This window comes from Equus caballus, chromosome 7 (genome assembly GCF_041296265.1).
Source record: "Equus caballus isolate H_3958 breed thoroughbred chromosome 7, TB-T2T, whole genome shotgun sequence".
Classification (NCBI taxonomy): Eukaryota; Metazoa; Chordata; class Mammalia; order Perissodactyla; family Equidae; genus Equus; species Equus caballus.
Window position 1 is genome coordinate 51,213,439 of NC_091690.1, and position 105,237 is coordinate 51,318,675.

General features: G+C 57.6%; 8 protein-coding genes and 3 long non-coding RNA genes across 37 annotated transcripts; 7 read left to right on the forward strand and 4 right to left on the reverse strand.

The window, feature by feature from the left end:
• Positions 1-732: 732 nt before the first annotated feature.
• Positions 733-4,419, reverse strand: LOC138925011 (uncharacterized). Its single transcript, XR_011440608.1, has 3 exons — positions 4,258-4,419; positions 2,436-2,524; positions 733-2,004 (listed from the first exon to the last, which is right to left on the reverse strand). It is a non-coding gene; the product is annotated as an uncharacterized lncRNA (long non-coding RNA).
• A 54-nt stretch (positions 4,420-4,473) lies between these two features.
• ECSIT (ECSIT signaling integrator) lies at positions 4,474-18,964 on the forward strand. 4 transcript variants are annotated; one of them, XM_070273081.1, is made up of 10 exons: positions 4,645-4,726; positions 4,829-4,883; positions 5,041-5,153; positions 10,559-10,677; positions 13,767-14,184; positions 14,499-14,722; positions 17,568-17,625; positions 17,723-17,871; positions 18,047-18,152; positions 18,618-18,964. In XM_070273081.1, the coding sequence occupies exons 4-10, from the start codon at positions 10,582-10,584 to the stop codon at positions 18,869-18,871; spliced, it is 1,305 nt and encodes a 434-aa protein (XP_070129182.1). In that variant the 5' UTR covers positions 4,645-4,726; positions 4,829-4,883; positions 5,041-5,153; positions 10,559-10,581; the 3' UTR covers positions 18,872-18,964. The 4 variants fall into 4 exon arrangements, with proteins under 4 accessions (XP_001915530.1, XP_023501124.1, XP_070129181.1 ...); XM_023645356.2 differs by lacking the exons at positions 4,645-4,726; positions 4,829-4,883 and adding an exon at positions 4,498-4,623; XM_070273080.1 differs by having other exon boundaries at positions 4,614-4,883.
• A 446-nt stretch (positions 18,965-19,410) lies between these two features.
• ZNF653 (zinc finger protein 653) lies at positions 19,411-35,342 on the forward strand. 5 transcript variants are annotated; one of them, XM_023645352.2, is made up of 9 exons: positions 19,415-19,736; positions 25,439-25,482; positions 27,326-27,541; positions 31,457-32,068; positions 32,161-32,368; positions 32,469-32,580; positions 33,503-33,617; positions 34,488-34,587; positions 34,921-35,342. In XM_023645352.2, the coding sequence occupies exons 1-9, from the start codon at positions 19,438-19,440 to the stop codon at positions 35,096-35,098; spliced, it is 1,884 nt and encodes a 627-aa protein (XP_023501120.1). In that variant the 5' UTR covers positions 19,415-19,437; the 3' UTR covers positions 35,099-35,342. The 5 variants fall into 5 exon arrangements, with proteins under 5 accessions (XP_023501122.1, XP_023501120.1, XP_023501121.1 ...); XM_023645353.2 differs by having other exon boundaries at positions 32,188-32,368; XM_023645354.2 differs by lacking the exons at positions 34,488-34,587; positions 34,921-35,342 and adding an exon at positions 34,037-34,245 and having other exon boundaries at positions 19,411-19,736.
• A 2,427-nt stretch (positions 35,343-37,769) lies between these two features.
• ELAVL3 (ELAV like RNA binding protein 3) lies at positions 37,770-52,194 on the forward strand. Of its 8 annotated transcripts, none has more exons than XM_023645364.2 (7): positions 37,770-38,220; positions 44,537-44,756; positions 45,042-45,145; positions 48,493-48,646; positions 48,811-49,036; positions 49,798-49,836; positions 51,180-52,194. In XM_023645364.2, the coding sequence occupies exons 1-7, from the start codon at positions 38,212-38,214 to the stop codon at positions 51,529-51,531; spliced, it is 1,104 nt and encodes a 367-aa protein (XP_023501132.1). In that variant the 5' UTR covers positions 37,770-38,211; the 3' UTR covers positions 51,532-52,194. The 8 variants fall into 8 exon arrangements, with proteins under 8 accessions (XP_023501132.1, XP_023501135.1, XP_070129194.1 ...); XM_023645367.2 differs by having other exon boundaries at positions 51,201-52,194; XM_070273093.1 differs by having other exon boundaries at positions 44,540-44,756; positions 51,201-52,194.
• Positions 52,195-55,086: 2,892 nt separating this feature from the next.
• Positions 55,087-69,473, reverse strand: PRKCSH (PRKCSH beta subunit of glucosidase II). Of its 4 annotated transcripts, none has more exons than XM_070273089.1 (18): positions 69,035-69,473; positions 68,559-68,710; positions 68,256-68,372; positions 67,698-67,793; positions 67,546-67,603; positions 66,553-66,670; positions 64,966-65,095; positions 59,225-59,309; positions 58,304-58,382; positions 57,617-57,703; positions 57,164-57,346; positions 56,999-57,065; positions 56,541-56,610; positions 56,219-56,308; positions 55,971-56,045; positions 55,782-55,881; positions 55,533-55,696; positions 55,087-55,422 (listed from the first exon to the last, which is right to left on the reverse strand). In XM_070273089.1, the coding sequence occupies exons 2-17, from the start codon at positions 68,632-68,634 to the stop codon at positions 55,550-55,552; spliced, it is 1,578 nt and encodes a 525-aa protein (XP_070129190.1). In that variant the 5' UTR covers positions 68,635-68,710; positions 69,035-69,473; the 3' UTR covers positions 55,087-55,422; positions 55,533-55,549. The 4 variants fall into 4 exon arrangements, with proteins under 4 accessions (XP_070129190.1, XP_005611981.2, XP_005611980.2 ...); XM_005611924.4 differs by having other exon boundaries at positions 56,999-57,095; XM_005611923.4 differs by having other exon boundaries at positions 56,999-57,095; positions 69,039-69,257.
• LOC138925012 (uncharacterized) lies at positions 57,871-62,557 on the forward strand. Its single transcript, XR_011440609.1, has 2 exons — positions 57,871-58,028; positions 61,217-62,557. It is a non-coding gene; the product is annotated as an uncharacterized lncRNA (long non-coding RNA).
• On the forward strand, positions 69,227-77,131 carry ODAD3 (outer dynein arm docking complex subunit 3). 2 transcript variants are annotated; one of them, XM_023645362.2, is made up of 13 exons: positions 69,227-69,946; positions 70,976-71,097; positions 71,216-71,293; positions 72,357-72,518; positions 72,614-72,715; positions 72,814-72,939; positions 73,151-73,273; positions 73,809-73,961; positions 74,887-75,047; positions 75,132-75,357; positions 75,907-76,062; positions 76,522-76,606; positions 76,778-77,131. In XM_023645362.2, the coding sequence occupies exons 1-13, from the start codon at positions 69,706-69,708 to the stop codon at positions 76,891-76,893; spliced, it is 1,851 nt and encodes a 616-aa protein (XP_023501130.1). In that variant the 5' UTR covers positions 69,227-69,705; the 3' UTR covers positions 76,894-77,131. The 2 variants fall into 2 exon arrangements, with proteins under 2 accessions (XP_023501130.1, XP_023501129.1); XM_023645361.2 differs by having other exon boundaries at positions 69,484-69,946; positions 72,357-72,527.
• On the reverse strand, positions 70,868-72,559 carry LOC138925013 (uncharacterized). The gene is made up of 2 exons (XR_011440610.1): positions 72,372-72,559; positions 70,868-71,272 (listed from the first exon to the last, which is right to left on the reverse strand). It is a non-coding gene; the product is annotated as an uncharacterized lncRNA (long non-coding RNA).
• Positions 77,132-77,590: 459 nt separating the features above from the next.
• RGL3 (ral guanine nucleotide dissociation stimulator like 3) lies at positions 77,591-91,149 on the forward strand. 9 transcript variants are annotated; one of them, XM_023645357.2, is made up of 19 exons: positions 77,592-77,694; positions 78,103-78,216; positions 78,751-78,977; positions 79,091-79,162; positions 79,287-79,501; positions 82,734-82,876; positions 82,966-83,181; positions 83,871-83,974; positions 84,078-84,162; positions 85,914-85,970; positions 86,078-86,164; positions 86,384-86,416; positions 86,498-86,619; positions 87,323-87,418; positions 87,518-87,586; positions 87,675-87,771; positions 88,332-88,484; positions 88,573-88,687; positions 89,646-91,149. In XM_023645357.2, exons 1-19 carry the CDS (start codon positions 77,662-77,664, stop codon positions 89,762-89,764), a joined length of 2,157 nt encoding a protein of 718 aa, XP_023501125.1. In that variant the 5' UTR covers positions 77,592-77,661; the 3' UTR covers positions 89,765-91,149. The 9 variants fall into 9 exon arrangements, with proteins under 9 accessions (XP_070129184.1, XP_023501125.1, XP_023501126.1 ...); XM_023645358.2 differs by having other exon boundaries at positions 79,109-79,162; XM_070273083.1 differs by lacking the exon at positions 86,078-86,164 and having other exon boundaries at positions 77,591-77,694.
• Positions 91,150-93,614: 2,465 nt separating this feature from the next.
• EPOR (erythropoietin receptor) lies at positions 93,615-98,712 on the forward strand. The gene is made up of 8 exons (XM_023645369.2): positions 93,615-93,878; positions 94,731-94,866; positions 95,213-95,391; positions 95,471-95,628; positions 96,037-96,190; positions 96,274-96,361; positions 97,576-97,663; positions 97,749-98,712. Exons 1-8 carry the CDS (start codon positions 93,764-93,766, stop codon positions 98,358-98,360), a joined length of 1,530 nt encoding a protein of 509 aa, XP_023501137.1. The 5' UTR covers positions 93,615-93,763; the 3' UTR covers positions 98,361-98,712.
• A 1,050-nt stretch (positions 98,713-99,762) lies between these two features.
• On the reverse strand, positions 99,763-101,326 carry SWSAP1 (SWIM-type zinc finger 7 associated protein 1). Its single transcript, XM_001916356.5, has 2 exons — positions 101,056-101,326; positions 99,763-100,475 (listed from the first exon to the last, which is right to left on the reverse strand). The coding sequence occupies exons 1-2, from the start codon at positions 101,302-101,304 to the stop codon at positions 99,972-99,974; spliced, it is 753 nt and encodes a 250-aa protein (XP_001916391.1). The 5' UTR covers positions 101,305-101,326; the 3' UTR covers positions 99,763-99,971.
• Positions 101,327-105,237: the final 3,911 nt, after the last annotated feature.

Sequence of the window (105,237 nt, forward strand, 5' to 3'; positions counted from 1 at the left end):
CATCCCACTTCAGCCACACAGGGCCTTTTAGGTCGCTCCTTGTGTCCAGAGTGTTCCCCAAACTTCCAGATGATTCACTCACCTGTTCTACACAAATGTCACCTACTCTGCCAGGCCTTCCCTGAACAGCCGACTTCAAACTGCAAAGCCCTCTTGTACCTTCTCCCTTTCTCTGCTTCACTTCTCTATCACTTAGCTTTTTTTGTTGTTTTAGATTGGCACCTGAGCTAATATCTGTTGCCAATCTTTTTTCTTCTTCTTCTTCCTCTTCTTCCCAAAGCCCCTCAGTACATAGTTTTATATTCTAGTTGTGAGTGTCTCTAGTTGTGGCATGTGGGACGCCGCCTCAGCATGGCCTGATGAGCGGTGTCATGTCCGCTCCTGGGATCCGAACCAGCAAAAACCCTGGGCCGCCCAAGAGGAGCGCCCAAACTTAATCACTCGGCCGCGGGCCAGGCCCCACTTACCTTTTTTGAAGTAGACTTTTTAAAATATTGTGGTAAAATATATAACATAAAATTGACCAGTTCTGTGATATTAAGTACATGCACGTTGCCATGCAACCATCGCCACCATCCATCTTCAGAACTTTTTATCTTCCAAGACTGAAAGTCTGTCCCCATTAAACACTAACGCCCCATCCCGCTCCCCCAGCTCCTGGTACCCACCTTCTACTTTCTCTCTATGGATGTGACTACTCTTGGTACCTCATACAAATGGAATCATACAGTATTTGTTCTTTTGTGACTGGTTTATTTCATTTAGCATAATGTCCTCAAAGTTCATCCATGTTGTAGCCTGTATCAGAAATTCCTTCCTCTTTAAGGCTGAATAATACTCAGTTGTAATGTATACACCACATTTAGCTTATCCATTCATCTATTGACAGACACTTGAGTCGTCTTGGCTATTGTGAATCAGACTGCTATGAACATGGTGTGTAAGTATCTGTTCGAGGCCCTGCTTTCAATTCTATTGGGTATCTACCCAGAAGTGGAATTGCTGAATCATACAGTAACTTCATTTTTAATTTTTGGGGAACGCCAACTGTTTTCCGTAGTGGCTAAACCAGTTTACATTCCCATCAGAAGTGTCCAGGGTCCACTTTCTTCACATTCTCACTAACAATTGTTAGATTCTATTTTTTTGATAATGGCCATCCTAATGGATGTGAAGTATTTAAACAGACTTTGAAAGTATATCATACATATAGAAAAGTGTACAAATGATAGATTAGTTAATCCATGATCACTTTAAAACTTTTAAGTTGAGATATTACTTAAATGCACAAATCTTAATGCAGAGCTCAATGAATTTTTACATACATATACACCTGTGTAATTGCCATGCAGCTCAAGCTATAACATATATATATATTTAATTCTTAATCTATTTGTCAATATCAACCATTTTGTTAGTCACATGTAGCATCTTACATTTTTACTTCATGAAAATACGCCCTTTCTTGGGGAAAAAACTCTAAGCACTTGGAGAACTTAAATTTCTTTTCTTCTTTCTAGTTAATTTTATATTTCCTTCTGGCTTTAGCACACAACAAGTATTTGTTTTAAAATGCGTATAAATATTTGTTGAATTAATGAATGTATTCTGATCTTTTGAGATGGCAGAAGGATAGAAGACATCAATCTACATATCTAAATTAATACACAGAACACAGAGAATCAACCTCTATGCACAAGCAAAAAGGGACTAAAAAATTGCTATTCATTTCAAAAAGTAACATGTTCCAAGTTCAAAATAGATTAAGGTTAACAAGACTATAAATGAAATAATATCCTAAACAGTTTTGAAATTGCACTTAATTTTTTCAAGCTGCAAATAGTTGTAAAATTTTCACAGGAGATGTTCAATATATGCGGGGCGTGAACGTGGGGAGAGGTAGTGTCTCCAGGGGTCTCTACACCAGGCGGTAGACGCGGAAGAGAGAAACTGCGTGGTGACATGGGAACATGTGATCCCAGCTTCGGAGAATCACCACCAGGTCTGGAGGGGGCAGGAGTCAGAAATGGGCAGAGGATTGAGTCAAGGTGACCCCAGGTCTCACCCAGTTGGATCCCGTCTACCACGGAGCAGGTAATCAGAGGCATCAGCTACAATCCGTGGGATGAGGGGAGCAGGGGGCCCACCGACGCCCTACTCTGGATGGCGCTGGACCTGGCATGGAGGGGTCAAGGCCGTGGGTCAACCTCTGCCTGCGCTGGGGTCAAGAGAGACTGCGGGCTGGCCTATGAGGCTCCTTAGCTGAGCCAGTCTCACTCTGAGAACCTCCCTGGAGGGGTCTCTTCCTTACCTAGACACCCTCAGCAGTGTCCACCGCCCCCCGACCATGCTGCCGGCTCCCCACCCCGACAGGAGCGCGGGGTTGGGGAGGGAGTGAAGTGGAGAACGTCCACCCGGGCCCAGCTGCCTCTTACAGAGTGAGGTTGGTGTTGATTGTCTCCACGGAGAGTAGGTTGGGCCGGCTGACAACGCCGATCGCCAGGGACAGGAGGACGATATACACCTGGGGCGGAAATACTGACAAGTTAGGCCCCGCCCATCTCCCCGCGTGGCCCCGCCCCTCCAGGCCCCGCCCCACCTAGCAGCCCTTTGGAGGCGTTTGCATGGGCCCAAGGCGCTCCCAGGCCTGCCACAGGCTGCGGAGCTGCTGAGCGCCCGGGAGCTCTTTTGGTGCGAGACAAAATCAGAAGGCTGAACCGCAAAGGGAGCCACAGGGACGTGCAGGGGTGATTATTGCGCTGTGGCCGCGTCCACGCCCCAGGTCCCTCCTCTGCCCGACTGCCCAGCCCCTACAGCCAGCGACCCGGATGCCAGCTGCACCATCTCCAATGTCGCTGTGCCCTGAGGCAAGAAGATTGTCGACGATCACAGGCCTGCTGCACACAGAGGAGGAGAAATACAAATCCAGGGACCCAGACGCTGCATCTCTCACGCACACTTAGGGGGACAGCCAGCCGTGGGTAGACCCTGGGCATCGGACGCACAGCCACACAGAGATACACACGGGGTGCTACAAACACAGCGACGGCGCTTACTACGGTTGGGTGTACGGTCATATGCAGAGAGGCAAAGAGACACAGACACAACCACACACAGTTCCAGAATCGACCCATGTTGAGGCACAATCACAGACACATACGGTGTCACATAGTGTCACTGACACATAGAAGGTGGGGGACACCCATACAAGTCAGAGACACAGAGGGTGTTACAAACACATACATACATAGAGTCCCACAGTGTCAGAGACAGACATACAGGGTGTCATGAGCACAGTCCCACACACATGGAATCAGAGGCTCATACAGTCACAGACACACGCTGGTAGTCAGACACAATCGCACACAGACAGACAGATATGGGGTGTCACACATAGTCACATGTGTCTCGACAGTGGGACACAATCATTCATCTACAAGTTGGGGACACAAGAGGGATCACGAACACAGTCATCGACCCACCAGTGTTCAGACACACAGTCACACACACATTAAGTCATGCAAATCATCACAGAAATGTTGACACACCTACTGCCAGCCCCTCAGGGTTGTGGGACAAATTCTACACACCCTCTGCACACAGACACAGAATCAGACGCCCAGAAGCTGTAGAATTACAGGTGCCCATGTAACTACTGACACACAAGAACCCACACACACCAATTCCCAGACTGGCCTGGCTCACACTGACACACACACAGGGACCACCCCTGACCCACACTCACACAGCCACACATACAGCTAGACACCTTTGCTCGAGTTTTGAGATACTACAAAAACGCATGAAAAAACCCCAACTGTCACCCCACATCACAGTTACACACACACCGCGGCCACAGGACACAATCATGAACACACACCCAGCCTCACAGGACCGTCAGCCCTCAGCAAGGGGGTCCAAGGTGTCAAACTAGATTCCATGCCGTCCCAGGGAGGGAGGCGGAGCGAGGTGTTAGGGTGAATCCCCCATAATAATAATAGCAAACATTTGTATGGCTGTTCTGCGTAGATTAACTTAACGAAACCTCAAAAAACCCCATGAGATTATAATTGGCCCATTTCGGGGGCGAGACAATCAAGGTACAGATGGGTTAAGCACCAGCCCAGAATCACTAAGCTAGATTAGCAGAGCCTGTCTCCTTCGCTAATATCAACGCCATATCCTCAGCGCATTTAGCACACAGTAAGCGCCCAATAAATGTTTGTTGAACAAATGAAGGAATCCCGTCACTCCTACCTTTAATACTTCATTCCATTTCAGGTGGAAAAACTGGGGCCGCCAGCTGTATTCACAGACCCCCCACATGCAGCCTCCCAGCCAGGAACGGTCCTGCGGCTCCATCCGGGGCCAGACTCCTCAATTCCCAGGTCAGGGGTGGGGCTTTGCCTTATTAGGGGCGGGGCCTAGCTCGTTATGAGGCGGGACCAAGGCCTTTCCTCCTTCCTATTGGTCCTTCTCCCTATGGGCGGTACCCCTCTAAAGCGGCGCTCGCGATTGGCTAGCTCCCTGGTGGCCCGTGACCCGGAAGCTCTTCGGGCAAAATGGCGGCGCCCAGCGGTAAGACAGAACCGGTCCGGAGTCCGCGGCCGGCCGTTTGAGTAGGTAGGTCGCGTGTCGGGAGGCGAGCGGGAACCGCTGGGTCCTGGGGCGGCCCATTTTGGGCTGGCAGGGCGGGAGGGTGGCCCCAGAGGGACCCGGCTGCAGGGTCAGGGCACGGTGACCTTTGGGAGTGCAGGGCGGGGACGTGCAGGGAAAGGCCACCCTCCGGGTACCCGCCTTCTGACGTCCCTCATCTCCCGCTGTGCAGATGAGACAGCTGAGGCTCAGAGAGTTTAAGGCCTTGTCCTGAGGCCACGCTGCAAGTGAGCTTCTAGGCGGGAGTTCGAACCCGCGTCTGCCTGTTTTCCTAAGGGACCCGGAATCCCGGCAGCCAGCCTCAGGGCTGCTGTTAGGTACACCCTGCCTGGGAGTTGCTATTTATAGAAGTTTTTTAGAAATTTCGTTCTTCTTCCTATTCAGCTGATACCAGGCACTGTCCCGGGTGCTGGAGACACAGCAATGAGGAAGACAGACAAAAATCCCCGTTTCCTGGGGGAGCCAGACATTGAACAAATCAGAAATAAATGAAACAGGTGATTTCAGCAGCTAGGAATTGCTAAAAATGCATTCATCAGGGTAATGGGGGCTGTAGATTGGGAGTGGGGCGGTGGTCAGGAAAGACCTCTCATTTGAATAGAGACCTGAATAAACAGAGACAGCTATGGATTGATCTGGGGGGGGAGAAATTTCCAGAGGGAAAGCAGGTGCAAAGGCCCTGAGGCTAGAATAAACTTAGCTTGTTTAAGGAACAGTGTAGCTGGAGCTGCTGGTGATCAGTTGAGTTTGGAGGGGGAGAACCTGTCTGATTTTAAGTGTGATAGACCATTAGTGATTTTAGGCAGAGAACGCTGAATTTAGTTTACATTCAAACTAAACCGTGGGGAGAAGTGACTGGAGGAGGCGGGTAAGGAAAGAAGTGGGAGGCTGGGTGGGTATTCAGGAAAGAGGTCATGGACTGGATACATTTGAAATGGATTTTGAAGTAGTCATCAGGATGAGTTGATGGGTTGAGTGGGGGAGGGAGGGACATAGTGGACTCAGAAATGGCTTGTTTTGTGGCCTGAATGATGAGGAATGGCGGTGTCATTGGCTGGGATGGGGAGGAAGAGGTTTAAGCAGGGATGTCAGATGGGAGCAAATTCAGTTTGAGATGGCTGGGTGTATGCCCAAGTGGCAGTCAGGTATGGAGGCTGGAGCTCAGAGCTGACCATAAGCATTTGGGAGCCGTAAGCACCCGTGTCATTGCGTCTCAGACTTGCGCACACATAGGAGACACCTGGGCTCCTGGACTCTTGTTAAAATGCAAATTCTGATTCCGTAGGTCTGGATTAGGACTGAGATTTGCGTTTCTAATAAGCTCCCAGATGCTGCTGCTGATGCAGTTGGTCCCCTGGAACGCACTTTGAGTAGCAAAGGTTTCGATTAAGGTCTTAGTCTTAGCTGCACATTAGCGTCATGGTTGTGCTTTAAAGTGCTGATGCCTCGGCCCTACCTCTCGATATTCTGATTTATATGTCTGGGGTATGGCCTGGGTGTGGGGATTTTTTAAAGCTCCTCAGATGATTCTAATAGGAACAAGGTTTGAAACCATTAGAGCTGCTTATAGGACTACAGAGAAGAGAGGAACGAGTTGAATGATGCCCAGGGTAGCAGACAGACAAATCCAGAATGTGGAATTCTTTGCAGCCTTTTTACACAAAGTGTGGTCTCCAGACCAGCAGCCTCAGCCTCACTTGGAAGCTGACTACATGTGCAGAGTCTCTGACTTCCCGCCAGACCTGCTGAATCAGAATCTGCATTTTAACAAGATCCCAGCTGATTCATCTGCACATTCATGTCTGTAGACGTCGCAGACTTTAGAGAAGGAATCAGGTCCTGCTGATTGGCTGAGAAGGTTTAAGGAGGGCCCCACCCATGCCGCATGCTTCTGAGAAATTGAGCAAAATGAGGCCTGAGAAGTACTCACTGGCTTTGGTGAATGTAGAACTCACGTGGTGCCCTTACAAGGGGCGTCAGTGGAGTGGTGGGGGCAGCAGCTAAGTTGGAGAGAGTGAGGAAGGACGATAGTGTGTAGACATCTCTCAGGAGAAGCTTTGCTGTAAAGGGAGCAGAGAGTGGGGCAGAGGCTGGACGAGGACTTCAGGCCAAAAGGGGAGATGCTAGAAAAAGTTTCAATGGTGATAAGAATGATCCAGACACTTCCCACTGATTTTATGAGGCCAGCGTTACCCTGATACCAAATCCAACAGACACCAAAACTACAGACCAGTATCTCTTATGAATATGGACACAAAATTCCTCAACAAAATACTAGCAAACCAAATTTTAGCAACATATAAAAAGGATTATACACTGTGACCAAGTGGAATTTAGCCCAGAAATGCAAGGTTACTTTAAAATCTGAAAATCAATTAATGTAATACACCACGTTCATAGAACATAGGACAGAACCCACATGACTATTTCAATAGATGCAACAAAAAGCATTTGACAAAATCTAATACCCTTTCTGATAAAAACACTTAACATCCAGTATAGAAGGGAATTTCCTCAACCTGATAAAGGGTGTCTTTGAAAAGCCCACAGCTCACATACTTAATGATGAAAGACTGGATGCTTTGCTTTGCCCCTAAGATCAGGAGCAAGACAGGGATGTCTGTTCTTGCCACTTCTATTCAACACTGTACTGGAGGTTTCAGCAAGGGCAGTTGGGCAAGAAAAAGAAAGAAAAGGCATCTAGATTCGAAAAGAAGAGGTGAAACCATCTCTGCTTGCAGATCACATGATCTTATATATAGAAAATCCTAAGGAATCCAATAAAAAGCAATTAAAACTAATAAATGAGGGGCTGGCCCAGTGGCGCAGCAGTTAAGTTCACACATTCTGCTTCGGTAGCCTGGGGTTTGTTGGTTAGGATCCTGGGTGCGGACATGGCACTGCTCAGCAAGCCATGCTGTGGTAGGAGTCCCACATATAAAGTAGAGGAAAATGGGCATGGATGTTAGCTCAGGGCCAGTCTTCCTCAGCAAAAAGAGGAGGATTGGCAGCAGATGTTAGTTCAGGGCTAATCTTCCTCAAAAACAAACAAACAAGTGACTAATAAGTGAGTTCAACAAGGTTGCAGCATAGAAGATCAACATATAAAAATAAATTATATTTCTAAACACTAGCAATGAATAATGTGGAAATGAAATTAAGAAAATTATCCCATATACAATAGCTTCATAAAGAGTGAAATGCAAATAAATCTAACAAAAGAAATAAAAGACTCATACACTGAAAACTATAAAACATTGTTGAGAGAAATTAAAGAAGATCTAAATAAATGGAGCGGTATCCCATGTTCATGGATCAAAAGACTTATTATTAAGATACCAATTCCCCAAACTGATCGACAGATTCAACACAATCCCTATCAGAATCCCTCTGGCTTTTTGCAGAAATTGATAGCTGATTCTAAAATTTATATGTAATTGTGAGGGACCCAGAATAGCCAAATAATGTAAAAGAAGAACAAAGGAGGAGGACTTACACTCCCTGATTTTAAAACTTACAAAGCTACAATAATCAAAACTGTAGTACAGGTCTAAGGCTTAACATGTAGATCAATGGAATAGGATTGAGAGCCCAGAAATAAACCTTTATGTTTATGGCCAATTGATTTTCAGCAAGAATGCCAAGACAATAAAATGGGGAAAGAATAGTCTTTTCACCAAATATTACTAGCACAACTAGATAGCCACATGAAGTGAACCCCTGCCTCACACCATACATGAAAATGAATTCAAAGTGAATCATAGACTTAAATGTAAGAGCTGAAACTGTAAAACTCTTAGAAGAAAACATAGGAGTAAATCTTCATGACCTTGAGCTTGGCAGTAGGTTTTTTAGAGACAACATCCAAAGCACAGCTATAAAAGAAAAACAGATAAGTTGGACTTCATCAGAGTTAAAAACTTGTGCTGCAAATGATAACAAGGAAATGAAAAGACAATGCAAAGAGCGGGAGAAAGTGTTTGTAGATCATTAGGGTCTCGTATCCAGAATATACAAAGAGGGGCTAGCCCCGTGGCCAAGTGGTTAAGTTCTCGCGCTCTGCTGCAGGTGGCCCAGTGTTTCGTTGGTTCGAATCCTGGGCGCGGACATGGCACTGCTCATCAAACCACGCTGAGGCAGCGTCCCACATGCCACAACTAGAAGGACCCACAACGAAGAATACACAACTATGTACCAGGGGGCTTTGGGGAGAAAAAGGAAAAAGATAAAGTCTTTAAAAAAAAAAGGAATATACAAAGAACTCTTACAACTCGGTAATAAAAAGAGGCTAACCCAATTTTGAACATGGACAAAGGATCTAAATAGACATTTCTCCAGAAAAGATACACAGTGGCCAATAAGCACATGAAAAGATGCTCAGCATCATTAATCATTAGGGAAATGCAAATCAAAACCACAAGGAGATAGCACCTCACACTCACAAGATGTCTATAATCAAAGACAGACAATAATAAGTGTTGGCAAAGATGTGGAGAAATCGGAACCCTTACCCATTGTTGGTGGGAATGTAAAATGGTGCAGCCACTTTGGAAAGCAGTTTGGCAGTTCCTCAAAATGTTAAGCAGAGAGTTCCCGTATGTCCCAGCAACTTGACTCCTAAGTGTTTGCAGAAGGGCAGTGTAACTGTGTTTATGCAAAAACTTCTACATGAGTGTTCGTGGCAGCATTAGCCATAACAGTCAAAAAGTGGAAGCAGCCCAAAATGGCCATCAATCGATGAATGGATAAATGTGGTTATAGCCATACAATAGAGGGTTTTGGGGGCAATTAAAGATTTTATTTTTTTTTCCTTTTTCTCCCCAAAGCCCCCCAGTATGTAGCTATATATTCTTCATTGTGGGTCCTTCTAGTTGTGGCATGTGGGATGCCGCCTCAGCGTGGTTTGAAGGATTCGAACCGATGAAACACTGGGCCACCTGCAGCGGAGCGTGAGAACTTAACCACTCGGCCACGGGGCCAGCCCCCTTGGGGGCAATTAAAAGGAATGAAGTTCTGATACATGCTACAACATGGATGAACCTTGAAAACATGCTATGTGAAAGAAACTAGTTACAAAAGAGCATGTATCATTATTTCATTTATGTGAAATACCCAGAGTAGGCAAATTTATACAGACAGTAGATTAGTGGTTGCCTAAGGGGACATGGAGAGTGGCTGCTAATGGGTATAGGTTTTTTTTTTGGGAGTGACAAAAATGTTCTAAAATTAGATTGTAGTGGTGGATGGCACAACTCTGTGAATATGCTAAAAAAAAAAAACAACCATTGGATTTTACACTTTCAAAGGGTGAACTGTATGGTATGCAAATAAAGCTGTTAAAAAAAAAAGAAAAAGAATCATCTAGGCGGCCTGGTGGCGCAGCAGTTAAGAGCGCACATTCCGCTTTGGCGGCCCGGGGTTCACCAGTTCGGATCCCGGGTGCAGACATGGCACTGCTTGTCGAGCCATGCTGTGGTAGGAGTCCCACATATAAAGTAGAGGAAGATGGGCATAGATGTTAGCTCAGGGCCAGTCTTCCTCAGCAAAAAGAGGAGGATTGGCAGCAGATGTTAGCTCAGGGCTAATCTTCCTCAAAATTAAAAAAAAAAAATTATCTCAATAAAAATTACAATTAAAAATAAAAAGAATCATCTGGTCACCTGTATCCTGTAGGGAAGGGGCCACTGCAGGAGCAAATCCCTCGAGATAGTGAAGGGTTTGGCCCAGTGGAACAGAGACCCTTGACTAACAGTCGACTAAGCCCCATCTCGTGGATGGGGAAACCAGTGGCACTGGCAGGTGAGCCATGCCGTCTGGAACTTGGCCTCTGCCCGAGAGAGGGGGCTTGTCTCTGTTGGCAGGTGGGACGCCAGGCTGATGCTGTCTCTTCTCTCTTGGCCAGGTGGTTGTCCGACAAGCAGAGGCATGAGCTGGGCCCAAGCCAGCCTCCTGGCCCGGGGCCTGTGCCGGGGCTGGGGAGGCATCTGTGGGGCCGCCCTCACCGGAGCCCCCTTCTCTCAGGTAACCACCAGCGGAACAGTCATCGGGGTGGAGGGAGGCGGGCAGGCCCTGGATGTGCTCCCAACCCCTCCAGATTCTACCTAGTGGAGCCAGCTCCTGGTCTGGCTGGCCAGTCTGCTCTGAGGGCCCACTGAACGTGCCTCATTCATTTTAAGAAGTGCCGGTGCCCCTGTGGGTGAGGGGGTTGAATTTGAAAATAAGGATGTATGCGCTAATGGATCTGGGTGGGGAACGTGGGCAACTCCTACATTCACTGTAAAAATGGGGGCGGAAAATGGAACTTCCATCCCTTACCCGAAGTGGCCAGGGGGCCCAAGCCCGTCAGCGGCCGTGGATACCAAGGACGCTGATGGTGGCGATGACCATTCCTTATTGAGCACTTTCTCTGTGCCAGGCCCTGTGTGATGCATTTCATTTACATTATCTCCTTTGTGGTGTCTCCCCTTCCGTGGGGAGAGCTTCTGGATTTTTTCCCAATGCACCTGCCACCTATAGTATTAGCTGCCTACAATTTCACTTAAAATGAACCCCACCTTTTTTTTAAAAAAAAACATCACGTTCTCTAAGCTGGACATTGGGGTGGCTCTTGCGGGCAGCAGAGCAGAGGGACTGAGGGCAAGAATTCTGATCTCAGCTCTGCTGGTTTGTAGCTGTGTGACACTAGGCATCCCACTTTCCCTCTCTGGACCTCAGTTTCCTCATCTGTAAAATGGGCACACTAAGAGCGCTCCCTCAATGGGCAGCTGGAAAGATGAAATGAGACTCATACTCAAAATGCCCAACAATGCCTGAAACATGAGAATATTCGGTAAATATTAGCTTTTATTAACTATATAGTTTTAAAGATAACTCATCTATGACCATTCTAATTTAAAAATTCAGTTTAAATTAAAATAAGAAATTTGTTTGTATACCATCTAGAGCAGGCAATGAAAAGGTCGGCAAACCTTTTCATAAAGGGTCAGATACTAAATATTTTTGGCTTTGCAAGCCACACGGTCTCCTGCCACAACTTCCCCACTCTGCCACTGTGGCACACAGCAGCCCCTGGCCAGACAATGAGTGAGCATGGCTGTGTTCCAATAAAACTTTATTGACAAATGCAGGCAGCTGGGTTTGCCCCAAGGGCTGGGCTTTGCTAACTTCTGTTCTAGAGAGATCTGGCCTGCTCCCAGCAGCCCACTCTGTGGAACAAGATCTCCTTGACCCAAGGGAGATGCTGTCAGAGCAGATGGGGAAACTGAGGCCTGAGCAGTAAAGTGGGATGTGGGCATCACCTGTCGGAGGCCAGTCAAGCCAAGATTCCTGCTGACCCCAAAATCTGCATTTTCCTTTTTTAACTGAGTTTTTGCAATTTATCCTTTTTTTGGTGGGGGGGTTGGCCTTGAGCCAATCTTCCTATTTTGTATGTCAGATGCTGCCACAGCATGGCTTGATGAGCGGTGTGTAGGTCCGCACCCGGCATCCAAACCGGTGATCCCTGGGCCGCCAAAGCAGAGTGCATGAGCTTAACCACTGCACCAGTGGGCTGGTCCCTTTTTAAAATTTTTAAAATTTTATTTATTTATTTGCTGAGGAAGATTCACCCTGAGCTAATATCCATGCCAGTCTTCCTCTACTTTTTAGTTTGTGGCCCACCAGCACAGCATGGCTGCTAACAGAACAGTATCAGTTCGTGCCCAGGAACCGAACTCGGGCCACTGAAGCAGAGTGCATGAACTTTAACCACTAGGCTACCGGGGCTGGCCCTGGAAATGTATTTTTTGAATAGGTAATACAATTAGTTCCACTGGGCCTTACAGTTCAAAATTCCAAGCTACACCATGACAAGGGTCTGTCCCTCTCTTGCTGGGCCACCAGTTAGCACCCTCTCTAGAGGCAAGAGATATTACCTGCTTCTTGTATTTCCTCCCGGAGATATTTCACAGAAGGAAAAAATACAGTCAGTTCTCATTATTCGCAGCAATTGCATGCTATAAAGTCACCACATCCACTGAATTAGCAAATATGGAACCACTGCTCCCCCGGGGAATATGGGGTAGGGTTCCTGGGAGCCCCTGGTCACAGCTTCTCATCCACCCGTCAGCATAACCTTGTTGTATGTGTGTTTCTGTTTAAAGACATCTTATTTAAAGTATATGGTTGACTCTAACATGGAACTCACGGCCAACAGCACTGTCACGCATCCTGAACGAGGCATTTCTACCACGTGTAGTTTCTGTGAGCAATGGCAGAGCCTTCTTGCACACAGGAACACTAGACAGCCGTCCGCACTCCGCTGGGGGCCGTTTCAACAGCTGATCACCAACAAAAAGATGCGAAAAATGTGCACTAAATTAACCTCTGAAAGGAGGCTCGTTGACAGTATGAGAGATGACACAAGAAGGCAGGATGTCACCTTGTTCCATCTCAGCTGGAACGTAGGTGTTGGAGGCACCACATCGCATGTGTCCGCAAATGAGCGGGAAAGCCCCGGGAGTAGTGACGTGGGGATTGCAAATACATTTTATCGAGTAGGCAAATTTGCAAATACAGAATCCACAAATAATGAGGATCCACTGCATAGAAGTTGGGTTGGTTTTTTTTGTTTGTTTACACAAATGGGAACCTACTCTACACACTGTTTCACACCTTGCTTTTCTTTGTTTATAATATACCCTGGAGCTCATTCCGGGTGACACGAGACCTTCTCAGGGGGTCTTACAGCAGCAGATGCTCCTTGTCCAGGTTCACGGCCATTTGCTTAATTATTTCCCTGCTGATGCACATTTGGGCTGCTTCCATGGATGCAGCGGATGCAGGAAAGTCATTTGGCGCAGGTGTGTTTATGGCTGTCGGATTTAAATGCCAGATGCAGGATTGCTGCCTCAGAGGATGCGTGAATGTTGCCGAATTGCCTCCGTGGGGGGGTTACCACTGTCTTCCCACACTTTGTAACGGTGTCTGATCTTGGGATTGTAACCACACTGCCGCATTTCCTCGGAGGCCCGTCCGGATGCCCGTTGGCGCCTTGCCCAGGGAGGAGCTAGCCGGCAGTCCCCGGGGGCACCAGGACGCGCCAGGTTCCAGCAGCGGCTCTCCGTCCCCAGGTCCCCCCGCAGGCCCCGCGGGGCCTCCACTGCAGCACAGCCGCCCACCACTCCGACTCATCCCTGGTCCCACGCCCACCGGAGCCCCCGCGGAGGCCCGCCAAGGCCCTGGCGCTCCACGAGGAGCTGTTCAGGCAGGCGCCGGATGGCGCGCGGGACAAGGCGAGCTTCGTGCAGGCCGTTCAGAAGTTCGGGCAGCACAACGTGCACAGGCGGGGCCACGTGGACTTCATCTACCTGGCCCTGCGCAAGATGCGGGAGTACGGCGTCGAGCGCGACCTGGCCGTCTACAACCTGCTGCTCGACGTCTTCCCCAAGGAGGTCTTCCGGCCTCGCAGCGTCCTCCACAGCATCTTCATCCACTACCCTCGGCAGCAGGAGTGCGGGATCGCCGTCCTGGAGCAGATGGAGAACCACGGTGAGGCCAGGGGGCCGGAGGGGGTGGGGGTGGGGCTGGGGGCGCCGCCTTGCTCGCGGGGGCTCCCGCCCTCCCGTTGCTGCACAGCTCTTCTCTGTCTCGCTCTCTCCCTCTCTTTCTCTCAGTCTCTCTTTCTGTCTCTCATCTCTCTTCTCCCTCTGACTTTTCCTTTAAATTCTCTCGGATTCCGCTCTCCCTCCCTGTCATCAGTTCCCTGATCACCCCTTGCTCCCGGCCCCTCTGCTGCTCTGTGTGTCCCGTCTTCCCTTCCCTCTCGGTTCCGCCCTGAGTCTCTGCCTGCGCCCCCGGCACAGGGGTGATGCCCAACAAGGAGACGGAGTTCCTGCTGCTTCAAATATTTGGACGCAAAAGCTACCCCATGCTCAAGTTCCTGCGCATGAAACTGTGGTTCTCCCGCTTCAAGAACATCAACCCCTTCCCCGTGCCCCGGGACCTGCCGCAGGACCCCGTGGAGCTCGCCAGGCTGGGCCTGCGGCACATGGAGCCTGACCTCAGCGCCAGGGTCACCATCTACCAGGTATCCACCCCGGCCACACCACCGGCTGCCGCCGGGGCTGGGCCCCCCGTCACTGCCCCGAGTGATTATGGTGACACAGGCCGTGTGCCCAGGCTGAGCCCTCCTTGCCACAGCTTGACCTCTGACGTCTGCTCCTACCCCTCTCCCACACTCTTCCTTTCTGTTCCTTGAGCATTCCGTGCCAGGTCCCTCCTCAGGCCTTGGCACTCGCTGTTCCCTCTGCCAGGAACACCCTTCCCTGGGGATTTCATGCTCTTCGGGTCTCAGCTCCACTGTCCCTTCCTCAGGATCCCCTTCCTGACCACCCTGGCTGAGGCACCACCCCATCCCTGTGCTGAGCTTGGTTGCTCATTCACTGTGACTCAGTTTCCCCTGTGTCCCCCAAGGCCCAGCAAGGGTGTGGCACAAGGCTGACGCTCAGCATTTGTTTGTTGAATGACTGAATGAAATATTCCAGACTGCCTCCCCCAGTTCCATGTCCTGGGGGCCCCACTCATGCCCGGCCACATAGGACATCCAAAGAGAACCCCTCGCAGCACTGTCATCTGGTCCTGGAGGCTGACCCCCGATGACACGGTTTCTCTCAGAGCTGCTGCTTCTGAGATGGAGAAGCCCTGGGGGCTGTGGGACCCCAGAAGGGGCAGGGGGCAGGGAGAGCTTCCTGGAGGAGGTGAGGGGGAGCTGGGCTCAGGCAGGACAGGAGAGGCGAGGAGCATTCCAGGCCGAGGGAGCAGTGTAGGCCAGGGCCCGGAGCCGCTGAGGATACAGAAGGGCCTCCTGTGGCCGGTGCCGGGGGTCGGGGTCGGGGAGAAGAGGCATGGAGGGCACGGGCTTAAAGGACTTGGTTTTGAACCTGGTTGGGGAGAGAGCCACGGGGAGGGTTTAAGAGTGGGAGTCTTGCTTCTGGAAGGATTTGCGATTTTGAAAGCGCCCCCTGGCGGCCGTGTGGATGGTGTTGGATGGGAGGGTGCAGAGGACTGAGGGGAAATCAGAGTGAGGATACCTCTTTGCCTATTTTCACAAAAATAAAGAAGGCACAGATAAATCAGAGACGGGTAGAAACGATTATCTCTGGGCAGGTGGAGGAGATGGGTAGACAGAACAGGGACAGAAGAGAGACATCTATTTGATATGGGCTGGCTTTTAAACGATGTGAATGTTTAGGGTACTAAAAAAAAATAAAATCAAAAAAGAGGGGATGGGGCTGGCCCCATGGCCAAGTGATTAAGTTCACGCGTTCTGCTGCAGGCGGCCCAGTGTTTCGTTGGTTCGAATCCTGGGTGCGGACATGGCACTGCTCATCAAACCATGCTGAGGCAGCGTCCCACATGCCAGAACTAGAAGGACCCACAACAAAGAATATACAACTATGTACTGGGGGGCTTTGGGGAGAAAAAGGAAAAAAATAAAATCTTAAAAAAAAAAAAGAGGGGAAAATCCTACGAAAACTGAAACCAAAAGAAAACAAATGGATGTGGATAATATTTAACTGACAACATAACCAGTGAGAGAAAAACGTTATTCTGAGTCACTGTCAATCAACTGCCCATCCTTAGTGGCAGGTATTTGAAGAACAAACAAGGTCTGCGGAGAAATCCTGAACTTAACCCCACGTGTTATGGTTAGTAGTAATATCGACACTATTTATGTATATTGATGGATAAGTCAAATAAGTAAATGTATTGCTGCTGACAGGAACCAAGATTTTTAGCATGAGGGAAAAAGATAATTAATATACTATCAAAATGTTTAGAAAACTCCATAGTGTTGCAATGAAAAATCAACATAAATATCTTGTCCAGTAAAAGGGCCCAGGAGCAAAACATACACTTCCCCTCCCCCCCAAAATACTTCTTTTCCTTTTTTTTTTGCTGAGGAAGATTTGCCCTGAGCTAACATCTGTTGCTAATCTTCCTCTTTTTGTATGTGAGCCACCACCACAGCATGGCCACAGACAGATGAGTGGTGTAGGTCCACACCCGGGAACTGAACGCAGGCTGCCAAAGCAGAGAGCACTGAACTTAACTACTAGGTCACCAGGACTGGCCCCAAATATATACTTTTATAAAGGTTTCTCCAATGGCAGAGCATTATCCACTTGCCTTTTGTTGTGGCTGGGAGCCCATTCTATGTCCATATCCATTGATCCGCCTCAATTGTTTTTGACTTGAAAAGACGAATGCTATGTGTTTCAATAATTGTCCAATCCCAGACTTTTCGGTCAAAGAATACGTGCATTTAACAAAAAAACTTCATTTAGGTTTTTGAACCAAGTTCAGAGTGTAAAATCAAAAAGATACAAAAGGGTGTCCCTTCTCCCTGGTTCTCCACAGAGGCACACACTGAGATTTGCTTCTTGTCACTCCTTGGAATATTCTGGGCGTGTGAATTCTTTTTTTTTTTTTGGCTAGGAAAGATTGGCCCAGAGCTCACATCTGTTGCCAATCTTCCTCTTGTTTTTTTTTCCCTCTCCAAAGCCCCAGTACGTAGCTGTATATTCTTGTTGTTAGTTCTTCTATGTGAGCTGCCACCACAGCATGGCTACTGACAGGCAAGTGGTTTGGTTCCGTGCCTGGGAACCACACCCAGGCTGCCAAAGCAGAGCCTGATGAACTTTAACCACTAGGCCATCAGGGCTGGCTCCGTGTGAGCATCTTCAATGCTGGCACCTATTGCTGAATCGGATAGAAGTGAGGAGGGGTGGACTGGAGTGACATGTAGGAGGCCCAGGAGATGGGCCCAAGAGGCACTCTGACTTTGCTGGGATCTCGCTACCCCTTTCTCCCCCCTCGGCTCCTCTGTAGGGACTGGGGGCCAGAAGCTTCCACCTTGCTCTTCCTTGCAGATGCCTTCGTCCAAAGACTCGACAGGTGCGGCAGACCCCGCTGAGCCGCACATCGTAGGTAAGGCCCTGTGCAGGGGTTCTGCTGGGTAGGCTCCCTGGGCCTCTGGGCAGAGCCCCTCAGCCAGGGCCCCCGGGTATGTGTGTCTCCACACCAGGAATCCAGAGTCCCGATCAGCAGGCCGCCCTGGCCCGCCACAACCCAGCCCGGCCTATCTTCGTCGAGGGCCCCTTCTCCCTGTGGCTTCGCGACAAATGTGTCTATTACCACATCCTCCGAGCTGACTTGCTGCCCCCTGAGGAGAGGGTGAGAGCCCAACGCGAGTTGGGGGGAGGGGGTGGTTGGCACCGCCCGAGGGGTCATGGGAGGGCTCAGAGGTGCAGGATGGGGAAAGGGGACAGTTCCTGTGGGGGCAGGGAGGCAGCAGGTGGCTGCCAGCTCCTGGGCCTGAGACTCTGCCCAAACCCCCCTCCCGGGGTAGGAAGTGGAGGAGATCCCGGAGGAGTGGAACCTCTATTACCCGATGCAGCTGGACCTGGACTATGGGAGGAGCAGCTGGGATGACTACGAGTTTGACATCGATGAAGGTAGAACTGGGATGGGCAGGACTCCAAACACCGCACAGGAAGAGGTGCGGCCTCTGGGGTCCAGGGGTGGGGCCCAGGTACTCACACACCCACCCTTCACATGCCCCAGGGGCTCCAGGCCTGTCAGCCCTGTCATTTCCTCCTTCACACATTTATGGAGCGCCTCTGTGCTGGCCACTAGGTGTGACCAGGACAGGCCCTGTTCCTGTCCTTGGGCAGTTGAGGCCAATAGGGGACCAAGCAAGTAACATTCTTGGGGCCTCAGGGGAGGAGCAACAACCCAGCCTCAGATGGGGGTCAGGAATCTTGAAGAACCAGGCAACATCACTCAGGCGAAGTGTGGGGCCGGCAGTCTGGGGAGAGGGCTATCTTAAAGTCCCCGCCCGTGGCCTCCAAGGGGTGTGGGGAATGGGGGCGCTGCTCCAGCCCCCACTGCACAAACTGAGGGCCGGTCTCTGCCAACAGTGGAGGAAGGCCCAGTCTTCGCCATATGCATGGCGGGTGCCCACGACCAGGCCACACTGGCCAAGTGGATCCAGGGCCTGCAGGAGACCAACCCAGCCCTGGCCGAGATCCCCGTGGTCTTCCGTCTGGCAGGGTCCACGGGGGAGCTCCTGGCGCCCTCCTCAGGGCTGGAGGAGCCGTCCCCGCCACCACCCGAGGGCCAGGAAGACGAAGAAGACAGTCAGCAGCAGCGACAGCAGCAGGGTCAGAGCTGAGCCTGAGCTGTCGCAGGGGCACGGGCTGCGGACTGGTGTGAAAGCATGAGATGACCTTTGAGTGTACAGCAAATAAAAGTTTTCGGGCTCGGGGCTGCCTCCCCTCCTCTCTGCAGTGTGGCCTCCCTGCCCTTTAGTGCCTGTAGCACTCCAGCATCCAGGACTGGTGGGTGGGACCGGGGCCTTCCCTCGGCCTCCACCAGACAACTCCCGCCCTTCCCTTATTCCCAGGGTGCTTTCAGGATAAAGGCGTGGAGGGAGAAGTCCCTGCGTGGTCCCCACGATCTGCAGGCTCTCCGGGCTCCTTCTTCCCGGCCCTGGCCTCAAACCTTCAGGCCCTCCCTCCGTCTCTGCAAAGTTAGAAAGTTTAAAGAGACAAAAGGAGTAAGAGGAGCTTGGGTTGTTGCACGCGCTTTTGCGCGCATGCGCAGCCTTCGCGCTCAGTCCCCTTTTGGCGCCGCGGGGCAGTGAGAGTCCATGAGAAATTTCCCGGCGGCGCGTAACATGCGCGCCACTTCCGGTCGGGCTCCTAACAACGGGGGAGGCTGGTAACCAGGGAGGGGGGGATGGCGGAGCGGGCGCCCGAGCCCGAGGCGGAGGCGGAGGCTGAGGCGGGCGCAGGCGGGGAGGCGGCGGCCGAGGAGGGCGCGGCGGGCCGCAAGGCGCGGGGCCGGCCGCGGCTCACGGAGTCGGACCGGGCCCGGCGGCGGCTCGAGTCCCGGAAGAAGTACGACGTGCGGCGCGTGTACCTGGGCGAGGCGCACGGGCCCTGGGTGGACCTGCGGCGCCGCAGCGGCTGGAGCGACGCCAAGCTCGCCGCCTACCTCATCTCGCTGGAGCGCGGCCAGCGGAGCGGCCGCCACGGGTGAGGGGGCCCGGCCCCAGGGCGGGAGGGAGAGGGAGGAGACGCCCCCATCCCCCGCTGAGCCCGGCCCCGCCCCTCCGCCCAGGCCCCGCCCCCGGCACCTGCGAGCCCCGCCCAGCAGCCGGGCTGCCGGCCTGGGTCTCCTCCTGCCGGTCCTGGGGCGCGCCTGGCTCGCGGCCCCGCCTCCCCGCGCTCCGGCCGCCCAATCCCAGGATGCGCCCACCCTCTCGGCCCGCCCCCGGGGCTCGGCCCCGCCACTGGAGCTCCGGCTGCCCAATCCCGGGACGGGGCCCGCCTCCAAGCTTTGTAACTGCCCAGTCCCTGCAGGGGCGGCCCCGCCCCCCGAAGCCGCACTGGCCCGACGTCCCTGCGGGCCCCTGGGATCTCCCGGGCCTCATCCCCCTGAAGCCGCCAGTGTAGTCTGGAAGTGGAACTGGACATCCCGGGCCATCCAGCCCTGCCTCTCATGAGGTTCTGGTGCCCCACTTGGGACTGCGTGTGGCCCCCTTGCCACAACTCTAGGCCGCGCACACCCGGAGGACCCCTCACAATCCAGGTCGCATGCCCCTAAAACTCTGGCTCCTGGGGAGCACCTCTGCCCGGGGAGACCAGGTGAAGAGGAAGCCCCGAGTTAGCTGCTCAGGTGGAGGGCAGAGGCTTCTGAGAGTCTCAGTGTTGAGGATGAGCAGTGTGATGGAATTTTTCCCATCCTGCTTTGTGGGTTGATGTGATGACTGAATGCATGACAGTACAGCAAAGGGCGGAGAACTGTTCCAGGCACATGGTGAGCGCTCCGGGTTCCAGCTGTTAGGATGCTGTCCGTTGCCTAGGGCAAGCAGTGCCGCCACGAAACCCTTGCTCGGAAACACGTTCGCATGTTTCTCTGGGCGGAGATTCTGAGGGTCAAGAATCAACCAGAACCTGCTGCATTGTACCCAGCCCCTCCCCAGGGTGGCAGGCCCGTTCATATGCCCGAGAGCAGAGCAGGAAACACTGGGCGCTTAAAACCTCAAGCCGCTGTCCCACTATGGGATCTTCTGATTCAGTTAGTCTGGTGGAGTTGCAGATCCTGTATTTTTTCCTTGCAAAGCTTCTAGAGAGAGCTGATATGCAGGTGGAGTTGAGAACCACTGGCCAGAGGGAGCCCTGGAGGTCTCTAAGCTGAAGGCGGTATTTGCAGAAGCTTAGTTTGGCCAAGCTGGAGCTCCGAGGGCCTGCAGGATGGGGGCGGGGACATTCAGACGCCTCAGACTGCACGTGGCAAAAACCTGGCCCAGGGGCACATGGGTGGTCGGGAAATACACTAGCCTGAGTGAGGGAGGGGTCTCTTGCAGTGAATGGACGTGACCAAAGATGGGAGTCTGTTACTTCAGTTGTCCAGTTATTTATAACTTGTCTTGTATCTGGAAGGATTTCACTTCAAGGGCTGTAAAACATGGATAAGAAGGCAGAAATGAAAGCAGAGTGAAAAGAGAAAGGACGAGAGAAACAGTGGGGCCAGGGTCAGTGATGCTGGATTAAGGGAGAAGTCACAGGGGACATGACAAGGGCAGTTTTGTGGCATGGTGAGGTGAAAACCTGACCAGAGGGGTTCGAGAGACGTGAAGAGATGGCAGTGGCGAATGGGCCAGGAATTTGCCTCAGAGCTTCCTAGCAGCCAGTGGTAAAAGGGAGACAATGGTCAGTAGTGGAATTTCCAGTGTCCTTTCATTCATTTACCTCATGGACCTGCCGTTTTAAAGGGCGGAGAGCAGACGCTTGTCTATTTTGCAAAGTCTTGTTTACTGTGGACAAGAGACCTAATAAAGTGTGTAGTATGTGAGAGAGTGATAGAGACTGTGGAAAAATCAAAAGTGAAATAGAGAAAGACGAATCAGGAGTGTGAGCTAGAGGTTTAAATAGGGTGTCAGGGTGGGCCACACTGATAAGATAGCATTTGAGAAAGGCCTGAAGGAGGCCAGGGACAGCCATACAGATATCTGGGGGAAGAGTGTTCAAGGAAGAAGGAAGAGCAGGTGCAAGGGCCCTGAGGCAGGACCCTGCCTGGTGTTGTACCTGAGACAGTGAGGAGGCCTGTGTGGCTGGAGCACAATGAATGAGGGAGAGGAATGGGAGAACACGAGGTCAGGGAGGTGACGGGGCCTTGTGAGCTGCAGGGAGGACTCTGGTTTTTTCTCCCAGTAAATTGGGAGCCCTGGTAGGAATTTTTTCTTTTCTTTTTTTGGTGAGGAAGATTGTCCCTGAGCTGACATCTGTGCCAGTCTTCCTTTATTTCATATGTGAGACGCCACCACAGCATGGCTTGATGAGCAGTGTGTAGATCCGTGCCTGGGATCTGAACCCGCAAATCCTGGGCTGTGGAAGCAGAGCACAGGACTTAACCGCTATGCCACTGGGTGGCTCCAATTTTTTGCTCTTCTTAAACGCAGAATTTTGGACAGAAAAGTCATACATCTGGCTTAGATTTTAAAAGCTGTGCTCTCCAGCGTATGTGTGGCATAAGGAATGGGCGGGGTATGGGTTGAAACAAGGTTGGCCAAGAGTTGACAGTCATTGAAGCCGGCAGTGGGTTCAAGGAGGGTCTCTTTACTCTTCTCTCTAGCTTGGTGTGGGTTTGGATTTCCAGGAAATGAAAAGAATCATACTGACTCCCATGTGGAGACTGGGGAGTGGAGAGTGGGAGCTGGGAGACGAGGAAGCGGGTGCCTGCGCTGGTCCGTGTGAGCAATGATGGGCAGACCTGGGCCCGGCTGGGAGGAAGTGGGTGAAGTTCCTGCCAACAGGGTTCGCTGGTGGGCGTGGACAGAGATGCCCCAGGTTTGAGCCTGAGCACCTGGGAAGCTGCAGGTGCTGTTAACGGAGAAGGGACAGGTTGAGGGGCAAGATGACGGGTGGCATGAGACCCCTACATGGGGTGTCAGAGAGGATGTCAGGGTGGTGGTGGTGTGGTGGGGAGGGGGCCAGGCGGGAGATGCGAATGTGGGAGCCACAGGGTGGGGATGGTATGTATGGTGGTAGGGATTGCTGAGGGGATCTGTGTAGACTGAGCACCCGGGTCTGAGGCCGGAGGAGAAGCAGGCTGGGTCTACTTCCCTGAGGCTGCGGGAAGCATCGAGATCTGTGCTGAGCCAGGCGGCCGTCCCTGGTGGCCGTAACAGTTTGTGGCGTGGTAGAGAAAATTCCTGACTAGAGGGGTTCAAGGGAGATGGAGGAGAGGGCATGGGGACCGTGAGTGTAGACAACTTGGGCAGAGCAGCAAAAGGAGGGGGCAGAAGTTGGCCAGGAAGGGGCTCACGATCATTTTAGTCCACGATGGAAGATGCTGGTGTGTTGGGATGCAGGTGGGATGTTGGGGTCCAGAGTGAAGGAAGGGCGGAGGAGGGCAGAGCAGGGGTGCCGGGGCCCCACTTGGAGGCTGGCCACCTAGTGGAAAACATGGCCAGGCCCTGGAGAAGCCCCGGCAACTGCTGTCCTCAAGCGCAGGTGGCTGCCGAGGGGGCTGAACGGAGGAGCAGCGGGCAGGGGCGGGAGGCAGTTGGAGGGAGAAAGTGCCGCGTTAGGGTCAGGACGTGGCCTGACCTTGTTTGGTCCCGACGTGACTCTGTGTGGGGCGCACTGCTGTGAACCCCACTTCACAGATGACGAAACTGAGGCTCAGAGGGGATGCGGCCTGCTTGAGGTCACACAGCCAGTCGATAGCAGAAACGAGACTTGAACTCGGATCTGATGGACGTCAAGCCTGTCCCACCAGGAAGCGGCCTTCCCAGCACCCCAGCCGCGGTGACACCAAGAGTCGGGGGAGGCGGCTGGGGGCGTTTGGACTTGAGTTTGGGTGAGGGTCTGGACAGCCAGCCTGGCCCCTTGTGGAGGAGGGGATGGAGGTCCAGAGATGGGGCGAGGGGGCGCGGAGCCCTGGGTACGGGGCAGAGGCGCCCCAAGTGGCCGTCCTGGGACTAGACTTGGGGTGTAGGGGCTGAGAATTGTTGTCAGGCTGGGGGGTCAGGCGGTGTGGACAGTGGAGCTGACAAGAGGCCCAGGACTGGCTGTCGGGATATTTGCGGCGAGAACGTGGCCAGGGCCCCAGCGGGGAGGCCGGTGTTCCAGGGCCGTCTCTGGCTCGTGCTAACATTGACCGTCACCAGGAGCATTGCTGCCCTTTGCTGAGTGATGACGGACTGCCAGGGCCTCCACCAAGCTCTTTAGACAGCACAGAACTCATGCCGACTCCGTGAGGAAGGCACATTGTGATGCCACGCGACAGAAGGGGAAACTGAGGCACAGGGAGGCAAGCTCCCTCCCCTGGGGCCGCAGAGCTTGCTGCTATGGCGCAGGAAAGGAGGAACAAGGAGACAGCCAGAGTGAGGTGGACACACCCAGAAGCATGGTGGCAGGAAGCCGGTCCGAGAGAGAGATGGCCCCAAAGCACCTGCCCTCAGTCTGTGTGGAGCCGGTGCTAAGCCACAGCCAGGTGGCCTGAGTCAGGTCAGGAGCCCGCCTGGCAGATCTGATGGCCGTCCTGGTGTGAGAGGCCATGGGGGCCCCTGGTCTTCAGGCTCGGCCCTGCCCTGTGCTCCCTGAGGCCCTGGCTTGCTGGGTGCTGGGCCCCAGCCAGAGGGGGACGGCCTCGGAGGCAGGTGGGCCTCATAGCCGGGTTGAGCTGGCTGCAGGGGCGGGACTGCTGGGGGTGGGGGTCAGCGCCTGGGGCTGGGGTCCTCATAGAGCAGACACATAGGGTCGGGGCGGGGGGCCCTCCTCAGCACTAGCCCTCCAGGCTGGGTCCGACCACCTCCCCAGGGCTCTTGGGCAGCCTCCGGGGCAGGACCCTGGATGGGGCAGTGCTGGAGCTGTTGCTGTGTCACCAACGAGCAGACGGTGGCTTAAAACCACACATGTTTACCATCTCACGTTTCTGTGCGTCAGGGGTCCAGCGCCTTTTAGCTGGGTCCTCAGCTCAGGGTCTCACACGGCGGAAATCCAGGTGTCAGCCAGCTGCATCTTCACCTCGAGGCTCAGCCAGGAAAAGATCCTCTTCCAGGCTGCCTCAGCATCGGCAGAATCGTGTCCTCGTGGTTGGAGGACTGATGTCCCTGTGGGCTTGCTGGCTGCTGGCCAGGACTGCTCTCAGCTCCTGGCGGCCACTGTCAGGTCCTTGCCATGTAGCCCCTCATAGGCCGCCTCACATTCTCAGCCTCAGTTTCTGACATCAACAGGGCCCTTTTAAAGGCTCCCCTGATTAGGCCAGGCCCACCTCCGTAAGCTCCCTCTTGATGAATTCAACGTCACCTGCCCAGGGAGTGGTATCCCTCATATTCACAGGCCTGCCCAACTCATGGGGAGAGGGTTATCCAGGGCGTGTGCCCCAGGGGGTGCGAATCGTGGGGCCGGCTTAGGATTCTGCACACCACACCGACCTCCTGGACCCCTTTTCGGACTTCTCTGCTTCCCGGCCATGGCACCCCGGGCAGGCGGCCTCACCCCTCTGAGCCTCAGTTTCCCATTTGTGAGGAGGGTGATGCTCCTAGGCAACCCCTCTAAGGGCTGGTGTTGACGGTGTTGTGAGCCCAGGGAGAGGGCTGCCAGAAATGGAACAGGCTGGGAAACCAGCGAAAATTCTGCCCCGGAGCAGCAGGAGCAGTAGCCAGAGTTGCTGTCGCTGTCACCAGTCAGGCCCTGCGCTCACCTCCCCTGCCTCTCTGTTACAGGAAGCCTTGGGAACAAGTCCCCAAAAAGCCAAAGCGGAAGAAAAGTAAGTTGGGCCGAGTCAGGAGGGGTGGGGCGGTGGGAGCCAGGGGCTCTGATGCTCCTGCCCTCACTGCTCCTTCGGGTCCTTCTCTCGGGGACCATTAGCCACGTGGGACAAGACAGGCTGGGCAGGGCCTGGCCAGGGTGCTCTCAGCTTCCCGGCTCAGCCAGAAAGGCTGAGTCACTGCCCCAGGCTGCACAGCAGGAAAGTGGCAGGGCCAGCGGCAGAGCCGAGTCCGGTGTCACCCCAGGGGTGCCCTTAGCTCCTCCGTGCTCCAGCCCAGCGCATGGGAGGTGGTCCGGGGAGGGCGGGGAGAGCAGAGGGAACAGCTGTGCCAAGCCCTACAGGGCATGTCGTGTGCCAGACTCGACAGGAGGCCTGGAGCTTGTCCCCCCAACCATGACCTCCGAGCCCCAGGCTGTGGCTCTCTGGCCATGTCCAGGACGAGGAGGGCCAGCCTTCTGGTGGCAACGAGCCCCTCCCCTTCTCACAGTTCTCAGAGCAGGGGCGAGCTGAGCCATGACGCCCAAATCCCAGAGGGCTGGGGAGTGAGATCGGAGACGAGCGCTGGCAGAGGAGGTGGCCGGGTGTGCCCTCCTGGCCTGGCCGTCCGTGGGTGGAGCCCCCCCACACCCTCCCTAGACCCATGGACCTTTCTTGGCCCCTCCTCATCTCCCAGCCTGGAGGGTTGAGGGCGCCCCTTCCTCCCCTTCAGCGGCGACACAGGACCAGCACACACAGCATAGGTGCCATTTCTTGGGCACTGCCAGCGTGCGCCGCACTGTTCTGTGCCCTGTCGACGTCTTCACTCCCTGACCTCCGCCCCAGCAGCCCTCAGGGAATGGGGACCCTTATTCCCTCCTGGCCCAGAGCGGGTGACTGAGGTCCAGAGAAGCCAAGTCCGTTTCCTGGAGCCACCCAGCCAGGAAGTGGCAGAGCCAGGATTTGAACCCCGGTGGTCTGGCTCCACTGTGCCCACGCCCTCGCAGCATCCTCTCATCTGGCAGCCCCTACTGTGTGCCAGGCCCTGTGTAAGCACTGAGGATGCAGGAGAAACAGCAGAGATAAATGCCCCGCCCTTGGGGAGCTGATGGTCTCGCAGAGGAGACAGACAGACAGTAACATAGAACCAAAACCCACAGAGGGTATCTCGGTGCTGCCTGGAGAGAAGGGACAGCAGGGAGGGGCTGTTAGCCTGAGGGAGACACCTGAGTAAAGAGGAGGCAAGGCAGTTACCTGGAGGAAGCGGACACAGCCTGTGCAGAGGCCCTGAGGCAGGACCACAGCAGGCTCATTTGAGGAACAGGCAGGAGGCCATGTGGCTGGAGTAGAGTGATGAAGGGAAGAGTGGGAGGAGGTGACAGGGAAGGACATGCAGGGCCTTGTGGACCTCAGGGAGGACTTTGGTGTTGACTCCCAGTGAGGTGGGACCCCTGGTGGATTCTGAGCAGAGGAGGGACAAGACCAGACTCAAATGTCCACGGGGGCCCTCTGGTGGCTGCGGGGGGAACAGACTGTAGAGGGGGCAAGGGTGGGAGCCTGGAGGCCAGGGCCGAGGGACTGAGCTGGTCCAGGCTGGAGCGGGTGACTTGATGAGGGTGATTATGACAGTAACAAGCAGCTGATCATTCCTGCACACCCACTGTGCGCCAGGCCTGTATGATCTGTGACTCAGCCAGTGAAGACGGTCTCTGGCGAGTCTCTTATCTCCAGGGTGGGTCTCACCTCTCCGAGCCTGTTTCTTCACCTCTCCCCTGGGGACAGGCCTGGGGAGACAAGGCTCCGGGAGGTTGGTGCCAGGGCCAGAGCCGAGCACCGCCCCTCACACCCGGCCCCGTGTGCGCAGGGCGGCGGCGCAACGTGAATTGTCTGAAGAATGTGGTGATCTGGTACGAGGACCACAAGCACCGCTGCCCCTACGAGCCGCACCTGGCCGAGCTGGACCCCACCTTTGGCCTGTACACCACGGCCGTGTGGCAGTGCGAGGCCGGCCACCGCTACTTCCAGGACCTGCACTCGCCCCTGAAGCCGCTCAGCGACTCGGATCCCGACAGCGACCAAGGTGGGTCTCTGGGGCCAGAGCCCCCGGTGTCTGGGGGCTCTGCAGCCCCTCGGGGGGGCACCCTGGGCTCACGGCCCTCCTGGGTCTCGCCAGCCTTGCAAACATCACAGCAGCTGGAAGGGCAGTAACGTGGGATGGACTTGCCATCTTTGAGTCCTCACGGAGCCCCAAAGGTGGTCCCCAGTTTACAGAGGGACAGCTGAGGCCAGGTGCCAGCAGACTGGGCTGGGGCCCAGGGAGGGGCGGGCGCTGGGCCTCAGACCCACCAGGGTGGCACTGCTCTCCTGGCCTCTTCCTCCGCCTTATCTTTTCCAGATCTGTCCCACTTCTGGGTCTGTCTCTTCCAGTCTCATCCTCTTTCTCTCTCCAGCCTGTTGTCCTCCTTACTCCTCACCCCTTCGTGTCTCTCCCTGCCCCTCTCCTGCAATCCCCCAGTGGTCACATGCATGGGCTGCCTGCCTGCTGAGGACGGGCTGCGACTCAGGTCCGAAGGCCACAGTGGTCCTGATGAGGGAGCAGATGGGACGCTGGGGGTGGCAAGGGGCTGCCCGTCTGCCTCAGGGGCTTGGCATCAGCTGAGAGGAGCACGGGGCCTGCTGCCAGGCGCCCTGCCAGGCCCGAGGGTGTGGCCAGTCACCAGGGCTGAACCCTTGCTGGCAGGCGTCTCGGAGCAGGTGGCGTCCCAGCTGGCCGAGGGGAAGCTGTGGGCGAGAGGTGTTCCGGGCGGGCCAATGGCTGTCCTGCTGTGCTTCAGCCAGGCTCCCTGTGTGCAGCCTGCCCCTCAGCCATCCTGTCCGGCCCCTGTGCCAGGCCCACCCCAAACCATGCTGACTTCTCCCCACAGCCACGTCACCAGCCCCACTTTGCAGTCAAGGAGACTGAGGCCCGGGAGTAACGTAACGGGCCCCACTGGTGCTGGGTAAGGCTGGGATGGGGTGGCACCCAGAGATGCCCCCTGGGACCCCAGCCCACTTTGACACTCATGGCTGCCAGATCTGGGCTCTCGGGAATGAAAGCTGGGATCCAATGAGCAGGTCTGCTGTGGACCCTGGGGGCCCTGGGGCATGGCCGTTCCCCCAGCAGCATCTTTATCAGCTCTGTGCCTGGGTGGCCCTGCCCCCTCTCACTCAGTACAGGGACCTCCCACCAGGCGTGCTCGGCCATTTCTGTGGTTAGGGTATTATCATCCAGGGAGAAGTCCAGGGTTGGCCTTAACAGCCAGGCCCAGCCGCATGCCCTGGCCGTGCCCCCAACTCACCAGTGGCCGCCCCACCTTCAGGCTGGAGCCAGGCGCTCTCGGCCCCCTGTAGATTACAGGGTGTTAGGAGGAGGGGCTGATCCCCCCACCCCATCCCTGCTGCCACCCCAGGGCTGTGAGTCGGGGGTGGGACATTAGGATGCTAATGATAATGGAAACGTTGACGGGGCTCGCTCTGAGCTTGGTACTGTATTAAACCCTTTATGTGTATTTACTCATTAAATACTCCTGAGGCAGGTGCCAAGTTGTCCCCGGGCCCAGAGAGGTTACATAAGGGGCCCGCATGCGCACAGCTGCAGGAGTGGGCACCAGGATTCCCCTGGGTGCCCTCCATATGGCCCTCTGGGGGCATGGGACCCTCCTCCCCAGCCAGTGTGCCCCAGCTTGCCCTCACTTTTCCCGTCCCCAGTTTCTCCCTGGACGTTAGCACCAACACCCGGGCAGATGTGTGTCCTCTGGACCCCATCACAGCCTTCGTCCGAGATGTATTCGTTTCGGCAAAGGTGGGCTGTACCAGGCAGCATTCTGGGCACCAGGGCCTGCACACAGGGACCCCCGTCCTTGTGGAGTTTATGGTCCCGAGGGGAAGCAGACAGTAAACAAGATAAGTAAAATTTAGAGTCCCGTGGAAGGTGGAAAGTCTTTGGGGGCAAAATAAAGGAGAGACAAGGATGCGGTTTGAGACAAGGTGGTCAGAAGGGTGCTCTCTGAAAAATACCATTTGATGAAAGGTGTGATGGAGATGAGGGAGGGAGCCCATGCAGGTGTCTGAGAGAAGAGAGTTCAGGCAGAGCCAATGGCAAGTGCAAAGGCCCTGAGGCAGGAACCTGCCTCGTGTCCCTAGGCACAGGAGGGAGGCTAATGGGGCTGGAGGGGAGGAGGGGCTGGAGGTGACTGGTTGGGGGGCAGACATGTGGGTTGTGTGGCCATGGTGAGGGCTTTGGCTGCTATGCCAAGTGAGTTGGGAAAGATGTTAAGTGCGGTAAAGCCAGCTGCTGAAACAGACACGCCCCAGCTCTTATGACCTAGCGCAGTGGTTCGGTTCCCATGGGACACAAAGTCCCGTGCTCCCCACCCGCAGGGTTTTTTCCATCCCGAGTCCCAGGTTCTTTCCGTCCTGTGGCTCCAGCCTCCTTCTGAGTCCTGGCTGGCTGGTGGGGACAGAGATGTGGAAGCTGGTGGCTGGGAGCTCCTTTCCACTCAGCCCCCATGAGGACTCAGCTCTGTGGTCACACCCATCTGCAAGGGCTGCTGGGAAATGTAGTCCACTGGGTGCCAGGAGGAAGAGAGGGGGTTTGCTGAGCAGCTGGTCTGTCTCTTGCACAGGAAGTGATGAGCCCAGGAAGTGATGAGCCGGTTGTTGGTAGAAGAGGGACTGAGCTGAGAAGGTGCTCACAGGCTCTCTGGCCGCTGTGAGGAGGACTGACTGTGGGGTGATGGTGGGAGCCGGGGGACCAGGGAGAAGAGACTTCATGGTCCCGGCAGGGAGATGCTGCAGCCAGGGCTCCCAGGGCAGGTGGGGTGAATTCTGGATACAGCGCCGGCAGCTTGTGCTGATGGATTGGAAGTGGGTGTGGGAGAGAGAGAAGTCGGAGGGAGCCCCGGGACTTTGGCTGGAGCAACTGGAAGGACAGAGCTGCCATCACGGAGGTGGGGACGCCTGGGAGCGGCACGGGCTTTCTCTGAGGGACATTCAGAGCCCAGCATTGCTGGGCGGAGTCTGAGATGCCTGTGAGACCCCCGGGGGGGGCAGCGGAGGGGGCAGTGGGACGGAAGAGTCCCAGCTCCATGGGGGGGTCCAGGCGGGAGCTGTGGGGCCCCTAGACAGCTTTAGGGTGGGGACTGATTACCAGAAAGAACAAACAGGTGATGGAGGGTGGAAAGCCTCAGCCCCACCCCCAGTCCCCAGGGAGCAGAGGGGGCTGGAGACTGGGGTATAAAAACTCTTGAACAGCGAGGCTCTGGGAGCTTCTGGGTTGGTGACCACCTCAAGGTACTGGAGGGTGGCACGCTGGGCGAGGGCCTGGCAGCTCCGGGCTCCCCCCATGCCTTGCCCTCCACCTTACCATCTCTTCCATCTGGCTGTTGCTGAGTTGTATCCTTTACCATAAAACTGTAGTTGGAAGCAGAGCACTTTCCTGAGTTCTGTGAGTCTTTCTAGCAAATTATTGGACCTGAGGAGGGGGTCATGGGACCCCCAACTTACAGCCAGAAGGACGGTGGCCTGGGACTTGCAGCAGGCATCCGAAGCCGGGGCAGCCTTGCGGGCCTGAGCCATTTCACGTATGGGGTCTGCCGCGCTCTCCAGGCAGCTAGTGTCAGAACTGGGGTGAATTGTTGGACGGTATTTAACACCTGGCCGAGCCCCGGGTGGAGGGTCTGAGGAGAGGCCTGGCCTGAGCCTTCCAGAGCCGTAAGAACAAAAGAGGCTGAAAGGGAGCCGCCAGGAAGGGGCCAGGAAACCAGAGTGCAGATGTGTCTGGAGGCCGATGGAGGCGACCATCTCCAAGGAGCAGGGGCGCACAGGGAGGACGGGGACTGAGACCCGAGCACTGTCATGGCAGCAGGGGCCTCCCAGCACCCAGCCCTCGTGAGCCGTCAGCACCACCAGCTGCCGCGGCCACAACTGTAACCGCCCCTCTCCTCTGTCACCGCAGTGGGCAATGGCCTGGCAGCCGGCAGCTCCGACTTATCCGGCTCCAGCTCGGGCTCCGACTCCGAGGAGCCCCCTGAGGGTCAGCCGGCCAAGGTGACAGCGGCAGCAGCGGCAGTCACCCCGACCAGCCCTGCGGGCAGCAGCGGGCTCATCACGCAGGAGGGCATGCACATCCCCTTCGACGTCCACCACGTGGAGAGCCTGGCTGAGCAGGGCACTCCGCTGTGCCCCAACCCAGCGGGCAGTGGGCCCGAAGCCCTGGAGACGGTGGTGTGTGTGCCGGTGCCCGTGCAGGTGGGCCCGGGCCCCGGCACCCTGTTCGAGAACATGCCCCAGGAGGCACTGGGCGAGGTGGTGGCCAGCTGTCCCATGCCGGGCATGGTGCCTGGCTCGCAGGTGATCATCATCGCGGGCCCCGGCTATGACGCCCTCACAGCCGAGGGCATCCATCTCAACGTGGCCGCAGGCAGCAGTACCCCCGGTGGGAGCCTGGGCGACGAGGTGCCCTGTGCCATGATGGAGGGTGTGGCAGCCTACACGCAGACAGAGCCCGAGGGCAGCCAGCCCAGCACCCTGGACCCCACCGCCGTGGCAGACATTGAGACCAAGAAAGGTCTGGGGGCTGCGCTAGTCAAGGGCTGCGGTGGGGCCTGGGAGGGGGAGGGTGAGGAGGGGCCCCGAGCCTGACAGCCTTAGTCCCCACAGCTACCCGCCCCGTGTCCACCCCCGTAGAGAAGGAGGACCTGTACATGCTCAAGAAAGAGGAGAAGGAGGAGCCAGTGGCCCCGGAGCTAGCCGAGCTGGCGGCAACTGTGCCTGAGAGCACTGAGCCCGAGGCCGAGGCAGACGGGGAAGAGCTGGACGGCAGCGACATGTCGGCCATCATCTACGAGATCCCCAAGGAGCCCGAGAAGTGAGTGCTGGGGCTGGCGGGGCAGGGGCGAGGAGCGGCCCGTGGGCCCTCCGCCTGCCCGGTGTAGGAGTCCCAACGCCATGGGCCCCTTCTTCTCCAGGAGGCGGCGGAGCAAGCGGGCGCGGGTGATGGACGCCGACGGCCTGCTGGAGATGTTCCACTGCCCCTACGAGGGCTGTAGCCAGGTCTACGTGGCCCTCAGCAGCTTCCAGGTGAGGCCACCACCCGAGCGGGCGGCGGGGCCTGCTGCTGTGTCCGGCTGCCGGGGCGCTGGCGTCTGGGCCGTGTGGCTCGTGGAGGACCCACCTGGCTCTGCTGGGTGCCACTAGCCTGGCTCCCATGCACCCACCCGGCCTCAGAGAGGCAGGTGTCACCTCTGTGTCCTCCCTTCCCACTCTCCAGCCCACCCAGCATGCCTCAGCCAGCCCTGGCCTCTCTGCACAGCCCAGTGGCTGCCTGGTCCGGACCTGCTGCCTCCCCACACACTCCCCCTCTTCCAGCCCTTCTGAACTCCTCCTGCCCTGGTCCAGGCCCCCCTGTTGGCTGGGGATGCCTCCTCTCCAGGCTCAGCTCAGCACGCCCCTCCACCGGGAAGCCCACCCTAGTCCCCCAGGGCCCCTGGAGTCAGGATGGGCTGCCCCGAGGGCAGAGACAGGGTCTTGTCACATCCCCACTCCTGGCACAGGAGGCGGCACCAGTGGGCCTTCGAATTTGCCGAGTCATGTTCTCATTAAGCTTGTACCGAGCACCTGCTGGGTGCCAGGCCTGGGGCCGGGCACTGAAGCCGCAGCCCTTCTCATGAGTTAAAAGATGAAGGGCCGGGGGCTGCCTGCTCCAGGCCCTGGGAGCAGCCCATAAGCTGGGCTCGCAGTCCAGCTCCTTTAGAGTGATGCGCCAGCACAGAGCCCAGCTGTAGCAGGGGCTCAGAAAAGCTGCTGTTTGATCCCAGCCGTGCCCCTGGGCCCCAGCTCGGAGCTGGGCATCCCTCCCAAGAGCAAGGGCCCCCTTCTTCCCTCCTCCAGGCAGGCCAGCCCCAGCCGGCCTCCCAGCCGCCCTCATCTGTCCCCACCTTGGAGAGCCCCAGAGGTGGGCCCACGGCACCCACAGCCCCGCTCCTGCCCCTCTTGCTCCCAGAACCATGTCAACCTCGTGCATCGGAAAGGGAAGACCAAAGTGTGTCCTCATCCCGGCTGTGGCAAGAAGTTCTATTTATCCAACCACCTGCGGCGGCACATGATCATCCACTCAGGTCAGGCCCCGGGCAAGGGTAGCCGCACGGGCCGGGGCACGGGGGCCTGGGCCAGAAGCCAGGGCAGGGGCCTGCCTGTCTCGGAGCCTCCCCTGAGTCCTCCACTTGGGCTGCCGTGAGATGGGGGAAGTAAAGAGCGTAACCTGGTGCCCACCAGGCCCCTCCCTGGGGCTCAGTAAACTGGAGCTACACAATCTCAATGACACAGACTGTTATAAATACCCAGGAATGAGGCAGGGGCTGGCTGTCTCTTCCCCAACTTGCAGCCCCTTGGCCTCCCCTCTCCCATGAGCAGGTCTCATGTGGAAGCCGTTCCAACGCTAACGGGGACAGTGACCCACCTGAGATGGGCAGGGCTGATGGGGGACGGCAGGGTGGGGGTGGGCTTGAGACAAGGCCCCTGTTTCCACTCGTGGCAGAGATGTGGGTCTTCTGCCCCAAGCGCTTCCTTGACCCGGAGCATGGGCTGTGGACGCAGTGGTGCCTGTGACCATGGAGTTCCAGGGGACCAGAGGTGGTACATCTTCATATTTTTCAAGAGGCCAGAACTTTGGATTTTTTTGTGAAATCTCCCCGAAGTTCAAATATTGGGGTCAAGTCCAGGCCCATCTTGGCTGGGCCGTTTGCACCCTCTGCCCCTCAGGGACCAGAGCCACCTTCCGGCTGTGCCCGGGTGCGCGCCTGGGCAGCCTGGGAGCGCATGCGGGGCGGTGAGGCGCCCTTTGCCTTAGCCGCTGTCATTATTATCATCGGCCCTGGCGCCCGGAGGATGTGGGGTTTACTCTCCCTGCGCCCAGAGGCCCGGGAGACTCGGGGACACGGCCCCCGGCCCCACCCGCAGCGGCGTCCTCAGCCCCGCGTCTGCCCCAGGTGTGCGGGAATTCACCTGCGAAACCTGCGGCAAGTCCTTCAAGAGGAAGAACCACCTAGAGGTGCACCGGCGCACGCACACCGGCGAGACGCCCCTGCAGTGAGTGGCGGCTTCCCGAGGGGGCTGGAGGGAGGGGCCCTGGGCTGGACCGCGGGCGGGCGGGCTCCACCCTCGGGTCGCCTCGCTGGGTTCCACGAGCGCTCCCACCGCAGATGGCCTCGCCCCTTTGCGTTTGGGCCCCGCCCCGACCGCTAGGCCCCGCCCCCGCCGTTTAGGCTTTGCCCGCGTGGTTAGGCCCCGCCCCCGCGGTTGGGCCGCGCCCTCGCGTTTAGGCCCTGCCCCGGTTGCTAGGCCACGCCCCCGTGGTTGGCCCCGCCCTCGTGTTTGGGCCCCGCCCCCTCTGACCAGCGCTGGTGGCGGTGGCTCCGGCAGGTGCGAGATCTGCGGCTACCAGTGCCGACAGCGCGCCTCGCTCAACTGGCACATGAAGAAGCACACGGCCGAGGTGCAGTACAACTTCACGTGCGAGCGCTGCGGCAAGCGCTTCGAGAAGCTGGACAGCGTCAAGTTCCACACGCTCAAGAGTCACCCCGACCACAAGCCCGCTTGACCCGCCCAACCGCCGCCCACCCTTATTTATTCGTCCGCTTGGACACCACGCCCGGGCCTGCCCGGAACGCCGAGGGCGCCGCCCGGACCGCAGGCCGGAAGGAGGCGCCCCTGCCCCGCCCCAGGGCTGGGCCCCCGGGGCAGACCCCCCCACCCGCCCCGGCCCGGCTCCGGAGCTGGCGCCTGGGGCCGCGCTGCTGGAACTGTGTCAAGAGAGCAGAGCAAGATTAAAGAGCGAGAAAGGAGATGCCCTTCCCCCAGGCCTGGATGATTTGGGGGGACCGGGCCCCTCTCTGTCTCCAACCTGGTCCCTTCCTGAGCAAGGCGGGGGATGGGCGGTGAGGGGGTGGGGAGATGTCCCTACGTGCCCAGCAGGGCCCTTCCTGTCAGCCTGCGCCCTGCCTCGGCTACCTGGCCGGGCCACCTCGGTCACTCCCCGCTCTCTCGGGGTCAGGGATAGGAGGTTGAAGACCCAGAGAGGCCACTGGACATCTTCCAGGACTCGATCCTGACGCTCACTCCCAGTCCTCCACTTATTCCCCATTCTCAGCTCAGGGACCGGTGGGGAGATGTTCAGCAACCCCCTAAATAAGACTTGTATAGCTGCCGTGCAGAAAAGAGAGTGATTGGTTAGTTCTGGGGGGTGCTGTTTAGGTCGGTGGTCAGGAGGTGGCATTTGAGAATAGACCAGAATGACAAAGAGATTCCATCCCCGAAGAAAGCTGGGGTAGGCAAATCCCAGGTCGAAGGAACTGCTGGTGCCAAAGTCCCGAGGTGGAACCGGCTCGGCGTGTTCCTGGAACAGGAAGCTGCGGGGGGGACGGGAGTTGGCGGCGGGGGGGGGGGGGGGGCGGCTGCCTTGGCCCCATTTCCCGGAGGAAGATGCTGAGGCCGCCTCTTCTCCTGCGGGCCTCCAGGGAGAGAGGCGGGGAGCCAAACCAAGCCGCGCGGCCGCCAGGTGGCGCGCAAGCCGCGTGGGCCCTGGTGGCTGCAGACACGTGACCCCGGGGACCGCAGCAGCGAGCCTGGGCACGTGCCCGAGGGAGCCCTGTGGCGCCACGCGCAGATTGGCCCCGCCGGCTCCTCACCAGCTCGTGGGGGCGGGGCCACAGCCAGGCCTCATTTTACCCTCCGGACCCGAGGCTACCCCAGCCGGGGACGGAAGAGGGGGCGAGGATGAGCAAGTCTGGCCGCTGGGCGCCCCCGCCACCCCGCGAGCCGCCCCCGGCAGGTTCAGTCCCCTTCGCTGTTCCCGCATAACCGGAGTCAGCAGTTTCCATGGGAACCGCAGCCGGGTCTGCGCGCCCAGGAGTAGCCCCCCTCCCGGCACAGGCACGGCTTCCAGTCCGACAGGAGCCGGGAGGAACGCCGGGTTGGGAAGAAGCCATCGCTCGGGGTCCCCGGATCATCCAGGTCGCCCCGGCAAACCCAAGAGGGGCCACCGCGGGAGCAGCATCACCACCGCCCAGATTGCGCGGGCCGCTATGATTGGCCTGCCCTCTCCATCAGCGTGGCAGCGCTCTCTGCTGCGTCCGCTCTCATTGGCTCAATCTCGAGGGCATCCTCCCGCAATTGGTTCTCCCGAGGACCGTCCCTGATTGGCCAAATTAGGCTCTCCTCGCTGGGGTGGATGGCACGCTCGGAGCCTAAAAGGGCGTGTAGGGACGGGGATGGGGTGGGGGTTGCGACTCTCCGGTTAGGGGGTCCAGGATCTCTCGTCCGCAGCGCCCTCTACCGGGCCGTCGGACCGCTGTCTGTGGTGCTGAAGCCTCACTAGAAGGCGCCCCTGCCGTGGTGAGAACACCTCGCTCCTGATGGCCGCCCCGACAGAAACGTGCGCTCCCACCCGCTCCCCGAAGGAGGCTGCGCCACCCCCCATCGTCTGAGAGAGAGGCCAGGTCCCCACTAGCAGAGAGGAAGCGTGACTCCACAAGCGGACCAATCACGAGCCCGGAAAGTCAGGATATTTACATGGCAGATCCGCCCACCCGAAGTTTATAGGGTCCGAGAAGGCCCAGTGGTTTCCAGGAGCTGGAGGGCGCCAGTGAGGTTTGCCCGCAACCCTAAGCCCCAAACCTCTTAACCCCCTTTGGAGCAGTGCCCAGTTCTCCTGCACTGTAGGCTGCCAGTCCAGAGCTTTTGAACCCTATAGACACCTAACCCACTCAAAATCCACAGGGTCTCAGTTCCTTCTGCAGGCAGACTAGGGTCTCAGCCACCCCCACCTTCCTCCCTTGGCCCCCCCAAATCTGGAGACCCAAGCCTCTGCCCATTGAAGTCTTGGTTCCTCCTTTCTTTCTAGTCCCCTCGGTGGACAGCACCTCCAGAAGGTCGTACAATCGGGCCGTCGATACATCCTCGCCCTCTTCGCTCCTCCGGCTCTGGGTGCTGGACAGAGGAGGGGCACCCGCCCAGTCTTCCGGCCAGAAAGCCCACCCAAGAAGGGGCGCCAAGACAGGAAGCAGGGTCTGCGGGGGCAAAAGGGCCCGAAGCTGGCGATCCGAGCCCCGAAGAAGCGTTTTCTGGGGGTGCGGGGTCCCGGCCAGCGCGCGCTCGCTTCCACCTGCCGCGCCGTCGGGCGCCGCGAGGAGGCGGGGCTCGGTTGCCGCAGCCAATAGGCGGCGCCGGCGCTGGCAGCTGCCGCTATAAAGGGCTGGGGGCGGCGGCTGCGCGGCCCAGAGCGCGGAGCGCGCAGCGCGGGCAGGAGGGTGGGAGGGAGGGCGGGCGAGGGGAGAGGACTGAGCACCCGCGACCGGACAGGCTGGGCCGAGGGGCGGCGGCGAAAGGCAGGGCGCCGCGATCTCTGTCGGGAAGCGCACCCTCCCCGGGCCCCGCGGGGCCGCGCAGGGGGCGTTCTCAATCCCGCTGCCGCTCCCTCCTTCCATCCCCTGCCGCCCGCAGACCACTCCGGAGCCCGGTTATCCGCGGGCGCGTCCCCGGGCTCGGGCCCGTTCCCGGCCCTCGAGGGAGCCGCCGCCTTCACCGACACCTCTGCAGCGGCCGCGCCAGAGGCCGCCCGGGCAGGAACCCGGCGTGAGCATCGAGCGCCCCCCAAGGAGTGCACGACCCCCGGAGCCGCCCTCAGCACGGACCGCGCCCGCCGGGCACACAAGAATGGTCACTGTAGGTATTCCCCTGTCGCTGAGAGGGAACCTGGTCAGTAAGGGGTTAGGCACAGGCTCCGCGGAGATGGAGGGGGGGGTAGGACCAGGCCTAGCTAGGCCCGGGTGGGGGGGTAGGACCGAGCCTCGGGGCCTGAGAGTGGGCAGGGCCGCGCCCAGAGTGCTGGGGGCACTTAGAATCTTGCCCGAGAGGCCTTAGGGAGGCGAGCTGCGATCCAGGGGGCGTCCTACGGCGCCCCGGGGGCGGGATTGCCCCCCCCTCTGGCAGGCCTGATGGGGGAGGGGCCGCGGCGGCGAAGGATGCCTCCTCCATCCGGGCCCGGACCCCGCAGCCGCCCAGGCTAACGCAGGGCCCCAGTCGCTGGTGCTGGGCCAGGACCAGGCGGCAAGGCGTCCCCGAGAGCCCCGGGGAAGCGGGTGGCGTCGGATCGCGCGCCCCAGGCCTCCGCCGCGCCCGGGAGCCGGGCGTCTCGTCCTCGAGCCCGTCGACCTTGCGGCAAGCGGGGAGGGGAGAGGAGGGGGCGCGCCCGGAGGCCCCGCGGGCCCGCCGCCGCCGCCGCCGCGTCCCTTTGTTTCTCGGCGCTTCTTCGCGGGCCGTAGCCTCGCGCGGGCGCCTCGGGCTCCGGGGAGGGGGAGGGGAGAGGAGGGACGGCGGGGGGGCCCCCCGGCTCCTGAGCCCCCGCCCCTCAGGGGATGGGGTAAGGGGCCGAGGCAAGCCCCCTAGGCCAGGTCCGGACGCCCCACCCCTCCAGGGCTCTGGGCCGCGGGGTGACCTTGAGCGCGCCCGCCCGCCCGCTCCTCTCGCCCCGATCCCGGTGCTTTCAGCAGCCACCGAGCTGGTCAGCTCCCGAGCGCGCGGCCACGCCCGGCCACGCCCGGCCTGGCCACGCCCCTGCCCCGCCCATCTATGCCCCGCCCCCTAGGGCCCCGGGGGCCCGGCCTCGCCCGAGCCCTCGGATTTCCACTCGGCAGCCCGGGCGTATCCCGGGGGCGGGGCCGGCCCGTCCTAGCCCCACCCCGGCTCCACCCCCGCCCCCGCCGCGCGACTCCGCTCCCCGCGCCGCCGCGCGTCCTTTGTCTGGTCCCGGCGCCCGGGCCTCCCCCTTCGGCTCTTCCTGTCTCTCGGGTCTCTGTGTGTGCATCTCTGTACACTGTGTCTCTTTCTGGGCCTCTTTTTCGAGTCGTGGCGAGCAGTGAGTGGTGGGATGCTCAGCACGCCCCGCAGGCCTGGGCCTCTCCTCTCCTGGACCCTGGGACCCGCCCACCTGACTCTGAGAAATGAGGCCCGGGAGGCCACACGTCCCTGCTGTGTGACCTCGGGCCGGCTCCTTCCCCTCTCGGCCTCACACTACTCACTCAGGTCCAGGAACGTGAGTGTGGCCTCCTGAGGACCCTCAGAACCACCCCCCGCAGTCCAGCATCCATTCCTCTGATCTGTTCCCTCGGTGGAAAAAGGGAAACTGATGCACAAAGAGAGAGGGTGTGGTCAGAGGTCACACGGGGCCTTGAAGCTCTTATCCTTCCGTTACTCCAACGGAGGGCGCTCAGGCAGAGGCCCACTATGGCGACAGGCTGGGAGAAAGTGAGGGGATAAACTGAGACAGTCAGGGCCCTGCATGGAGGGAGAAGGGCCCAGAAGTGGGAGGCTTGGCTAGCACCACGTGGTGGCCCAGCCTCACCATGCATAGCCACTCAATGCCCTATTGTCGCCAGTATCCAGGCATCTGTCACTGTGACCAGGGCCAGGGGGCGCAGCTGGGGGCCAAGGGGGTTAGACACGGGAGGAGCTACACGGCAAGTGACCACAGGTGTGTTCACGGCAAAATCCGTATGTGAAATGTATGTGCAGTGGTGCCAGAGGGTTGGAGAAAGAGTGACAGGGAGAGGGAGAGGGAGAGAGAGGGGTGCAGAGGGGAGACGTGGGCAGAGGGGAGAGAGACACAGAGGGGGAAAGAGGGAGAGAGAAACAGGAAGAGGGAGAGACCCAGAGGAAGAGCTGGAGAGAGTGGGAGGGGAGGTTCGATGCTCCCAGTTGGCCTCCGCCTCGCCATCCTTGATCTGCCCTCCTCTGCTCTGACTTCACGCCCTCGTCCCCGTCCTGGGACAGCCCTCGAAGGTCCCTGTGTTCTCCGTGTCATCCCAGGCCACATATGCCACCGGCTAGAGCAGGGCGGGTGGGGCCTCCACCAATCCGATCCCCATTAGCGGCTCAGCCGGCTCAGCCGCGGAGGAAACGCGGCAGTGATCCGGATAAGCTCTGGCACAGACGGGAGGGAGACGGGGTGGTGGTGGCGGGATTACTAGGCTGGCCCTCAAAATCCTGGGCAGGACTCCCGAATCCCCTCTAAACCCCATCCGGTTGAGGACAGCATTTTGGAGGGGCTGGAGTCAGTAACCCTGAAGGCTCTGGGGTCATCTGATCGGGGTCAAACCCTGACTCCATCTCCGTCACCTGCCCCTGTCACCCTGGGCATGTCAGGGCCCTCTGACCCTCGGTTTCTCCAGCTGCGAAATGGATAAGATGATCTCCAGCTTTCAGTGTGACTGTGGGACGGCAGAGAGAATGTTGCGCATGCTCACTGCCTGGCACACAGGAGGGGCTCCGCGGCTGGAAGCCGGTCGTCCTGAAACAGTGGCTGCAGTCGGCTGACTGGGCTCCCATAGCAGACATTATCAATCGATCACAGAACTCTAGCTCACTGAGTCTGCGCAGCAATTCAGAATCTATCTCCATACGGGGGACTTCGGTGACATACCTTTAGCGGAGGGACAGGGGCCCAGAGAGGCAACGCGAGTGTCAGAGACACACAGCGACGAGGGTGGAGCCAGCAGCTGGCACGTGGTGGCAGTTAGGAAATATTTGTCTAGTTGAATAAGTAGACTCGGCCGACAGAGTGGGTTTAAATCAAGAGGCACCGGGGCGTGACGTGGAGTAGGTACTCGGCCTTCCTTGGCTGTTATTGTTTTTACCATTATTGGCTTTTTCATTAGGAAAGTGAGCTCTGGTGTCCAAACGCCGCCTTTGGATTCTTCCTCTGCCATTTACCTGCTGCCCAACCTCGCCCAAATCTCTACCCTTTCATTGAGACTTGGTTTCCTCATCTATTAAAGGGAGAAAAGAGTCCCATAACCCTCGATGTTGGGAGAATTGCCTGGAAATTTTCATATATAGAGCTTTCCGGGGGCCGGCCCCATGGCCCAGTGGTTAAGTTTGTGCACTCTGCTTCAGTGGCCCAGGGTTTGCTGGTTCAGATCCTGGGCATGGACCTACACACCACTCATAAGGCCATGCTGTGGTGGCGTCCCACATAGAAGAACTAGAATGACCTGCAACTAGGATATACAACTATGTGCTGGGGCTTTGGGGAGGGAAAAAGAAAAAAGGAAGAGTGGCAACAGATGTTAGCTCAGGGCCAATCTTCCTCACCAAAAAAAAAAAAAAAAACAAAAAAACAACCTTTGTCTTCAGATATTTAACATGCCAAGGTGCCAAAAAAGAAAAAGAAAAAAAAAATTTTTCCCTGGCGCATAGCAGGCCCTCCAAACTTGGCCATGTTATTAGTAAAGTATTAAATGGTACGAGACCAGGATGCAGATCTGTGGGGTATGGTTACTGCTTTATCCCAGGCGCCTGTGGCAGATATTGCTATTCAACCTAGTGTGTGTTCCTGCTCAGCCTGGATGGGGCTTCAGAATAATCCTCCAGGCAGCCACTCTCAGCCGACTGGAAATGCAGGGGATCTGCATCTCCAGGCCATCCTTTTAATAAGAAAGAGTGGGAAAGAAGCGGAGGGCCCAAAGAACAGCTCAGATCATCCCTGAGGACACACAGCTATAAGTGGCAGAGAGGCCCCCATGCCTTGGCCACTGTCATCAAAACCAGCTCTGTGGTCCAACACATCCAGTTTGAAATGGCGTTCCCCATTTATGTCACCCAACTCTGAGCTCAGCTTCCTCCGTGTAAAATGGAGAGTGTGTCACTGTCTTTCAAGATTGTTGGGAGAAATAAATGAAATGATGCCTTGAAGTGCTTCACGCGATGCCCCGCAAGTGGTACATACTCAGTGGAGCAGGACGATTATTAATCACAGTATCATGAGGCAGGGACGGAGGATGTGACAAGCCGGCTGCCGCTTCCCGTGACTGTGCACGTAGCAGACATGGCTAGCTGATGCCAGAATGCTTTCCAGCTGCACCCACGTGCAGTCTGAGATCCTTCCCCAGGCCACTAATTTGCCAGTAATTTGGAGTCTGCAGCAAAGTGGAGCAGAGGCCCAGAAGCCTTAAGTGGCATACCTGAGGCCACAGAGCCGGGAAATGTTAGAACTGGTACTGGTCGTGGTTGGCAGTGAAAGTTGGAAATACAGACTCTGGATCAGAAAAGCTCGTGTGCAAATCCCTGTGCCACCATTTATAGGCTGCATGATCTTTGGTCATTTTGCAATCACTTCTGAACCTCACTTTCCTCCTCTGTTGTCTTAGCTGAGGCTGCCATAACAGAATACCATCAACCGGGTGGCTTAAACACCAGACGTTTATTTCTCATAGTTCCAGAGGCGGGGAAGTCCAGCTGCTGGCTGACTTGGTTCCTGCTGAGGGCTTGCTTCCTGCTTTGCAGATGGCCATCTCCTTGCTGTGTCCTCACATGGTGGGGGGAGAGACACCCTCTCTCCGGTCCCTTCTCACAAGGGCATGAATCCCATCCATGAGGGCTCCACCCTCATGACCTAATTACCTCCCAAGAACCCCACTTCCAAATACCATCACATTGGGAGTTAGGATTCCAACATATGGATTTGGGGTGACACAGCTTTTAGTCCATAGTATCTGTGAAGAGGAGGAATAAAACCCTCTTCTTTTCAGAGTCGTTGTGCCTAAGAAAAGAAAAATTGCCTCTAGAGGACTTTGCACTGTGCCTGGCACCCAGCAATGCCCAATATTTGGGAACAATTATGGTATTGTATTTTGGGTCCGGGAGGGCTGAGATAATGTGTACCTGCTGACTGTTTCTAATTCTGCAACGGAAGCAGACATTGCTAATCAATCACAGTGGCCTTTCCTGCTGAAACTGGATATGGCTTCAAATCCTTCTAAATTCATCCCTCTAGGAAAACCCTACGAATCGATTTGAGTTTTCAGGTGAGGGCAACCTATTTGCCAATCATGCTATAGCAGAGACTTAAGGAAATGCTGACTGTTTTACCTTCCCATGACCATGACAGACAATACTAATCAATCCTAGCACTGTTTCCTGCTGACCCCAGATGTGGCTTTAAAATTCTTCTCTACATGGCCATGACGTGTAAAATAGATATAGAATACATTTGAAAAGTGCTAAGAGGGTAGATCTTAAAAATTCTCATCACAAGATAAAATTGTAACTATGTATGGGTAGATATTAACTATAAAAAACTACATGGTGATGGAAGTCAGCTAGACTTATTGTGGAGGTCATTTGGCAATATATACAAATACCGAATTATTATGTTGTACACCTGAAACTAATATAACATTGTACCTCAATTATATCTTAATTTTAAAAAATAGATGTAGAAAAAACCATTCGATAAAATACATCTATTTTTTAAAAAAATATCTTGCACTAAAATTAAACATTCTTAACCTCGCAAAGGCCATCTACAAAAAAACTATAGCAGAGATCACATTTAGCTGTGAAATGTTTAAAGCATTTCCTTTAAAGTCAGGAATAAAGAAGCCACTTTCACATTGTAGCCCCTGCAATAAGACAAGAAAAATAAATAACAGGTATAGACTGGAGACAAAGAACTGAAATGATCATTATTTGCAGGTGTTACTATGTCATACATAAAAAAACAAAATAGCTCAGTGGAGAAACTGGGGAGGGTAAATCCCCAGTGGGAAAATTATGCATGAAGTGAAAGAAATATTGACACATTTGGGGTATGAATCACCTTTCCTGGGAGGAAGGAGGTACACAGTCAGGGAGGGGCTTATGAGGGCTTCAGAGCTAATAAAAATGTCATATTTCTTATTCTGAAGACAAAAGCGTTTATTTTATGATTCTGAAAATGCACAGATTGGTGTTAGATAAATAGGCAAATGTATATGCAATCGGGCATGTACGGCATTTATAGATGGAATTCTCCACAGTAAAGTCTTTTGCTTTGCTGGGCGCTCAAGGAGTGGAACAGATCATTAGACTAACACACTGTCCCCTCCCCTCATTCAAGCCCATGTCAGACATGCCTGATCCATCGCCACCCAGCACCCCACCTCTCCTGCTGGTCCCCAGTGCGGGGACCGGGCCGTGAGCGGGTGTGGCCTGTTGTCTCCAGCAGATACTCGGGGCCATGGAGTCTCAGGTGGCGGGGGGCCCGGCCGGCCCGGCCCTGCCCAACGGGCCACTCCTTGGTACAAACGGAGCCACTGACGACAGCAAGACCAACCTCATCGTCAACTACCTGCCCCAGAACATGACTCAGGACGAGTTCAAGAGTCTCTTTGGCAGCATTGGCGACATCGAGTCCTGCAAGTTGGTTCGGGACAAAATCACAGGTGTGGCTGCTGGCGGGTGGGGGGGCTGAGGACAGAGGTGATAGCCTCAAGCGTGCAGGTGTGAGGGGGCAGGTGGGACCCTGGGGGTCTGAGGTGTGATGGGGAGACAGGTGGGACCCTAGGTGGGGTGGCTCAGGGGTGACGGGGGTAGGCAGGACTCTGGGGAAACAGATACGGGTGGCATCTTGACTCTCATCACCTTGAGGGGGGCTGCCAGCCTCTCAGGCTGGGGACTGGGAGGACACTGGCAGGTCCGGGCAGCTCACCATCCGGTCTTGCCCACAGGGCAGAGCCTCGGCTATGGGTTTGTGAACTACTCGGACCCCAACGATGCAGACAAAGCCATCAACACCCTCAACGGCCTCAAATTGCAGACGAAGACCATCAAGGTTAGTGCCCAGTCACTGTCCACCTGGACCACCCACTTCGCTGCCACTCAAGCCCCACGGCCACCCACCCTCCCAACATACCCATTCCCACCACCGCTCAGGGTTCAAATCTCTCCCTCGAGCCTTCCTGGCTGGGCTCCCCAGGGGCCGACAGCTTTGCCTCTCTGAACCTCAGTCTCCTCACTCGTCACTGGGGAGAATATCAGCCCCGCATTCTCTGGCACCTCAGGGAGGCACCCACCTCATCAGCGGAGGAGCAGGAGAGAGTGACCAGGGTCCAGCGGGCAGGCGCCCCCCCACCCGGCCCCGCCTTTGTCATGGAAATGGGGGAGGGGTGGGGGCCCATCTGCCATCTGGAGCCTAATTAGGGGCTGAGAGGGTGGGATTAGGGGTGGGCCCTCCCCCATCTTTGTGCAACGCCCCTCCCCCCACGGCCTCCCCTCTCAGCAGCTGCAGCTGGGACCCCGTGAGCTCGGGTTCCCTGGGGGTGTCGCCATGGAAACGCCCCTCTCTGGGTTCGCCTGGGGGTGTCTGGGCTCCGCCCCACAAATCTGCTCCCGGCCCCTGGGGGAGGCGGGGCTGGGGGAGCCCATCTGGCCCCCCGTTCTCTGTGGGAACAGAGGTGCGGGAATTTCTTCCTCTCTCAGATGCGGGCGGCACGAGGTGATGCTTGATGGGTCCCTCCATGGCCGACTAGACCCAAAAGCCCCAGGACATGAGGGTGGGCCCTAGTGACAACCTGGGAGACCCAGAGGGCCACCATGCACGTGGGATGCAGCGAGTGTGCGTGTGTGACCGTGGGCTGGGACTCATGGTGTTTGTGGGGTGCTGCGGCTACGGGAGCGGCTGTTGTCACACGGGTCCGGCTACGATAGACTTTGGGCGTGTCACTGTGTGTCTGTGGGCACGTGGTGTTTATTTGACAGGCGCTCGGTGACACACTGTGACTCCGGCTGTGACCTGATGGGGCTGCGTGGGTGTGTCTGGCTGTGACGGGGTGTTTGTGTGTCACAGTGAAGTTGTGTGGGTGTGTCTATCTGGGCCCGGTTCTGGGTGGAACGTGTGTGACATTGTGGGCTTGTGCGGTGGTGTGACGGGTGTGTGGTTACTGTAATCATGCATGACCCCCAGAGTCGCTGTGAACATGGCAGCGGCCCGTGTCACCTCCCCGCTGGTGTAGTCCCCAGGGCTGGGCAATGAGGGGCACAGCGTGGCCTTGTGTGTGTGCGTGTGTGTCCGCCTGGGTGACTGTCACGTGGTCCATCCTGACTGGATGCTCCAGCACATTCTGCCTAAAATATTTCCAGCTGCCTGCCACATGCCAGGCCCCTCCTGGTGAGGGAGTGTGACGCAGGTGAGGGACCTGGGTCAGCCCAGGTCACAGAAGGACAAGAAAGGTTCCCGAAGACTTTCTCTGTGTCTCAGATGACCCCCAGCCCTAGACAAACACCCACCCAGGAGCTCAGAGCCCCCTTCCTGTCACCCCCAACCCCGATCTCTCAACAAGCCCTCACCTCAGAGCTTGCGACAGGAAAGAGACAGCACGTTCGGGACCTCGCTGTTTATTATCATTCCAGAAATAACAGCAGTGGATGTGGTTGCCTGTTTTTCTGGAGGACCCCAGGTGTGCACCATGGCATTCATTAGCATCTGCCACCCCCACCCCGTGAGCACCTTCACCCTCCATCCCCCCCACCGCTTTATTCATTTTGTTAGTTTTTTAATCAGTTATTTCTAAAGAAATAAGACGCCATTACAACGCACAGCCCCGAACAAAAACCAGACTCTTGACAATGACCTCTGTCTGCCCAGAGGTTAGTTTAGAAGGGAAAGAAAATAGACATGGGCAGAAATAAGGAGGAGGGCGCTGGCCCCTTAGCATGGGGGCCTCCAGCCCGGGTTTTCCGGACACTGATAAGCACACAGTGGGATGGGGTCACTCCTTGCTGCTCTGTAAATGGACTTTTCTTCCCCCACTTCACAATACTGCCCACTGTTTCGGGGAAATAAATCTACACGTCCACCATTTTTTAAACAGCTGCAGAGTTTTACTGTGGGGCTGGATCCTAATTAATAACACCAATCGGATGATTGTAATAAAACGTGTCTAGCTCCCAACTGGGAGAGGGCTTGGAGAAAGAGTAAGGAGGGTAGGGGCAGGGACCCACATGGAGGTAGGAGAGGACAGGGAGGACATTGCAACTGAGACCTGGAGGAAAGGGAGACGAAGAGAGTTCCGGGCAGGAGGAACAGCCAGTGCAAAGGCCCTGAGGCTGGAGTATGCCTGTGTGTTTGAGGAACATGGAGGAGGTCTGTGTGGCTGGAAGAGAGTGAATGAGGGGGCAAGTGGGTGGAGATGAGGGCAGAGGGGTGATGGGGTAGGTCATACAGGGCCTTGTGGGCTGTGGGAAGGACGTTAACTCTGAGGAAAGTGGGAGCCACTGAAGGTTCTGAGCAGCGGAGGCATGTGACCTGGCTCAGATGCTCACAGGCGCCCTCTGGCTGCTGTGGGGGGAACAGACTGTGGGGGGAGGAGGATGGAGACAGCGGCACTGGTCCGGGGGTGAGCCATTGTGGGGGCTGGGCCAGGCTGTGGCTGTGGGAAAAGAGCGTGGATTCTGGATAATGAGGAACGTGGAGCCAACAGGATTGATGGCGGATTGGATGTGAATTTGAAAGAGCTGTCAAGGACAAGAGAGGCTGGGGACCTGAGCACCCAGGAGGACCGAGCTGCCATCACTGAGTTGGGGCAAGTTGGGGGGCGGTCAGGGGCCCAATGCTGCCACACTGAGTGTGACCCCCCCCCCACCATGAGATCCCTCATGGGGCCCCTGGAGGCCAGTGGCACACAGCTGTGCCACTCGGGGACAAGGCCCACACTGGGGACATTTGGGAGTTGTCAGCCTTGATCTGCTGGCTAAAGACCTGAGGGACCCCCAGGGGCCCAGTGTTGTCAGGGAGAGAAGGGGACAGCATCCCAGGCTCACTTTGCAAAGGAGGGGAAAGTGTCGATGTTGATGGAATGTCCAGCGTGAGCCCATTGGCTGGGGACGCGACGGTCCCTGAGGTCCCCAAGGAGACCCATGACCCCAGGGGCGCGGCTCCTTTGACCTCCTCAGGCAACAGGTCCCCCATCATTCTGCAAGCAGGGCCATGTTGTCTCGGCCATGTCCATGTCCCCTCCCCCCCCCAACCCCGGGGGTCCCAGGGTGACGACGACTCAGGAGAGATCTGTCGAGTGAACACAGGCATTTCTGCTCCTCAGTGGTGCTTTGGGTGTGGCCTCACTCTCCCCATCTGCGACGTGGGTCCTCCCCTCACCCCGGCCGCCTGACCTCCTCCCCCAGGTGTCCTACGCCAGACCCAGCTCTGCATCCATCCGGGACGCCAACCTGTACGTCAGCGGGCTCCCCAAGACCATGAGCCAGAAGGAGATGGAACAGCTCTTCTCCCAGTACGGCCGCATCATCACCTCCCGCATCCTGGTGGACCAGGTCACAGGTCAGGCCGCGGGGGCGCCCGCCGTAGGCACCGAGGGAGGACCAGGATGGAGAGGGCAGGGTGTAGAAGTAAGGGCCAGAAGTAAGGGAAGAGCGAGGGGTCGCACAGGAGTGAGGGCCGGGGTCCTCTGACGCCTCCCCCCGCCCCACGCCCCGCGCCAGCAGGTGTCTCTCGGGGTGTGGGATTCATCCGCTTCGACAAGAGGATCGAGGCCGAGGAGGCCATCAAGGGACTGAATGGGCAGAAGCCGCTGGGCGCGGCTGAGCCCATCACGGTCAAGTTCGCCAACAACCCGAGTCAGAAGACGGGGCAGGCCCTGCTCACTCACCTCTACCAGTCGTCTGCCCGGCGCTACGCGGGCCCCCTGCACCATCAGACGCAGCGCTTCCGGTGAGGCCCCCCCTGCTCCGGGCGCCCCGGGGCCCCCAGGCTGTGGCCCAAAGCTTGCAGCCCCCCTCCCTGAACCCCATTCCTGCGAGGCAGAGGGACTCGGGACAGCTCCCACACGCAGAGGGGAAATGTGTGGGCCTGTCAGGGGCTTAGGGCAGGTCTTTGTATACAGCAGGCACTCAATGTGTGCAGGGCCCTCTGAGTGGCATTATGGGCATTCAGAGTTTTGAGAGTCACCTGATAGAGTCCAGCTCTGACTGTCCCTCTCCCTGAGGCCCGTGGCTCCAGCTGTCTGTGCCTCAGTTTCCCCATCCACATTTCCTGGGTGCGGACTGCGTGCCAGACACACTTATTCGTTCTGCACAGCAACCCGATGAGAAGGGAGCTTGTCTTGTCCCCATTTGAAGGACGGGACCCTGAGGCACAGGGAGGCGTTGTCTCTGGTTCAGCCCAGGCGCGGCGGAGAAGAGACTCGAACCACCCCTTCTGGGGACCCAAGCCCTGCAGGGTGGGGGCAGGCAAGCAGACCGGCTGGGAGGGGGAGGAAAGGGACTTGGGGCAGGCCGGGCACAGCAGGGCAGGCGAGAGGCGGTGCCTGTGGCCCCGGTTCCGTGCCAGGCGGTGTCCAGCCGGGCGGGCAGTGGTGGGGGCAGGGCTGGCGCTGCTGGCCCGCTGGGTGGGGGCTGGGAGGGCTGGCTGGCCGGCATCACAGCCGGGGGCGTGCCCGAGGCCACCAGTGACCACCCCTTCTGCCTCCACAGGCTGGACAATTTGCTCAACATGGCCTACGGAGTCAAGAGGTAACAGTGCCCCCGCCCCGCTGTCCCCTCAGACCCTTCCCTGACGGACCCCATCCCCAGATCCCCCCGCAGGATTGCCAGTGTCACCGTGTCTGTCCCTGTCTGGGCGGCGTAGCCATTCAGAGATCTGGGGGGCTGTCAAGCCTGTAAATACCTAAAACTAAGAGCTGCCACAAAATGTGGGTCCAGGGGGCCTGTCTGTGTCCTCTTGGCTCAGTGGAAGGTGACAGTGTTGCCGGGGACAGCTGTGCCCCTGGTTCCCGCATTAGGTCTCTGAGTTCCACCGGCCACTCTTGGTCATCTTGGCTGAGGGTCACAGGATGCGACTCTCATGCTTCTTGTCCCTTTTGTTAATGATCTCAGTCTGGTGGGAAAGGAGACAGAGAGGAGCAGTGACCCCGGCTGGGAAGGGGGCAGGAGAAGGGGAGGTGGGGACCCAGCAGAGCCCCCCAGCCAGCTGAGGTCACAGAGTTCCTGGCCGTGGGAACAGCCTGTGCAAAGGCCAGGAGGAGGGAGCGAGCAGTTAGTCCCAAGAGCCCAAACCCTGGGGGTCCCCCCAGTCGAGTGGAACCTCAGGAAGGCAAGGAGTCGGTGAGGAGTGTGGGTGGAGCCAATTCTGTCCTTTCATTCATTCAGTCACTCGACAAACCCCTCTGGAGTGCCTACTGTGTGCTTAGGACTGTGCTGGGTGGGGGCAGTGCAGGGAGCAGAACCTGCAGGCAAGAGGGAGCGAGGATAAATGTGTAATCGGAATGGTGAAAAGCCGAGCGGTGCAGAGGGAGGCACTGGCCTCTTGATGGGTCACAGGAGGCCGCCCTGAGGAGGTGACAGTGGAGCTAAGACCTGAGGCGTGGGAAGGAGGCACTTAAAGGGCTACGCCCACATCCTGGCTCCCACCGCTCTGCTTCCAGGGTGGGCCTCTGGGGTTGAGGGGCAGGGGGTGGAGGGGACCCCGTTGTCGAGGACCCGGTCAGAGTGGGGTCAGAGTGGGGGCGAGGGCAGGAGTTGGGTGGGAAGATGTGGCAAGGGGAAGGGTGGTGGCCAGGGGTGGGCCAACAGGGCTAAGGACCGGGTAGGGTCAAAGGTCATGGGGTCAGGGTCTAGATGGGGCTCAGGGCAGGATGGAGATGGGGGGCTGGCGTCTCTGAGCCGGTCAGACGGGGTGGGCTTAAGGTGGGGGTCACAGATGAAGGTCATGGGACGGTGGCAGGGTCAGGCCAACACAGGGGTCACATAGTCCCGAGGTCACAGCACCGTCGCAGGTCATGACAGTGTGCGGGGTTGCAGGGGGATCGGGGGCATGCTAGGGGGTCAGGGCAGAGCCCGCGTGACCCCCAAAGTAGTCCCCTGTCGCTCATCGCCAGGTTCTCGCCCATCGCCATCGACGGCATGAGTGGCCTGGCCGGCGTGGGCCTGTCAGGGGGCGCGGCGGGCGCCGGCTGGTGCATCTTCGTGTACAACCTGTCGCCGGAGGCAGACGAGAGCGTGCTGTGGCAGCTGTTCGGGCCCTTCGGGGCGGTCACCAACGTCAAGGTCATCCGCGACTTCACCACCAACAAGTGTAAGGGCTTCGGCTTCGTCACCATGACCAACTATGACGAGGCGGCCATGGCCATCGCCAGCCTCAACGGCTACCGCCTGGGCGAGCGCGTGCTGCAGGTGTCCTTCAAGACCAGCAAACAGCACAAGGCCTGAGTCGCCTCCCCACCCTCCCCGGGCAGCAGAGAGAGAGAGAGAGAGAGAGAGAGAGAGAGGGGGCCCGAGAGAGACAGCGCAGGCAGACCACGGACGGCCGAGGGCCCGCATCCCAGCGGGAGCCACAGGGTGAGCACTCGGGGGGTAGGGTCTGCAGGGAACGGGGGGTGCCTGGGGGTCCCCCACCCCATCCTCTTGCCCCCACACCCCAGGCTGGGCTGTTCACTCTCTCGTCTTGGTTTTGATCATGGTGATGGTTTTTGTTTCTTTTTTCGGCTCACAAGAAAGCAGAGACGTACCCCCACCCCACCCTCCACCTCCCCCTGTGGGATGGCTTGGGGGGGCCCCCAGGCCCCCTTGCCCAGGCCTCCCCTACACCCAGGTGAGCCTGAGGGGAGGGGGGAACAGGTTTAAAAATCCCCAAAAGAGCGAAGCGTGAGGAGGGGTGTGGGCAGCCCTGGCCCAGAGCCCCTTGGTAGGGGCGTAAGGGGCAGGGGGAGGGGCTGGAAACAGAAACAAAATGAAAAAAAAGGGGGGGGTGGGAGGGGAAGAAAAACTCTATTTTTGTAAAAAGGGAAAAAAGACCTCGTGGAGAATTTTTACTGGGGATTCTTGAACTTGAAAAAAAAAAACACAAAAAAAGACAAAAAAAAAAAAAGAAAATATTTTGGCAGGTTATGTTTACCAACTGGGGCAAGGCTTGGGGGCTGGGGGTCCGGGGGACTACACAGAGAAACACAGCCACGCCACGCAAATACACGCAGGGGCACGTACACGCGCATACACACCACAGGGACACACAGAGAGACCCAGAGACACGCTCCAGACACGGTCAGGAGGTCACTGGCCAAACCCAGACATGTAGATAAACACGTGGATGCACACAGGAGACCCAAAGATGGGGTGACGTCAGCATAGATGGATGTGGGCACAAGTGGCCATGGGTGGATGTGGCCAGAGGTGGATGTGGCCATGGGAACAGTGCCATGTGTACACGTGGACCCATGGAAGGTACATTTGGACACACAAATCTAGACACCCAGGCATGGTGAAACAGACACAACATCCAGGGACACACAAACATGCCCATAGCATCTCTGGGGCCCAGGCGAGAGGTCGCAGCACAGACTCCAGCGCAGTCCACCTCCTCCAGCCAGGCCCCGCCCCCGGCCCTCGCCCCACTCGCCCCTGCCCTGATTCCCTGCAGAGGTCTCACCTCGCTCACCAGAGCTCCCTGCTCCCCACGAACACCGGCGTGCGAACTCGGCATCCATGCATCCAGACACACAATACCTCGTTCCATTTTTGGCATCATGGTGGGCTGGAGGCAGCCCCCCCAACACTTGAGGCCAAAGGACCCCGTCCCCGGGGCTGAGGCTCCCTGGGCCGGCTCTGAGCCTCGCCCCTGCAGGGCCTCCCCAGCAGCAAGCCCCCGCTAACCCCCGCCAGGCCCAGGGTGGACGGGCCCGGGGCCCCGCCCCACATCCCCTTCTCGTCCACCTGTTCCCCTATTTCAGTTGTTGGGTTTCTCCGTCTTTCCAGATCAGTGAGGGCAGTGGACGCAGCCCCCATCCCCAGCCCCGGCTCCGGCTTCTGTCTGGAACTTTCCATCCCCCTAGTTTTCATTCTTCGTAAAAAAAACAAAATTCCAACAGAAGCCAAAGGCCGGAGCCCCCGGGAGCCCTCGCAGCCCCCCACCCCCGCAGCGGGCCCCATCAGAAGTGAGAATTGCAAACCCCAATTCTCAGCTTCGGTCGCCCCCCCCCTCCGGTGTCCCTGCATTTTGGTGTCCGGCCACGGCCCCGTCTGACTGCCCAGCTCTCTCTCCCCCACCCCTCCCGGTGTTGTTATTAACCGTCTGTGGAGCTTCTGCTGCAAGGAACAAAAAGAAAAAAAAAATCAAAAAAGCGACAAAAAAACACAAACAGAAGAGAAAAAAAAAAGCGACAAAAAAAGGAAGAAAAAAAACACACACAGAAGAGATTTAAAAACAAAGAAAAAAAAAAAAGACATAAACTGGCACCAGTTAACTTTCTTGTACTTTTTTGCCGAATTTAGCTTCTCGTAGTTTTAACTTATTGCTATGTTAACTATTTATTCTTATTGTTGCCCTGTAAGGACATTTGTGTATATTTCTGTTCCTCCATCCAGTTTGCAAGTTTAAGGAACCACGATGTTCTTTGTTTCTTTAAGTTTTGCGGAGACGTGATTATGCCTAATTTATTTATAAAAGGGGAAGTGGAATCATTAAAGTAATAATAATTATTAATAACAGTAACGGTAGCCAAGCGGCACCCGGGGGCGCATGCGCTCTGCGGGGCGGTCCCCGCGCAGCCAGCGCCCTCCGGGGTCTCAATGGGATTATTTTTGCTGTCTTGAGAATTTTTTCAGTCCTATTTAGCTGGTGAAAACCCTAGCTTGTTCTTGATACACGAACCTATTTATTCTTGTGGTTTTTAAGTCCTCCCGGATCCCCCCTCCCCTCCAGCAGGGCAGACCCCCCCCTCCCCGGGGGTCCTTCCCTCTCCTCTGCTGTTCCCTGGGCTCTCTCCCCTCTGCCCTCCGCGCGGGGGACACGTGTGCGCACGTGGGCAGCGCGGCGGAGGCATTTGTGAGCAATAAGGGCTGGGTTTGTCCCCACTCTGGGGGGGGGCCGGGCTCTGGAGAGGGGACACCTCCCCACACTCCCTCCCCCCCCCCACTGAGGCCCGGGCCCCTGCCAACCCCAACTCTGGGAGGGGACTTCTTTTTCTAAAACACAGAACTCAGCCCAGCCAGGCCCCCTTCCTGGAGGCCAGCCCCTCACCCCAGGGGAGGGCGCCTGGGGTCTCCCGTGTCCCTGGGGGGCAGGGGCAGGGGCCGTGGGGATGGGGGCTCAGCCCCTCCAGCCCTCCCTTCATCTTATTTATTCGGAAGGTTTCAAATCAGAGTCCGTGTTGGAGGTGATAAAGAACTGTAAGAAAAAAAAAAAAAAAAAAGACAAAAAAAAAAGACACACACAAACCCAAAACCCAACAAGAACACTTTGCGTTGCGTTTAGACTATTTATTACCGGGATTACAGGCCTGGCCGCGGTAACAGACTTTTACATGGAATTGTTTAATTATTTGTACTTTTCATGCCAGAAAATAAAAGTTCAGAATCTTACAGCCTTGGGTGTCTGTGCCGGCGTGCAGGGAGCGTTGGAGGGTGTGCCATGGGCCCTGGCTGTGTGACCGTGTGCAAGCCACTGCCCCTCTCTGGCCCTGGGTCTCATCTGGAGCCTCTTGGTCTCCCCAGAGCACACGAGACTCAAGGAAGGTGGGAGGCTGGCGCAGGCGGAAACCCAGATGGAAGGGGTCCAGGGTCCCTCTGTTCTTTGGTGCCAGACATCTTAGGTGTGAACCATCCAGGTGTGAATCACCTCAGGTGTGACTTGGGGCCTGATGAAGCCCCACCTGTGGAGCCAGCCTGAAGGTGGAGGAGGCCCTCACAGGATCTGCTCCCCTGGGTTGCACCCTCTGCCCACCCACGGCCTATTTCACACCCGAGCAAGGCAAGGCAGACACAGATCAGTGGGGGGAGGATCATGTTTATTGTTTTGAGGTCACAGGTCAAGTGATTTGTCCCCACAGGATGGGAGGCAGATGCCCTGGGCAGGGGTGGGGTGGGGTGGGGGGAGCCACCAAGGTGGGGACCCAGGGAGGGCGAGCTCCCTTATATTCATCTTTGGAGGCGGCTGGGGCCTGGGAATGTGGCTCTGTGCCCCCAGCCCCCGAGAGCAGGACAGAGCCCCCCACGGTTTCTGCGCCCCTGGGGAGGGTGAGGAGACCCAGAGGGACAGCCCTTGGTCCACGGACGGAGGGGTGGGTGGCACCGCCGGAGCTGCTTCCACGCTTTGAGGTTCTGGGGCTGAGGAAAGACCAGATGAGAAAGATGGAGACGGAGGAGACAGGCGGGTCTGCCTGCCTCAGACTCCGCGGGGCCCCCATGGCCGGGCAGGACCCCGCCTCCAGGCCCACCTCTGCGCCGGGCAGGCCTAGAGTTCGTCGTGGTCCCCTTCGGCGGGTACTTCGGGCGGCGGCTCCGGGCAGGCAGCCGGCGTCATCAGCTCCATCAGGTACTCACAGCGACTGGGCTCCGTGGTGCTTGTCACCACCGTCTCCTTCCCGCACAGCAGGCGCACCTGGCCGGGCGGTGGGCAGCCAGGGGCTCAGTGGGCTGGCAGGCGCCGGCGTCCCCCCTCGCCCCCCTGCCCGCTAGGCACTCACGGTGGTGGAGCGGTTGGGGCCCTGCCAGCACCCCGTGCCCTGTTCGTACTTCATGGCGCTGAACTTGTCGTGCTCGGGGCCGGCCCACGAGCCCCAGGTGCTGCAGGAGAGGGGGACTTAGGGGGACCGGCGAGGAAGGTGTGGGGGGAGGGGTGCTGTGGGCAGAGGGCCCGGCCTAAGCCCACTCACCCGAGGTTGGTGGGGGAGCCGCCGAGCTTGGGTTTCTGTGACACCATCTTGAAGGGGCAGAGCCGGTAGATGTACCTGTCACGGGAAGGGGCTGGTGGGCGGGGGCCACGGGACCCCAGCCTCCTGGGTGGCCCCACACATCGGGGGCTCACAGGTATCTCCAACTCCACTGACTGCCTGCACAGCTGCCACCCTCCCAGGCCTCCCCAGCGCCCCGCTCGCCCACCCGCCTGCCCGTAGGGACGCACTCGTTGGTGGCCAGCTCATAGCACTGGCTGTACAAGTAGGCGAACTCCCCGTCAGGGCCAAAATCGAATGAAATCTCCTGCTCCAGGTTCCTGGAAGGGGAGGCCGAGCGGGTCAGGGGAGCCGGGGACGCCCCCGCCCGGCTGGGGACACCGAGGGAAGACCCGCGCCAGGGACGGAGGGACGCGTGCAGGCTGGGCTCCTCGCCCCTGGGGACCCTCCCTGCAGCAGCCACTGCCACCTCCCCACGTTGCCTGGGCGACTCCTGGGTGCCGCCTCCTCTGGGGCCAGCAGCAGGCGGGGTGGGGCAGGGCACCAGGTTACCTGATGGACTCCTCCATCTCCCTCAAGGACCGCTCAGCCTCCTCGAACTTGTTGCAGGCCTCCTGGGCGGCTGGGGGGTGGGGCGGGGCAGGTCAGAGGGGCCCCCACTGCCATCCAGGAAGATGGACATGCCCGCTCCCCCCGGCCCCCTGGCTCTGGGCAAAGACGGTGCCCTGCCAGCTGCAGGGCAGACCCCACCCCGCTGCCCAGGCTCTCAGCTCCCCAGGGAGCGGGCCCAGGGCTCCCAGGGCCCAGCTGGCTCCTGGCCCGCCCGCTGGGGTGGCACAAACAAGTGGCAGCCGTGAGGAGGCGGGAGGGCCCCTGGGGCTGGGGGGTGGCGCTGGCTTCCCCAGGCCCTCACCACCCCCTCCAGGATGCCCAAACCCCCGGCTCGCTCAGGGTCCCTCCTTGGGCCTGGGGTCTGGGCAGGGTCCGCTCCCTCCCCGGCCGGGCCTCACCGTCGATGAAGGCCTGTGTCTGCTCATCATAGGGTGGCATCTTGTCCTCCTCGCCGGGGCTGGCGGTCTGTGGGGGCACCAGTGGGGGCGGGGGCTCCTGGGGGAGGGGCACATCAGCGAGGGACCCCACCCCACCGCGCATCCCCTTCTCCTCCAAACACGCACCTTGGGCTGCTCGCCCTGCCCCTGGGTCTCCTCCTCTTCCTCCTCCTCCTCCTCCTCTTCCGTCTCCTCTTCCTCCTCCTCCTCCTCCTCGTCCTCTGAGGGCGGTGAGGCCACGGGGGGCTGCTCCTCCTTGGGCTCCGGCAGGTCAGGAGCAGAAGGCACTGGCGGCTCGGTGGACAGTGCCTGACGGGCACGTGGGGGATCAGTGCCGTGGACCCAGGGTCCACCCCCAGCCTGGGCTCGAGCCCATCACCCAAGGGGCAGCCTCCATGTCCCCACCCCTTACTGCAGGGAGGGAGGCTCCGACAGCTGGGGGTGGGGGGGCCTCTACAGAGGGAGCCGGGGGCGCCCAGCTGGCCAGGGTGGCCCAGTGCCAGAACTGGAGGCAGCTCCTCTGGGAGGTGCGGCGGGTGGGGCACAGGGCCCCACCCCCGTCCCCTGGCCCGCACTGACCTCGGACCGGTACTTGTCCCGGATGGCAGCCCAGACACGGTCGTAGAAGGCAGTGGAGTCCGTCGGTGCGTCTCCCCCGAGGAGGGCCTGTGCGTGGGTCAGGGCAGTGTCGGAGCGGGGCCTCCACGGGCCCCCTGAGCCCCGGGCTGGCTAGACAGGAGCCTGAGGCCGAGGTGCCAGGCACCAGCGTCCCTGCGGGCCCACAGCCAGGCCGGGTGAGGCACAGTGGCCAGAAGGGGGCAGCATGGGCCTGCAGGACAGAGGTGGGGCTGGAGGGACAGAGACAGAGAGGGAGAAGGAGAACCCAGGACCAGAGCTGCCAGGCCGTCAGAGGGAGGACAGGCCGAGGACGGCCGGGGAGGGATGGACAGAGGGACCAAGGAGCAGGTACCCAGGAGCCAGAGGCCAGCAGGTGAGGAGGGTGAACTGGGGACACACACTTGGGGGAGCAAAAGAGGCATGTGGGTGCGAAACCCGGCTCTGTCCTTACCAGACACTTGTGGCACCTGCATGACCCACCCGGTCCCAAACGGCAGGGAGAAGCCAGCCACCCCAGCAGCCCTGGCCGGGGCCCACGGGGAGCCTTCCGTGGTAGCAGTCCACAGCCGGCCTGTCCCCTGCCCCCCATCCCCAAGGCCACCTGGGGCAATCCTTCTAGAAGTCTTAGGCCAAGGGGCAGGGGGGTACCTGGGCCTCCCCTTCTGACAGTGCCCCGTCCCCATCCGTGTCCAGCTCCGGGTGGGTCTGCAGCTCGGCCGCCGAGACCCTGCAGGGGAGCAGGCAGAGGCTGGAGGGGTGAGGCCCACTGGCTTCCAGCCAGCCGCCCGCTCCCCCCGCCAGGGCCCCCTCAAAACTTGGTGGCAGGAAGGTGGGAGAAGGGGGGCTCTGGGGACCCCCGCCCCCAGGAGGAGCAGGTCCCAGCTGCCCAGTCGCCCGGCTGCTCCCCTCCCAAGGTCTCCACAAACCCTGAAGGGGCTCAAAGGAGGGAGAGAGACAGGGGTGGGGTCAGAAGACCCCTGGACCCTCCCTGTGTCCCCCAAGATCCTGTCTCCTCCCGCCCACCCACTCCCACTTCCTTCCACCCTTAGAACCCAATGCACTGAAACTGCCCTCTGCCTGGCGCCCCCCCCACCCAGCAAAGCCCAAATAGGCATAGTGGCCCGGGCACCACATCCTGTCCCCTACCTGTCACCATCGCCAACTGAGGAATGGCCTGCCCTGCCCATGCTGCCCCCGGGTCCCTCTGAGCACCCTCGGCTCTCACCACCCCACACCTCCCACCGGGTGCCTGCCCAGCCTCCACCAAGCCACGAGCCTGGGGCCAGCCAGCAAGTGCAGGGGCACAGCAGGGTTCAAAGCCAGGGTTGGCTTTCTCCCCAGTGTCCCAGGCCACAGAGGAAGCTTGGGAAAAGCAGTGGGATGGCTTGTCACCTCGCCCACATCCTCCCCCGCAGGGCTGCCCTGCACCCATTCTACACGTGAGTAAGCCGAGCTCACTCAGAAGGGCTTGGGACCAGCTCAGGCCCCCTGGCCAGGAGGGTCCTCTGGCTGGCTTCTGAAGGGGGGGTGGGAGGAGGGACCCCGGCCCACGGCTGCGCGGGCACTCACGTCCCGTCCATGTCGTCGTCCAGCTCCTGGAAGGCGTTGGCCGCCAGCTCCTGCTCGCGCTGGGCCCTGGAGGCGGCCTGCTGCTCTGTGGAGGGGCGGCTCCGTCACCCTCCACCCTGCCCGTGGGTTCCTGCCGCCCCCACCCTGTCTGCCCAAAAACCCCGCGGGGCCCTCTGTTGGGCACGGGGGCCCTAAGTCAGGCCACTGTGGGGACAGACTGGGGGCGGGAGCCAGGCAATGACGAGGCCCAGCCAGGGGAGGGGAGAGGCGGTGGTGAGAAGTGCCCGATTGTGGGGAGATTCTGAAAGGGGCGCTGAGGGGGTCTCATGATGGCTCAGATGCGGGGGTCAAGGTCACTCCTGGGACTTTCAGTTTGAACAAGCAGGGACAGGCAGAGAGCACGTGAGGGGCAGGCAGGGGACCGTGCATTAGATCTGAGAGGCCCCCACGGGAAGAGCAAGCACCTGCCGGGCTCACTCTCCCACCTGAAGGAGACCAGGGGACGGACACTAGGGGCGGGGGTGGCTGGGCAAGGGGGGCCTTCCTGGGGCTCCGGGGGAGGGTCTCAGGCGAAGGGGGCCCACTGCACTGAGGGAACTGATGGTCCTGCCTCTGCCTGCCTTATCCCCACCTAGCCCAGGGGAGGGGAAACAGCCACCAGTGCAGCTCCAATGATTAAGCTCCTACTGTATACCAAGCCTCAGCTCTGCCCTCTAAAACAGGACCAAGTGTGACAAGTGGTGTGTCCTCTGACACATCATGGGTCACCCCAGGAGATCCCACAATGCGCTAGCTGACCCGGCTGACACTGTCACTCTCCCAGATGGAGGTGTGAGGCTCAGCCGGGTGACGAGAGCTGCCCGTCTTCACCCAGCTGTCCATCAGCCTCCGGAGCCCTCGCTCGTCCCTGTCACCCTTTGGGAATCTGGGTCAAAATGTGGTGCGCTGCCTCCGATTCAGCCAACTCCAGACTGAGGACGTGCGCTAAGGGAAACCGGGCGCCAGTCTGCCCAGGCCCATGCACAGGGATGCTTCCCCAAATGAGGGAAAACAGAAGCAAAGATGAGAGGAGTGAATTCATTTCCTGAAACGTGGCCTGGCCACAAAGCACCAAGAACCCAGCACCAAAGGTGAATGATAGAAAAGGAGAAAATGTATGTAACTTAAGTCAGAAAGGGCCAACCCTCTAATACATAATGTGCACTTAGAAATGATGAAGATAGCAAACACCTGATAGAAAAAATGGTCACTGGAGAAAATAAATCCTGCAAGGGTCACGCAATGGAACACACAGAGCTGTTAAAGAATTGGTGTCCTGACACACGCTACCACGTGGATGAGCCTCAAAAAGTGATGCTCAGTGCAAGAAGGCAGAGAGAAAAGGCCGCATAACGTATGGTCCCATTTATATGAAATGCCCAGAACAGGCAAATCCAGAGAGACAGGAAGCAGATGAGTGGGCGCCAGGGGCTGGGGGAGGGGGCACGGGGATAGACGGCTTAATGGGCATGGGATTCCCTTTTCGGGGGATGGGAACGTTCTGGAACTAGACAGTGGTGCTGGCAACACGACACTGTGGATGTACTTAATGCTACTGAATTGTACGCTTTAAAATGGCTGAAATGGTAACTTGTATATGTTATAGACATTTTATCACAGTAAGAGAGAAATTAAAGATCGAAAATTAAAAAGGAAACCAAGTACCCACTGATACAGCACCACAGCCATACAGCATATAGGCCAGTGCCGTCGTCCAATAGAACTTTCCACAACAATGGACACGGTCTACACCTGTGCTGTCCAAAAGGACAGCCACCGGCTACACGTGGCCACTGAAATGGCCACAGAGCTGGTGAGAGCTGCGTCTCTGTCTGGGACAGGCAGGAAAATCTAAAAGCTTTCAGATCTCTTGCATAGAGGTTACCCTGGAGAAAAAGACTCTCCCTACTTTATTACTTTCTAGACATTTATAAAAAAAAATCTTTTTCACAGAGAACACGGAAATCAGACGGAATATTTAAAATCGGATGAAAACCGGGAAGAAATGGAGCAGAGGACTCCCAGTCTTCTTTCAAGGCCCCAAGTCACACCCTACGTCTCTTGTGCCCCTGATGATCTGGCCTGGGGACTCAAACCACCCTTGAAAGTCTGAGCTGGGTGACCCTAAGGTCTTGGCCCTGGATGGGTCTGATCTGGGCACTATCTACTCACTCCAAAACTCAGGAGGGGAGAGCACAGCAGGAAGACGGGACCCGGGGAAGGGGGGCAATCCTTTCCAGCAAAACCCCCACTGGTCTACAATGCACCTCCTCCATCCCCCTTGGGGCCTGCCAGAGTTGATCCCACCTCCTGCCTCTAGGGATGGGCATGTGACCCAGGCCTGGCCAATCAGAGTGTGCACTGTACCCCCTCGCCGCAGGGATTAGTTCATGGATGGCCACATGACCTGGGACGAGCCAATGGGAGCCTTCCCTGGGACTTGTGCTGAGGCTCATGGGAAAGTGGTACCCTCTACCCACTGGGGCTGCTGAGCCAGGAAAGAAGCTGGGCTGCCTGGGGTCGTGCTGGCACAGGTGGGCAGAGCCTACCCAGGAAGGAAGCCCAGAGAGGAGCCAGAGCCCAGAGGTGGAGGGAGGACTCCTGCAGGGCACTGTGCAAGGCAGGAACAGACGGGTGACTTGAGCCTGTGGTTAAGGGACCAGGTGTGCAACAGGAGACAGCTACGCATCAATCTAGCTTTGCTGTGTGATACTGGGCAATCAGTGGCCTCTCTGGCCTCAGTTTCAACTGTGAAATGGGGTTATGTCCGGGTGCACTTCATGGGGAAAGGGAAGGGTGATAAGATGATGCAGATGAAACAACTTCCTGGTGCTCTGGAAGGCCCACAGTCAGTGTGGAAGAAACTACCAGTCTTTTTTTTTCTTTTCTTTTTTTGGTGGGGAAGATTGGCCCTGAGGTAACATCTATTGCCAATCTTCCCTTTTTTCCCCCCTTTCCCCAAAGCCCCAGAACATAACTGTATATCGTAGGTCCTTCTAGCCCTTTCTATGTGGGACCCCGCCACAGCATGACTTGATGAGCAGTGCGTAGGTCCATGCCCAGGATCTGAACTGGCAAACTCCAGGCTGCCGAAGCAGAGCACATAAACTTAACCACTATGCTACTGGGCCAGCCCCCGCTACCGATGTCTTTATCAGGGGTTGACAAACTTCTTCTGTGAAAGGTCCCATGATAAATATTTGGGGCTTTGCAGGCCATAAGGTCTCTGTTGGAATCACTCAACTCTACAGTTGTATCACAAAAGCAGCCATAAACCATTATCTAAAAAATGGGCATGACTGTGTCAATAAAACTTTATTGATAAAGCAGACGGCGGGCCAGATCAGACCTGTGGGCTGCAGTTGGCTCAAGGGCCATAGTTTGCCAACCCCTGGTCTCTGTGTTTGTTTAATTCTGGCAGCCTCAGGAGGCTGGCTGTCACTCAGAGGAGCGAAGGAAGCTTGGGGCATGAGGGGGTGACCTGGAGAGCCTGGGGTCCCTGTGGGACATCTACAGGCAGGTACATTCAGGTACAGCTGGGGTTCCAGGCAGGGAACCAAAGAAGAAAGAAGACAGAGATCAGGGTCCCAGCCCCAAAGAGGCCGCCCAGTGGGGTCTTGGGCCCACTGAGCAGATGGATCAGAGTGGGGGCCACCAGGAGAAAGGGCAGGAAGACCCCTGCATGGGGCAGTGGCTTCCACAAAGGACGTGGAGAAAAAGTTCACAGACCTAAGAAAGGGGCCGGGGGAAATCCAGGCCTCAGAAACCCAGCGAACAAGGAGGGTCAGGACGTCGGGCTCCACCAGCACAGAGAAGAGGCTGCCCCGCAGCCCAGCCCTGGAGGGGAAGGCGGAGCTTGGGGGCAGCCGTTCCAGACTGAGAAGCTCTCTGCTCACCTGCCCCAGGCCCGGGGAGGGCGGGCATAGCCAGCTGCAGTCGGCCTTCAGCCGGCATCCAGCATGTGCCCACCTCTCTCCACCTCCACGGCTCCCACCCCAGTCCCAGCCTCCTCCTCTGTTGCCTGGACCAGTGCAGGGAGCTCCTCTCTGGTTTCCCAGCTCCTGTTCCTCCTCTGCTAGAATCCTCTATGGCTCCCACCTTACACAGAGCAAAAGCCCAAGTCCACCCCGTGGTCCCTAAGGCCCTGCACGGCCTGCCCCATGGGCACCCACTCTAGTCTGCCCACCCCAACTCTCCTCGCTCACTCCCTCCAGCCCCATGGCCTCCTTGCTGGTCCTTAAAAACCAGGTGTGCGGCTGCCTCAGGGCCTTTGCACCTGTCCCTTCTCCCTGGCTCGCTCACTCCCTCCCTCCCTCTGCAGGCAGGGGGCTTTCTCCATCTTGTTCAGTGCTGTATTGGTGGCACCTGGGGTGTGCCTGGCACACCCCAGGTGCTCATGGGTGAATGACTTAATTACTGGTTATGAGAAATCAGGGAGAGCCAGTTGGCAGAGGGAGGGAGGGAAGGAAGGATGCAGAAGTCCAGAGAGATGGAGGAGATCAATAGTGTAGCCTTGAGGGAGCTGCCCAGTCCTGGTTACCAGCCAGGCAAGCAGCTGGGGGCCACACCTCCAATGCTCCCAGCAACGCTATGTACCTTAACTAGTGTGGAGTGGGTTTCCGCCGACATCCCCTTCCTCTGCTGCTGCCACGGCATGTCCCCCCACGCAGCAGACTGGGAACGAGGACTGAGGTTTCAGATTCCCCATGAGAGCTGATCTCCCAACAGCCAGAAAATGCTGGACACAGCGTATAACACCATTTTAAAACCAGGCAGGGGCTGGCCCAGTGGTGTGGTGGTAAAGTGTGCACGCTCCACTTCGGTAGCCTAGGGTTTGGGGGTTCAGATCCTGGACGCGGACCTACACACTGCTCATCAAGCCATGCTGAGGTGGTGTCCCACACAGAAGAACCAGAAGGACCTACAACTAGGATATACAACTATGTACTGGGGCTTTGGGGAGGAAAAAAAGAAGATTGGCAACAGATGTTAGCTCAGGGCCAATCTTCCTCACCAAAAACCATACCTTTAAAAAAAAAGAAAAGCAACCAAGGCAACAGGAATTGTGGGGGCAAAGAGGAACTCAGGAAGGAAAGAGAGCAGAAGCTGCCTTTGCCCAGAGGGACTTGGCCGATCCTGGCAAATGTGGATGAGAACTTGAGAGGCAAGAGAGATAGAAATTGAAGTCCCAGGTAGGGGCATTCATAACAGACCCTCCCCAGTAACTAAGCCAGGACCCCCAGTGGCGATCCCCACAGGGACAGGCTGGACCAGAAATCGCCCAGCCTCTGCTTGGATCTCACGCTACCCGAGAGGCTGGAGGAACCTCAGCCTGAATTTGGATTTGGGGGATCCCCAAATGGTAGTGCTGCCACACGCTGGCAGAAAGAAAGGCCCCTCCTCTCGAGAGAAGGACGTCTCGTCCTAGGCTGCCAATCATTCCTATAAATGACTGTCACATACGATGACCGACACACACTCGAAGATAACAAGGCACCCGAGAGCTGAGGCATCACAATCAAAAGTTGGTGGAATATCAAATCATTATGTCATATACCTGAAATTAATAAATGTTGTATGTGAACTACAAAAAAAAAAAGTTGGCGGAGACAACAGACAACAGATAACGGGCAAGCGTCTCCTGGGCCCATGCTCTTTCCGGCCAGGAGCCAAGGGTGAGGGATGGCCAGCCCACCACGTACCTTCCCACAGCTTCCGGTGCTGGTCCTTGGCCTCCTTCTCTGGCTTCTCGGCCTCCTCCTTCACCGTCCGCAGCATCTCTACCTGGTCCTCCAGGGATTTCTTTCCGTCCTGTAGCTCAGTGAGCTTTTTCTGGGTGGGCAGAAAGCAAAGGGCCAGCTCTCCCTCTGTTCTGTCCCCTCCCCACCTCTACTCCACAGGGTGGCTATGGGATTGTCCAGAACACACACCTCCCTGGGTGTCCCCCTGGCTGTGGTTCCCCACAGCCCACTGGAGGGAAACCCAAACCCCTCCACGTAGCCCCCCAGGCCCAGAGTGACCAGGCCCTGCCCACCTCCCCAGCCCCATGTGCCCTATCACTCTCTTAAACTCCAGGATCCAACTGCCCTCACATTCAGACCCCCAACACTCTCTGCCCCCAGTTCTTCACACATGCTTTCCTTCTCTCTGGAACACTCTGCCTGGCTAACTCTGAATTACCCGAAAGATTTTAGTTTTCATACAGGCCTCCTCCTCCAGGAAGTCTTCCCTGCTTCTTGCCACCAAGACGGGCAGGGGGAGGTGGACTGGGCAAGAGTCTCCTGTAGGCCTCACAGCCCCAAATGTCCCTTTTCTCAAAAGCCCTGGGTGTCACTTTGTCTCTCTGTCCCTCACGCTAGAAGATGTGCCCTTGAGGTAGTTCCAGGGCCCCTTCCAGCCTCATGCCCAGCGCATGGCACATCCTCGGGCTCTATGGATAATTCAGGAAGGAACGAGTGTGTTGGGCAGGCTCCAGCCTAGGGATGCAACCCCAGGCTGTAGGGTCTTAGGCCCAGCCCCCACTGGATCACTTTCCTTCCAAGACTGTGGCTGCCACCTCAGCCTGGCCTGCTTCCAGAATCCTTCTAGCTCTCACGAGGGCAAAGGTCACTTGAAGCAAACCTTACCACATGCGCCACGCCCCCCCCCCCCATGCTATCCTCTGAATTCAGGAAAGACCTCGCTCACTACCTTCCAAACCCAGGAGGGGCCCCCCTGCCCTGGAAGTTCGGAACAGACCTCAGTAGCCAGGCCATGGGGGTGGAAGAGAAAGACCTGGAACCTTCCCTGGGCAGAAAAACAGCTGGAGCCCTTGCTCAGTGGCTCAGGCAGGAGCCCAGGGGCAGCTCAGAGGACTCTGACCCATCAGACAGCCAAGGGGGCAGCAAGCAGGGGTGGGGTGAGGGAGAGACACACCCCTGGGGACACATACTCCTCCACCCCTCCCCCACTCGCTGCACCTGGCACTGTCCTGAGTCCTCCCCCAGGACCAGGAAGTCACACAGTCATGGGCCCCAGCTTCCAGACAACAGAACGGCAGAACTGGGATGCGTCCCTCTCATTCTAGAAGGGAGCAGATCTCCTCTGAGCCTACTTCAGTCTGCTCTGGTCGACAGCCATGCTGGTGACAGCTTTCCCCAAAACTAAACGCCCAGTGGACAAATGAGTAAACTGAGGCACAGATAGTCACTGGCCCCGGGACACCACTGGCAAGAAGCAAACGTGAACCCAGCCAGGCCTCGCCAGCCCCGTCCTCCAGATGGTCCTGGGTCAGCCCCCGGACCCCTCACCTGCTTCTCCTCCCGGGCCTTCTTCCAGTCCTCAATAAGGATCTTCTTCAGGCGGAAGCCCTCGCGGGTAACCTCTGCCATCTGCTGTAGGGTCTCTCTCTCCTTCTGGCCCTTCTCTCTGGGGGGACACACAGGAACCACCAGCGGGCACTGAGGGCCCCCCAGGTCTGCCTCCTCCAGGAGGGCTCGACTCACCTGTTCCCACCACCCCTCGCACTGGGAAAGATAAAGAGCACTTCCTCCCGGCCACCTCCCCGCCGCTCTCTTGGTCTCAGAGCCCCTCATCGCTGTCCTCAGGAGGAGGGACAGCGGGCAGGTTTCTCCCATCCTCGGGGTCAAGGGAGGGACTCGGGAATGCTGGGATATGGGGCTGGAAGTCAGCTCCCAAGAAAGAAAAGAGAGACAAGTAGAGAAGTCAAGACCCACAGACAACAAGGCAATCGGGCCAGTAAGTGTGTCATGCTTGAGCCACTCTCTACTTAAAAGATCTCAGATCTGGAGAGTTTCCCCAAGTATGGCGATTTTTTGCTTCTTTGCAAACAAATCTGGCCCTACCACCGGCCATCAACTCACAGGAGTCGAGGGCAGCTGTGCCTTTAGATGCCACAGTTCCCACCACTCCCTACTGCCTCCTACTCAGCCCATTTCTGTTTAGATGGCCTGCCTGTGCGCGTTTCAGTTCTCAGGTCCTGTAGCAAAGCATAGCAATGAAAAGCACAGAGTATCGAGTTTGACCAACCTGAATTCGAGTCCCCGCTCTGATAGCTCCGAGCTATGCGAGCCTGGGGAAGTCACTTTCCTGGCTAAACTTGAGTTTGCTCAGCTACTGAATAGGGAAACAACTACACCTGTTTCCGAAGGGATACTGGTGCCGCAGCGTTCATAAGGTGCCTAGCACAGAGCGAGGACTTGATAGACAAAAGCAGAAAAGAGAGGGGGCCTGACTGACCGCGAAGGGCAAGGCCAGGTCCTGGGGTCGGTGTCCCCACGTACTTGCAAGTGTTCTCACAGACGATCCCGCTGTTGTACTCGTCTGTGCCATCACAGCAGTCTGAGGGCAGAAGGGGGCGCGCGATCAGACCCGGAGGTCCCTCCTCCCTCTCCCCACCACCTGTTTCCCCAAGCGCGGGCGCCATCGCATTCACCACAGACTCCGTCGTTGACCCATCTGGAGGAGATGTACAGGGGCTTGTAGCCAGCGTTAGCACAGTGGAAGCTGCCGTTGGGACAGGCGGCCGTGCCTGTGAGGAAGAAGGGAGGGAGGCAGTGTGTGCTCAGGACATGGCTGCAAACTCGGGACCCGAAACAGAAACTTCCAGAGCTCCCTCCTGCCTGTCCCCATCGAGGCCCTACGAACAGGGACCCACCAGCTCCTCCCTCCCCGGCCTTCACCTCTGTTTCTGTCTCCCTTTCAGCCCCACATCCTCTCCCACCTCCAGGTGTTGGCACATGCTGGCCCCTCCATTGGCAGCACCCCTCGATTGGCGGAGACCTCACCTCCCGACCCCCAGGCTGGGTGGGGGTCTCTCTGGGCTCCCACAGTGCTTGCGACTCTCCTCACCAACCCACCCATCACTCACTTCTGTGCCTGCTTCCCCCGACTCCAAAGGGAGCCACGTGAGGGCAGGACCTGGCACTCACCAGGTGCTCGAGAAATGTACCATGAATGAATGAATGAATGAATGAACGGAGAAAAAGCTCACCTGGCTCGTCGGAGCCATCCTTACAGTCACAGTAGTCATCGTTGACCTGATCAAAAGGGATAGTGGCCGAGCCATCCAGGCAAGTGAAAGGCTTGGTCTCGTCGTAGAAGTGATGGTCTGGGCAGGGGGACAAGGGGCCCAGGTCATTCTCCAACGAATGGCACCTCTGCCCCCACCCACCAGCTGAGCATTGGCATCTTCCCTACCCAGAGGCGGGGAAACTGAGGCAGAAGGCTGTAAGTGCCTGTCCTGGGTGCCAAAGTCGGGCCCGCCCACACCCCAGTCCCACCTCGGCGGACTCACAGGTGAGGGAGACGCCCCGGGGCCGCTTGACCTCCACGGCCCAGCACACGGGCAGCAGCAGCAGCAACAGTAACATCTCGCCCGAGGCTCGGAGGCCGGAAACGGGTTCGGTGGGAGGAAGCAGGTGCGGGGAGAAACGCTGGGCCCCCACGCTGCGGCGAGAAGGGGCGCCAATCAGGGCAAAGGGCTACTTCCAGCCAAAGGAAGGCACCTCTTCCTCCTTCGCTTCCGGGCAATCAGGGCTCACTCTGCTTCCCATTTGGGGAGGGGTCTCCCCAATCCTGCCCAGTGGAGGGGAGTCCCACTCTGCTCCTATCAATGGCGGGGATCTCAAAAGCTCCGCTCCCTATGGGGGTGACCCAGCCAATTCCCGCCAATAGGCCGAAGGGGTTAACAGTCTCCCCCTCTCCCGACGCACACCCTCCGGCTGCCCGCCATAGGAAAGTGGGACGCCCTCCCACCCGTTAGTTCATCACCTACACGCGGCCGGGGCAAAGGTCAAGATCCACCGCGCCCCCCCGGCCCAGCAGCAATCGGTGCCTCCTGCAGACAGAAAGCGGAACTGTGTGGATGCGTCACTTCCGGCACCGCGCTGCGCGCCCGGAACGGCGGGTCAGGGACGCCATGTTGGGAGTGGCGAGTAGAGTGGTGCAGGAAGCGGGGCGGCCATCTTGGATGGGACTGTGAAGCCTTACACGGATAGTTCTGAAGGTTCGCGCTTAATGGCGGCGCAAGGGGCCTCCATCTTGGGAGTGGCGAGTTCTGCATCCAGAAAAGAAAGTTCCTGAAAAATGCCCCCAAACCCCCGGCGGGGTGGGGGAGGAAATGGGATGGATGGCCACGTGAGCCAAAGTACCCTCTCCCGCACCATCCTGCTGAGCGGTCTGCTCCGCCCCCTGTTGGGACCGCCCACCCTCGCAGGGTCAGCCAATGAGAGCGGTGGTGTGGAACGCGGGAGGTTGCCATCGGAGCGCTGGAGGGAGGCGGGGGAGGAGGTTACCTAGCAACCGGGAGATGCTGCGAGGCCCCGCCAAGCGGTCGGAAAGTGCATTCTCGGAGTCCGAGGAACCCGAGCTGACGGATCCCGGACAGGGGCTATTCCTAGTCGCCCCTGAAACTCCCAGGGGCCCTCGGCCCCAACCCAATCATGACGTCTCCTCTGTGCTGGGCGGCCTCTGCCAACGTCCAACCTGTTCAGGACCAGGTTGCAACCACCTCCAAGGTCAAGGGGAGTCAGGCTCAGGCCAACCAACGTCACCCCCGAGGCAAGAGTGCGGCACAGGCCTGGCCCCCACTCCATTCCAAGTCGAGATCCCTCCACGCCATCGGAGGGAAGGCCGCTGTGCAGATGCAGGTGGCTGAGTTACAAAGGAAGATACAACTGTTAGGTAAGATGGCTCCAGAGGGCAAGGAAGGGTCAAGAATCAAGAGTGCCCCCCAGCCCGTTGACCACACAAAGTGTAACAAGGGCGTTTCACCGGCATTCATCCAGGTGGCCAGTTTCTGGAGGCAAAGAGTCCTACTTGTTCATGGTTTTCCTCATCTCTCATAAAACTTTTTCTGGGCTCAGAACCAACTGGACTGTATTTCCTACTTTTGTGTAGTTTCAAGTCTTCTCCCGTGCATGGCGTGGTGAAGAACATAGATTCTGGAGCCAGATTTTCGGGATTCAAACTGCCCTGGACCTGCTCCTGCGTATACTAATTGTTTGATCTTGGGGAATTAAGAGTAACCTAATTATTCTGTTTCTCCATCCATAAAATGGGGATAGTAACAGTATTACCCCATAGGAAGCTGAAATGTGTCAAGGGCTTAGAACAGTGCCTGGCACATGGTCAAGCAATATAAAGTGTAAAGCAGTGGTTCTCAATGGAAGAGTGCTTTTTTGTTCCCCAGGGGACATTTGGCAATGTCTGAAGACATTTTTGGTTGTCACATTGTCAAGGGAGTGCTACTGGCTTCTAGTGGGTAGAGGCCAGAGATGCTGCTCAGCATTCGACAATGCCCAGAACAGCTTACCACAGCAAATAATTATCCATCCTAAATGTCAGTCATGCCAAGGTTGAGAAATCCTGATGTGAACCATTATTATTATTGTTGTTTTATTATTATTAGGAGGTAATCTTGCATAGTGGTTGAGAGTATGGGCTCAGGAGTCAGACTGCTTATGGCCTCAAACATTCTAATAAGCCCGAGCCTCAGTCTTCTCATCCGTAAAATGGGTATGACATGGATCTGGATATGCACCTATTGGCATTTGGTATTTGATACCTAGAAAATTCTTGGTCCAGCATCCAACACAAAATAAATGCTCAAAGTGAAGTATTGTTAGAATATTAAGTTGATGATTACCAAAAGGCCTTTCCTCTGGGAAGTCCCTCCCTCCTCCGGTGACACTCTGCTTGGTCATCTGCCAGAGGGTGACCGGAAAGCCTTTTATGAGAGCACCCAGTGGAACATGAAGAAGAATCAGGAGACCATCAACCAGCTGCGCGATGAGATCAGGGTGCTGCAGCTACAGCTGACGGACCTGCTCCAGGTGAGGGTGCAGAGGCAGGGAAGAGGTTCCACGGGACGGGGGCAGCATCCCGGGGGCAGGACGCCACCTCGAGTAGAGGTGGCCTGAGTGAGTGCGGACTGAGCCCTTCTCGTTGCAGGGAGATGAGAAATTGGTCCAGGCAGTGATTCGGGGGTGGAAGTCAGAGAAGCCGTACCTGAAGAACAAGACAGGCCAGGTTTGCTGTGTCCCCACTCCACTGACCATCCCCCTTCATTTCCAGTGGGGGGAGGTCCCCTTCCCACTGGACTCCCTGCCTCCCGTCTCACTCTCTCCAATCCTTTCTCCACATCAGCTGCCATTCATTTATTCACTCAATTAATCTTTATCACGCACTGATGGTGTGCCTGGCATGGTATGAGATGATGGGGACCATGCAGTGAAAAAACAAAGTCCCCTCATATCGTAGTGGAGAAAACAGACCAAACCCCCTACAAACAACAAATATAGAAACAAAGTGATTTCCAGTAGTGACAAGAAAAACAAGTAAAATAAAACAGAATGACTTACTATAGATGTATGGGGACAGGGGTTTGCACTTAGATTGGTGGTGGGGGACAGCAAAGATGCCTCTCTCTAAGAAGGTGATATTTGAGCTGAGAATGGAACAGGCAGGAGATGATCTGAGGAGAAGCACCCCAGACAGATGGAACAGCAAGTGCAAAGTCCCTGGGGTAGGAAGGAGCATAGAGTGTTAGAGACACGGAGAAGCTAGTGTGGTGGGATGGGGGTGAGTGAGGGGGTTCCGTAGGAGGTGAGGTCAGGGAGGCCAGCAAGGGCTGAATCTTGCAGCAGGCTTTGCTGGCCACGATGAAGGGTGTGGATTTTGTACTAAGAATCTGAGAAGTGGAAAATGGACTGTGAGGAAGCAAGAGTGGGAGCCTGGAGGAGGTCATCCAGGTGAAAGATGGTGTTGGCCGCACCGAAAAGTGGTAGAAGAAAGAAGAAAGAGGTATCTCCGGGGGAACCTTTGAAATAGAGCAGAGGATTGCTAAGAAATTGGATGTAGGCAGGAGAGGAAAAGAGAAGATGACAACGACATCAAGGTTTTGGACTTGACCCCTGGGAGGATGGAGCTGCCAGGAGCTGAGATGGGGAATATTCCAGAAGGGCAGGTTTGGGGAAGGATCAAGTGCTCAATTTTGGACACCATGGCTTGGAGGTGCTTATGGAGACATCTGGAAGGCAAATAAATGGATATGGCCGTGGCGATGAGCCTGCCCTTGCTCGCCTCCCTCCAGCAGGCCCTGGAGTACCTGGACCACCGGGTGAGCGAGAAGGTGAAGCAGCTGAACGCTCTGCGGCACCAGGTGGGGCTGCGGCAGAAGTGGCTGGAGGAGCTGCAGCTGCAGCACAGCCTGCGCGAGCTGGAGATGGCCGAGGTGCAAGACAGCAACACGGAGGTGGCCAAGGTGGCGCCAGCGAGGTGTGGGGGCGCTCGGTCCTGGGGGAGGGATTGCAGGGGGAGAGGACTCAGCCCAGCCTGGCGTCCCTCTAGACCATGCGGAACCTGGAGAACCGCCTGGAGAAGGCCCGGATGAAGGCAGAGGAGGCGGAGCACATCACCAGCGTGTACCTGCAGCTCAAGGCCTATCTCCAGGTAGGGCCCAGGACAGCTTGCGGGGCGGGGAGGCAAGTGGGAGGGGCAGCCAGGCCAGGGACGGAGGTCACAGGCCTGCCCCCCCTCCCACGTCCCAGGAGGAGAGCCTTCACTTGGAGAACCGGCTGGACTCCGTGGAGGCCGAGGTGGTGAGGACCAAACACGAGGTGGAGGAACTGCAGGTGGTGAATCAAGAGGCGCTCAACGCCAGGGACATCGCCAAGGTGCCAGCCCGCCGGTCCCTGGGGGTCCTGCCCAGCCACCCTGGTCCCCTGGCCCCAGAATCTGAACCCTAGCTGTCCCCGAGCCCCGCCCATCTATCTCCCAGGATCCTACAGCCTGGCCCAGCTGCCCAGAGTTGGGCCCGCGGCTCCGGCCCTGAGCCACGGTAGGTGCCAGCCAGCCCCGCTGTTCCCCTGCCCGCCCGCCCTTCAGAACCAGCTGCAGTCTCTGGAGGAGACAGTGTTCCGAGAACGCAGGAAGCGCGAGCGCAACTTAACTGAGTGCAAGAAGCGAGCGGAGGAGAAGAAACTGCAGAACGAGCGCATGGAGCGCAAGGTGGGCACCCAGGGGTGAGGGGCCCCAGCTGTGCCCCGCGGGGTCCTGGCCACGCCCCCACGTTGGCACGCATCTTAGACCCTGCCGCACCCCTGACTTTTCTCCTGACTCCGCCTCCACCGTCTCTGGATGCCAAGGTGCCTCCCACTTCCCTGACCCCGACCCCCATCTGACCGTCCTACTGGAGGAGTCTCCAGCCCTCCTCTTACTCACTGGTTGGTCCGCATCCTTCCGCACCTGACTCAGCCCCGCCCCCATCCGCATCTGACCCCGCCTATAGCCCGCCCCTAACCCGTAGGCCCCGCCCCTCTCTGTTGACCCCGCCCCTCTGCGCTGCCTGTGAGGCCGAGCAGCCTTGATTCCTGATTCCTGATTCCTGACTCCTGCCTGGGTGCCTGTCCCTGGCCCCAAGCCTTTGCCCCGGCTCCCAGGCCAGGCCCCACCCCCTCCTCGACCCCCCTCCCGCTACCCCTCCCTGGCCTCCGTCTTAAGCCCTTATCCCGGAGCTGACCTCCTGACCTCAACCCACGAGCAGACCCAGCGCGAGCACGTGCTGCTGCAGTCGGAAGATGTGACCCACGACAGCCTGCACGTCAAGCAGCAGGAGCTGCTGCAGCGCTGGAGCATGTACCAGATGGAGGTGCTCTTCGGCAAGGTCAAGGACGCCACCGGCGTGGCCGAAACGCACGTGAGTGCTGCCCGCAGCCCTCTCCGCTCCAGACGCGCGCGAGCCGCCCGCCCCGAAGCCAACACATCCAGCCTCCCCTTTCTCCCAGGTTGGCTCCTCAGCACACAAACCTACGCTCTTCTTAAAAGACAGCTCCTCCCACCCAAAACCTCCTCCAGATACTGCCCCGTTTCTCTGCTGCCCCTCCCAGCAAAACCCACGCGCGCTGTCTACACTCGCCACCATTCTCTCTCCTGTTCGCTCTGACGCGGGCACTGACTTCTTTGGCAGTGAGCTGTACCAGAACCGGGAGTTTTGTCTGTCCTCTCCTGTGTCTCCAGCGCCTGTAACATGGCCTGGGGCCCAGGAGACTGTCCCGTGCCACCCTCAGACTCTGGCAAGCTGGACCTCTGCCTTGCAGCGTTTTCCTAGACATTTTCTAAGACCCTTGTGTCCTCCGCTTGCAAACACTGATCCCACTGGACTCTAGTCCAGTTTCTCCCCTTTGGGACTCCCCAACCTGTGACCTCTCCCATGGGTGGCGCTGGGGACTTCTGGGTCTCGGACCTACGTGGTCATCTGGGACACTGGGGCTGGGCGCCTTTCCAGAAATAGGCCCGGTGGGCGGATCACTCACGGGATTGGGCGAGATTCACTGCCAGAATGTCGCTGGCACGTTCGTTCTGGAAAGCAGCGATGCCTCCTGGTACCTTGCCCCGCAAGCTGATGTTGGCTCATTCACATTCCTTATATAGACAAGGAAGGGCCCGCAAAAATGGTTTGTCGGGACTGCAGACCTTTGAGGCATCCCAGAGTCCCTAAACATCGCTGGGCCGAAGCCACCAGCTTAGGCCACCTGTCTTGTGTGCCCGGGGGAAGGGGAAGACGAGGCGTGCACCCGTGCCTCGCCAGGCCCCGGCTCTGACTGAGGCTGGGTGGCCCGCAGGCGGTGGTGCGGCGGTTTCTGGCGCAAGGTGAAACCTTCACGCAGTTGGAGACGCTCAAGAGCGAAAATGAGCAAACGCTGATGAGGCTGAAGCAAGAGAAGCAGCGGCTGCAGCGGGAGCTCGAAGACCTCAAGTACTCAGGGGAGGCCACGCTGGTGAGGTGAGGCCCGGGTGAGGCCCGAGGGCGAGAGTGGGGGTTGCGGGGTGGGTGGCGCTCCCACGGCGGCCTCCCCACTCCCTGCAGCGAGCAGAAGCTGCTAGCCGAGTTGCAGGGGCGCCTCCAGGCGGAGGAGCAGCGGCGCACGGAGGCCCGAGAGCAGCTGGAGCGTGCGCTGCGGGCGATGCAGACCACCAGGGAGGGCCTGGAGCACCTGGCAGGCAAGCTGCACCAGGTCTCAGTGGCTGGCCCCGCCCGGGAGGGAGCCCCACCCCCAACTTCCCAGGACCCAAGAGGAGGCGCAGCCACCCAGGTGAGGTTCCCACCTTGTAGCCCATTCAAGGGAACCCACGCCGGGGCATCAGAGGCCTGCCTGCAGGGGAAGCCCCAACCCACGTCCCTAGGGGAACCCCATTATCCTGTCCCGTGGGAAGGTCCCGCCTTGCCCCCTCTAAAACCTCAGAGACTCCCCTCCAATCTTGGAGCGGCCCGAGACAGAAGCCCCACCCATCCCGCAGCAGAGTCCCATTTCTTCAGAAGCCCGTCCCCCCAAAGGCTTCTCTCGAGTTATTATCCCCCCCACGAAAAGACTTCCTCCCATCGCTGCTCTTAGAGGCTTTGCCCTCATAGGCGTGGCCCCTGCTGGGTGCCCCTCAGCTCAAAGCTCCACCCCCGGGTGGAGTCTGTCCTAGAGGACCCGCCCCTGCTGGGTGCCCCTCAGCCCAAAGCTCCGCCCCCGAGTGGAGTCTGTCCTAGAGGACCCGCCCCTGCTGGGTGCCCCTCAGCTCAAAGCCCCGCCCCCGGGTGGAGCCTGCCCCGGAGGCCCCGCCCCCGGCCGACCTGACTCCGCCCCCGGCCGCAGGAGGCCGGCCGCTCCGCGGGAAGGGAGCTGGACCCCAAGGCGCCTGACTATCTGCAGAACCTGCTGGGCCTCGTGGAGGAGAAGCTGCTGAAGTTGCAGGGGCAACTCCAGAGCCACGAGGTGCCGGAGATGCTGCGCCACATCGCCAACCGCGAGGTGCCCGAGCCGCCAGGACTGAGGCGGAAAACCGAGGAGCCGGGGGCAACCCTCGGAAGACTGGGGGTGGGGGGGCCGGGGGGCCGGGAATGGGCCTCAGGGACAACAGGTGAGGTTTGAGGAGCCAGGGACTAGCCAGGTGAGCTTCCAGAGTGTCCTCTGGATACTATTGGGCTCGGGGGATGAGGGTCTCGAGAGGCCAAGGGGTGGGGCCTAGAGACCAGGGGCGGGTCTCGGGGGAGGACGAGGAGATGGGGCCGGGTATCAGGGTGCGCGCCGAGAAAGGGTGACGCGGACGGGCCCGAGAAAAACTCAGCTGGAGGAGTGGGCAGCCGTGCGTGTGGAGTCAGGTGTATCTCGGAGCGGGATGGGCAGGAGGGGAACTCGGCTTCCTGCAGTCCAGGCCCCGCCCTCACTCTTCTCGCTTGCCCCCTCCCCCCCTCCCCCCCCCCCCCCCAGTTCTACTCCAGCCTAGAGGGAAAGCTGCCCTTGTACAACACCCGCATCTCCCTGCCGCTCACCAGGCCCAAGGACAAGTTCTTCGGTCAGTGCGGGCAGGAGAAAGGGGCGGAGCTGGGGGCCCAAGCCGAGCATCCGGAGGTGGTCCGAGGCCGGGCCATGGGCCCAGGTGGGGGTGGGGTGGGGTGGTAAAGGCTAGGAAGAGACACCCGAGCCAGAGGTGGGAACCTGGATCCCCCCCCATCGCCCTTCGCAGACGAAGAGGAGAGTGAGGACGAAGACGACGGCATGGTGACCCGCGCGGCGCTCAAGATGCGTTCCCAGAAATTCATCGAAACCCACAACAGGCGCAATCGCTCGCGGAGGTCCTAGACTCGCCCTGGCGCCCACCTGGCGTCTCCCGGCCCCTGCGGAGTCCTCGAGCCCTCTGGGCCCAGCCGCCGGCCCACCGGCCCCTTCAAGGGCTGAACGCGCCGGCACAAGGGAGCGGAGCGGGCCGGCGGCGCCCGGAGCAGAGACGGAGGCTGGGCCGCCGGACGTTCCCACAGTAAATCTCCCCAGGCGAGTCCGCGCCGGCCTCCGAATCGCGCAATAAAGGTCACCGACCAGCCCCCTGGGTATTCGCCTCTGCTTGATCCGGCTCCGCCCCAAAGACGCTGCCCCTCAAACCCAGCGCCGCAGACCCAGACCCCTCCGACCGGGGCAGTGACGACCGCCATCAGCTGGGGACACATGGGGCTCTCCCTGCCCCTCCAGAGAAATGGGACATACCCCCACCCCTGGGGCGGATCAGCCCTCCCCGTCTAAGGACAGGGGACTGTCAGCCTGGGGACGTAGACCTGTCCCCACTTAGCTGTGCACACTAGCTCCCCCACACCTGGGGACACAGCAAAGAGCCCTCCCCTGGGAGAGAGAGGTGGCCTTGTTCCTGGGCACAGGTTGATACACACCTATAGGGAGAGCTGGAAGCTCTACCCCGGGGGCCTGAGCTGGGCGCGGGGGTCCGCCTGGGGGCATCCGAGAGTGTGGGTCCCGCCTGCCCCAACCCGCCCCGCCCCCGGGAGGCCTGGCTGCCCCGCCCCGCGCCGCCGGCCCTTCCGCCTCACTCCTCGGCGCCGCGGAGCGGGACGGGCACGGGCCATGGAGCGGACAGCGGGCCGGGAGCTCGCCCTGGTAAGGGGGCCGGGGCTCCCGGGACCCCACATCCCTGGCGACCTCCAAGTCCCCGCCCTCAGGCCTCCTGGCTGCTGACCCAGTGCAGTTGCAGGTTCCTCTTAGGGATGGAAGACGCGGGGTGGTGTGTGTGTGGGGGGGGGTGGTCTCAGCGCATCTGCAGGAGGGGACAGAGACAGACTCCGTGAGACTGGACCCTGGGACGTCCCAAAATGCCACCCCATTCTCCCAGGACCGGGGAAGGAGGGTCCCCGCGGCGCCAAGGGGGCTTCTCTAGCCTGGGACCCCGCCCTGAGTCTCGCCGACTCCGGCCGGGAAGGGAGGATGGAGCGGGAAGGGCCGGCCCGAGGCCGCGGGGGAGAGGGTCCTGAGCCCCCAGCGGCGCCCTGAGCTCGCCTCCGCGTCCAGGCGCCGCTGCAGGACTGGGGCCAGGAGACCGAGGACGGCGCGGTGTACAGTGTGTCCCTGCGGCGGCAGCGCAGCCAGCGCTGGAGCCCGGGACAGGGGCCTGGGGGCGGCGAGGTGAGGAGGGGGCGGAGGGGGCGGGGCGGGAGGCCACCGGGTGGGGGCGGGGCCGAGTGGAGGGGCGGGGAGGTAAAAAGGTGAGGGCAGAGTGGAGGGGTGGGGCTTCAAGGCGGCCAGGTAAGGGTGCGGAGGGGCCTAGGGGCGGCCAGGTGAGTGGAGGAGATGAGGAAGGCGGGGCCAGGTGAGCGCGCGGTTGCAGAGCGCGACCCGGGGACCCAACTGGACGGCAGGGCCCGGGTTAGCCAGGTTAGCGGGGCTGAGCTGGAGGGAGAGATGGTCTTTAGAAGCGGCCAGGTGAGGGCGAGGGGGCGGGGAGGGCAGGCACCAGGAAGCGCCAGTGAAGCGTGGCTGGAGCGTTGAGGACAGAGGGCAGGGCCTGGGAGGACAAGGGTGTCCCGGCCAGGCTGCGGGTCATCCGAGCCTGGGGCAGAATAATGAGTCCAGGGGGCGGGATCAGAGGCAAGAGCGGCGGTAGAGATGGGCGGGATTGGAGGGGGGCTCCGGGGGCCACTCCTCCGTGTCCCATTGCAGGTCCCCAGACCCGCTGCCTGCGACGCCTTCCTCCATTACCGTACCAGCAAGGTGCGGGCGCTGAGGGCGGCGCGGCTGGAGCGGCTGGTGCGGGAGCTGGTGTCTGGAGACCGCGCACAGGACCCGGGCTTCGTGCCCGCCTTCCTGGCCACCCACCGGGCCTTCGTGCCCACTGCCCGGGTGCTGGCCCTTCTCCTGCCCCCGCCGCCGCCGCCCCTGCCTCCGGGGTCAGTACCCACGGGAAACCTCCTGGGCACTCCCGCCGGTTTGGAACCCGGGAACCCCCCCAACCCCAGAACCCTCCTCCTGAGCCCGCCATGGCTCCCTCCTCTTGACCCAGTTGGGGGATTCTGCCCAGGGTAGAGATCAAGAAGACAGAGGGCCGCGATCTGAGCTTCAACCAGAACCTGAGGTTGGTCTCCCATCGGGTGTGGGGGGGGGGGGGGTCCTAGAGGTCACAGCTGGGATCTGAAGAGGAGGGGGCCCCCAGGTTCAGAGCTGCGGGCTGGGCTCTAAGGCCCCGCCCCTCCGGCCAGGGCTGTGGTGTCGGTGCTGGGCTCCTGGCTGCGGGACCACCCTCAGGATTTCCGGGACCCCCCGGCCCACTCGGACCTGAGCAGTGTTCGCACCTTCCTGGGCTGGGCGGCCCCCCTGGGCGCCGAGGCCCGGGAGGCGGAGAAGCTGCTGGGCCAGTTCCTGGAGGAGGCTGAGCATGCGCAGGAAGAGGAGGCGCAGCCCCAGGCCAGGGCAGGTGAGGGGGTTGCTCGCTGATACGGCTCTGAGGAGGCCTCTCCTGCTTGCTCCATCCCCCAGGGGCCTCCTCTCTGCTCAAGGAGCTACAGATCTTGGGCAAGGTTCTTAACCCTGTCTGAGCCTCAGTTTCCCCACCTGTGAAGTGGGGATAATAACTCTTGTTCTAACATATTAGCATTTGTCTAGCGCCTCCCCCTACCCCCTCCATCCTAACTACAAAGATACTCCACCATTGGGTCAGGACGCCCTGTGTTTCTAGCCACAGATCACTCCATTGCTACTTGTGTTGGGAGCCCCAGAGACTTGGGTTCGAATCCCAGTTCTGCCGTTTGCTGACTGTGTGACCTTGGATAAGTCACTTCACCTCTCTGAGCCTCAGTTTCCTTAGCTGCGAAGTGGGCCAATCACAGTACTTACCTCACTGGCCTCTTCATTCTTTCAACAAATATTTGGCCACCGGCTCTGGGCACATAAGAGTGGGCAGGAGACCCAGTTTCCTGGGGAAGAGAATCAGTAAACGAGTAAATAAATAAACAATGAGGGCTTGGCAAAAGTGTAATTTTCATTATTATCACTGATTCTTACTTATTAGCTATGGACCACTTATAAAGAAATAGATACAAGAAGCCACACTGATATTTTCCTGTCGAGTATGTGTCAGCAGTCTGTCTGGTCTTTTCTAGAAAGAGTTTGCTAACCTCTGTTGTAGAGAGCTTTGGGGGGAGGGAAAAATATCCTGAGATATGTCTTTTCTGACCCCCTACCAACAAATATATCCCCCCCCCCATCCTCTGAGCCCGCCTTATTTTTCTGCATATCTCTCATTCGTCTTGTCCCCGGCTCTGACCTCAGGGGGCAGGAACAAGGAGGATTTGTTGACTGAATAATTGCATCCTGCTTATAAAGTATCATCTTTCACCCATCTGTGTCTGATCTGATCCCTATCACAAAAGCATCTGTGTCGCTGTATCCCTCATCTCCATCCGCTAATCCTCAGATAAAGTGGCCACATTTCTCTCTGCTTCACAAACTAGCAGCCACTTCTCTCTCCCGGATGACAAAGTCTCAGTTATTTATAGATTTTTAGCCCGCAATCTTCCCTCCTGGTTACTAAGTGCCTTTCTTCCTCTGCCTTCCAGATTTCGCCAGCGGATTCTAAGTCATTAGAGCTGCTCAGTCCGATGGGGTAGCCACCAGCCCCATGCAGCCATTGAAACTGCACTTAAGTTAAATAAAAATAATTCAGTTCTTTGGCTCCACTAGCCACAGTTCTAGTGCTCAGCGGCCCCATCGGACAGCACAGGTAGAAACTATTTCCACCATTGCAGGAAATTCTATTGAAAGTGCTAAGCTAAGCTATGGGTTCTTGAGGTCAGAGGAGAAAACAAACATGTATTGAATACCTACTGTGTGCTAGCCTCTGGGAACCTTGATATCTTTATTTTGGGGTTCCTTTTTACTGTGGAAAATTTCAGACCTATACAGGAGTAGAGAGAATAGTGTAAGGAATTCTCAAACACCCATTGCTCACCTTCAACAATCATCCATTTGAGCCCCCAATTCCCTTTCAGGATGATTTGAAGGCAAACCCCAGACATAGGTCACTTCACACATAAATATTTTGGTTTGTACCTCTAATTGACAAGGACTTTAAAAAATATGTAACAGTCATGCCCACAATCATTTCCAAAAAAATCATCAGTCATCAGTTAACATCAAAAAATACCCAGTCTATATTGAAATCATGCCATGGTCCCTAAATTTCCTTTTTTACAGTTGTTTCTTCAAAATCCAAAGATCCATTCAAGGCATTTGGTTGTTTGTTCCTTAGGTCTCTGTTCTGTGACAGTCCCTGTGTCATTAGGAAAAAAATGGGTCATCTGTCTTGAGGAAGGACACATTCTTCTCTATTTCCCTGTTTGCTTTCCCGTGGTGACATGTGGCATGCTCCTCTATCCCCCATACTTGCTGTAAGATCTGAAGGTTTGATTAAACTTGGGTGCAGTTTTTTTTTTCCCAGTGCCCACTTTTTAAAACTAATATTTTGCAATGCCACCTGTCCTAATTTGAAATCAGAGACATAATTAGACTCACAAAGATAATTTAAAATAATAATATGATGCTGGAACTGTAACCCGAGGAAGAAATCAAATGAAAGCAGCGTGCACAACAATAAACTCTGCTTGCTGACATGTCAATGCTTGGGCACTGGGCAACACGATGAAGTTGTCCAGTGCCTTTGTCTGTGGCAGGATGGTGATGAATGTGACAGCCACAGACACCGACTAGCACCCTGGCAACACAGACGCTGGAAGCACAGACCTTGGTGACATCGTTTTCCGAAATAGTAAACACTCGTAATTTCCGAACAAAAGAAAGTCCAGACTTTCACGGTCTTTGCATTCCTGAAGCCAAAATAATTCGTGTTTATGAGCAAGACAGTCGGATTCTGGGAGCCGATTATTGCAAACAATAGGTTTTTCAAGGACACAAATGTCTCGGAGGGACATTTGGAGGCTGAGTGGGACAATTCTCTGTGCACGTCCATCCACCTTGTGGCAGGAGCCAGCTTTCAAAATGTCCCCTAGGGGGCGCCACCACTGAAACCCACTTCGGAAACATCATTCATATTTCTTGAGCACTTTATGGCAGTCTCGCATGCATGATCTTGTTTGACTGAAAAAAGTCCAGATGAAGAAACCAAGGCACAGAGAGGTAAAAAGCCTGGCTGTAGTTCACACAGCAAGCCCGGTGGACCAGTTTGAATTTGAACTTGGGGCTTTTGGACGATAGCCTTCCGTTAACCACAAAGTTTTACCACTTCTCACAAGACCGGGGCAGACGGATCTTATCCTAACACAGGTTCAAAGTCAAAAAGCCCTATTTTCTGCTCTAGCCTTTGAGCACCTGGCTTCAAATCCCTGCCTTGCCATTTACTGATGGTGTGACATAGGGCAGATTGTTCCTGCCTCAGTTTCCCCACCTGGAGAAGGTGGATAATAGTACCTTCCCCGCTGGTTTAGTGTGCTAAATTACCGAGTGTGCTAATCCATGCCAGGTGCTCGATGAATGTTAATTTTGCTCCCACGTCCTTAAAAACGCTCAGGGAGGTCTCCGCTTTACAGATGAGGAAAGAGAGGCTCAGAAACGCCAAGGGACTTGCCCAAGGTCACACAGCCAGTCTTGGATTAAAATTTGCGCGTTTTTAACCCCCTCGAATGCTCCCTCAGGACCTCCAGGAGCTGCCCAGACTCCCTGTGCAGGCTGCCCCGAAGGCTGCTCGCAAGAGGAGGAAGGATTGGTGCAGGAAGGCCCTGAGCTCCTGGACTTCGGTGTAGACGAGGTGGCCGAGCAGCTGACCCTGCTGGACGTGGTGAGGGCCCGGGGCCTACGGGAGGTGGGGGCACGTCCCGCTGGGCACAGCTCCTACCCACCCACTTCCACGCCCCCCTCTCCGCCCAGGAGCTCTTCTCCCGCGTGCGGCCCTGCGAGTGCCTGGGCTCCGTGTGGTCGCAGCGGGACCGGCCCGGGGCCGCAGGCGTCGCCCCCACCGTGCGCGCCACTGTCACCCAGTTCAACACAGTGACCGGCTGCGTGCTGGGCTCCGTGCTCGGGCCGCCGGGCCTGGCCGCCCCGCAGAGGGCGCAGCGGCTGGAGAAGTGGATCCGCATCGCCCAGGTGCGTGTTGGGGGGGAGGCGGGGCGGACGGAAGGCAGAGGACCGCGGTCTGGGAATAAGAGGAGAGTTGGGGCTGGGAAGTGCCTAAGAGAAAGCCTGGCGGCGGGTGGAGGCTGGCCCGGCCCAAGGACAGCTGAGGGACACTGGGCGGGTGCAGGGATAAGAGGATGGGATGGGGCCGGTGCTGGGGAAGGGATATGATTGGAGGAGGGACCAAAGCCCTGGGGAGGGGGCGGGGGTCCCCGAAAGAGACTGGGTAGGGGCGCGGCAGGAGCCTCGGGGCAGAGAGGAAGAGAGAAATGGGGGGCCCAGGAGAGAGTGGGGGCGTGGCGAAGGGGGAGGGGAGGGGGTGGAAGGTTGATACCCGGGGTGAGACTTGGTTTAGTGAGGAGGGGTCTGGGTCCAGGAGAGATGCTGTGGGCACGACTAGGGCTCAGGGAGAAGTAAGAGGCAGGGACGCCAGCAACCAAGGTCAGAGGTAAGGGATGGAGGGGCGGCTTGGGGCGGGGCTGGGGCTGCAGGGAGAGGAGGGGAGGGGCTCTTGCGGGAGGAGGTTGACTCTGGGTAGCTTATCAGATGTGGGGCGAGTCGTAGGGGTCTGGCCAGGGGTCAAAAGTCATAGGATCAAAGGTGGCTCGTACCTGGGGGTCAGACTTGAGGTCTAACCAGCGCCCCTACCCCGCCCCCAGCGCTGCCGGGAGCTGCGGAACTTCTCCTCGCTGCGCGCCATCCTGTCGGCCCTGCAGTCGAACCCCATCTACCGCCTCAAGCGCAGCTGGGGCGCCGTGAGCCGGTGAGCGAGGAGCGGGGGTCCCCTGGGGCGGATTCTCCTCCTCCCCCATCCCAGCTCTGAGCCTCCCAGCCGCGGACCTCTGACCCCTCTCCTGTCCCCCCAGGGAACCCTTATCCACTTTCAGGAAACTTTCACAGATTTTCTCCGACGAGAACAACCACCTCAGCTGCAGAGAGATCCTTTCCCAGGTAGAGATGTGCGGACCCCGCGGATCCCGGGCCAGGAGGGGGACCTGGGGCAGAACAAGGCATCGCTTGTGGCTTAGAGTCCTTTTCTTGCCCTTCAGGAGTGACCTGCCTCCTGTATGTTGGCAGCCCCACCTTTTCACCACCTCTGCTACCCTCGTGATAGCTCACACCCAGTGACCACCTTATTTATTCATTCAACAAATATCAGAAGTTACGGGAAAAGGTCGCTTGAGGCCACAGTCGCAGCAAAGAGTGAAAAAAAAATTGTGCTAGGGCCTTGACTTTGATAAGCAAAACTGAAAAGTGTGTGCCAGCACATCTGACTTATTGTAGGCAAGGTTTAGGTTCTAATGACAACGATAAGCTCGAGGAACAAGGGACTCTGCATTAGGCACCTACTGTGTGCCAGGAGGCTCCGCCATGAACCAGATAGGCATGGTTCCCGCCTTGGGAGAGACACACAGTGCAGTCATGAGTCCTCCAGCAGCTATGCAATTAACTATCACAGAGCCACCCCATGGCCAAGCGGTTAAGTTCACACCCTCCGCTTCTGGGGTGCAGGGTTCCGCTGGTTCAGATTCTGGGCACCAACCTAGCACCGCTCATCAAGCCATGCTGAAATGGCATCCCACATGCCAGAACTAGAAGAACCTACAACTGGAATATACAACTATGTACTGGGGGGCTTTGAGAAGAAGGAGGAGGAGGAGGAGGGGGAGGGGAAGAGGAAGGAGAAGGAGAAAAGAAGATTAGTAAGAGATGTTAGCTCAGGGTCAATCTTTAAAAAACAAAAAGAATAAAATAAAAGCACTACCAAAAAAAAAAATTATCAGCCAAGCGATGCTGTGAAGGCAAGATTCAGGGTATCTCCAGCAGACTGACAGCCAGCCCGTTCCATCCAGGCCCCAGACAAGGATTCTCAGCTGTGTCAAGGCTGGCCCTGGAGGGTCACATGCAAGCCCCACCTCTGTCAACTTATAAAGCCTCAAAAGGGGTTTATCCAGGGAGAGCCAAAAGAATTGCAATTCAGGACATACACGCTGTGGGGAACCACAGGCAAATGCAGGAAAGAAAGGAGGGGAGGGGCCTTTATAGAGAGAAGGGGGAGGAGGGAGGGGCTGTTCTAAAGGAAAGCTCATTGGAGGGAAGTAACATCGGGGCGGCAGTGGCTCCTCATTGGCTGGGCTGCAGCATTTCTCATTGGCTGAGCTGGAGCGTTTCCCATTGGCTGAGCTGTGGCATTTCTCATTGGCTGGGCTGTGGCCTTTCTCATTGGCTGAGCTGTGGCGTTTCTCATTGGCTGAGCTGTGGCATTTCTCATTGGCTGGGCTGTGGCGTTTCTCATTGGCTGAGCTGTGGCATTTCTCATTGGCTGGGCTGTTTCCGGGTGGGGAGAGAAATCTTCCACCCCTGGTAGAGTGATTTTACTCCCCGTGGATGATGCAAGCTCTGTCTCCTATTTGGTGTAGTTGACGATGTGTCACAGGGCGTGAGAGCTCCCCCTACAGGCCTTCCCGGCTCCAGTTGAGTTTTCTTCTACGAATTTCCACGGGTCTCATCGTCCCGGTGGGGCCTGCTTTCTGCGGTTTATTTTCTCCCTCCCTCCCTCCCCCGCCCTGTTCACTTTCCCTTGGGAAACCTTGGCAACTGGTCTGTGATTGCTGAAAGCAAAATGGGTGTATATTGAGGCATCTTCCCCGAGGGGGGGTCAAAGAGACCCTAGGACTGCTCAGATCTTCCCCTCCCTGCAGGAGGAGGCCACCGAGGGACCCCAAGAGGAGGACACCCCCCTAGGAAGCCTGCCCTCAGTGAGTGATGTGGTTTGGGATGGGGACCAGTGGGACCCTCAGGGAAGGGGGTGGAGCGTGATGGAGTGGGTGATGTCTGAGACTGACTGGAGCTCTGGGGGCCACAGAAACTGCCCCCAGGCCCTGTCCCCTACCTTGGTACCTTTCTCACGGACCTGATTATGCTGGACACAGCCCTACCGGACATGCTAGAGGTCTGACCCCTGCCTGCCCCTTGCCTCTTGACCCCAGCACCATCGCCTTCAGCACCAGCACCATCAGCACAGTAGGCCTCCTGACACCCCACCCTTGACCCCGCCTGAACTCTTGACCCCAGCCCCTTAGTGCAGTAGGGCTCCTGACATTTCAGCCCCCGACCTTGACCCTTGATCCTTGACCCTGGAGGCTCCAGCTCAGACAAAATTTGCCTGCAGGGGGATCTCATTAACTTTGAGAAGAGGAGGAAGGTAAGCGGGCCCTGGGGTGGGTGTGGGGGGGTCTGGGTTGGGGGCAGGGCAGGGGCAGGGTCTCAGAGGCCACCCCCCCAGGAGTGGGAGATCCTGGCCCGCATCCAGCAGCTGCAGAGGCGCTGTCGGAGCTACTGCCTGAGCCCCCACCCGCCTGTCCTTGCTGCCCTGCGGGCACAGCGGCAACTCAGCGAGGAGCAGAGGTGACCCCCCTGTGGCCTGGCCCCACCCGGGCTGACCCTGTATGCACCCTGGATCTGCCTACCCCATTTACCTCCCCAAGGCCTCCTAAGACCCCTTCCTGAGCCCTGATCCCCCAACCTGTGACCCTGCATTATCTCCAGCCCGGTCAAGGGCCCTAGTCAACCTCTGACCTCAAACTTTGACCCCATCTGACTTTCTGACTTCAACCTATAACATGTAGCTGGCAATTGCACTCAAGTGTCTTCTGTTCTGTTCCCACCTTTGACCCCATCTGACCCCGGACCCCATTCATGACCCCCTGTCTGACTCTCAGAGCCCAATCATTGACCCCCAACATTGATTCCAAATTTGACGTATATCTGACCATCCAGCTCAACTATCCCAGTTGTTTCCTTCCATTCTGTTGAACCCATGACCCTAACCATGGACCCCAATAGTTACCTGACCTTGAACTCTATCCTTCACCAAATTTGACTCCTCATTCCCACCCTGTGCGTCCCAGTGTGACCTGCCAACTAAGCCATCGCAACTTATCCCAAATAAGACCCTGATGCTAATGACCCCATTTACTACCTTGACCCTGACCTTGGGTGCTCCCCCCCTGGCTGTTCCCCACTTACCCACCCAAAATCCAGCTTCCCACTGATTCTACCTCTCATCCCCTGGTTCCCTGCCCACTGCTTCTGCACCCCGACCCCTCAGCTACCACGTCTCCCGTGTCATTGAGCCGCCGGCCGCCTCCTGCCCCAGCTCCCCACGTGTCCGGCGGCGAATCAGCCTCACCAAGCGCCTTAGTGCGTGAGTCTCGGGGTGTGTGGGGGGCGATGTGGACAGGGACAGCGGTCTGCTGCTGGGACGGAGTCTGGCTTCAGCCTCCTCTCCTGGCCCTATTCTCAGGAAGCTGTCCCGAGAGAAAGGCTCGTCCCCTGGTGGGAGTCCCGGGGACCCCTCATCCCCCACCTCCAGGTGAGCTTCCCACTTGGTGAAGGGACTGGAGATGACAGAGTCAGAGGTCGGGGCAGCCACCCCACCTTCAGCTCTGTGTCTCCCCTAGTCTGTCCCCAGGGTCCCCCCCGTCCAGTCCTAGAAGCAAGGACCCTCCTCCTGGCAGTCCCCCGGCCTCTCCAGGCCCCCAGGTTCCCAGCACCAAGGTACCGGGCCCTCCCGTGCGCGCACGTGGGACTGCGGGCGCCCAGACTGTGTGTGCGCATGCGCACCGGCGTGCGCGGGCTTCCGGGGCCAGGCATGTGCGAAGGAGGCTGCGCACACAGCTGGCTTGTGCTCAGATCTGGAACCGTGGGTCCGCTTGCCCACAGGGCTCTCCAGGGCGTGATCACACCCTTTTGCGAGGATATGTGTGTCCCCAGGAATTTGCATACGTTAAGGAGAGATGTGGCGTGAATCTCTACAATATCCGCGGGACGTTGGCGGGGCTGTTTGTGGACGTGGGCTCGTGGGTGTACAACAGTTGCGAGCACGTGTGTGTACACGGGATGTCTTGTGTGTGAACGTGGGTTTGTGTGTTTATGGGTCGTGTGTAGCGTGTTTGTGTAACACAGCATGAAGGTCTGTCTGCGGTGGAATTGTGTAGATGTGAGCTGGTGTGCATCCTAATGGCGTGTCCCCAGGCTCTGGGTGTTTCAGGGGATGAGTTGGATACAATGAGGGAGGGGGCTAGTGCTCGGCTCAGCCTCCACCCCGCTGCCTACAGCTGCCCCTGAGCCCAGACCTGCCAGGCCCCCGGCCCCTGGCCTTGTCCCTGAGCGGCCCTTGCATCCCCCTCCTGGGACAGCAGGGCTCGGAGGCCCGTGTCATCCGCGTCAGCATCGATAATGACCATGGGAACCTGTATCGGAGTATCTTGGTGAGCAGCTGGGCTGGGGACCTTCTGGGAGCAGCCCTGCCCTTGGGGTTGGGGCCGTCACCCCTCACCTCCCGCCCTCTCTTCCCAGCTCACTAGTCAGGACAAGGCCCCCAGCGTGGTGCAGCGAGCCTTGCAAAAGCATAATGTGGCCCAGCCCTGGGCCCATGACTACCAGCTCTTCCAAGTCCTTCCTGGGGACCGGGGTGAGCAGGGACCGCTTGGAGGGTGGCAGACTGGCCAGGGTCAAGCATGGCCCTAACAGGGCCATGAGGTAGTTTAGGTACAGAGTAGGGATAAGAGGCAGTCAAATATTTGTGCCTCAATTATGTGGGGTCGTGAGGTTGTCCTGGCTCACTGTGAGGGAGGGGGCACCAAAGATGTCCTCCTAGGATTTATGGGGGAAATGAGATTGTCCAGGGTCAAGTGGGAGAGGGAGTGTAGAATGTTGGCTGGGCTTAAATTTGTAGGATCATGAGGTTGTTCAGGCTCAGCCTGGTGGGGTGGGAGACTGAAGGGGATCTGGGTTTGGATTTGAGGGGAAATGAGTATGTCCATGAAGTTGGCATGGAGAGGGCCACATGGTATTGAAATTCAGGGTAGGGGAGCATGAGGTTTTCAGTGTAGATGTGGGTAGGAGGTTGTCCAGTTTTCAAGACGGAGAGGCAAGAGGTTGATATATAACTGGACATGACATGAGGTTGGCTGAACGTTAGGAAGGAGTACATGAGGTCGTTCAGATGTCAAGGGCGAGGGCCGGAGGTTGTGCAGGCTGGAAGCAGGAAGTTAGAAGTTGTCCAAGTTCATGGTGAGAGCAGCATGACCTTGGCTGGGCATTGGTTGGGGGCAAGGGGGCACAGAAAGTTGTTTGGGCCGGCCGGCCTCAGTTTGCCCAAGCTGCCAGTGTAGGTTGTCTAGACTCCAGGGAGAAATGGCAGGAGGCTGCCCAGGTTCATGGTGGGGAGCAGACTTGAGGTTGCTCAGGCTTCGACTGGGAAGTCATCCAGGTTCCCAATGAGAGGAGAATGAGGTTGGCTTCACCCTGGCTGAAGGGGCCCAAGGTTGTTCAGGCTGCAGGGTGACCAGCAGCACGTTACCGAGGTGCTTTATGGGGCAAGAATGAGGTTGTGCGGGCCTTTGCTCATCATCTCCACCTCTGGCCAGAACTCCTGATTCCGGACAACGCCAACGTCTTCTATGCCATGAGTCCAGCCGCCCCCGGAGACTTCATGCTGCGCCGGAAGGGGGGGGCCCGGCACACAAACTCAGTCTCCCCGACCTGAGGTGGCTCTCTCCTCCCGCCAGGATGCAGACCCCATGGGCAGCTTGGGGCCTGGCCCTGGAAAGCTTGCGTTCCCTAGTAGGGCCCATTGTGCTCCCCAGCCTCCCCCCACCTTATTGGACCCCATCCCTCTGACCCTCTTGGCACCAGATCCCCATTCCAAAGGCATCGGCCCATGGGGGGCCGGTGGAGAGTTTCTTCCTGTAAATATAGAAAGGGAATCACTGGGGGGGTCAGACCCTTCCCCAGAGAAATCTTGTAACCATTGGAGACGCATCAGAACTCACTGAAGTGGATGAAAATAGTGACCAAAGTTATGGACATGTGCCCCGTGTTTACTCTTCATCAAGACAAAAATTTTTTAAAAAGGAGAAAAAAAACTAAGAGCTCTAAGAAAGGGGGGTGGGTGAGGCATGACTGGATGACAGAGGAGGGCCCTGTCACACACACAGAGTTCAGGACTCCCTCCACCAACATTTTGGGGCGATAGGCTTCTTTTCTGCCATGCATATGGAAGAGTGACGAAATGAAATTCCATCGGAATCAGAGACAAATAACATTATGGTCTGTGAGTCAGTAAGGGCTGGGAGCATGAAAGCAGAGGGATGAGCTCTCTATCAGTACTAGGGGAGGAAGAAGAAACAGGTAGGGAAGGCAACGGTGAGCTGTAGGGCCACCTGCAACATACTTATAACAACAACAATAATAGTAACAATAATATGCCCACTTATGAACTCCTATTCTGTGCTGAACACTAGGGGCTTTATAGCTCACTGTATTAATCAGGGTTTTGTCTGTTTCGAGTGGTCAAAACCCCAATTCAAACAGGCATGTGCAAAAAAGGAAATTAATAGCTCGTGTAATTGAAAAGTTCAATGGATCCAGCTTCAGGCACAGTTGGATCCAGGGACTCAAAAAGATGTCATCAGGATTTTGTTGCTGTCTCTTGGCTCGGATTTGCACTGAGGCTGAGACTGTCCATTGTCCCCTCAAATCCAATCACCTTCTTCTATGGTAATAGAACCACCGATTTTTAGCTGGCTACCCAGAGTAAAAACCGCATTTCTAGTCTCCCTTGCAGCAAAATGTGATCATGTGACTAAGTGCTGGTCAATGAGATGTAAAGGGATAGGAGCTGGGCAAATTCTAGGTCTTGCCCTTAAAGACAAGGGGTGTGTCCTCCTCTTCCTCTTCTGCCTCCTGCTGGTTAGAATGAAGCCATGGAGTGGATCATGTTGGATTGGGTGGTTTAACATTCTCTGAATGACTGAGTGACAAAATGGAAGGAGCATGGCTCTCTGAGACCAGGGAGCTGCCACATTGTATTACTGCTACTTGGGTTGTTACTTAAGAGAAAAATAAATATCTATCTTATGTAAGCCCCTATTATTTGGGTCTCCATTGCAGTAGCCAAAAGAACATTTTAATTAATATAGCCCTGCTCCAAGGCAGGCTCACACCTCCTGGGGGCAGTTACAGGCTGACAACCCACCAGCTCTACCTTCCCACGCCAGGAGAGCCCCTCCTTCCCATCGGCTCCAGCAAAAGTCTCAGAGCAGATGCCCATTGGACCAGCTGGTGTCACGTGGCCACCCCTGAACCAATCACTGTGTTCAGAGGATTCTAATATGCTAATTGGCCAGGCCTGGGTCCTGGTCCGATCCTTTGAGCTGGCAGAGAAACTTCCAATCACAGGAGAGGATTCTGGAGGATGGCACAAAAATGGAAATTAGGGGCCGGCCCCAATGGCGTAGTGGTTAAGTTCATGCCCTCTGCTTCGGTGGCCCGGGGTTCACCAGTTTGGGTCCTGGGCGCAGACCTACACGCCACTTATCAAGCCATGCTGAGGCGGCGTCTCACATAGAAGAACTAGAGGGACTTACAATTAGAATATACAACTATGTACTGGGGCTTTGGGGAGGAAAAAAAGGAAATTACATTTGGGCACTGTTAGGAGAAGGGAGAACTCTGGTGAATGGGCAAAAGCAATTCCTAGGGTTCTAAACATTTCCCTGGGACAATCATAAGGGGATGCTCAAGGACTGTGTGGGGTGGGAGAGGAGACAGAATTGAAGCCTCACGGAGAGTCTGATAAAAAGTCAATTATGGTACACAACATGCTACTTACAGGCTTTTTTTTCCCTCTAAGTCTCTTAAGGCCAATTGGGTGTAAGTAACATCACCTTCTTGAACCAGCTTAAGCAAGCAATTGCTGTCCTTGCTGTGTACACTGTTCTAAGAGCATGACAGAATCTATCTCATAATCCTCATAACAACCCAACGAAGTAGGGACTGTTATTGTGCCCATTTTATACACGAAAAACGGAGACTCGGGAGGGTCAAGTGATTGACCCAAGGTGGCCTGATAAGATTGGGCCTCAAACTTGAACTATCTCCGATGTGTCAAGACACGTCCACTTCCCCACTGGGCTGGCTCGCCTCTCAGAATCACGGCTTACCGTTTCTGCTTCTCTCACACACACACCCAAACGCCGACGTCCTGAGGAAGAGATTCTCGTGGAATGACTTCTGGTTTTTAAAAGCGCGGGAGCGCCCGAGCACAGCTGCATCCGGGGACTCACTCAAGACCAAGTGTTTCTTTACCTCTCTTAGCTTGGTTTTTCCCTCATCTTTTACTCCACCCGTATTTCTTGAGGGCCTACTGTGTGCCAGGCCCTGTTCTAGGGGCTGGGGATGCAGAAATGAACCAAATGGACCAGTGAGGGAGGCGAATCAATAACATAACATCAAATGCATGTTAGGTGACAACAGCACAGAGGATGCAAACTAATAATAATAATAAAATAAGTCATTTAGCAGCGACGGGGAGTTTGGGATGGGTGGGTTGCTATTTTAAGGAGGGCGATCAAGGCGGGTTTCGTTGAGGAGGTGACGTTTAGGCAGAGGCTTAAAATGATGGAGTGAGCCCTGTGGATAGTTAGAGGAACAGCTTTCCAGGTAGAGGGAACAGACGGTGCAAAAGCCAGTGTTTGCTTCACCATCCGGCAATTCCTTCCCTCTTAGTGGCACAGATGTCTCTGGCCACTCCATCCGCCGATCTCATCGTCCGACAGAGAGCCACGCCCCCTTTCCCAGTAACTCCAGGTAAAGTCCCAAGACGGAAGCTCATTGGATGCACTTGGGTCACATGCTCACCCTGAACCAATCACTGTGCTTCAGGGAGTGAAGAGCTCTGATTGGCTAGTCTAGGGCGGGCAGGTGGCACGAGGTAGGTAACCACCCCTCCCCCAGGCACGTACCTGGGGCGGGGACCGAGGGTTACCTCCGTTTGAGCTCAGCCCAAGCAAATAGCTTTTCCAGTTTGTTCTAGAATCACTTTCCGGATCATTAAAAGAACTGTGTACTCCTTGTAAACTAAAATCCCAAGAATATAAAAATTGTAAGCAGTAAAAATTTTTTTTCCAAAAAAATCACAAATGAAACCTCACTCCAGAATATATGTATTTTACAAATACGAATGAGATCGTGCATACTGTCTGGCCGTCCTGCTCAGCACTGCGAAAACCCTCTACCGCTAGTTACTATCACTGTTATTATTTATTCCTCCCCAGACTGGGAAAAGATGTTGGTTAGCACGATACTATCAAGTTTACAGTTTTGGAATGTGTGCTATATGCCAAGCTGGATTTTACACGTGAGAAGATGGAAGTGCAGATAAGGTAAGTCACTCCTCCAGGGTCACACAGCAAGAAAGTGTGTCTGAGGCAGAACTCTGTTCCAGCCCCCCAGCTGCCCCGGGGCCCAGGAGAGCCCCTGCCCCCTCCCGCGGGCCAGGCAGGGCAGCAGCCTCCCGCTTATCTGAGCCCAGGCTGCCTGCTGGTCCCGCCCCCTCCGGGAAGCTGCCACTTGGAGGAGCCTGGCCGGGAAGCGCCTGGCCAGCTGTGTCCGGCGGAGGCAGCTGCTGACCCAGCTGTGGACTGTGCCAGGGCTGGAAAAGGGGGGGCGGGAGCCCTGGACCCCTCCTAGCGGGGGCTGCATCATGAATCACCTCGGTGCGCCTCTTTGGCCAGGAGTCGGCTCCCTCTGTCTCCTGCTCGCTGGGGCCGCCTGGGCTCCCCCACCCAACTCCTCGGACCCCAGGTTTGAAAGCAAAGGTGAGGATGGGGCTGTGTATGGACCCCCGCACTGGGGCCTGGAGAGCAATGCTGGGGCCTGAACTTCTATTTTGGGTCCTGGGGGCCTTCTGGGTTCTGAAGGTCCCCTCTGGGTCCTGGGGGCCAAGCTGGTGTCTGAACCCCTAGACTGGGTCCTAGTGGGGCATGTTGGGGTCTCAGTTCCCAGACTGGGTTCTGGGGGAGACGCTAGAGAGGGACATAAGTTTCCTATTGTATCTTTTCAGGGAGCCTGGGACATGCTAAATGCTAACGGGGCAGGGGTGGTGCTGGGTCTAGGTACTGCAGTCGAGAGTCCCCAAAGGGAGGGGACCTGGACCCTCCAGAGTGGGAGGGAGGATAAAGCTCGAGTCCGAGGCAGAGGGGCCGGGCCGCAGGCGACTGTAAACACGGTTTGCATGCGGGCGCCAGATCCCTTTCCCCGCCGGGCCGAGGGAGGGGGGCAGGGGGCACGGTTGGCGCTATCGGGCAGCGGGGAGCCTGCTGGGGCCGATAGGGGGCCCCGCCTCCTCCACACTCGCCCGCGGGCACGCACGTCCCGGGCTGGGGCGGGGCGGCATCGGGAGGCGGAGGCCTTGAATACTGCGCGCAATTCAGCCCTTCGCGAGGTGGCCGGTGTGTGTGTAGGGGGCGACAGTAAGGCAAGCAACCTGCGCTTGGGAGTTCGGGGGGCAGCACCTCTGCGGACCCCTCAGGGGGCCTCGCTGGGTTAGAGAGCGGGGCGGGGCTTTTTTCTTATCGGTGCGCACAGGCGGCGGGAAGAAGGGGGAAGATGCTGGGGCCGGAGGACCGGGCTCGGCTGCCCTGACCCCCTCCCCTTGCGCCCACCCCCAGCGGCCCTGCTGGCGGCCCGCGGGCCCGAGGAGCTTCTATGCTTCACCGAGCGGTTGGAGGACTTGGTGTGCTTCTGGGAGGAGGCGGCAAGCGCCGGGGTCGGCCCCGAAAACTACAGCTTCTCCTACCAGCTCGAGTGAGTCCGACCCGGGAGGCAGAGCGCCCCGGAGCTCGTTGCTAGGGACGCCTCCTGTTGCCAGGGGCCGGAGGGCACCTTCCCTGGGGGGGGGCACTTGGGGGAAGCCTGCGGGGTCAGGACTGACACGTCCCTTAGTGGCCAGGGCTGGGACGCTCGCTCCCCTGATCACCGCTGGAGCACGACCCCAAACATCAGGGCCGGGACCACACCCCTCCAAATCAGGACCAAGGCGTCGCGTGCGTCGGGGCTGGGCCGCCCCCTGGTGGTAGTGTCCGAAGTGCGCCCACGGTGCGGGCAATGTCTCCAACCTGCTCCCTTCCCTCGCTGGTCCCTCGGCGCACAGGGGTGAGCCGTGGAAGCCGTGCCGCCTGCACCAGGCGTCCACGGCCCGCGGCGCGGTGCGCTTCTGGTGCTCGCTGCCGACGGCCGACACGTCGAGCTTCGTGCCCCTAGAGTTGCGCGTCACAGCGGCCACCTCGGGCGCTCCACGCTACCGCCGCGTCATCCAGGTCAACGAAGTAGGTAGGTGTGCCGGGAACGGGGCGGTGGTCGGGGGAGGGGGCCTTGGTCTCCCCCCACCTGAGTATCCCCTCTTTGGCAGTGCTCCTGGATCCCCCCGCGGGGCTGCTGGCGCGGCTGGCCGATGAGGGCGGCCACGTGCTACTGCGCTGGCTCCCGCCGCCTGGGGCCCCCATGGCGAGCCTTATCCGCTACGAGGTGAACATCTCGGCAGGCAACGCCGCCGGGGGCGCGCAGAGGGTGAGGCCCGCCGCTACCGCCCAGCTTCCCAAAGGCTCCCGTGTCGCCATCCCCGCCCCGCCCATCTAAGTCCCGCGCAGATGGTCATCACGGCCCCGCCCCCATGGCCTCGCCCCTCCGGGTCCCGCCCCTGACGCCCGCGACAAGGCCTCCTTCCCAATGCCCACCAGCCCACCCGAATCCAACCCCACTTACCCGCGTGGTCTCAAACCCCAGACCCCGCCCCTCTATGCTCTGGCCCCGCCCCTGCCCTGATTGGCTCCGAGCTTTCCTGGGCCCCGCCTCCTGCTTTCATCGCCCTCCCCCTCCTCCCGCCGCGCTTGAGCACCGCCCTTCCTTCCTCTGATTGGCTCGGCCCTCAGGGCCCGCCCCCTCCGGCCCCGCCTCTCACTCCGGCCCCGCCCCCAGGTGGAGATCCTGGACGGCCGCACGGAGTGCGTGCTGAGCAACCTGCGCGGCCAGACGCGCTACACCTTCGCGGTGCGCGCGCGCATGGCCGAGCCGAGCTTCGGCGGCTTCTGGAGCGCCTGGTCCGAGCCCGCGTCGCTGCTGACCGCCAGTGGTGAGGCCCCGCGCGGGGGGCGGGAGGGGCTGGGGCGGAGCCTCGGGCCAGGCCCCCGCCCTGACCGCCTCCCTGCTCCCCAGACTTGGACCCCCTCCTCCTGACGCTCTCCCTCATCCTCGTGCTCATCCTGCTGCTGCTGGCTGTGCTCGCGCTGCTCTCCCACCGCCGGTGAGCGCCCCGTTCGGGCCCGGGCCCACACTCCTCCCCACCAGCGTCCCCTTTTCGCTGTGCAAACCCAGGCTCAAGAGGGTCAGGCACTTGCCCGAGGTCACACAGTGAGCAGTCAGTGGCAGGGCTGGGAGGCCAGCCAGACTAGACCCAGAATTTTGGTTAAAATTCTCGGGGGACATTCACCTGGTTTTCCTTCTGCCTCAGCGGCTGCTCCTTCTTGAATTCCTTTGCTCATTCCTTTTCCCAATGTCATCAACTTTTGTCAAATCCATCAGATGGGCTTCACGGAAAGATTTATGATATGACGAGCCATCCTGAGGTTTTTGTAATTCCCAGCACAGACCATGTGGTTTTACACCCCCAAGCTTTGGCACATGCTGTTCCTTCTGCCTGAAATGCCCTTCCTGCCTTCTCCCCCAAGCAATCTCCTCATTGTCTTTCGAGGCCCTGTTCATTTACTTGGTTGGAAAACACACCTTGAGAGCCAGGTATGTGCTAGGCGCTGGGGAGAAAGTGGAGAACAAACCAGACACATCCCTGACCTTGAGGGTCTCAAAGTTGAGTCAGACAACAAACAAGGGAACCAACAGATATTTGATTATAAATGGTGATGAGTGATATCACAGAAACAAATGGGGTCGAGGGACATGACAGGATGATCAGGGAAGGCCTCTGGGAGGTGACATCAGAGCAGAAACCCGAAGGTTGGAAGGAGGCAGCCACATGAAAAGTGGGGAGAAGAAACAAGTGCAAAGGCCCTGAGGTAGGAAGGAGCTTGGAACATTGCAGCAGCTGCAAGAAGAGCTCTATGGCTAGAGCAGAGTGTCTAAGGAGAAGTGGTGGATGATGAGGTGAGGGAGGTGACAGGGGTCAGAACATGCAGAGTCTCCACAGCGCTGTGGGGAGGAGTTCGAATTATATTCTGAATGCATTGGGGAACCATGGAAAGGAGAAGGGAAGTAACATAAGGAACCTCCAGGCAAGCCTGGGCCAGGTTTAGAGGGAGCATGAAGCAGTGTGTATTGAACTCCTATTCATCCTTCAAAACCCTATTCCCATCACCCTTTTGTGGGGCCTTGCAGATGCTTCAGCCAGAACCCCCGTTCCTCAGTCCCTATGCGTTCCTCTGCCTCCATCATGATCTGTGCCCCTGTGACTGGTGCTGGGGACGTATTGGGGAGTATTGTACTCGTTTCTTTTGGCTTCACCAGGGCTCTGAAGCAGAAGATCTGGCCTGGCATCCCGAGCCCCGAGAGCGAGTTTGAGGGCCTCTTCACCACCCACAAGGGTAACTTCCAGGTAGGTGGCCTTGTCCTTGGGGCCGGGGCTTCCCTGCTCCTGGGCCACACCCCCGGGCTCTGAGCAGCTGGCGCTGTTTCCCCAGCTGTGGCTGTACCAGAATGACGGCTGTCTGTGGTGGAACCCCTGCACCCCCTTCACAGAGGACCCCCCCGCCTCCCTGGAGGTCCTCTCTGAGCGCTGCTGGGGGGTGACCCAGGCAGTGGAACCCGGGGCAGAGGATGAGGGGCCCCTGCTGGAGCCGGTGGGCAGTGAGCATGCCCGGGACCCCTACTTGGTGCTGGACAAGTGGCTGCTGCCCCGGAGCCCCACCAGCGAGGACCTCCCGCAGCCTGGTGGTGGTCTGGACACGGCAGCCATGGATGCGGGCTCGGAGGCCTCCTCCTGCTCATCTGCTCTGGCGCTGAAGCCTGGGCCGGAGGGGGCCTCGGCTGCCAGCTTTGAGTACACCATCCTGGATCCCAGCTCCCAACTCTTGCGCCCGAGGGCACTGCCTCCTGAGCTGCCCCCAACCCCACCCCACCTCAAGTACTTGTACCTCGTGGTGTCCGATTCTGGCATCTCAACTGACTACAGCTCAGGGGGCTCCCAGGGTGCCCAGAGGGGCTCCTCCGATGGCCCCTATTCCAACCCTTATGAGAACAGCCTCGTCCCGGCCCCCGAACCTTCAGCCCCCAGCTACGTGGCCTGCTCCTAAGACTCCAGCCCTCAGAAGCTTGGGGACCTAGCATGACCACGAGGGCTAGGCCCGGCCCAAGACTTAGTGGGCAAGGCCACCCTCAGGACCAGGGGCATTGCTGACCTCAGCTTTCTGCCCAAGCCATCCTGCTCAGGAAGTCACAACCTTGCAGTATTTTCAAATGTATAGTTTTTTGTATAGATCCACATGTGTAAGTTTTTTTATCAGGACTTCTGCAAATGCCCTGTAAGCCCCAACTGTCCCTGGGCCCAGGCCATAGGGGCAGCAATCAAAAACCTTGAGCCCAGTGTGAAATTCTGGACCTGGCAATCTGAATAATCATCCTAATAAAATCAATCAGTCACTATAAGTTACGCCAGCTGCCATAACAAACAACGCCTAAACCGGAGTGGCTTAACACATTGAATGGTTTATCGCTCGCATCTCAATTCCGACAGGTGGGCGGCCATCCCCAGATGAGTGAGAAGCCCAGACTCTTCCGGTCTGTAGCTTCACCATCCCCCAGGGCCACCCTGGCGTCTTTAGATGGATCCTCTGCATCCTGCCAGCCAAGAAGCAGAGAGAGAGACAGCAGAAGGTTCTGTGGGCCGTTTCAGGGATCTAGCCTAGAAGTGGGCGCCATCTCTTCTTCATAAATCCCATTGGCCAGAAATAGTCATGGGACCCCCCCCCCCCCCAGCTAGCCCCATGGACTGCTGGGAAATGTAGTTTAGCTGTGCGCCCAGGGAGAGGAAGCTGTTCAGTGAGTCCCTAGCTAGGCTCTGCCACTAATAATAATAACCTTAATTCATAGGGCTTTATCCTGTGTCAGGCCCTGTTCGAAAAAAGCACTCTGATGACACCAAGTGTCATCAGGTGGTTCAGTGGGAGTTCTGGTTTAACTATTTTTTAAAAGTTTGGCATAACCTAGGGAAGCTGAACATGTGCAAACCTTCTGCTCCAGCAATTCCCCTTCTAGAAACTCTCACACGGGGCCAGCCCTGTGGTGGAGAAGTTAAGTTCACGCTGTCTGCTTCGGCGGCCTGGGTTTTCGGGTTCAGATCCTGGGCGTGGACCTATACCGCTCCTCAGCCATGCTCTGGCAGCAACCCACACACAAAGATGGCACAGATGTTAACTCAGGGCTAATCTTCCTTAAGCAAAAAACAAAGAAGATTGGCAACAGATATTAGCTCAGGACAAATCCTCCTCAGCAAAAAAAACAACAAAAAACCTCTCACACACATGCACCAGGACATGTGTGCAAGAATGTTCAGAGCAGTAAATAAGTCAATCTGATAATTAAATTGGGGTGGGGTCACCCATGGAATCATATGCAGTGGAGAAAAAGGAATAAACTGAAAAATGTGGCTGAATCTTAGTAATGATGTTGAGTGGGAGAAAAGGGAGTCTCAAAAGATTACATTTATCATCAAACTATTTTTATAAAGTTCAAAACAGCAAAACGAAACAGTATGTGGCTTGGGTATAATGTGTACATGATAATGCTATTTTTAAAAGGGAAAAAACATTTTACATTCTTTAGGTCTTCGAATCTGTACATTTCCCTGGGGGAAGTATTCCAGCCAGAGGAAACTGAGGCATAGAGAGGCTGTCACACACCAAAGCTCAGCGCTGGCCTCCAGAGCTTGAACCCTTGTCTGAGCTGGGGTCGCCAGCCTGGGCAGGCCACGGGGTGACTGTCATCTCTCCATCTGGTCGGAAAGCCACGCACCACTCTGCCCTGGGGCCCAGCCCACCTGGCTCCAGGCTGGCTCGGAGGCGGTGCTGTCCTGGCCCTGGTGCATCCGGCTGCAGCCAGCACTGGGCAGGGAAATACCGCTGGAGCACTGACAGCTGCAGGGCATCCCCACTGTCTCCCTCCTCCTGGGTCTGGAGGGCCACAATGAGCCCACAGCCACCGCCAGGTCCAACTCGGTGGCTGAAGTGGTCAGCAGTGTCCAGAAGCAGGGCAGCCAGGTAGGCGGCTTCCTGGAGCCCCGGGTCTTCAGCTAGGTACTCCTCCAAGCCATCGAGCAGCAGGAGGGACGGGGCTGGCCCCCGGGCCTCATGGGCAGAGCACAGGAGGTGGAGAAGCTCACGGGTCGAGGGTGGGTACTGGAAGCGGATCTTCTAGAGGGAGGAAAAGAAGGAAAAGGCCAGACTCAGCAGCCCTGTTTCCTTGTATACTGTCCTGGACGAGGCGCTCACTCCCCAGGCAGCGGGTACCTGGTACCAGACTTTAGCAGTTCACAGTGATGGAATATTCTTTTGCCCTCTCCCCCTTTTATTATCCAGCACTCATCACTGCCTAGTATTAGTTGAAAACAAGGTATGTCTTTTTGCCAAATCTCTAACTTTCCACGGAAAACCCGCCAGTGGCGCCCCAAGTCTGACCCCATCACTGACTCCGGTTCCACTGGTACCAACTCGCGTCCAGAGGAGACCCAAGTTTAGCCCCGCCCCTTGCTTGCCGCTGACTCCACCCCTTGGGCACCGCCTTTCGCTAATCCCGCTCCATCACTGGAGGGTCTTTCAGTCAATCTTCACTAGCTGCGCATGGTCCCGCCCCCCGCTCATTCCTGACTCCGCCCCATAATGGCTGCTCCGGCTCGCCCTCCCTTCGTCGCCGCCATTGGTCTGTAGACCTGTCACTCAATCATCGATCCGCCCCGTCACTGGCTGGTCCACCTCTGATCCCACCCTCCGTTACCTGCAGCCGCAGATGGTCGAGCGCCGCTCCGGTCCCGCGAGGAAGGCTTTGTAGAGGCCTCCGGGTCAGGAAGAGGACGGGGCCTCGGCCCTCCCCTGCCGTCTCAAGGGCCGCCGCGAATAGCAGCGCTGTCTTTCCGGAGCCGGGACCGCCGAGCAGCAGCAAAGGTGGCCCAGCCTCAGCTGTGTTCTCCTCCTCAGGCCCGGCCGCGCTGCTGGGACTTAGCACCCGCCTCAGCGCCTCCGCCATTCGCAACGTATCTCTGTCCAATCGGCGGCCGTTTTTGCCCTTAATCCCGCCCAAGGCGAGGTCTCATTGGTTACAGTGCACTTGGCTTCTTCATTGGTCCTTGGATCTGTCCATCAACCTTAGATCGGCCTGCTAGCTCCTCCCCTGGTGGAGGGGGAAATAACCTAGTCTGACCGAGGAGGAATCAGGGCGTTTGAGGGAGAAAAGGCTCTTCCTTCCCTAGGGCGAGCTTGCTGAGGGAAGCAGCACGAATACTACTATTGTGATCTAATCAGGCAGGTATAAGAGCTGAGAGTTGGAGGGAGCAAGTCCTAATCACTGACATGACTTAGTCTCCTAGCCTCAGTTTGCTCACCTGTAAAATGGAGCTCATGATGTCTCAGAGGAATACTGCGGTGGGCATGTGTCTGTGTGTGTTTCCGCTGATGTCACCCAATTCCACTGGAGAAGTGGAGAGAGGGATGAGCTGTGGGCCCGTCTCTGTCTGCACCCGAGTACCCGCACAAGCGTGTATCTGGGGCTGCAGGCTCGGGGACATTTGTGTGCAAAACAGCAGCAGCTGTCTCTGAGGGGCTGTGAGAAGAGGGCTATCAGCTGGCTTCCTCATTGGCCGAGGGGTTCCTTGGGTCCTGCTTGGGAGTCCGGGGGAAGGCAGATCATAGACCAAAGAAGGCCCTGGGAGAGGCAGAGACAGCGACTGGAAGACAGAGGGAGAGCCACGGCAGGGACCTCGTTTGTCATTTCACTTCGGCGTCTCCAGCGCCCGGAGCAGCTACTAGCTCATTCTAGATCCTCAATATATGCTCTTTAAATAAATGAATGAAGAAAGGAAGGTAGGGTTGATGAGAAACTGGGAGAGAAGGAGGAACGAGGTGAGTGATCAAGCGGTCGCTAGCTGGGTCTCCTCACCCAGACTTCGCCCCAGAGCTGCCACTCACGCCCCTGTTGCCCTGGCAACGCGGTCTCTTGGTAACTTCAAAGTGGTGCCGTTGCCAGGAGACCCGGGGCAAGGCGGAACTGAGATTTCCTGGGCTTTCTCTCTCCCTCTGGGGCCGGAACACAGCTCCACAACGTCCCCTCAATACGCCCACTCACACAGCCTGCACCCCCACGCCACTCTACACACACGCACCCCCACAGTGTCTCTATATATTCCACTTCCAGAATCCCCATGGGCTTTCGAGCACATGCTCACAACCCTATCCTACCCTGACACAAAGCATCCCATACACACTCTCTCCCTTGCACACTCACCAGAACACACTCAGATACAACCATGACATTGCCACTGCACACACACAGTCACGTTTCCTTTCACCTGATGCACGTACAGCTCTTTCTGCACACACACACACACGAGGTACATTGTCACACTGCCTTGTCAAATGCACCACCTCAGCCCCCACCCGGAACAGATGCACAACCCATGATTCACCTCGCTTTGAAACACCCCAAATTCACAGGCACCCAGTGATGACCCCCGTATCACACAGTGCCACTCAGTTACGTACACGGGAGCATGCCGAACGCAGCCCCGCTGCACTTGCTGTTCCCTTGCTGAGAGCCCTCAGCTTGCAGATATCCCCGTGGCTCATTTTTCCACTCCATTCAGATTTCTGTTTCAGTATCACCTACTTAGAGAGGCTCTCCCTGACCACATGTGTAGAATCGCACACCTTTCACTCTTTAACTGTTTATCCATGTTTATTTCTCTTCGAGTAACTTAACCCTTCCAATGTTATGTACACGTTTTATTGCCTCTCTGCTGACTACGATGTCAGATCCACCACGATAGGGTCTCTGTTTTGTTCACTGCTGGGTCCCCAGTTCCTAGAACAGGGCCTGGCACACAGTGGGTACTCATAAATGTAGGCAGAGTGGGTACACTAGCAGAGATGCAGACATTTGTTGTATCTCTAATGCACACAGTGCTTCTTTCTCTCACTTCTCAGCCTCCCAACTTCAAGTCCTGACAGAAGGACTCTTACCGTAGAGGGGCTTCCTGGACGAGGAGGACTGAGGGATGAGAGGACCTGGAAGTGGACAGCTCAAGATCAGTCTGTGCTTCTCCCTGGTTTATCAGCATCCTCAAGTGATTAGTTCATTCATTTAGCAAACACTTATTGAGCACCACTGTGTGCCAGGCCCCGTTGTAGGTACGGGGACCCAGCAGAACAGACGACAAAGTCTCTGTCCTGATGAAACTGACATCCTCGCAAGGGAGGGCATAATGACCACTAAGCATAACGAGGAGTTTAAATAGTCTATGAGCAGATGATAAGTGTATGCAAAAAAAAGTTTGCACAGGGGAAGGAAGTCGGAAGGGCCTGTTGATTGGTTTCTGACATTTCGAATAGGGTGGTAGGGAAGGGGCTCAATGAGAAGGTGACATTTGAGGAAAGGCTTGAAGGAGGCGAGTGAGTGAACCATGCATATGTGTAGGGGAAGGGCATTCCAGATGGAGGCATAGCAAGTGCAAAGGCCCTGAGGCATTGGGAGAAATTTGGTTCTTAATTAGAGCATCATGGGGGGCCGTGAGAGGGTTTGAGCAAAGGAGGGTCTGAGTTATATCCTAAACCAGTGTTTGGATATGGTCTAGTTGAGTTTGAGATGCTCTGAGACCCATGGGAGCACGTTGAGAAGGCTTTTGAATAAGCAAGTACGCATTAGTCTGGGTTCTCTACCTAAGATTGTCCATCGTGGGATAGGGGTGTGGGCAAGGCCAAGGCTGCTGTCGCCACCCTCTCTGGCCCCGACTGTACCCTTCCTTGGCCCGCGTTTAACATCAGAACCATGGACAGCGCCAACTGGGTTGGCCAGGAGGCGCTGTCGGCCGTGCTGAAGTTTCGCTTCTTTCCTGGCCCTGGTGGAGGCAGCTGTACGACAGGGGGCCCACGGGTGTCAGGTGCATGCTCCGGAAACAGGAGCTCTGGTCGGTGAAGTGGATTCTGTCCTTCCTCTGCCTCCAGCCCGCTCATGCTCCCATCTCATTCCCAGTAGCCCACAATCGGCACCATCACCTCCCCCGCGCTCACTCCGCTCGAGCCTCACAGGTTTCCCCACTTCCCCGACCACAGCAGGCACGTTTCCACCTCAGAGCCTTCGTGCTTGCTCTTCCCTCTGCCTGGAACGCTCCTCCCTCCACCTCTGATGTTTGCAAGGCTCCCTCCCTCCTTCATGCCTCATCTCCGGGGCCATCTCCTCAGACAGAACTTCCCTGACCATCTTCTTTAAGTTGCAAACCGTGTCCCCATCCCATAGTCGTCCCATTGCCTTCTCTAGCTTGAGTTTTCTCCTTACCACTTACCAATATTTAACACAGCAGAATCTCAATCTCTGACCTAAATCCTTGATCTCAGAGTTTGGAAGTCAGTCTTTTTCAGATTTTCAAAAGGTACCGTAATGTTAATACTGTGTATCGCATAACCCCCCGAGGGGGGCCTGGATAACATCCCCAAAATCAAGCAATTTATCTGCAGCGCAACAAGAATATTCACGTTAAATAAATAAGAGCTATACATAACCTCATGTCACTTGAATCAGATTTTTCCCCAAATGCATTATGAAAAAATTTTTGGTTTTCAGAGCTTTTTGGGATTTGGAGTTGTGGCTCTGTATAAAGTGTATTTATCTTTTTTACTGTCTCTCTCTCACACAGTAGAATGTGAGCTTCATGAGGGCAGGAATTTGTGTCTTAGCCCCTGTGCCTAAGGAAACAGCACCTGGCACACAGTAGGTGCGCCACAGTTTGTTGAATGAAGGAATGAATGAATGAGGGGGGCAGGGAAGCAGACTCCCCTTTCCTGGTTCCTGGGTGACTCTGTGCCCTGATTGGCCTGTCTGAAGCCCCGGAGAACCCCAGTGGGGGGGGGGGGGTGGTGTCAATGACTCCCTGCTCCTCCTGCCCTCCCTGGTCTGCACTGGGTCCTCAAT

Excerpts from the sequence above, each read along its gene's own strand:
- ECSIT (XM_001915495.5), top strand. The coding sequence starts at position 10,582 with ATGAGCTGGGCCCAAGCCAGCCTCCTGGCCCGGGGCCTGTGCCGGGGC. Across the intron at positions 14,185-14,498 it reads GGAGCAGATGGAGAACCACG|GGGTGATGCCCAACAAGGAG; the intron begins GTGAGGCCAGGG and ends CCCCCGGCACAG. Across the intron at positions 17,626-17,722 it reads CGCTGAGCCGCACATCGTAG|GAATCCAGAGTCCCGATCAG; the intron begins GTAAGGCCCTGT and ends TCTCCACACCAG.
- ZNF653 (XM_023645352.2), top strand. The coding sequence starts at position 19,438 with ATGGCGGAGCGGGCGCCCGAGCCCGAGGCGGAGGCGGAGGCTGAGGCG. Across the intron at positions 25,483-27,325 it reads AAAGCCAAAGCGGAAGAAAA|GGCGGCGGCGCAACGTGAAT; the intron begins GTAAGTTGGGCC and ends CCGTGTGCGCAG. Across the intron at positions 32,369-32,468 it reads ATCCCCAAGGAGCCCGAGAA|GAGGCGGCGGAGCAAGCGGG; the intron begins GTGAGTGCTGGG and ends CTTCTTCTCCAG.
- ELAVL3 (XM_023645363.2), top strand. Across the intron at positions 44,757-45,041 it reads GGTTCGGGACAAAATCACAG|GGCAGAGCCTCGGCTATGGG; the intron begins GTGTGGCTGCTG and ends TCTTGCCCACAG. Across the intron at positions 45,146-48,492 it reads TGCAGACGAAGACCATCAAG|GTGTCCTACGCCAGACCCAG; the intron begins GTTAGTGCCCAG and ends CTCCTCCCCCAG.
- PRKCSH (XM_005611924.4), bottom strand. The coding sequence starts at position 68,634 with ATGTTACTGTTGCTGCTGCTGCTGCCCGTGTGCTGGGCCGTGGAGGTC. Across the intron at positions 68,373-68,558 it reads CCGGGGCGTCTCCCTCACCT|ACCATCACTTCTACGACGAG; the intron begins GTGAGTCCGCCG and ends CCCCCTGCCCAG. Across the intron at positions 58,383-59,224 it reads GACGACGACATGGACGGGAC|GGTCTCGGCGGCCGAGCTGC; the intron begins GTGAGTGCCCGC and ends GCTCCCCTGCAG.
- ODAD3 (XM_023645361.2), top strand. The coding sequence starts at position 69,706 with ATGACGTCTCCTCTGTGCTGGGCGGCCTCTGCCAACGTCCAACCTGTT. Across the intron at positions 69,947-70,975 it reads AAGGAAGATACAACTGTTAG|AGGGTGACCGGAAAGCCTTT; the intron begins GTAAGATGGCTC and ends GTCATCTGCCAG. Across the intron at positions 71,294-72,356 it reads TGAAGAACAAGACAGGCCAG|CAGGCCCTGGAGTACCTGGA; the intron begins GTTTGCTGTGTC and ends GCCTCCCTCCAG.
- RGL3 (XM_023645357.2), top strand. The coding sequence starts at position 77,662 with ATGGAGCGGACAGCGGGCCGGGAGCTCGCCCTG. Across the intron at positions 85,971-86,077 it reads CCCTAGGAAGCCTGCCCTCA|AAACTGCCCCCAGGCCCTGT; the intron begins GTGAGTGATGTG and ends TGGGGGCCACAG. Across the intron at positions 87,419-87,517 it reads CTCACCAAGCGCCTTAGTGC|GAAGCTGTCCCGAGAGAAAG; the intron begins GTGAGTCTCGGG and ends CCCTATTCTCAG.
- EPOR (XM_023645369.2), top strand. The coding sequence starts at position 93,764 with ATGAATCACCTCGGTGCGCCTCTTTGGCCAGGAGTCGGCTCCCTCTGT. Across the intron at positions 93,879-94,730 it reads CCCCAGGTTTGAAAGCAAAG|CGGCCCTGCTGGCGGCCCGC; the intron begins GTGAGGATGGGG and ends GCCCACCCCCAG. Across the intron at positions 95,392-95,470 it reads CATCCAGGTCAACGAAGTAG|TGCTCCTGGATCCCCCCGCG; the intron begins GTAGGTGTGCCG and ends CCTCTTTGGCAG.
- SWSAP1 (XM_001916356.5), bottom strand. The coding sequence starts at position 101,304 with ATGGCGGAGGCGCTGAGGCGGGTGCTAAGTCCCAGCAGCGCGGCCGGG. Across the intron at positions 100,476-101,055 it reads TCGACCATCTGCGGCTGCAG|AAGATCCGCTTCCAGTACCC; the intron begins GTAACGGAGGGT and ends TCCTCCCTCTAG.